The following is a 144,179-nucleotide window of genomic DNA, read 5'->3' on the forward strand; positions in this document are numbered from 1 at the left end:
TCTGTGCTGCTTTCAGAGCTGGGCGGCTGGAGAGTGGCAGCTATTGGCCAAGCACCCTGCTCTGAAGGCAGTGCTCTGCTAGCAGCAGCACAGATGTAAGAGTGGCAATACCATACCATGCCATCCTTAATTCTGTGCTGCTGCTGACGGCAGCTCTGCCTTCAGAGCTGGGCTCCCAGCCAGCAGACACCAATCTCCGATGCCCAGCTCTGATGGCAGCATTGCCACCAGCAGCAGTGCAGAAGTAAGAGTAGTACCACTGCGACCCCACCCCACACACAGACACACACAACTCCTTATTGGTTCAGGATGCCTACAATTACAACACCATGAAATTTCAGATTTAAATAAGTGAAATCACAAAATTTATTATTTTTAAAATCCTGTGACCATGAAATTGACCAAAATGGACCGTGAATTTGGTAGGGCCCTATTCATAGTGTATTGATATATTTCTTTGGGAAGAAGCGCTCTTTTACATTTCATACAAACTATAACTTGCTTTTCCCTTTTCAGTGGTTCTTGAAACTTTTTCAAAGGCAGCTCAGAGGTTTAAATGTTCCTTGGCAAACATTAAAATGTCATTTCAGTTCTTGTTTAGACATTATTGATTTTATATAACAAGCAGGTGAAAGTCTCAGTTGGGGAATAGTGCTGTGTAATTGCTTCAGTGACATAGCCAGCCAATACCAGCATGGACAACAGTTTGATCATAATCAATATAATGTCTATTTTTTTTCATGCTGAAAGCTCCAGTGATGAAATATGGAGATGGGTGATACCAAATATTCAAGTGATGATATTTCCACTTTCCTGTCAACCCCTAATATCTCATTGGTAAGTGCTAACTTTTTAGTGATCTATAAACATTTTCCATTCCATTTCCAACCTCTTTGTGATCACATACTTATAATTTCCTGAAAGATTCATCTTTTTAGGGGAAATATTCTGCCCCAAATTGATTTTTTTTAAAGAGTTTGACCAAAATTCTTTAGTCTTCTTTTCAGTCCTAGGAAAAGGTGACAAAAGAAAGGAAGGGAAGATTTTTCCATTATGAAAATTCTAACCACACCTTTTGAGCAGGGCAACAGTAATAACAGCTGAAGTTTGACGTGGGTCTTTGCATAGGTAGTCCTTGATGAAAAGCAAGGGTAAACAACTGATCACTTCTCACATACATCAGTGTAACTCCACTGACTTTCAGCAGAGTGACTCCTGATTTACACCAGCACAAGAGAGCAGAATCTGGTCCTAGAGATTTTGCTAGTTTTGAGTGGTAAAATTATTAAGGTTAAAATGTTACACATGATGGAAAAATCACTTCTGACCATCCTCAGCAAATAGCTGCTAAAAATTTAACAGTGAGCAATAAAGCATTCCCTCCCCATGACATCATATTCTCCCTGGCTGACCAGGCCAGGAAGCTCAACGTGATCAGGGACTGCTGCAAGGAGAACTTGCAAAAGGGAGAGTGTTTCATTTAAAAGCAAATAGGTAAATCATCAGAAATAATCTTCCTTAGCATTAGGAATAGGAGAAAATCAAAGACTGTGGAACAACTAAAAGGACCTATCCTATGATTCTGCAAATTCTAAGCTTTCATTTAAAATGTATGAGTCGGATTGTTTGTCATGTTAGGGCCTCTATCTGCTTCAGTAGCTGTGCTACAGCATTCTAGGTCTAATGTTCCAGCAAACACACTTCCTCCCTATTATTAGTTGAAGGAAAGGGGGCATGGCCAGAAAACCCCTGTGCTTCTCTGTTACCTGACTGGGGTTTCAGCCCTTTGGGGCAGTTAGGATCAGGTGTAAATTAAAGCAGCCCTCAGGCTGCTCTACTAAAGTCTGGGAAATGGCCCTGCACAAAGTAGCTTCAAGTCTGAGAGAGTGTTAAGGTGACATTTATACCACATTCCAACCCTGAAGTTAGATTATGAAGAAGAAATAAAGATGACGTGCTTTTGTCCCTAACTGCTCCTTTCTGACACGTATAAAGGGCTTTACAATATTATTTTAAATGTCTTCTTGTGTCAAATAAAAATGAGAAATATCAATATCAATTCAATTTGCTGGAGGTCTTGGTAAGACTTTGAAGATCTGAGTAGTTATGCTTATGGATACAATTGTGTCACGGTAAAATTAAGCAAAATTCACGGAACAATCATGGGAAAGAAGGTCAAAATCAGGGTATGGTCATGGCAGAGCTGAAGCTGAAGCCAGAGCCCCACTGCCCAGGGCTGAAGCCAAAGCCACAGCATCACTGTCCAGGCCGACAGCTGGAGCCCTGCTGCCAGGGGCTGAAACTAAAGCCAAAAGAAGTCACAGAGATCTGTTACTGTCATGGAATCCGTGACTTCTGTGACCAAATCGTATTCTTAGTTATGCCCTTCAGTTGAGAGAGGAAGAACTACAGCTTGCGCTAATTTTCAATGGACATCATTTCAAATCTTACTAGGGAAAAAAGGAATGAGAGGACATGATACTTCTAATGTGAAAAACAGATAGCTGGATTAATGATATTACTGGAACTTTAACTTTTGTTGTTTCGTGGCTATAGGGTTGTGCAAGTAGGCATGTGTATGTTGGGCAGCAGGGAAGTCAGGTGTTTATTATACCTGTGATATCTGCAAACTAATGGCCACCTCTTGAGTACAACCATCCCTGTAAACTTAAGCACAGTACCATTTTCAAAGCTATGCTTCTGTGATCTGCTGATGTTACAGGATCCTTCCTGAAGATACTACCTCCTCAATGTGATACTTCCAGTTCTGTTCAAAGATGACATCTGCAGGCAGAAATTCAGAGATTTTCTGATTTTTCATTTATTCTCCCAACTCTACTGTAATGCATCCAACTAGGTTGGATATCTCTCTAGTATTCTAGATACCACTAACAACCAAATGTATTATTAGAAGGCTCCAATGCTGCTGCTACTTAATTGCAATACTCACAATTCAATAGTCAATAATACTATGAATAATAAGCTAGATGTTATTCTTATTTTCTTTGCTTCCATATGGACGCTCAGCCTAACTTTGGTGTTTCTTTGAGTAAAGTTAGGAGGTCTGAATGAATTTTCAATTTTAATTCCCTCCTTCCCACCAAACCTGGGGAATGTGACAAAAAGAAATTTCAGGCGAGTTTGAAATTCCCTAGAACAAGTTCCTATTATCTTTAAATCTAACCAATTCAGCAATAGAAAATTTCTCATAATTAAGTACTATTTAGTGCATTAATTCCATTGGGGATTGGTGATCATTATATCCAAGTATGATTTCCTCAAAGATATCTCACAGGCCATTGATAAACAGCTGAGAAGAAAAATCAGGGGATTAACTGTAATTATAGCAAAGTGGTTTGCTATTAAACTAACTGAATAAAAAGTAATTGGATTATGTATGATCTTCAACTGTTCCTAGACTTTAAATTTTAATTAAATTGCCCTACTCATCATTCAAAAACTGAATGGTAGAGCATCAACTATTTTTAAACTACAAAAATAGTAGAAATTAGAGAAATTAGAGAGATCTGTACTGATAACATAAAGTTCAGAGCTACCAGTACTAAGATTACTAACCAATCCTTTGTTCTCCAAATGTTAAATCACTGGGAAACATGTTGAACTTGTGATTCTTCATTCAGGAAGTTTTAAAATATTACTACTTGATGAGAAATCCATGAAAGTTGACTGAGAATCCATTCTTCTTAAACAATTAACCATTTTGCATTTATTAAACAGAACCTAGTAGCTCAATTTTGTCTGGAACTTTTCCTAGTAGTGCTCCGTTAGCTAATTCTTAACTGACATCATAGCAAAGGTATTGAATTAGCTTTTTCAAAAGCAAAATGCCAGGTATTTCATACCAGTTACAAACTTAGATATAAAATTCTACATTAGGGCATTAAAATTCACTGTACTTAAAAGAGTAAATGAATAATATCTCTACTAATTTATTTTATAGTGTGTTGCCTGCATGGACTCAAAGACCAGATGGTGTGCTTTGCATCAAAAAAAGAATGGAATGAGCAGTTGATAATGAGTATAACAAAATATTTTTTTAAAAAAATACAGTAGTGAAAGTACAGAATAGTCCCATAAAAGCATGACATTTTTTTTTCAGAACAGAAGAACAACAGTAACACTATTTATTAAATGATACACCAGAGCAAGCTCTCACCTAATAAAAATGCAGAGCTACAGTAAGATAATTCCCTTATATTCAAAACAGAGGGTGGACTTGAGCATTCCCGGGAGCAAATATGTTGTGTGTGCATTGTGAAGTTATCTATTACTGTTCACGGCTACTGAAGTTTGTAAACTGAGCAGATGTTCTTCTGCATTTATTATAACAATATGCCGTACTTTTCATTGATATCACTAAATGGTAACACATGTTTTTAAAAATGGTGATAGCTACAGAAAATTACTGCAGCTGACCTAAGGGCCAAATCCTAGTCCCTTTATGGGCCCTACAACACGCCAGGGCCGGCTCTAGGCACCAGCAAAATAAGCTGGTGCTTGGGGCGGCACTTTTTTTTGGAGGCGGCATGGTGAGCTAGGGCATGGCCGCTCCTAAAAATGTGCCCCGGCCGCCCTAGCTCACCTCCACTGCTGCCGCCGCTCGCCCGCCCTGGCGCACAAAACAGCTGGTTCACGCGCCGCTGTTTCCCCTCCCTCCCAGGCTTGAGAGCCTGGAGGGGAGGAGGCAGGGCTGGGGATTTGGGGAAGGGGTGGAGTTGAGGCGGGGTCGGGGGGTGGGGTAAGAAAAAAAGGGGGGCGAGCGGCGGCCAAAATTGATTTTGCTTAGGGCGGCAAAAATCCTAGAGCCGGCCCTGCAAGACGCTAACAGATACAATAATGAAACTAAGAGTGAAAGATAAAGCTAAGGATTACAGGGTTGGAGCCACAAAGGGATTTGGGTGCTGTGACACTCAGCGTTGGAATGCCTAAATTTTAAGCACCTAGAAAATCACAGGAACAACACTGTACTTCACAAAGCCAAGTTAGATGCCTAGGCTATACAAAGTATGGGGCCAGCAGACTAAGCAGAGAGCCAAAGTTAGCCAATGGGAGATATCAATGAAAGGAGTGTGTGTTAAGCCCCACCCCTCTCATGCAGATAAGTGCCTAAGTCTGGGCTTCAGGGAGATGCCTATCTCAGCTTGTGATCCATGAACAGTAACAGACAGCCTGGAGTGAGGCAGCCTAGGTGTCTAAGCCACTTCTTGCAGGAATGTGTTAAGTGCCCGCCTTGCTCCACACAAAATGGTTGGAAGAGGTGCACACTTTATAACATCTAGCCGAGTGACTAGAAAACTCACTTAGGATGTGGGAGAGCCAAGTTCAAGTCCCTTCTCAGCCAGAAGGGGGAAAGGATTTTGAGAGGGCGTCCCCCACTTCTCAGGAACATGCCCTAACCATTGAGCTATGAGATATTCTGCTGTGGGTCTCCCTCAAGCTCGCCTGTTGAAGCTGTTCCACTGTGGGTAAATAATGAAAGAGTGAGGGGAGCAGGAGGACTGGACTGAGGGTCTCCCTCCTCTGGGCTAGGTGTCCTAACAATTGAACTACAGGAGCCTCTCTCTCTCTCTCTCTATCTCTCTCTGGCCCAATGACTATTTAAGTATTTACCTAGTGGAGCAGTCATTGGGCCAGAGAGAGAGTAAGGGAGGGAATGACTTTGTAGTCTGGTGGTTAAGACACCGACCCTGGGAGGTGGGGGACCCTGGCTCCAGCCCTTCTGCTCCCTTTAGCCACAGTGGAACAGCTTCAACAGGAGAGACTTAAGGAGCCACATATTGGACTATGACGGAACTCAGTGGCTAGAGCACACCCCTAGGGGATGGGGGACACCCTGGCCAAATCCTTTCTCCTCTCTGGCAGACAGGAGGGGAATTGAAGCTGGCTTTCCCATACCCTAACTGAGTGCTCTAACCACTGGGCTAAAAGTCATAAGGTGGGCACCTCCACCTCCTCAGGCCAGATTTTGTATGGGACCCAATCTGGTAAAAGGCCTCTGAGCACCCCTGTCAAAGAGGGCTCTGTATGAGACTTAGTAGCTCCTTTCCTCAATTTGTGAATTTCTCTGGGGTTTAGGGGAGACATCAGCATCCAGACACGTGTGCGTGCCCCAGGGTCTAAAATTTAGGGGCGGGATTCACAAATGTAACCCTTCTGCCAGGTGGAGCCAGCAGCAACAAGGGCCAGGTTCAGTATCTTTCCTTTTCAACAATACAACACAGAACTAGCTTGAGCCTCCACCCAGTGACCTGGGACAACTACACACCACCCCTTGGGTGCCTCTAAGAGGCAATACTTCCCCTCTCGCAAGCACAGAGTCTGAATGTAGCAAAAACTTTTAATAAAAGGGGGGAAGTAACTCAGCATTAATTTGGGAAAACGCCACAACTAGGGTTCATATACATAAACCATGAGCAAAAGACCCACCCCCAAGTAGGTTGGGCAATGTCCTTTTTGCCTCAGGTTCTTAAGTCCAGCAACCCAAAAGTCCCTTTAACCTACCCGTCCCTTCTTTGCACCCCACTCACAGTTGCTTTTCTTGGCCAATGCAGCCTGAGTTCAGAGGTTCATCTGCAGAGTTTACCTCCCACCCTGTGTGGAAGTGGGAGGGGGTGTAAGGAGGCACCTTACACGCTCCACTGCTCAGTCACTCGCTTGTTGCCCCAACAGCCAATTGCTGCACCTCTCTGTGGGGCTGTTCTCTGGCCCTCTCCACCAGCCACCCTGCTGGCTAGGCCAAGATGTCTTCAGGCCCCCCACTTAACACAGCTCTCAGTAATGCCAGCTGTTAGTGGGGGAACCTCACTGCTGGTGCACACTGGCCAATCACTTTCAATAGAGACACTGTCCCAAAGTAGGTCTAATACTTGGACTTAGTTATCAGTGATTTTTGCTTTACAGTGTGTAACAAGACTCTCAACTGAGTCTAAATTAGATCTTCTTTTATTCTGTGGTATAAGACCCTTAAAGAAAGGGCCACATACAAGTATTTGCCCCCACCCTGACTCAATTCATTGAGATTTGGAACCCATGTCCCATGTCTAGTGAGTGTTGTTCAATTGAGAGTGAGTCCCACCATCGGGGTATGCCAGGTACAGTTCTGCTGCCCTCAGGTGACACAACAAGGGTAACAACCCCAACAACAAGGAGGCTGGGGATCCAACACCAGCCACAAGTGATCACTTGGGCAAGTAATCCCATCATGCTGAGCACCTAGGCAGTGTGGGTGTATCCATGCAAATGAGATCAGTTCCTGAAGTCTTTTCCCGCAGCTCACCACTAGATGTCAGGGGAGAGCTCATTCAGACTGCTTACACAAAGGTATGTAAGTGTCTAACTTCCAGTGGGAGTTAGGTGCCTACATACATTTGTGATTCCCACCCTAGGTGCCTATGGAAATTTTACAAAGGAAATTTAGGTACTGAGTGAGTTTAGACAGCCGGCAAGTGGGAAGTTTGTGGACCTCACTGGGGCCAAACACGATGTTTTAGGCGACTAAATTGCTTTGCGGATCTCATCCATAGTGCCTAGCACAATGGAGCTGGGGCCCCTTAGCAGTAACACAGTAAAAATAATAGATAATTAGGGATCTCTGTGTGTGTGTGTGTGTGTGTGTGTGTGTGAGTGTGTGTGTGTGTGTGTGTGTGTGTAAGAGAGAGAGTGAGTATACACACTGCCTGAGAAGTAATGAACACTCAACTCCTATTGTTTTAACCTAAAGTAATGGGAACTCTGCCTCTCACGTGGTTGGACACAATTGGAGTTGGAGGGAATCAGGTTTTTTAGGATTTATAAAACTCCTATTTATTATAGGAAGGGCATGCTTAAAGGCACAATTGGGAGGAGTGAATCCAAATCCCATCGACTTTCAGTAGAAGCTCAATGCCCTGTTACCCTTTAAAAAATCCTCTCCCTACAGCCTATATAAGGACTTTAACATGTATGAAGTGTTCAGAATCAGGTGTCGAGACTCTTAATTGGGACACCCCAGTGGGCCATCCATCATGTCAATTAAGTGGGTTTCCCAATTAAGAAAAGATTCCTTTTAAAAAATCTGAAAAAAAAATTAAAAATGAAATAAAATACTGCAATAAATACAATTAGGTAATGTACCTCGGCTTTACTCAAGCTTCATATCTTCCTTTAATCTTTATTAAAAACCAGGAGCTTAGAGTTTCACACGTGGGCTAAATCAGTTCCCTAGAGAACACCCTGCAAAGCAGCCAACCTAAATAAGTGTTTCCCAATTAAATGGCGTGAATATAACAATAACGGGGCACATTCCCAGAGCTTCTCAGCTATAATTCAATGTCCTAATAGGATTAAACTACTTATACCATCATCCTCCTAGTTTATCCATCCACTCCAGACTATATTATAGTCTTCTAAAAAAGGCCAACACTGTCACCTATTAATCTATTTAACAATCATTATAGACACATGGCTTATATAGAACAACAGTGACATCCACATCTTTTTATAGACATATGCCATGCATCTTCATGGTATATTGAAGTTTGAGTGTTAGTGTTAGCTCTCTGGCTTTTCATTGAAAAAGTAGTTAGCTTTTTTTATGTAACTATGGAAAACTATCTAAAGACTTTGGTGAAAAATAGTTAAAAAGCAAGACATGAAAGTTAAAATTCATTAGTTAAAATCAAATAAGACATTACTAGCAATCAAAGAGTGCATGGCAAGCTGAGATGATAAACCTTAAATTGTGATTTAAGAGTCATCTGAGTTTACTGCATGAATATAAGGAGGAAAGATAGTCCATCGTGCTGAAATATATAAAGCTTATTTTATAGGGTTAGATGGTTCAATCTTGGGGGAAAAAATAATTGTCCTTTATCATTTAACTGTAGTCTGCAGTCTTGTAATTAACTGAGGATCAATTTGGCACTATTCTCTAGAGTTAGATTGTCTAATACTTTAAACATGAGCAATAAGATTTCAAAGTTCGTACTGTATTTAAAAGGAAGAAAATTTAATGAGGATAAAATTGGAAAAATATGCTCATGGTTTTGGTTTATTAGCCTTGCAGCTGAGCTCTGAACCAATTGAAGCCTATTGATCAACTTGTCTAGTAGACCTGCTAAGACAGTGTTACAATAGTCCAACTGAGACATAATAAAAGAGTGCATTAGCTTTGCTGAAGCATGTTTCAGAGACATAGTAAGACCTTTGCAATGTCTCTCTGAGGGTAGAAGGCAGATTTAACAGTTACTTTGATGTACTCTTCAAAGATGAACTCTGAATACAAACAGCACACCTAGATATCTAACAACACTTCTAGGTGTCAGATATCATGCATCAAAGTCAGTTCCAAAAGGAGATGTAGTTCCTAGTTGATTTTTAGAGCGCAGTAGAAGCACATTTGTTTAATTTAGTTTAACCCATAGGAAACCATAGGAAGCCAAAGACACCAGCTGTGTCTTTAAGTAGACTTCATTTAATTCAGCTACCATTAACATCTGACACGGGGCACTTCTATCTACAGTAATTGGATAAAATGTTACTTTAAAACATGAGTATCCTTTGTAATTTTCCTCTGATGCTGCTGTCCTTTGGTCTTTAAAAGTTAGTACCCATTGAAGGGCCAGGTCTTAGTAGGAAACAACTACATAGCTGCTATTGGAAGCAACAAAAATATCACAGAAACATAATAGAAGTTTCTGGCATATATAAATCAAAAGAATGTTATTTCCAGATTTCAAGGTCAACTTATATACTTGCTTGTCTCCCAGATTGAGTGTGTGGTTTAGCCCATTTCATGACATCTCAATTTGTCATTGCATAGTTCCAAAGTAATCTGAGAGATGGATAAGATGTTCTTACAATAGAGCTAAATAATAAATATTGTATGATAAAACCATTACCGTATGTTACTATCTTTTGCACCAATGTTGTTAGTGAATTTTGCATTGGGAATAATTACTAATAAGAGCAGTGAATATGATAATACCCTTATACTTTAAAGGATAAAGAATAACTAGAGACAGGCTAAAAATGCAAATTTGGTATCCAGATCTGAACACCCTGAAGTTTGGGGATATTTTGATGAAGCATTTTTGATTTACACTATTATAGTGATGGGGCCCAGTGCAAAATTTAGATCCAGATAATTTAAGTCATCTTAATTTAATAATGATGAGCCCAAACTGTAAAAGTTAGATACAGATTTTGAATCTTGGAAAGAATTGTCAGAGATGTAGATAAGCCCATAACAAAACACTCAATTCAAATATCCACAATTTGTGGGGGGTAGAGGGGAGTGGAAGGGGGAGAGGAGTAACTGAATACTGAACCTGGATCCAAATCTGAATTTTCCAACCAAATTAAACTTCCAGTATTGAACCCCAAAATTCAAGTTTTGACTGGTCATAGAATCGGGACCTGGATCCAAATAAGGTTCCAAATGCCACCCAAAGTGTAGGGGTGCTTGAATCCATTATTTGGGTTTGTGCCCTCTCTAAATAGTTAAGAAGGCAGATTAGAGAGACAAGGTGGCTGAGGTAATATGCAGCTAAATTACATTGCATACAAGAAGGAAGATATCAATGTTAAAGATGAGAAGGATGCTGTTGGAAAGACATGTTTATGAATGAATAATATCTGGGCACAATTTAGTATCAGACATAATCAATGCATATTTCAGCCATGTCTCACTGAGGCAGAAAGAGATCATAATTGTGTGCAGTCATAATGTTCAAGTAATGATGCTTTTAGTCATGACAGCTCTAGCTTTAGGTAAGTCAGAGCCAACCAATTTGGTTTTTCCTGAAAGCAAAAAGAGAGACAGTGCTGATTGAAGGTAGACTTTTTAATAGGAAAAAAACATGATGATTTCCATTATTAAAATATTAGGCAGCTATGGCAATTAACTTAAATTAATTGTTTTCAAAACATTTCTGCCAGTCCTGAAAACTAAAGAGGAGGAAATTACTTCATATTGAAAAGAAATGTGATCCATTTGTCATAGCTGCTACAGTTCACAGCTGCCTTACTTCAGAGAAAGCACAGTTCAGCAACCCCCATCACTTATCACACTCCACCACTTGGAAACAGCACCTTTTTCATGCTGACTTCTATGCCTCAAGATTCCCTCATTCTGTGGTCACTCACCTTAAAGTCTTCCCTAAAGCCCACTTCTTTTAACTAACATTCCAGCATAGATCATTTATCCAGTCCCAGCACTTTTCTGTCCTCAAATCTAATTCTCAAAACACCCAAAACCATATTGGCAATAATAGAAGTGTGGAGCTAACAAGATACTATAAAAGCAAATGACTAACATGATTTTTATTTTTGTTGCTGTTGTTGACTCCTTCTCTCTCCCCTTCATTTTTCTGTTAGTCATCCACATTGCATAGTGTGGAGCATGGATTGATTCTGTCAATTGCACATAGCTCATAGTGAAGCATCACAGAATTTGATTTTTGTTATTGTATAATTTTGCAGGATGACACCAATGTTTAATTTAAGCATTTTTTTTCAATTTTTATAAATTTAAATGTTCAGTAGCACACATTATGGGCTTTACGAGTTTTTTTTCTGATTTTTATCAATTCACATTTTCAAAATTGTGAGAAATTATGGAAGAGCCTGGCAATAATTATTTAATGACTGTGGATGTCCAGATTCAAAAAGTTAAAGTTTTCTAACTATTAAAACACCAAGTATCAACATCATGTGCCAAAATACAAAAGTTCTCACATTGCCTATCTGTACATTTCTAATATTATGATGGAAATATTTTTACCTTTGTTTTGTGTATGAGTGCAGTGAATTGATATTTATTGGCATTTACAAATAAACATTTAATCTTGCCAAGACTACCCATCTGTCCTCTGGTGTCCGTGCCTTATCAAGGTGGGACAGCTTGTGTGCTCTAACAATCCCCAGAGTTTGTGTCGGCGAGGGCTTTTTGCTCCTGCCGGATTGGTCTGTGGGAGCCAGACAAAACAGACACTCTGGTCCTCCAGGATGGGGGTTAGGCACAGGGCTAACAACCCTGTCCCATAAAAAACAAAATATGTTATGGAAACAGCGATGGAGAAGTCAACCATTACTCTGTGTGACGGGCCTTCAGGAGCAAATGACCCGCATGACTGCCAGTGGTGAAAGCTGAAAGGGATCCACTGGCATGAAGACTGAAGTGCTCAACACCAAGACAAAAAACAAACTTGGTTTTTGGAACATATGGACAATGTATGAAACAGAAACTAGCTCAGGTCACAGCAGAGATGAGACCCTACAGCTGACATCTTGGGTGTCAATGAGAGCAGACGGACAGGATCAGGAAGATTAACAATAGCCTTGGGAGAAACTTTGCTGGATTCTGGATGGGATGATGGACAACACGATCAGGGTGTTGCCTTCCTTTTGAAGAAGGGAGTGGAGCACTCCTTGCTTGAATGGAAGTCCATCAGCATCAGACTTATGAGAGCCAGACCGAAAGGGAAATACAATAATATCACCCTGATTCAGTGCTATGCTCCGACAAATGACAGTGATGAAGAAGTAAAGGACAAATTCTACCTTACCCTACAGGCGGAGTTAGAGAGAGTACCATGGCATGACCTAACGACCTGAATGCCAAGGTCAGTAAGGACAACACAAACGACAGAGCAATGGGAAGACATGGGTGTGTCACCATGAATGAAAACGGAGAGAGGCTTGTTGATTTCTGTAATATGAATGACCTAGTCATTGGTGGAACCCTATTTCAACATTGTGAAATCCACAAGCTGACATGGTGTTATCCAAATAGCAGAGATAAAAACCAGATTGACCATATGATGATCAATGGCAAATGGCGATGCTCACTGATAGATGTGAAAGTGAGAAGAGGTGCAGATGTTGGCAGCGACCACCACCTGGTGACAGCCTCCATCAAATTACTTTTGGGAGGCCTAATCTCATCAGTACTTATGCTCATGAGTAATTTCACTCACATATATCAGTATCTGCAACATTGGGATGTAATGCTGCAGTGTAATGTGTGTGTGTGTGTGTGTGTGTGTGTGTGTGTGTGTGTGTGTGTGTACACGTACAGGGAAGGGAGGCATTCTCCCAGTGCTGCCTGGTGCCCAAGAGGAGAACACACACACCCCTCTCCTCTTGTTGATGGGTAGAGCCATAGCTCCACCTCCTCCCTTCCCTGCCCACTCTTCCTCTTCACATTACATTGAACCTTTATACACCCCTTCCCTGTAATTTTTTTTCACAGCAATTAATTTATCTGCAATGAGAATGACTATAACCATGATAATCTGATCTGTTACGAGTAGTCATAGATCATAGAGTTTAAGGCCAGAAGGGACCACCAGATCACCTAGTCTGACTTCCTGTATATCACAGGTCACCAACAAACACCCTGTACCCACACGCTAAACCCAACAATTGAAATTAGATCAAAGTAACATAGTCCACAATGTAATCAAATAATGTAGGGCTAGACTGTGTTAAGAGAACATAGTCCATAGTAAGGGGAGATGCAGAATGCTTTCTGGGCTTCTGCAGTGTGTGGGTGAGAATGCAAACTGCTACACTTCTTTCAAGGGTGCAGTATACTTCCCACCAACACCACATTATTGCGTCATCCAGCTCTGTTGGCCAGAACATACAGAGTGGTCTTTGGGTAACAACCATTATGTATGCAGTAACATAAAATTCCTCCTGGCCAGAGGTACGGAATCATTTTACCTGTAAGGGGTTAAGAAGCTCAAATAACCTGGTTGGCACCTGACCAAAAGGACCAATAAGGAAAGAAGAAACTTTCAAATCTGGGGGGAGGGGAGGTTATTTGTGCTCTCTTTGTTTGATCCCTCTCTGGACAGAGAGAAAGACCAAGCAGGTAAACCATATCCTGAAAAGATACCTGAAATGGTACATCTAAAATTACAGAAATTGTAAGTAAAGACAAGGCAATGTGTTAGATTATCTTTTGTTTTAGCTTGTGAATTTTTCTTATGCTAAGAGGGAGTTTTATTCCTGTTTTTTGTAACTTTGAAGCTGAGCCTAGAGGGGAATCCTCTGTGTTTTAAATCTTTTTTATTTACCCTGTAAATTTACCTCCATCCTGATTTTGCAGGTGTGATTCTTTTATTTTATTTTTTTAATAAATTTCTTCTTTTAAGAATCTGATTGATTTTCAGTGTCCTAAAAAACCCAGGGGTTTTATCTGTGCTCACTTTGTAACCAATTGGTTAGTATATTATTCTCAAGCCTCCCCAGGAAAAGAGGTGAAGAGGTTTGGGGGAATATTTTGGGGAAACAGGGACTCCAAGTGGCCCTTTCCTGGATTTTTGTCTAAATCACTTGATGGTGCCAGCAATACTGTCCAAGGACAAGGAAAGGATTTGTGCCTTGAGGAAGTTTTAACCTAAGCTGGTAGAAATGAGCTTAGAGGGTCTTTCATGCGGGTCCCCACATCTGTACCCCAGAGTTCAGAGTGGGGAGGAAACCCTGACAATCTCTAAGAACTATTTGATGCGGTTACTAAATATTTTGTTTATCTTGTCTTGTGTGTGTCTTTTTTATTTATGTATAAGACTATATAGAGTATGTTATGTGTTTCCTAACACTGTATGTTTCGAATGTGATGAAGCAGGCATCTCTCATAAGCCTGCGAAATGTACAGTAACTTCAATGTAACCTATGGTAGAAATCAATGCAACTCCACTCTTTGTTGCACAACCTGCATCACATTGTCTAGCCAGAGAGAAATTTTTTCAGTCTACTTGAAACTGGCATGATTGATTGATTAATTTTTTTTAATAAATCAATTTCGCAAAAAGATGAAACTTCCATTTTGGCAAATTAAAAGCATTTTCCATGCCCAGAAGGCAAGAAGAAAACTAAAATGACAAGTGTAGAAAAATAGTAAATTAGTATGCATAAAATAGTCTCCAAATATAGAAAGAATATAGGACCCATTGTGTGACGCAGCCTAGATAAGTGTTGCTGGTGGCTAACTTAATACCAGCAATATTGTACAAAGGTCAAATATCAAGCATATAGGTGGACTTTAGCAAGAAGATTAAACTGCAGGGACCTTATTGCTAATCAACAAATAAACAATAAATAAATTAAATGTCTGTGCATGTTTATACAAACACTCATGTAAATATATGTATTTATAAGATAGACATGTTTCCACATGAGTATTATAGGCTGGGATGGTAACACTGCTAATTATTAAAGTTGCCCACCACTTCCTATTGCAAGGACCAGTTTTCATTTGCTTATAATTTTGCCAAATGTTATCGGTTTGGGCTGAAATTTTCCATGCTGGTTGTTTGCCAGCTGGCAAAGGAGACAATAACTGGGAGCCAAGGGAGACTGGGATAGGTTGCAGATGAGATATAGGGGACTGGGATAGGAAGCTGAGAAACAATTGGAAACAAGTGTGGTGGGGGAGAGGAGATACAGGTCTGATAAGGGGCCAGGTTGTGTGTGTGTGTGTTGTGGGAGAACTGGGACTAGCAGAGCATGGAGACTGAGACTGGAATGAGAGGTCACAGGAGTGAGTCTGGGACTGTGGGAGGAGGATGAGACTAGAACAAGGAGCCAGAGGTAGAGGTTAGACATAAGTGGAATAGGAACAGGTTGGATGGGGACAGTCTATGAGTGGAAGAGGCAAGAGTGACCACTAGAATACTCTCCCCTCCACACCCTAGACTGGAACTCATGATTCCTGAGTCTCATAATTCCTCTGCTGCCAGCAAACCTCTGTGAAGTCCAGTAGCAAAATGTCCCATCCCCTTTTAGTGCTGGTCCCCATAGAGGATGATAATCTACTAATAAATTTGTTAGTCTCTAAGGTGCCACAAGTACTCCTGTTCTTTTTGCAGATACAGACTAACACGGCTGCTACTCTGAAACCTACTACTATCAGTTACTCTATTTTGCTTATAAGAAACACACAGAATCTTTTAAAATGGGATAAGGCATTATGCCGTGTTTACTGAGATTACAATTTAAGCATTAAAATCAGCATATGCTTTCATTCACCCCCCCACCCCCAAAAGGTCTGCAGCTGGATCTTATAGTTACCAGTCCTTAGTGTTGCTCGGTCAGTTCCAGTGGCCAGCTGAAACGGCACATGAGGGAGGGGAGCTGGGCCTCTGTTGAATGTGTTTGACGCTCCAAAGTTGATGCAGAACAAACCCAAAGTCCCATGGCAATACACCTTTCTTTTATAGGAATACATTCCCATAGAAGTCTATGGACCTTGCTGTGTCACACCGGAGCTGTTAATCATGAGGTAGTGAAGGTTGCTCCCAGTCAGCATTATTTGGGTTGATACTCAGAGTATCCACAGCTGTTTCTTATCTCATCCCTCTGGCTCCACTCTTTATCTTGTCCTTTGGATGTATGTCATCAATCTGCCATCCAGGTGATTCTGATAATAAAGTTGGTGCCTCTTGACTCTTCCACTTCCGTCTTGACCATCCGTCTCAGCTCTCTTTTCTCAGTTAATTACCATACATTCTTCACTCACTACCAAACAGTAAATAAGGCAATAATTATAGTCATATCATTTCTAGTCTTCTAAGAACAGTCATTAACACAATCAACAAGAATAAACTCAGAACAATTTCTTCTTACTAATTCAAGGCTACAATTTCTTCTTACTAATTCAAAGCTAGCAAAATGGAATATAAAGCAAAATAAGCAAAATGGAATACAATTTACCTGAGACAAATTTCTTCGCATTAGGCTTTTTGCCTACAACTCCGTTAGCTGAAGTGGCAGAGGTCTGTGTAATGGATCTAAAAGTTTCAATCCTGATGATGATGAGCCGCCATGCAGGTGTCAATCTGATGCCAGACAATGGAATTTCTATATTTCAGTTTGCTTTTAAAAAAAATACTTAGGAAATTACACACAAAAAGCACATTAAAAGAACATTATTAAGATTTCAAGTCAAGCATTCAAAAGTTAAGAAACAGAATTAAGGTTTCCTGTGCAACCTTATGTCATCCCTCTTGGGCATATGAATTATAATATGGGATTCAATCATATGATCACATACAATTTTTTTCCACAGCTACCCTACCTCATTCAGTGAACAGGATGGGCAATGCTCTGGATTTGAATCAGGGTTTGCGTAGTGAAGAAGGCTGTTGTCTGCAGGACTTCTACCTCATTTGTTGCAGAAGTTGTCAGGTGTATCCTGAATGAGGCAAGGGACTTCAGAAAGAGAAAGGATGGTCTCATGGTCAAGGCAGTTGAATGCTGCCCTGAAGATTTGGATTCTATCCCTGCCTCTGCCACAGAGTTCCTGTGTGATTCTGGGCAAGTCACTTAAACCAAACATTTCAGAAATGATCACTAATCAAGTGTGTTCCTCATTTTCTGGGTGCCTGATTTAAGAGTCTGATTTGCAGAAGTGCTAAGCATTCAGAGCTGCAACTGAAAACACGGCAAGCTGTGCTTGAATGTAAAGTGCTATATAATGATAAGTACTCTGAAGAATCAGGTACTAGGTGTCTCAAATAGGATGGATACTTTTGACCTCACTCTGTCTGTGCCTTTGTTACTCGTTTGTAAAATAATGATAATATCTTCCCCTCTTCTCACAGGGTGATGTGAAAATAAATTCATTATTGTTTGTAAAACACTCAAACACTCTAGTGATGACTACCTAGAAAAGACCATGAGGAAATTAATAATTCTGTCTTCAAAGCAGGGTTTGAATAGCATGCAGTAAATAAATCCTGGTCCACACACTGAACAAGAAGGAGAAAACAAAACATTGATTACTTGCTGATTAGTGAGCAAGATCCATTCTATGCACTGAATAAGGAAGGGTCCTGTGGAAAAAATAGTCTTTAATTACATGATCAAATACTGTATATATGTGCATATATACAAGGGGCTGCATTAAGGATGCAAAGGTAACATTAATTTTGGCATTTCCCATTGTGTGCCTTACTCTGCAATCTCTAAAGCTGGTTGGAAAACAGAATTTCTAATCTGTGGGTGATGCCGACATTTCAATATTTATTTTCATTCTGAATAGGAACAAAAAGGAAAAATTTCTCCTGGAATGGAAAAGCTGAAAACAATTGATTCAGAAACATTCAAATGTTTTGTTTCAATAATTTTGAATCAGTAGATAATATGAATATCCAATACCATACATATGTAATACTATATATAATATTAAAATTAGTATTTTAGTATAATATAAACATCAACATGAAAGGAATTAAAGGACATTTGAAAATGAATGAAACAAACTCATTTGTTGTTATTGAAATGAAACAAGAAAATCGAAATGATATTTCCACTTTTTCCCAATATAATTTCATGAAAACATTTTGATTTGAACTAAACTGTATTTTCTGACAAAAAACTGTTCTGCTGAAATACTTTCACCCAGATTTACTTAATAATGTTCTTTTAATGTTGTTTTTTATGTTTAATATATATAGTTCAAATTGCCAATAAAAGGTCTCTTCCCTTTCCCCCGGGGCTATACTCAGCCAAACACTCTCTTTCTCCCTTAAAGGACATACCTTTTTGATTTTTCCTTTCTGCCAAATGACTAGAATAAAACATAAGAACATGAAGAAATATAAAGTAATCTTAACACTGTACCTCCTTCTCTTTCCCTCTGCTCTATTTTTTATTCCTTTCTATTTTTCTGCTTGCTCTCTAGCCCTCAATGGCAATAGATGTTCAACCCACATAGGATGAAGAAACTTCTATACATATTATATATATATTAGGGCTGTCAAGCAATTAAAAAAATTAAGCATGATTAATTGCACTGTTTAACAATAATAAAATACCATTTATTTAAATATTTTAGACATTTTCTATATTTTCAAATATATTGATTTCAATTACAACACAGAATACAAATTGTACAGTTATCACTTTATATTTATTTGTATTACAAATATTTGAACTGTAAAAAACAAAAGAAATAGTATTTTTCAATTCCCCCATTACAAATACTATAGTGCAATCTCTTTATCATGAAAGTTGAACTTACAAATGTAGAATTATGTACAAAAATAACTGCATTCAAAAATAAAACAATGTAAAATGGTAGAGCCTACAAGTCCACTCAGTACTACTTCTAGTTCAGCCAATCACTCAGACAAACAAATGTGTTCACATTTGCAGGAGATAATGCTCCCTACTTCTTGTTTACAATGTCACCTGAAAGTCAAAACAAGTGTTCACATGGCACTGTTGTATCCAGCATCACAAGATATTTACATGCTAGATGCGCTAAAGATTCATATGTCCCTTCATGCTTTAACCACCATTCTAGAGGACATGCGTCCATGCTGATGACGGGTTCTGCTCGATACCGATCCAAGGCAGTATGGACCAGTGCATGTTCATTTTCATCATCTGAGTCAGATACCACCAGCAGACGATTGATTTTCTTTTTTGGTGGTTTGGATTCTGTAGTTTCTGCATCAAAGTGTTGCTCTTGTAAGACTTCTGAAAGCATGCTTCTCACCTAGTGCCTGTCAGATTTTGGAAGGCACTTCAAATTCTTAAACCTTGGGTCGAGTGCTATGTCTTTAGAAATCTCACATTGGTAACTTCTTTGCATTTTGTCAAATCTGCAGTGAAAGTATTCTTAGAACAACATGTGCTGGGTCATCATCCGAGAAGGCTATAACATGAAATATATGGCAGAATGTGAGTAAAACAGAGCAGGAGACATACAATTCTCCCCAAAGGAATTCAGTCACAAATTTAATTAACATTATTTTTTTAACAAGCTCATCAGCATTGAAGCATGTCCTCTGGAATGGTGGCCAAAGCATTGTCATCTCTCTTCCCCTTAATACTCTATTTTCTCACATCACATAATATATGATAAGATCTTGACAGTAGACACCCAATTCTGACTTCTGTCACTAACACATGCCACCTCAGAGAGGCTCTGGCTTTGCATTCCACTTCTCTTGATCTTCTCCCTGGATATAGACTCTATAGATCAAGGTGATCAAGTGAGGACTCACATGCTGCAAACAGAAAATACTGTATTTTGTACATTATTTCTTCATTAGTCAGATATTATAGAATTCAATGAGTTTTAATGGAATTTTGTGAATCTGATGTTCTGGAGCATGTGTCTGAAATGTTCTGTTTCACTGACATCATTATAGTTCTGGATACCCATCAATATTATGACACAACTAATTAAATTAGGCAAAATTTTGGAGGTAAAACTGTTTTAATCAAAAAATTCAGATTTGGATTGACCGAAGCTTTTTATGAATTTGTGTTGAATTTGCCAAATTGTTTTGGTCAAAATTCACCCCCACCTCCAACCCAAAAACAAAAATCAGAAAAAAATTGAAATGTTTCATTTTGCCATTCCAAAATGAGAAGTTTTAATTTTCTGATTTTAAATGACTTTGTTTTGAAATTTGCTTCAATGTCATTGAAACGAAAGTTAAAAATGAAATAAGATGTTTCATTTGATTTTTTTTTTTACATTCAAAACATTCTCAAGGTGACTCCAAATGAATTTTTGTACAATTGTTTTTTATATCAGTTTGCAAACCAAAAAAACGTATATTCATCCAGCTCTGCAACAGAACCTGTAGGCTAACATTAGTATGGGCTGGACCAAGCTAGAATAAACAAAGTTGGTACACAAGTGTATATACTTGCTATGAATGCTTCACATTCGCTAGGGCCCACAGGCTGTAGTAGCATCTATATTCCACAAGGGATTTGACTGATGGTCATTAATCTCCTTTTTGCCGCCGTCTACAAATGCCTGCGGCATTCCTCCATGGTTGGGAACAGGGACCTTTTGTGGATTCTCTGATATGCAATGGGTGCAGTTCTCCTTGCATGAGCTTTTTGCATCCTGCACAGATGTTTGTATCCCTCTGCACAGAACCCCACCTATTCTCCCATGTAAAGGAGCATAAGTTTTGCTCTTAAGAGAAGAAGCCACAGATAATAATTGTAAACTGCAAAGGCACTGCTATTATGGAGCATGTCAACTAGCACTTATGACAAGATTGTTCTTCTGATTGAGTTATTCTAGACTTCCCTGAAGAAGAGGCAACAAATATACATTAAATCAATTTACTATGGAGTACAGACTTTATAGACATACTATCACATTAAATAGGTTAATAATTATAGACACATCCTTATTGAGAGTCACAAGTATTAATGAGTAAAAATTCTAAAGCTAGGGAGAGGTCGCAGTTATAAAGATGCCAAGCTTCCAGTCTTGAGAATTTGATTTTTGACAGATCTGTTGTTAAAAAAAAAACTGAAATGGCCCTAGAGTAAGATCCAGTGAATGAGGCTTAGTGTGTTTGTGTGCAAAGCTCCCAAAATAAACATGTAGGTTCCCCACCTTCCCCCCACAAGTAAATTATTGTTTGAGAAATAACTCCTCAGAGATATCAGGTAGGCTAGATAGATCAATCACATGTAAATGAAATTGGGATCTTTTGTGTATTAGGGGGGGTCACACATTAGTAGCATCTAATGTTTGGATTAAAGCAGGGATATGTAAGAGAAGCCTTCCTGGGAAACTAGCTCCATGTTGTTTTTTAAAATTACAGTTAACTATGTAAATCAGGCTTTTGAGCTGCGAGGATACCAGGAAAAGCTTCCTTCATTAAAGTAATACAGAAAAAAAAATCAAGTATTTATAAATTTTGATTTGAGCTGAAATCACTGGGAATTAGATCTGAAGAATTGAGACCTTGTTTTGCTGATGATGTGGTTGCTATGGCCCAACTCTTTGGGGACTTTAGTCCCAAGAACCAGTTTGTGCCTCTAAGATCTACACACAGACAAAAAACTTCCACTCATGCCCATGAGAAAGGGGGCAGCACCCATCCCCCATTTCAAGAACCAAATGGAGGGCTCTCCATGACATTAAGATCCATGTGATGGAAGCAATTTGGAGATATGAAGGAGATGAGGGATAGGTGTGAAAACGTTTAGAGGGGGTTGGGTCAGGAACAGGGGTGGGGAGATACTATTCCCCATACAGCCCATGGAAATAAATGAGAAAATCAATATTGCCATAGGCAGTACCCCACCTCTACCCTCTACACTGTGAAAGCTCCTATTTCAGCTGTTGTTGGGGAGGTCCTGGTGTCATAAGCCCAATGCCACCATGATGGCTGAGAAAGCATTTCTGAGTTTTCAAACCTGGGCCCAGAGTATCTGCACAGTACAGTAAAGGGTTGGTGTGGGGTGCGGGAGGAATGTGAGTCTGGGAACATCTACAAGTCACTGCAAAAGGTTCCATGGAATGAGCTGCTGTTCCACTCCCAGTATCTAGCAGCTCTTCAGTGGAAAAGTGCCCCAGGCAATGCTGGGCCCAGGTTTGAAAATAAGAGATGTCTTCTCAGCTGTTATGGAGGTTTTGCTGCATCTTGTACTAAATATAACAAAGACAATGGATTTGATTCTTCTCTCACACTGGTTTTACACTCTCTTGATTTACAGTAGACTGAGAGGAGAATTAGGCCCAGTATCTCATTGTATGCAAGGGTTTGATCCACCACCAACAAGGAATTGGTGGTGTAGTCTCACCTGTGCAAAGCAGATACAAAGTTCTACAACTAGTGCAAGTAAGTGGAGCATAAAGCATAGCTCTGTTAACTACAATTCATTAAAGAAATGCAGCTTTTGGTCCCTGCTTGGTAATAATTTTCTACCAACTCTGCACAGCATATAAAAGGTACAAGGCACTGGAGGATCAAGTTCCAAGTGTGAAACTTTGGGAAATTATATAAAAATAGAAAAATGAGAGAATTGGGCCTTCCAGCTGGAACCAGATCATCCTATAACCACTTTTTTTGCAACAATAATATTGCTAGCAACCCTGAATTTCAGTTAAAATATATATATTGAACTGGATAGAATTTATCAAAGTAAAAATCAAAGAACTGGAGGAAACAGAGGCAACTTAGGCTTTCTGCACTATTATTTCCTCTTTACTGTTTCACAAAAGTATCGTTGATTTAAAATTTAGAGAGCTAAAAGTGCCTTCCTAAGAGTTAGTAATTAAGACATTTTGAATGCAGCTAAGGTTTAAGCTGAGACTAAGGCTAGACAAGACCATGGAGATTTATGTATTTCAAGAAAGAATTTATGAAAAAGGATGTTGTTCCCATACATCATCCTGCTAAGCTGTTCGCACTGGGTTAGAAATATTTCGTCTTTCTCTAAATGAATGTGTCTTCACTCCTTTGACGCCATTTGATGGCACATTGTTGCCCACAACAAAGCTGTACAAGCAGTGTGACATCAACACCAGAAACACATAGAAATGCCTCATGCAACATATTAGAATGTCCTCCCACTCTTTCTTCCTTTTCTAAGCATTTGAGGGATCAGGGGAGGAAGAAGGGAATTATCCCCATTTACATGATTTAAAAGTAGTTATTTTTTTTACCTTGCTTGTGTTTCCACCCCAGGGAATTCCATCATACACATAAGCACTCTCCCTCATACAGATCACACCTGTCTTGTGCCATGAAGTAAGTGTGTGTGTGTGTGTGTGTGCACGCGCTCTGCATACTCAACATTATCATCCAAGAGGGAGACATTAGAGATTGAGAAGGCTGGAAGTGGAGATGGAGCAAGATTTGGAGGCAGCTGCAGCATTTCCTCCATTTCCAGGAAAAGACTATATATCTTCAAACTGTTTTACTTTTTCTGCACTACCCTACCCCCTTTTTTTAAACAGGGAGGCCCTGGGAGCACGGCTTAATCTGAGCTGCACTGCCAGGGAAGATGCCAGATGTCACAGAAAGCTCTTCTCTCCTGGGATCTGTGGGACATGAGAGCAGACTCAGGAGTCTCCCAGGTCACGATTTCCAGAGAGATGCATGAGAGGATTTTTTCAAAAGTTTCTTTTCCCATTACTCTCTTTCCATGATTTTTCTAGTGGAAGGGGCAATGGAGATAGTGGTTAGTTTGTCTCAGGTTGTTCAAAAGACAACAAGCAGAAATGTATCAATTAAAAAGTGTTATTCTGAGGTTTGCACAGCTTGAAGACATCCAAATAGGCAATGCTCGTTATTCTGTGTTTGTGGAAATTGTTTCAGGCACAGTCAGTGACCCAATTCACACCATCAGTATGTTGGAGGTAAGATGCTTCAGTGGGGGTTCAAGCCAGTGGTGTCCTGTAATTTTAAGAGGAATTCGTAGATATCTGAACCGAGATATCTGAGCCCTTTTTGCTGCTGACAGCACCTGTCAGGAGGGTTACATACTGACAGGCATGGGGAGATAACAATTTTGTTTCTGTGAATAGCTGAGTTATTCTTTATTCCCCACCATCTCCCAATAAAATGCAACAGGTTTTCTTTCCGAGTTTCATTCATTGACACAGTCTAAAATGAGGAAGACTATACAGTGGTCCTATCCTGAGCAACATCTTTCATTTCTGAAGATCTAGATAGGTCTTACACAAACCTGGGCGGAACTTTTTCAGAGAATAATAAATTCATGGAATAATGCATTTTTCAGGGCACCAAAATTTAGGTCACCTTCAGCATATAGCTTCAGCTGAAAACAAAGCCCATTGAAAACAAAAAAATCAGCCCCGACTCTGAGCCGGCCAGCGGCTCCCCTTGTCCCAATTTCGGGCCGGACCCCAACTTGGGCCAGGCCAGCAGCTCCGGGCCAACCCCCGGCTCCGAGCCCCGATGTCGGGCCAGCCCCCAGCTCCGGCCCGGCCAGAAGCTCCGGGCCAACCCCCGGGCCAACCCCCGGCCCCAACTCCGGCCCAAGCCACGGCTCCGGCCCCCAACTTGGGGCCGGCGCCAGTGGCCCCAACTTCGGGCTGGCCCCTGGCCAGCGGCTCCGACCTGGCCCCCAGCCCCCAACTTTGGCCTGGCACCAGCAGCCCCAACTTCGGGCTGGCCAGTGGCTTCGGCCCCCGGCCCCCAGCTCCAGGCCAGCCTGCAGCTGCAGGCCGGCCCCCGACTCTGGCCCGGCTCCCGGCCCCCTAATCCGGGTCAGCCAGCTGCTCTGGCCCGGCCCCCGACTTTGGCCCAGTGCCCGCGGCTCCCAGCCCCCAGTTCGTGGCCCCCATCTCCAGGCAGCACCGTAAAGGGAGCAGCGAGGGGGGGTTGGATACAGGACGGGGGGTGGATTAGGGTCGGGACTCGCGGTGGTCAGAGGGCAGGGAACAGGGTAATTGAATGGGGGCAAGTGTCCTGGGGGGGGGGCAGTCAGGAAGGAGCAGGGGTGTTGGATGGGGTGGTGGTGGGGCAGTCAGGGGCAGGGGTTCCAGGGGCGGTCGGGACAGAGAGAAGGGGTGGTTGGATGGGGCAGGAGTCCTGGGGGGCCATCAGGAATGAGAGTAGGGGTTGTATGGGGTGGCAAGGGGCAGTTAGGGGACAGGGAAGGGGGGTGGATGGGGCAGGGGTCCCGGGGGGTGGGGTGTCAAGGAACGTGGGGGGTTGGATGGGGCAGGAGTCCTGGGGAGTGGGGGGGCATGACGCCCTCGTGGGGCGAGTAGGAGGGAACTGGTTGTTAATATTTTGGCAGCTCATCACTGCATGGAGGGGTGGCGGGCACGACCGGAGGCAGGGCCGGCTTTAGCAAGAGCGGGGCCCGATTCCTGGGGGCAGGGCTTGCTGCAAGCCCCGCCCCCAGGAATCGAGCCGCGCCGCGGGGGAGGGGGACGGGGGGAGACCCAAGCCGCGCCGCGGGGGGGGGATGAGGGGAGACCCGAGCCGCGCCGCAGGGGGGGGCCAGGGGGAGAGACCCAAGCCGAGCCGCGCCACGGGGGGGACGGGGAGACCCGAGCCGCGCCGCGGGAGCCGCGCCGGGGACCGGGCCGGGCCGGAGCCGACCCCAGCCGCGGGGGCCGGGTTGGAGCCAAGCCGGGCCAGAGCCACTGGGGCCTGCGGGAACGGGCCACGCCTCCCCGAGCCCTTCTCGTGCCCCCACCACCCCAGCTTACCTTGTGCTGCCGGCCGGCCCCTGCTTCTTTTCAGACTTCCCGCGAATCTCTGACTCGCAGGAAGCAGGGGAGGGGGCGGAGCGTTCAGGGGAGGGGAGGAGGGGGAAGTGAGCTGGGGGCGGGGTGGACAGCTGCAGCGCGGGGCCCTCTTGGCGCGGGGCCCAATTCAGCCGAATCGGCTGAATCGGCCTAAAGCCGGCCCTGACCGGAGGAGTGGGGGGCACAGCATGGCAGCAGCAGCCGGAGAAGCGAGGGGGAGGGCAATGGGGGTGGCCTGGCAGGGCCAGAGGAGCCATGGGGGGAGGGGTGGTGCGGCCGGAGGAGGAGTCAAGCGGGGCATGGCCAGAGGAGGAGCCAAGGGGGGGGGCGCCTTTTTTATGTTTTCTCCCCCTCCTCTTAGAAGCTGGCTACACCACCATCCATAACGTTTAAGAGCCACTCTGTGGCTTCGTTCTGATCTGCTGCATTCGCCTTTCGGTCCCTCTTCTCACTATCCTGCCACTCCTTCAATTCCTGTTTCTTGGCGGTGGAGTGCATCATAACCTCACGAAGAAAGTCCTCCATAGTTCTTCGTGGCCACTTTCTAATTCTGCACAGCCGTTCTGCTGCTGATAACAAAGAGGGAGGCTGGGCTCCCAAAGTCATCTCTGTGAAGTTTAAATGCAACATTTTACAGAAGCAGTATTGCTTGCAACACAGACAACACTTATTTAGTGCTTTAAAACACAGCCAGTACTCACATGTCTGTCACTAACTGGCTGACCCCAGGCAAACACGAGCCACAAGACCCCCAAAATGGTGAGTAGCCACAGGGACAGGTAAATCACTCTTCCCCGACCCTGCTGTGCACTGGGCATGTGGCTCTTTGGGAGAGCCAGCACGGGTGGGTGTGGGGGGGTGGAGCCCCTTTCAATCATGCATCATGAAATCTGTCCGTATGTATGATAATCATTCCTGTCTCCACACTTTCCACAGGATGTGATCATTAAGGAAGATATCTCGCTGCTGAGAATGAGCAGGGAATCAAGGGAGGGTCTTCTCCAAGCCTACAGCTTCTGCCCTGGCCTCTATGTGGCTCACCTGTGTGCAGCAATGAGGTCTCCCCCGGCTCCCCCATGATGGCAAAGTAGCGTGGGAAAGTTACCGTTAATGGGGCAAGAAACAAAGCAGCTCTGCTGAGGAACCTGCAGTAGCGGATTACCCAGTATCTCCACAAAAGTTTCCTGGAGATCTGTGAGGGAGATTCCCATGAAGTGAGGGAGTCTGTCAACAGCCTGTTCCACCGCTCAGACTAGGCATGCGGTGGGAGACAAGCTTGCTTTCTGCAACCCTCATGTTCCCAACAACTTGCTTCAGCGATTCCCAAAATCAGATCCACTTACCAGGGGCCTCCTCTCCTGTTTGTGCTTCACCAAGATCCGACTGCTGTGACTGGCTAGGCTCCTCTGGGGTAGAAAAGAGCTCCTGACTGCATGCATCTCTGGTCTCTGAGTCATCCTCTGCCTCTGGAACCCCCTTCCCCTTTTCGTCCAATATTTCCTCCTCCTGGCTCAGCCCACTCTCGACTGACACGCAAGCCACCGAAGTATCCACAGGAGCCTTCGCAGTGGAGGTGCGGTCGCCACTGAGTATCGCGTCCAGCTCTTTGTAGAAATGGCAGCTCCTGGGCACAGCACTGGAGCAGCTGTTTGCTTCCCACGCCTTGTGGTAGGTGTTCCGCAGCTCCTTCACTTTTACCCTACACTGCAATGTGTCCTGGTCATGGCCCCTTTCAATCATGCATCATGAAATCTGTCCGTAGGTATCATAATTCCTATGGCTGGAGCGCAGCTGGGACTGCACAGCCTCCTTTTCCCAAATGCTGATGAGGTCCAGCAGCTCGGGATTGCTCCAAGCGGGGGATCGCCTGGTATGTGGAGCAGGCATGGCCACCTGGAAAGATGTGCTGAGACCGTTGCACGCATCACTGAGCAAACAGGAAGGGGACTTTCAAATTTATGAAGGAATGTACGGGGTGGGGATGATGGTTGGTCACCTGAGGACGGGGCAGTAGAGTTCAAACCGATGACCAGATAGGCGAGAACAGGCATTGAGAGACCCCTCTTGGAGGCCAATCACAGCACTGTAATCGCCACGGTGTTTACAGTGTGTACATCTTGGGAGTTATAGCGCAGACAGGTGCTTTACTGTGCAGAAACTTGCCAGTATAGACGGGGCCTAAGTCTCACATTTGAAGTCATCTGAGCCCCTGGCTAACTTGTTCTGCTCTTTGGATGCTCCTTCTTCAAATCAGTTATCAGTTATTTTCTAATAGAAATACTGAAATTTTAAGAGATCCTATTCTTTCTTGCACCTCTTGAAGCTCTCCTTTGGCTCTCTGTCTAGCTGAAGTTTATTGGCTTCAGAGAGGACCAGCTTGGGAGACACCCTTGCATGAATAAGGAAAGGGGAGGGCCATGCAAAGAGCCTCTCTCTGCCCTCGCATAGCCCATGCTGTGCACTCATAACAGCAGGCCCCATGTGCAGGGATTACTTTCCCTTCCTCACGAGGTAGGCAAATTGACCAAGGCTTACACAGTAGGGCCACTGCACCAGGGTAGTAGTTTGTTGTATCCTAATGAACAGAGCAAAATACACATCTGCAACAAACAGCCTGGGAGACATTATGTCTCCTGAGGTAAATGTCTCTTGTTGCTTCTTCCGGGATGATGTTGTTGTATATGACCCACTATTTCATCCAAAATGTTTGCAGTCCAGGTTTTATTTCATAAAGTTTTCTCTGAGGCCTGCACTCTCCCACCTACCACCAGCTGAACTGTTCTGCCAGTCTCCCTGGACTTAGGTGTCCATTCTTGGGTTTGACCAGCACCAACCGCTTTAGTCATTATTCCACTTCCTTGGTTGTTATACCTGTAGGTGTACTTGACAACAATGGACTGATCATTTCTAGTAGGGGAGTGCTGATGGGAATGCAGGGCATACCACCACAATATAGAAAGGGAAAACCAGCAATTTCCCTTATATAATATAATATATATATATATATATATATATTAACTATTAAAAATAAATGTTATTATCATTAAAAAGTGCTGTTCTGCTGTAGATTAATTGGTATATTCAAATAAAGAAAATAATTTGTGTGTGTGATTATATATTTCACTAAACACACACACAAAACTTCTTCCTAATGCAAACTTCCTCCTCTACAGAAAAAAAAAGTTATATATTTAAAATCCAATACAAATCAAGCAACGTAAACACTGAATCAAATACACTGCAGCATAAGCAGTAAGAAGATAATAGTATATGATTAAAAACTAGTATAATAAAGCAAATAAATAAGACTACAGACCAGTAATCCTTATATCAACATAACAGAGAAAGCCTTTCCAAACTATTCTCTTTTAACCAATAAAAAAGAGTGGCAAACTATGCAATACACTGATTCAAATTAATAAAACTGAAATAATTCAAGAATTCCAAACATTTCATCAGCCAGATCTCTCATAATCACCCATCTGTCTTCCTATGAATTTTACTGAACAATTTAATCATTCAGTTAAATAAATAGTTCTTCTCTGAATGCCCCAAATGTATCCCACTCTTGGTGGTGTGCAATCCAATGCACCCCATGTGCTCAAGATCAGATTTTTTTTTGGACCAGCAGTGTCTTCTGGTGCTAAGCATGTGTCCTGAGTGTCCTTGTGCCTTGCAACAGGAGATAAAGGGCAGAGTAGGCCCAGTGCTCTGCCAGTTCTCTGTTAGTGCCCATGGCTGTAAGATGGAACCCCTTCAGTGTCCATGCCAATGCACTTCTTCAAACTCTTATTTCTTGTAGATAATTGTATTTTCTTTTTTAGACATATTGTGTTAGGATTAGGGGTTAGTATTGTTAGTATTGTTTGCCCAACAATTTAGTTATAGTTCTTTTATATTTTTCTTAGTCAAGGGGGAAAAACATTTCCTCACTATCAGGATTTAGTCATGACTGAACCTAAATTTCCTGGCTTTAAAACTACCCATTCTGTGAAGCATCTATGACACAAGACATCTTTATGTCTTGGCGAGGCACACATCTCCAATAAATGTACCCACCTGTAGGTTGTTTTCAAAAGAGGCCCAGAAGGCAAGGAAGACTTATCTCAAACTTATTCTTTTAGACCGCTCTGTGGGGCCTGCCATGGATCCAGGCAAGCAAGACCCCCCTGGACAAACTCCACCTGAGTCCAGAAGTGTCCCTAGTAAGCTCTAGATCAACGGCTAGCTCCCAAGCCCCATCCTCTAAGAAGACCCCAGCTAAAGATTCTGGCAGGGTTGCTAGATCCTTAAGTAAGACTTTGGACATGGTCTGAAAGACGCATTGCTCCTCTGTGAAATATGGGGTAGATCCTCTTCAGCAGATCCGAGCAAAATGAGGTTGAAATCATTCATCAGTCCCATTTTAAAGGGATTTATGGCCCAGACCGAGTACCATCGGAGACCTGAGGAAACACAGTACTTGGCCCTCAGCACCGTTTGAAGACCCAATACAAACTGCCTCTGGTACTGATTCTGCAGCACCAATTCATCAGCAGCAATCATGTCAGCAACATCCACTCCAGCACCATCAAACCCTATGCTGCTTTCCATGGCACTATCTTCTTTGGTACTGAGATTACTGTCTGGACTGGTGGATCTCCAACCATTCACAGAGCCAGAATCATTGCTCTCCTCAATGCTTAATGCCTCAACTACGGTGCCAGCTATCACTACTTAGGTATCAAGTGTCCCTTCAATACTGACCAGGCCACAGTCAAGCATGCTTCCTGAGTCCCCAGTTAGGACAGCCTCTCGCCTGGATCAAGACTGTTCCTTTTTTTTTTTAAATCCAGTTCAGAACAGATTAGGGGGCTGTGCCCTGATTACTCCCTGATGTTTCATTCATGTGACCCTTTTGGTTCAAATAGAGACTCGAGGGCCTTTTCTATAAGAACTTCTAGGGGTTACAAAAGACAGGCACTCAAAAGGCTGTTAGGCTTTCTAACTGATGTAACAGCCTCTCCCATAATGCTATATCTTCCAGGACTGCAAAATGCCCTAGCAGATCATCCAAGCAGGCAATTTTCAATAGATCACAAGTGGACAAACAAAGATACCATGACCCAAGACATCTTTTGAAAATTGGATCAACCATCCACTGACCTTTTTTGCTATGGACAGAAACAACACATACCTCAGAGTCTGCTGGAGGATTGCTGTTGGAAATATTCCTCATTTTGCAGACTCCAGGGATGATGTATGCTTATCCTCTCTCATTCTTTTTATTCTAAGGGTACTAAGAAAGATCTGATATGATTTGGCCGCAATCATGATAGCTGGCTAAGACATGTTTGGTATCCGGCCCTGGTGAGCTTGTTAACTCATCCTCCAAAACCATTACCTCTTCTTTCTGACTTAATCTCACAAGGCAACAGAAATATCCTGCATCTACAACCTTGCACCTCATAGCTTGGATACTGGCTGGCTGAATGATATGGAAAGATCCTGCTTTCTTCACATCCAAAACATTTTGGTTGAAAGCAAAAAAAAGATTCCACCATATTCATATATAAAGCAAGTGAAAAAGATTCATTATGTGGGTTCAGCAATATGACTTACCTCCTATTCTAATGAATATTCTAGCTATCCTGGACTATTTGATGACTTTAATGACCTCAGGATGGTTTATTAGCTCTATTAGAGCTCTCTTGGAAACCATCATCCCCTTATCTAGGGCTACACAGTTTTTTCCCACCCTAGAGTGGCTAGGTTCCTAAAGGATTTCATGTATGTTTTCCTTCCACTCCGGCAGCTTCCTCCTCCCTGGGACCTCAATGTTGTCATAGTGGGTTTGAGCGCCTGGCAACTTCCTTCCCTATTGCATTTGTCCATGACATTTTAATGGCAATTACATCAACCAAAAGAACTGGGAAAATACAGGCATTTATCGTACCTATATAATATAAAGATAAGATTATCCTCATATTAAATTTCTGTCTAATTTAGTCTTGGATTTTCACTTGAACCAAATGATCCATTTGCTGGTTTTCTTCCCTAAACCATATTCTAATCAGGGGGAGGTGAGCCTACTCTAGATATCCTTAGGTCCTTGTCATTTTATCTACATAGAACCAAGTCATTTAAAGTCTCTCTTGGCCTTTTAGTAGAATTTTGAAGGGCCAGGGTCTCTAACGGGATGCATTTTGATATAAAGCTATTATGAGATAGCCAATTTAAATTTCCCAACTCAGATTAGGCATCATTCCACTGGGGCTCAAACAGATTATGTGGGGTTTGAGAAGCATATTTATCTCATAAATATGCAGAACTGCTACATGGGGTTCAGTCCATGCCTTCTATGAGGTATTCCTCCCTTTGGAAGCAAAAAAAGCTGTGCAATCTTTATTTAAGTAGACTCCAAGCACCATCTGCTCTAATCAGATCACTGCTTGTGCATCACTAAAAGTGAAATATTTGTTGTAGAGCACTCAAAGAAGAAAATATAGTTACCTTATAGTAACTGTGGTTCTTTGAAATGTGTTGTTCATATGTATTCCATAACCCACCCTCCTGCCCTACTACTGCATGCTGATAACTTCTGGAGTTTGAATTAATGAAGGATTTGAATGGTGGTTGGCCTGGCTCTGCCCTTAGTCTGGGGCATGAGGACACTCAAAGTGCATGCGTGGCCCCACTGGACATCATTGGCCAAAATATTCTGATTTTGAGCATCTGAGGTACATGCACATCGCCACGAGTAGAATATATATGGATAACTCATCTCAAAGAACCACAGTTAGTGTAAGGTAAGTAACTATTTCTTTCCAGTTCTTCTGGTTCTGAATACAGCCATGATGAGCATCTAAATTAATGCATGTTTGTCTTGTTGAATTGGTAGACAGGCAGACCTGACTTCAAAGGAGTTACACAGGCCCAGTTACTTTCCCAATTGCACAGTGTCTCTTAGATCACAACCAAATTCTCTAAGTAGAATTTTTCTTAGTTAAAATCTAATTTTCCCAGGACCTTTACAGTGCAGCCCCTGCCTACAACTAGTCTCTCATCTCACATCACTCTTTCATTAGCAACCTACACTCTGCCTACATGGCATGCCTTTATGCTTTCTTTATTTTCTTTTCCTACAAACAAGCACCTTCCTAGTTCAGTACCCTATGCTTGGAATAGCTTCCTGTTCCTATTATTCGGCCTTACTCCTCTTAAATTCTTTCCTTGACTCATTTCTTTCAATCCACCTTCTCCTGAAGTCCAGCCTTCACTCTAGAAATTGCCTACAAACTCTAGCATTAATGTATTCAAATAAATTATATGATAACATTAAGCACACCACATGAATTGTAATCCTGGGGCCCAGTGTTGCCACCCTTACGCATACTGAATAATACCTATTCCAACAGTTGCCCCATTTCAATCAATGGGACTAGCAGTCACTGAGCAGTGTACTACACAGTGTCAGAAGGGGGTGGCAGAATCAGTCTCCAAGTGTTTATTGCCATTCTTATTGTGAGGAGTATATTGAGGCTGTAAGTTCCTCAGGATGGGTACCTGTCACGTGGCTTGTCTAGGATACTCCTCACATTCCTTCAATAAAAATAAGGAGCAGAATTTGAAACGTTCAACAACATTAATGCAGAAATTGTATTTTATGAATGGGAGTATAAGACTGGATTGTTCATATTTAATATAATCTCTGACCTTCTGCTGCCCTATTGAATCCACAACATTTCCTACTCCTTTAACTGGCTGATCCATCCCAGAGCTACAGACCTATTACTTGACCCTTCCTTCTCTATCTGTCTCTGCCCAGTTGTTGCCTGAAGGAAAGAAGAAGATTTGTTTTTAACTCTTATTATTGTGCTACCTCTCCCACCATTAGTCCCGCTGAAGTACTATGCTGAGGTAGCTTTCTGCCACGTACAATGTTTACTCGACACAAGATGCAGTGCAGTTGTGGGAATTAAACATACTGTTTGAAAGAATCGTATTCTTCTTTCAGTCAGGAATTGGGGAATGCTAACAGAAGGAAGTTGAAATGACAGAGCAGGAAACAAGCATTTTATCAGTCAAATACCTTCCTACAGTATTCATCTAGGTTTTCCATCTATTTTTTATAAATCGCTTTCCATCTATTTTTTATAAATTAGAGCAATTAATTTAAAACTGGTAAAATCCTAGGGAAAAGGCCTCCTGCTCCGACCCCATAAATTCAAGTCATAAATGTGGAATTTGGTATTTTATTCACCACAAATCTGTCTCTTCACATAGTTTAAAGCATTTGTCAGATAAAAGAACATTGCAGTTTAGGTTCATCAGAATTCTTCATTCAGATCCAACATGTGCAGTATAATTGTGTTATTGAACTCTTCAAGGCTTTTGCAGATTCTCATGAAAGTCTCAGTAAAATGTGTTTATTCAAACCCAACAAGTTGTCTTGAGACTGTTGCATGAGTAGCCTCACATGTCTGCAAAGGATAAGTAGGTAAAAGACACACAAACCATAACAAGACCAAGTTCAACCAGAGGTACTGGAGGGTTATGACATGGTAGGGCAACTAGCTAGGAGGATGTGTTGCAGCATCTTGGTATCTAAGGTCTCCTTATAACAGAAATTGGGTCTCACTCTAGAGATGCTGAGAGTCTGATAAATGTTGCTTTTAATTTCCAGTATTATTAAAGTTACAAACCATCCAAAGAAAATAGTTTGAAAGCTAGATAAAGTAGTAATAAGATATGCTATTAACACGTATTAGTCAGAGGTACTTCTGTTGAAGGGTATTCGGTGCACAAATACCTCTCCCGTCTTTGAGAGGAGGGGGGAGTTTGGTAGAAGCAGCAGGTGGATGGTCCAGCTCCTGTGGGGTGGAGGGGAAGAATAATGCCCAGATGTACATTAAACATTAAAGTTGGATGTGCACAAGTCCATGGGTCCAGATCTAATACATTCAAGGGTGCTGAGGGAGTTGGCAGATGTGATTGCAGAGCCATTGGCCATTATCTTTGAAAATTTGTAGCGATCGGGGGAGGTCCTGGATTATTGGAAAAAGGCAAATATAGTGCCCACCCTTTAAAAAGGGAAGAAAGAGAACCCAGGGAACTACAGACCGGTCAGCCTCACTTCAGTCCCCAGCAAAATCATGGAGCAGGTCCTCAAGGAATCCATTTTGAAGCACTTGGAGGAGAGGAAGGTGATCAGGAACAGTCAACATGGATTCACCAAGGGCAAATCATGCCTGACAAACCTGATTGCCTTCTATGATGAGATAACTGGCTCTGAGGATATGGGGAAAGTGGTGAATGTGATGTATCTTAACTTAAGCAAAGCTTTTGATATGGTCTCCCACAGTATTCTTTCCAGCAAGTTAAAAAAGTATGGATTGGATGAATGGACTATAAGGTGGATAGAAAGCTGGCTAGATTGTCAGGCTCAATGAGTAGTGATCAATGGCTCGATATCTAGTTGGCAGTTGGTATCAAGCGGAATGCCCCCGGGGTCAGTCCTGCGGCCTGTTTTGCTCAACATCTTTATTAATGATTTGGACGATGGGATTAATTGTACCCTCAGCAAGTTCACAGATGACACTAAGCTGGGGGGAGAGGTAGATATGCTGGAGGGTAGGGATAGGATCTAGAGTGACCTAGACAAATTGGAGGACTGGGCCAAAAGAAATCTGATGAGGTTCAACAAGGACAAGGGCAAAGTCCTGTGTTAGCATATAGATATTCAGGCCTGTCTGTAAAGGCCTATACTTTAAGAATTTAGTTATATGTTTATCATTTAGCTAGTGTGGTGGGGCGATTGCCCCACGCCCAGAGAGGGTGGGCTGCAGCAGGCCTAGGCGCCTGCATAGATGCATAGCCAATCAGGGAAGGGCTTACAGAGAGCCAATCAGAAGGCCAATTGGAGCCAGCCAATCAGGGCCCGGCCTAGCCATATAAAAGACTGCCCAGAGCAGGAGCAGTCAGTCTGTCCCAGGCCTTCAGAGGTGAAGGTCTGTCTCCAGAGTTGGGAGGCCAGCACCACGGACAGCGCAGTGCAGGCCAGCCTGAGAGAGTGGGAGAAGGCCCTACTCCATAGCCTGCTAGGCAGCAGGCCTGGGAGGAGGAGGCCTAGTGTAGCAAAGGGTTGTTGGGGAAGCGGTCCAGAGGGATAGTCAGAGGAGGAAGGAGAAGGAAGACAGCGAGACTGTCGCCCGAGGGCCTCTGGACCGGGACTCAGAGTAGTCGGCGGGCCTGAGTCCCCCCCCTTTTTTCCCCCTTTGTTTGCTGTGCTGCCCTACGCACAGACACAGGCCGCAGGGAGCGGCCGGCCAGAACCACTCCAGGTCCAGGACTGTGAGGATCGGACTCGAAGGTGTGGGGCTGTTGTTTACCGCCCCCCCCAAAAGGGGGCGTGAATGGATAAAGGGACACTGTCGGAGGACAGTGTCCTAGAAGAGGACGCTGACGTCAGGAGCAACGCAAGCCCGCGCACCCAACGAAGGCGAGACGACAGGCGGGATGCCACCCAAAGAGGGCGCTCTACTGGCCCAAACTAATTCCCCAAGACGACCAGGAGGAGGCGCCACAGCGGTGAGCTACCGACCCTGTCACACGTGGTGGAGAATGCGGGCATAGCGGTCCACCCCTGATACGAGGGGCCAGCGCCAAGACTGCGGACTATTGCCCAGAGCAGTGTCTTGCGCAGACAGATGGTCAACCCAGATTGTGGGTACAGACCCGGACCCACCCAAGGGGTCCAGAGCGTGGGGGTTGAATTGGGAGTAACCCGCTGAACCCCAACATGGAGGCTGAGAAGTTATTAAAATGGCTGCTAGAGAAGCAGCAGGAGCAGTTGGCCCAGCAGCACCAGCAGCAGGTGCAAATGCTGCAGCAAATGACCACTCAGCAGCAGCTGCTGATGACTCAGCACCAAGAGAATCAGCAGCAGCTCCTCTGGGAGTTGGCCACCCAGCAGCGGGTGCAGCAGGAACATTTGGTGCAACAGATGGCCGCGTTATTACGCTCGGCGGGAGGCACCCTTGCCGCCCCCTTGGGGACCGGACTGGGGGATAACCCAGGGGCACTACCGGTACGCCTCACCAAGATGGGGCCTGAGGACGACCCAGAGGCCTATCTGGTGACGTTTGAACGGGTGGCGACTGCTGCCCGGTGGCCTTCAGAACATTGGGCCATGTTACTAGCCCCTTATTTGACGGGGCAGGCTGAGGCCGCATATCGGAGCCTTGACCCCCGGGAAGCGCTCGAGTACGCCCGAGTGAAGGCGGCCATCCTAGACCATACCGGCATTAGCCCAGAGACCTACCGACAGCGTCTCCGTAAGGAACAATATCCTCCGGAGGCCCGACCCTGCGCTGTGGCCCAACGCATCCGAGACCACTGCTGGAGGTGGTTGAACCCAGAGGGCCTGACGGGACCCCAGGTGGCGGAGATGGTAGCCTTAGAGCAGTTCACCCAGATCCTACCCCCGGGAGGGAGGGCCTGGGTACGACGGCATCGCCCGGCCACCCTCTCAGCAGCAGTGGCCTTAATGGAGGATTACTTATCGGCCGAGGGGGCGGAGGCGCCCCCCCGAGCGGCCGGAAGTCTTGGTCGCAAGGGCGGCGCAGAGAAGGGAAACTCTCGTGGGGCGGGAGCCTCCGAACCACTGGCAGGCAACAGCCATGGGCATCCGAGGCCTCCCAATCCTGAACCCCGACCCAAGTTACTACCGGTGACGACTCGGAGGGAGCGACAGCCCCCGGAGCGAACAGGCCCCCCCGGAGGAGGCACAAGCCCGGCCGAGACCCGAGAGAGGTGTTAGGACTGCGGTCAAGAAGGACATTTCCGGCGAGATTGCCCTTTTATGGACTGCGGCTACGGGCAGGCCTGGATGGCCAGACAACGGGCACGGAAGAGAGGGGCAGGAAAGTTGATAGTCCTGGTCCGGGTGGGAGGGAACCCCACCAACGCCCTCATAGATTCGGGGTGTAGTCAGACGCTCATACGAGAGGGGCTGGTCCTGAATCTCAATCTTTCGGGGCCCCCGATCTACCTACAGTGTGTGCATGGGGACATCTGCCAGTACCCCACAGCCTGGGTCAAGATGGGAGTAGGCTGCCGAGAGGAGGGTCTCCGGGTAGGAGTGGCCCCTAGGCTGGCCTACCCGGTGGTGTTGAGACGAGATTGGCCCGGCTTCGGAGAGGTCCTCCTGAGATATCAGCCACCCAAGCCCTGACCAGACAGGAATATAGCACCGGGAACGGGGCTGCTTGGGCGCAGGCTAAGGGATGACCCCGGCGAGGGGACCTCCTCGACGGCGGAGACCCCTGCGAGTTGTCCTGGAGACAGGCCCCGTTCGGTGGAGGACGCCCGGGTAGAGTTAGAGCGTGATGGGGACTTCTTACGGGAGCAACGAGAAGACCCAACCCTAAGCCGCGCCTGGGAACAAGCCACCAACCCTGCTATTGAGGGTGACGGGACGCTACGGACTCCGCAGGGCCCCTGTTTTGAGGTACGGCGGGACCGCCTGTACCGAATAGCGCAGGAACCCCAGGCCCGGGAGACGTTCTGCCAGCTGTTAGTACCCCGGAGACTGTGAGCCAGCCTCCTCCACTTAGCCCATGCAAACCCTTGGGCCGGACACCTGGGACGCGAGAAGACCCTACAGAGGGTGGCCCGCCGGTTTTTCTGGCCAGGCATCCACCAGGAAGTGGCAGACTTTTGCGCCTCGTGCCCAGAATGCCAGCGAGCCGGACCGAAAGGGGTAGCCCCTGCACCCCGGTACCCATGCCAGTCGTGGGGGTACCCTTTGAACGGATCGGGATGGACCTCGTCGGCCCCCTTAAGCGAAGTAAGACAGGGAACTGCTTTATACTAGTAGTCGTGGACTATGCAACACGCTATCCCGAAGCCGTTCCCCTAAAAACAGCGACGGCGCCGACCATCGCGGGTGAATTGGTAAAGATTTTTGCCGGGGTTGGGATACCCAGGGAAATATTGACGGACCAGGGCACCAATGTGTCCTCCAAGTTAATAGCTGAGCTATGTCGCCTCCTCCATATCCGGACCCTCCGGACATCGGTGTACCACCCGCAGACCGATGGCTTGGTAGAGTGGTTCAATGGTACGCTAAAAGCCATGTTGCGGAAGTTTGTGGAGGAGGACCCCTCGCATTGGGACACCTTGTTGCCGGCCCTGCTGTTTGCAATAAGAGAGGTACCACAGGCCTCAACGGGGTTCTCGCCTTTCGAGCTCCTATATGGCAGGCAGCCCAGGGGAATACTGGACCTCCTGAAAGAAGAGTGGGAAACACAGGTCCTTGGGACCACACAATACGTGCTACAACTCCGGGAGCGACTCCAAACGTTAGGGGCCTTCGCCCGTGAAAATCTGGAACGGGCCCAGGCATGCCAGGAGCGCCTCTATAATCGAGGGACTAGAGGGAGGAAGTTCACCCCAGGCGATCAGGTGCTGCTTTTACTGCCCTCTGCAGAGTCGAAGCTCCTAGCCAAATGGAAGGGTCCCTATGAAGTGATCCGACGAGTGGGGCCAGTCGATTACGAGGTCAGACTACCTGGTCGACGCAAAGAGACGCGTATTTATCATATTAATCTTCTGAAGGCCTGGAAAACCCGGGAAGCCCTGTTCATTGGCCCGTCCACCCCAGATTCGGAACTTGGACCCCTAGCAGGGGACCTTCCCGACCCCGGACCGGCCACGCTGGGGTCAGGCCTCAGCCCCAGACAAAGGGGGCAACTACCACGGATGGTAGAGAAGTTTCCGGACGTTTTATCGGCCCACCCGGGCCGGACGACTTTAATGAGTCATCATATCGCCACCGACCCCGGGAAGAGGGTGACGGATAACCACCGGCCGTTGCCCAAGAAAATATGGGATACAGTGCGACGGGAGGTAGAGACGATGTTAGAGATGGGAGTGGTAGAGGAGTCGACGAGCGAGTGGCGAAGCCTTATCGTCCTAGTTCCGAAACCAGACGGGACGACTCGGTTTTGCATCAATTTCAGGAAGGTCAACGCTATCTCCCGTTTTGATGCCTATCCAATGCCGAGAGTGGATGAACTGTTAGAGCGCCTCGGGGGAGCCAAGTATCTGTCAACCTTAGATTTGACTAAACGATATTGGCAGATCCCACTGACGCCAAACTCCCGAGCGAAGACGGCCTTCCCTACGCCTTTCGGCCTCTTCCAGTTTGTAACCATGCCATTCGGGTTACATGGAGCGGCGGCCACGTTTCAACGCCTGATGAACAAGGTCCTCCAGCCCCACGACCAATACGCGGCGGCGTACATAGATGATATCATGGTTTATAGCCTCGACTGGGAGAGCCATTTACACCACCTGGCAGCAGTGTTACAAGCCCTCAGAGCGGCCGGCCTAACAGCTAACCCGGCGAAATGTCACTTAGGCCAAGAAGAAGTGACCTACCTGGGATACACGGTAGGAGGGAGGAAACTAACACCCCTGATTAGCAAGGTACAAGCCCTCAGAGATGTACCCGCCCCCACGACGAAGAAACAAGTGAGTCAGTTTTTGGGACTAGCTGGGTACTATCGTCGTTTTGTGCCAGACTTCGCATCTATAGCCGCCCCCCTGTCAGACCGAACGAAGAACTCCCAACCTCGACAGGTACAGTGGACCACGCAATGCGAGCGAGCCTTTAACACACTCAAGGAACGGCTCACTCAAGAACCAGTACTACGACACCCCGACTTCGCGAAGGAGTTTATACTACAAACAGACGCTTCTGAAGTCGGCCTGGGCGCAGTACTCTCCCAGGAAGTAGACGGGGAGGAACATCCCGTACTATATCTAAGTCGGAAGCTGTTCCCCCGGGAAAGACATTTCTCAACAATAGAGAAAGAGGCCCTGGCGGTACGGTGGGCTATCAACGCCTTACGTTATTTCCTGCTAGGAAATAGTTTTAAGTTAATCACAGATCACGCCCCTTTGCGATGGATCCACAGCATGAAAGACACGAACGCTAGAATTATGCGGTGGTACCTCGCCCTCCAGCCTTACGACTTCCAGGTGCTCCACCGCCCGGGTAAGGCCCATACTAACGCCGATTTTTTTCTCCAGGCTAGGGGAGGAGGGCGAAGAAACGGACCAAGGAGGGGGATCCTTAGCGCAGGGGGTGGTTCACGAGGGGGCAGCCAAGCCCCAATCCAACTGCCGAGGCCCTAGACAATTAGCCCTGACGGCAGAGGATCTGTCACGCTCATACGGGGTGTGTCCCAAATGCACAGAGAGTGCGAGAGGAGGGAGCATACGCCAGCCTAGGCAGGCGGCCGTGGGAGAAGAACCCTTGCAGGAAGCCCCGGTGGAGGACCAGCCCGCGCTCCTGGAGCCGCCGAGGACTGCAACTCCTCCAGGTCGAGAGGGAGCCTCACTGTGGGAGGGACCGACAGACACGGTGGACCACAAGACCCGTGGAACACGCCAGCGGCTGAATGGATAGGAGGCAGTTTAAGGGAATCGACAGACTGGTACGTCGGTCCCGGTAAGCCTCAGCGTGTTTCAGTGGGACCCCCCCGCTGAGACGGTGGATAAGCCGGGTTGCCTGGTGGCAAAGACTAATTTCCGTGACTTTGGGGCCAGTAGGCCATAGGGCCCAGTGACAAGGGCTAAGTTCCTAGACTTTGAGCCGGTAAGCCGAGCCACTGTGAGACAAAGGCTGCTTTCCGGGCTCTAGACCATTAGGCCAGTTAGGATACCCCCCCCCCCGGGAAGGTTCTTAAGGGGGAGGGTGTGTGGTGGGGCGATTGCCCCATGCCCAGAGAGGGTGGGGTGCAGCAGGCCTAGGCGCCTGCGCAGACGCATAGCCAATCAGAAGGCCGATTGGAGCCAGCCAATCCGGGCCCGGCCTACCCATATAAAAGACTGCCCAGAGCAGGAGCAGTCAGTCTGTCCCAGGCCTTCAGAGGGGATGGTCTGTCTCCAGAGCTGGGAGGCCAGCACCATGGACAGCGCAGTGCAGGCCAGCCTGAGAGAGTGGGAGAAGGCCCTACTCCATAGCCTGCTAGGCGGCAGGCCTGGGAGGAGGAGGCCTAGTGTAGCAAAGGGTTGTTGGGGAAGCGGTCCAGAGGGATAGTCAGAGGAGGAAGGAGAAGGAAGACAGCAAGACTGTCGCCCGAGGGCCTCTGGACTGGGACTCAGAGTAGTGGGCGGGTCTGAGTCCCCCCTCCCCTTTTTCCCCCCTTTGTTTGCTGTGCTGCCCTACGCACAGACACAGGCCACAGGGAGCGGCCGGCCAGAACCACAGCAGGTCCAGGACTGTGAGGCTCGGACTCGAAGGTGAGGGGCTGTTGTTTACCCCCCCCCCAAAAGGGGGCGTGAATGGATAAAGGGACACTGTCGGAGGACAGTGCCCTAGAAGAGGACACCGACGTCGGGAGCAATGCAAGCCCGCGCACCCAACGAAGGCGAGACGACAGGCGGGATGCCACCCAAAGAGGGCGCTCTACTGGCCCAAACTAATTCCCCGAAGCGACCAGGAGGAGGCGCCACAGCGGTGAGCTACCGACCCTGTCACAGCTAGTTATAGAGGTATAAAAGAAAGAATCAAAATCACTGTCTTCCTGTGTAAGGGCCTCTCTCACTGTGACAGTCTGACACCCTGTTCTTCAGCTAAGGACTTTGGTTAAGCAGCAGAGGCATCCATAAGCTGGGAAGTGAATGGTCACATCCTCCCATTCCAAACTAGTCATATTGAAATAAGGCAATCTGGGGCTGTCAGACAGGTGATCCGATCTATCACCTCCAGATAAAGGGAAGAGCCTAGAAGACGTAAAAGGAAATTTAGTTTGATAGTTTTCTGTTTGGTAAGAACTCACTTATCAATAGACACAGCTGGGAAACCCTTATGTCTTCATAGAGGTAGTTGAGAAATCCTCACTTCTGTATTGTTTTGTCATTATAGTTCTCTCTTTGCTATTGTTTATTTGCGTGGTCTCTGTCTGGTTCTGTGATTGTTTCTGTCTGCTGTATAATTAATTTTGCTGGGTGTAAACTAATTAAGGGGTGGGATATAATTGGTTAACTAATTATGTTACAATATGTTAGGATTGGTTAGGTAAATTTCAATAGAAAGATTGGTTAAGGTATAGCTAAGAATATTACTATATAAATTAGGGGCAAACAGGAAGTAAGTTGGGAGTCAAAAATAAGGAAAAGGAACTTGGATTTAAGCTTGCTGGAAGTTCACCCCAATAAACATTGAATTGTTTGCACCTTTGGACTTCGGGTGTTGTTGCTCTCTGTTTATGCGAGAAGGACCAGGAAAGAGAGACGGTGAAGGAATAAGCCCTCTAACATCCTGCACCTAGGAAGAAGAATCCTATGTACCGCTACAGGCTGGGGACCGACTGGCCAAGCAGCAGTTCTGCAGAAAAGGACCTGGGGATTGCAGTGAACGAGAAGCTGGATATGAGTCAGCAGTGTGCCCTCGTTGCCAAGAAGGCCAACGGCATACTGGGCTGTATTAGTAGGAGTATTGCCAGCAGATCGAGGGAAGTGATTATTCCCCTCTATTCGGTACTTGTGAGGCCACACCTGGAGTATTTCTTCCACTTTTGGTTCCCCCACTACAGAAGGGATGTGGACAAATTGGAGAGAGTCCAGCGGAGGGCAACAAAAAGGGGGATGGGGCACATGATTTATGACAAGAGGCCGAGGGAATTGGGGTTATTTAGTCTGGAGAAGAGAAGAGTGAGGGGGGATTTTATAGCAGCCTTCAACTACCTGAAGGGAGGTTCCAAAGAGGATGGAGCTCGGCTGTTCTCAGTGGTGGGAGATGACAGATCAAGAAGCAATGGTCTCAAGCTGCAGTGGGGGAGGTCTAGGTTGGATATTAGGAAACACTATTTCACTTAGGAGGCTGGTGAAGCACTGGAATGGGTTACCTAGGGAGGTGGTGGAATCTCCATCCTCAGAGGTTTTTAAGGCCCAGCTTGACAAAGCCTTGGCTGGGATGATTTAGTTGGTATTAGTCCTGCTTTGAGCAGGGGATTGGACTAGATGACCTCCTGAGATCTCGTCCAACCCTAATATTCTGATTCTAGGATTCTATGTGCTGGAGCCATTGACTAGTCAAGAGCAAAATTGATTGGCTCTCTCAACCCTCCTCCTCTCAATTTAAAGCCTTCAGAGTCATCCAGAGGCCATCTTGTTGCCCTGCCCCCCTCTCTTGCTATGGGTCTGACCAATTACCTGTTTTCAGGACCAAAAAGGTGTTTTTTTTTTTCCCCCTCATTGGGCCAAACTGGAGATGTCTAGAGCGTTTTTCGCCTTCTTCACCAGATTGTGGAAGACACAATTTAGGTTAAAAAAGAAGAATTTAATGCTTGGAGGAATATTAAAAAGTTAATTTGTCACAACCTGCAGCTGGTGTCCAGTGCAGATAAAGAGTACAAAAGCCAACACCCACAGATGCCTAAGAGACATGGACCTTTTTCCTTATGGAGATGGGGATACCTGAACTCCTAGCAGGCTGAGGTTCTCCTTGATACCCTCTATCCCCCACTCACAAGGGGAGGGGTTGAAAGGATTCCAAAATGAAATTAGTCCTAGGTGTTCGGCTTAGAGCAGAGCCACGGTAGTTTTTAAAAAAAATGATATGGGGGGTTGAACAAAGCATTTTGTTTTTCCCACAATGCAATGTTTCATTTCATTGTCATGCTTTTTAACTTTAAAAATATATACAGTTGAAGCAAAATTCAAAATGTAAAGTCATTTTGAATCAAAAAATGTAAATGTTTCCTATCAAAAATGTCAAAACAAAACATTTTGATTTTTTTTTCCACACTCAAAACAATTCAGCAACATGAATTCAAAAAAAGTTCCATTGATTTGAATCTGGATTTTTTTTGGCAAAAAATGTTTATGCTGAAAAATTTCACCTGAAAAATGTCATCCAAGTCTAGTTAACTGAGGAGGGTCTGTCTCTCATTGTTGGTCATATGGTCGGAGCCCTGTAATCCTGCACTGGACACAATTAAATGCCTGGTAAATGTGGGGAACAGGAGAGGCACATACCAAACCTTCCCTTTGTTAAGTTAATAAAGTTGCAGCCTACCACTTAACTCCATACCTGCGTCTGCCTTTCATTCTGTGTCCCCTGATCAATACTAAATAAAATCAAAAGCTGACATACCTATGTACTACCAAGAGAGTTATTACACAAAGTATGTATTATTGCTCTTTTATTAGATGGACTATACGTGGTGCTACTTACTTTCAAAAAGTGAGAATTCTATTAAATGATATCTTCAAAGAAGCATAATTACAAGGTAAATAATTTTTCCTTCTTGCCATCAAGTTTCTGGATAACTGATTCAGTTGTGCCTTTGGCTGGTGTGACATTTGAAAAATTAACACTTAAAGATATTTCAAAACATGGTATGTGTCAACTCCAGGTCAGGTTGGAGGCTATTAATAGGCCACTGTTTGGAAGCCCACCTAATGACTCATTACATTATACCTGGCCTATAGCCAAACATCATTCATTCATCTCTGAAGCAACAGGTCTCTCATTTCATAACTATATTTTCAGGAAAAAAAGAAAAGTTCTCACTGTTTATTAACCAACTGTAGAAATGGTAAATTTAATTAACTTGTGAATCAATTTATGAACATCAGTCTGTTTCCAAAAACAATGAACCCATTATCCATTGTGGGACTAGAAAATGGCTGTCTTTACACACATTTACCATCTTTAAATCAGAAGTATTCACGTGGAATATATTATGCGGAAAAAATCAATATACTCTTGTTATTAACCTAAGAGGCCATTAGATATTATTATTGTTATATGTGAACACTGTTGAAATTGGTCTTGTAAGGCAATAAGAAATAGGACAGTTACAAGAGACATTCTTGCTCTTTTAAAATGCTCTGCACATCTGTAGGAAAATACTTTCCATTTCTATCAAAGCTTACAATTTTACATATAAAATGACTTAACCTTAGCTCATTTCACAAGCCCTGGGAATAGAGTCATTCCTGAGACTGAACGCAAAAGCGCTAAAGTAAAAATGGTTAATACCAAGGAGGAATAAATCAAGAACATAAGAATGGCCATACTGGGTCAGACCAAAGGTCCATTTATCCCAGTATCCTCTCTTCTGACAGTGGCCAAAGCCAGGTGCCCCAGAGGGTATGAACAGACCAGGTAATCATCAAGTGATCCATCCCCTCTTGCTCATTCCCAGCTTCTGGCAAACAGAGCCTAGGGACACCATCCCTGCCCATCCTGGCTAATGATAAATTCATGGAGAACAGGTCTATCTAGTTATTTTTTTGAACCTTCTGGCAAAGAGTTCCACAGGTTGACTCTATGTTGTGTGAATAAATACTTCCTTTTGTTTTGTTTTAAACCTGCTGCTTATTATTCTCATTCAGTGACCCTCTACTTCTTATTATGAGAAGGAGTAAACAACACTTCTTTACTCATGTTTTCCACACCAATTGTGATTTTATAGACCTCTATCATATCCCCCCTTAGTCATCTCTTTTCCAAGCTGAAAAGTCCCATTCTTATTAATCTCTCCTCATATAGAAGCTGTTTCATACCCCTAATAACTTTTGTTGCCCTTTTCCGAACCTTTTCCAATTCCAATATATCTTTTTTGAGCTGGGGCAACCAGATCTGCAGATGTGGGCATACAAGCACAAGGATTTCTCATAGTAAATAATGTACTGGTAGTATTACCTCCTACTGTGAAGGTTAGTTTTTCACCTTCTGTTCTCTAAAAAAAGAACAGGGGTACTTGTGGCACCTTAGAGACTAACAAATTTATTTGAGCATAAGCTTTTGTGGGGCAGGTTCAGCAGAAGGTCACACACACATTGCAGTCACTAGGCACCCTGGTCAGTCTGGGAGGTGGTTTTCATGTTCTCGGGGGGGGGGGGGGGGGGGACATGTGACTTTGTGGCAGGGGAGGGCGGATAGAGATCTTATTGGGCAGTCCTTATCCTGGATCACAGAGCCATGCAGCAGGGGATCTGTAACCATCCTCCCCCGCCACAGTCAAATAGCTCCCACGCACAGAGCCCCGAAAAGGAGGGGTGTCAGGCTCCGTTAAAACAAGCAGTCCACCACTGAGGACCACTCTAGGAGCAGGAGCCTGTCATTCCTCGAGTTTAGAAGTGTTCTTTCCATCACTACGCCCGCTCCCCACCACAGTCTGTGTCCCAGTTTCAACACTTTACCGCGAAATCCGTAATAAAGAAAACAGTGTTCATTAACAAAGTTCCATTTATTTTATTTTTAAACGTGTGTTGGAAGGGGAGTGAACGGGGTATGTAACTGGAGAGGATAGTCAACATTAACTGGGTAAAGAAACGGAGGCACGTTCAGCTTCTCTTTAAACAAACGTAATAGTCACAGGTTACCCTGCCCACTGAGGAACCTAGCTTTCAAAGCCTCCCGGCTGCACAGCGCGTCCCGCTGGTCTCTTCTAATTGCACAGCTGTCAGCCTGGCTGCTGATTACGCCCAGCCAATTTGCCTCAACCTCCCACCCCGCCATAAAGGTCTCCCCCTTGCTCTCACAGAGATTGTGGAGCACACTGCAAGCTGCAATAACAATGGTTATTGGTTTTGCTGAGATCAGAGCGAGGCAGTAAGCTTCTCCATCTCCCCTTGAGACGTCCAAAAGCACACTCCACCACCATTCTGCACTTGCTCAGATGGTAGTTCAAGAGTTCTTTTTCAGTGTCCAGGGCGCCTGTATAGGGCTTCATGAGCCAGGGCATTAGCGGGTAGGCTGGGTCCCCGAGAATCACTATAGGCATCTCCACATCCCCAACAGTTATTTTGTGGTCCGGGAAGTAAATGCCTTCCTGCAGCCCTCTAAACAGACCAGAGTTCCTGAAAACATGAGCGTCATGAACCTTGCCCGGCCATCCGATGTTGATGTTTGTAAAACGTCCCCTATGGTCCACCAGTGCTTGCAGCACCATTGAAAAGTAGCCCTTTCTGTTAATGTACTGGCTGGCCTGGTGGTCCGGTCCCAGGATAGGGATGTGAGTTCCATCTATAACCCCACCACAGTTTGGGAATCCCATCACGGCGAAGCCATCTATGATGACCTGCACGTTTCCCAGGGTCACTACCTTTGACAGCAGTAGCTCAACGACTGCTTTGGCTACTTGCATCACAACAATCCCCATGGTAGATTTGCCCATGCCAAAGTGGTTCACGACTGACCGGTAGCTGTCTGGCGTTGCAAGCTTCCAGAGGGCTATGGCCACTCACTTCTGGACAGTCAGGGCTGCTTGCATCCGGGTGGCCTTGCGCTTCAGGGCAGGGGACAGCAATTCACAAAGTTCCAGGGAAGTTCCCTTACGCATCCTAAAGTTTCGCAGTCACTGTGATTCATCCCAGACCTGCAGCACTATGCGGTCCCACCAGTCCGTGCTTGTTTCCCGGGCCCAGAATCGTCGTTCCACAGCATCAACATGACCCATTGCCACCATGATGTTCACGGCGCGGGGTCCCGTGCTTTGTGAGAGGTCTGTGCCCCTCTCAGATGTCATGTCCTCACCGCGCTGCCGTAGCCTCCTTGCCCGATTTCTCAGCATCTGACTCTGAAAAAGATAGACGATAAGGTGCAAGGTGTTGACAACGGCCATAACTGCAGCGATGATCGCAGCGGGCTCCATGCTCGCAGTGCTGTGGCATCTGCGCTGTCACTCACCAGAAAAGTGTGCGAACTGATTGCCCACTGGCGCTTTCAGGGAGGGAGGGCAGGAGTGACGGTTGAATGACGACAGTTACCCAAAACCACCCTCGACACATTTTTTGCCCTAGCAGGCATTGGGGGCTCAACCCAGAATTCCAATGGGCAGCGGGGACTGCGGGAACTGTGGGATAGCTGCCCACAGTGCACCGCTTCCAATGTTGACGCTTGCCCCGTTAGTGTGGACTCACAAAGTCGAATTACTGTCTTTAGTGTGGATATACACATTTGACTTTGTAATATCGGTTCCACAAATTCGATTTAAGTAGAATCGAACTACTCTCGTAGTGTAGACATACCCTTATATTCTTCAGTCTTGTTCGCTCTTCAGAAAGCCAGAATCTCAGCTGAAAAAAGGTTACCCAACTTTCATATGCATGTGATGCTCTTCAGATTTTAGTTATGTATCAAAATGTCATGTTGCACTGTACTCTTTGTAAACCTCAAGACACTCCTCAGGTCATTGCCACCAGAACACTGTACTGCACTTCATTGAAATTACTGTAGCTTAAAGAAAGGCTCTGAAATTCATTGTGTCACTGTAAGAGGGTCGGACTCACCCCTGCAGCGCCTCCTGCTGGTCGTCCAGGGAATTAGCTCTCCAGCCTCTGGAGCACCCTCTTCAGGCCAGTCCACACTAGGTCTCCCCTCCCAGGGGAACCCCCACCCACTAGCCCCACCTTGCCTCAGCACTAGACCACTGCCAGTCACCAACTAGCCCCCACTCCCTGGGGCAGACTGCAGTATAGGCCACTCATCACTGGCAAGGAGGGTTTGTACCTGCTGCCTTGGCTTAGCCCTGGGCTGCCCTCTGCAACCCCCAGTATCCCTTGGCCTTCCGCTAGGCCACAGCCTGGGGCTATCCAGGCTGGAGCTCCCCAGCTCCTCAGCCTGTCCCCAGCCCTGATCCACTCAGGTACGCTATCCCTAACTTGCTGCAGCCAGGCCCTTCTCTCTCTCTGCACTCAGAGAGAGACTGCTGAGCTTCTGGCTGCCCAACTCTTTATAGGGCCAGCTGAGTCTGTTTGGGGCGTGGCCCCAGCTGCAGCCACTTCCCCCAATCAGCTCAGCCTAAAAGCTGCTGTCTCCAGCCACAGCCCCCTCTGGACCGGAGCAGGGTTACCACCCTGCTACAGTCACCCTGAAAGTTACAGTTCACATCAGACATATTTTAAAAATTTAAAGGGAATTCTTTGGCATTGTTGATAAACACCATAAATTAATCTTGCTATTTCTCCAATCTTCATGCCTCTGGGTGTCAGTTATATACTGCACCTGGGATTTTCAGAAGGGTCTGAAGGAATTAGGTGCCCAAATCAACGAGAACTGGCTGTCCAACACCTTTATTTTCCTTTGAAAATCCCAGCCTACATCTAGATGTGATATGTGTTGACTACCATTTTAACAATGGGCCAACCAGTTCAAATACAGGAAGAACTTCATCAAACTTGGTCCCACACATAATAAGTTACAGAATGAGGATGTGTAGTCTTTTCACCTTTGTAATAATAAATAATAATAATAATGGGCTTCAAATTGGTCTGATTCACCACCACATCAGACCAGTTTTGCACTGATGTAACTGCATTCAAGTCAATAGAGTTACACCCAGGTACAAATGGTGTAGGGCAGTGACAAAGCAGGTTCTGTATGCGTCATTCCCCTGTGGAAATATTTACCATTATAATGAAGATATAACAATATACTTGTCTATGTTTTGCATGATGGCTGATCTTAATGTCTGTTCCCTGTGCTGGAGCCAGCATTTAAAATATGAAGCAAAGCTGTACCTGATGTAATACCTTTTCAATTCAATGTTTGTGGATATTGTCTTTTTGTATTTATTTCATTTATTACAATGTATTGGGCCAGCAGAAAAAAAATAGTTGGGAGATCAGCCAACGGGTTTGCCAGCTGCTTTATGGGCACTGTGAACAATTTTCTAATGTTCTGCTCATAGAAGAAAAAAGTCTGCTTCATTGAATTTGCCTCAGAATGATACCACATTATATGGAACTATTCCACATCATCAGCTGGAAAGTAAACTCATGACGCACAATAGACTGGTATGAAAAAAAATAATTTTCTTTAATTAAAATGTAAAAAGCACTCAGCTCTTCTCCCTGGCATATATTTGACATTTATTTCTAGAGCAGGCACAGCATAGACAGAAGCAGTGCAAGTGTGCCCATGCTACCCCACCAGTGTGGCTCCACCTGCTCTGGAGACACCACATCTAATGGGGTTCCAATGCCAATGCAGGCCGGGGGCACTTGACTAGGACTGGCAGCTGGGATTTCAGCTACAGTGGTGCGTGTGGTGGAAGTTTTGTTTGTTTGTCATACGGACATCAGTCTACTGTGATCTGCACCAAGAGTCAACAGTCTACTCATTTAAGATAGGCCACAATACTGTCATGATATGGGTGCTGCTTCTAACACAACCACATACTGGCCCAGATCATCCCCTGTGCAAAACCCAGAGGAGGCAGCCTTGGGACAGGAAATTCCTGTGAAGATCAACATCAGGTGTTCCCTCCAACTCACTATACCAGGATCAGGGTTTGCTCCCCTCTCATCTTTGGCCATGGAACTGGGTCTAGAGCAAGTGCCCAAACCTGACAGATGTTCTTCCCGATGCTTTCACCCTGCCCCAGCTGCCTCTAGCTGGAGTAGCTCTGCTACTCGATGACAGCATCAATAGAAAAGATAATACAGCTGTGATGTTATTAATATAACCTGTGACCGTATAGATCATTGTTGCAACCAAGGTCCTGTAGTGGCACCAAATATTTTATAAAGGGGGTCAAATAAGGTGTCCAAGACAAGATTATGGTTTGGTGGTTATGATTATGCTATCTGTATGCATGTATCATTTTTGTATTTAAAGTTGTAAGTATTGGCTCTATACTGTCTGTATTTCAAACTTGTGCTATGCTTCTGGGTGACACCCAAACAAGTTGGTGTCAGCTCTGCCTAGCCTGCTTGATGGCCCATTAAGGACCATCAGCTATACAGTTGACCCATTGAGAGAAGGCAGACACACCTTGTGACTCAGCAAGGTAGGCAGAGACCTGCCTATGGACAGAACTCTAAGGTTTTTCTATGCCATGTGCTGGATAGCGTGTCCTTGGAACAAAGAAAGCAGAGACCACATGGCAGAAGACTATAAAAGGCTATTGCCTCATCTCCATCTTGTCTTCAATCCTGCTTCATACCTCTGGAGGGACTTTGCTACAAACTGAAGCTCTGTACAAAGGACTGAATGACCCATCCCAGCTGTGGATGTACTCCAGAGATTTTATTTGAACCTGCAGTTTATTCCATCACTGCTACAAGCCTGAACCAAGAACTTTGCTGTTACTGTATGTAATTGATTCCAATCTATAGCTCTCATCTATATCTGTTTCCTTTTATGAGTAAACCTTTAGATTTTAGATTATAAAGGATTGGCAACAGCGTGATTTGTGGGTAAGATCTGATTTGTATATTGACCTGGGTCTGGGGTTTGGTCCTTTGGGATCAGGAGCTTTTTCCTTTTACTGGGGTATTGGTTTTCATAACCATTCATCCCCATAACGAGTGGCACTGGTGGTGATACTGGGAAAGTGGAATGTCTAAGGGAATTGCTTGTGTGACTTGTGGTTTGCCAGTGGGGTGAAACCAAAGTCTTCTCTGTTTGGCTGGTTTGGTTTGTCTTAATAGTAAAGGAACTCCAGCTTTGGGCTGTAACTGCCCTGCTTTAAGCAATTTGTCCTGAATTGGCACTCTCAGTTGGGTCCCACCAGAACCAGCATTGTTACAACAGCTCCAAACTAAATCTCCACAGGGCCAGAGCAGGAAAGGAACTATGAAATAAAGCAGTTGTGCAAGGGTGTGGCACGTTTCTCTGTGATCTAACAGAGGCAATTGCAAAAACTGTTCTTAAAATCATAGGACAGGAAGGGACCTCAAGAGGTCATCTAGTCCAGTGCCCTGCATTCATGGCAGGACTAAGTATTATCTAGACCATTCCTGACAGGTGTTTGTCTAGTCTGTTCTTTAAAATCTCCGATGATGGAGATGCCACAACCTCCCTAGGCAATTTATTCCAGTGCTTAACCTGCCTGAAGATATGACTATATATTTGGAGATATAGTCATATAATTTCACATAAGCTCAGTTTGCCTTTTTGGCTACTGGGGAACATGTGATCACTGTAATGAGATTAGGCTTTGTGAACATGATAAACAGGTAATCTGCCAGGATAATACAGTGAGATTTCTATAGCAGTACTATGTCCTTTTAGAAAGTAGGAGTGTATTAAGGACATCTTTGACAGAATTGCCTAAGACCTCAAATCAATTTCCATTTAAAGGAAAACCAGTGATGCAACAATTGTTTCAAGCCAAATAGTTATACTGCTCATACTACTGTGACTGTTGAGACTGACTCTCCACTGCTTTCTACCTTGTGTACTCATTTGCACTAGCACACAACGGATACACAATTCTACGCTACTAGTATTGTAGTGTTTTTCATGCAGTTTGCAAATGTGTAAAAGTTGCAGAGCAACTTAGAACCTGCCCCAGGGTTGGGGTTTGTTTTGCTTTGCAAAGTGAAGGAGGGGAGAGAACACAATCACAGTTCACAGTTAGAATCATTGGACCAAAGACTGAATGGGCATGGACGTTGAAGTACTCTGCTCTCTTACCAGTAGAGCTGTCTTTCCATGGCAGGGTTGAAGCACATTGGTGGGATGAGGTGGAAAAGCATACATGGATGCTTCCAAGTTCCGATTCTCTATCCACTCTGTGTAGAAGTTCCTGCAGGATTGCTAAGGATGCTCACAGCACTGGCTCCGAAGAGAGGATGCCACAGCCCCTATGGCCCACATACATCTGGCTCCATTCAGCCCTAAATTCACTACTACAAAAATCAGGGAAAAAGTCATCATTCCTTTCACAATGCTGATCCAGACAGAGTCCCCACAGATGCAGTGCTTTCAGACATGCTCATTTGTTTTCCCTGAAGTAATCTAACCCAGGGCATGCAGTACCTTTGTAAATTTTACAGTGGCAGGAATCAGCAAATAGAAAAATATGATCTCATGTGGTGAATAGCAGGTGTTTGATTTCCTGCATATTTTTGTCTCCAACAGGCTGTTGTTTCTCTATGGCTTCTTTTCAGCTAATAATGTTCACCACCTGTTCAAGGTGATGCTACAGGGTTTCCCCCCTTTCCCCCCCCCCCCATGGCTCATTTTTTTTCAAGCCTATATAGTATAATAAATTATATCTAAAGTTGGTGATTAATAATGAGACAATTCATAGTGAAGCCTCTGCAAAAGAGGAAATTGCACAAACAGGCAGAGTTATCTGTCACCAACTGACAAAGTTCAAGTTTAAGAAGCTGCTTGTCAAATGCAATCGACTGAAGAGTGATAGATTAGATCTTAATAGCAGTAGAAGTAAGCTATAAACCAGTGCCTTCCCTTGCAACATAAAAGCCTCTCCTTTAAACACTCTATGATGAAATGCAGTAAAACAAAATAAAAATGGTACTGGAGAAACTAGTATTTTTTTTCCCTACCAGGAGCACGACGCACAGTGTTAGTATTTTTAATGCACAACTCCTGTCAAGGTCAATTTCATCTTTTTCTTATGAAAAAGCAACACAAATATAAATATATCGTGCTACTTTTATAATTTCTATAGGGTTATAAACATCTTAGAAGCCTTATCCCCTAATCTGTATAGTAGAGCTGGGCATGAACCTATCTGTTTCAAGGAAAATTCCATGGTTTTTTATTTCTTTTCCACTCTGAAACAATAATGAAAACAAAACAACAATAAGACACCTCAAATTTCCCATGAAATGAAGTTCACCACCAAAAAGTTTCTTTTGGATTGATTGAAATTTTCATTCTGATTTAGACTTTGTTAAATATATTATGTCATGTTATATACATTGAAAAAAATTAAAATGAAAAGACATTTCAAAATGGAAAATCTAAATGCTCTGTTCTTTTTTTTTTGCATAATGGTCCATTTGAAAGCTAGATTTTTCTGTGAAATGTTTCACTTTAGACAAATCAGCATTTTTCATCAGGAAAACATTCAGTTGGAAAATTTCTGATAACCTCTACTGTACAATTTGTCTCTTCTCATCTCTTTCTTCCTTTCCCACGATGATCATAACTGATATTCCCAACGAATATTTGGGCTTCTTTAACCAGTATAAGATCTTTACAGATTTCTTCACTGATCAATTTTACTTCCCCAGTGAGTCCACACCACTGGCAATCAGCTTGCTTGGCATACTAGGTCAGAGGAGTCATTATTACTCACTGTGGTGGCTATTTTTAACTTGATTGTTAGTTCAGAGTATATCTGAATGGAAATCTCAGTATTCAGAGTATATCTGAATGTAAACATCAATTTCTATAGCTTAATAATGCACAGCAATGTAAGGGACAGACTCTACAAGCTTTTTCTCATGCATGTGATCCATATGGAAGGCATCCTGCTTAACTCTAAAGGGATAACTTATGTGAGTAAGCGTTTGCAGGATCTGACTTTGATCTTATAGCTTTTAAGCATAATATTATTGTTTGGTGTATGTTATGATTGTTTTCAGCACATTCATTACTGGAGTTTTATTTTGTTATTGTTGGTATAATTTATTTTTAATATCAATTTTATTATTTATCATTATACTGTCTTTGTCATGCATTTATTATTTGCTGGAAACAAATGAGTTTTAGTTACTAGAGAAAATACACTATCAAGTATATTGTCTTGTATATACATTACTATAGTTATGAGAGTTACTTTATTAGCCCTGTGGGCTTGGAAAAAATGCCTCTAGCAAAATGCTTGCTCCTGCAGCAGGTTGCTTGTTAAATGCAAAAAGCAGCCTGACTGACATATTTCATTCTTCACTGAAGTGATTTAGAACTCTGGGCCAGAGTGTTTATCTGTCATTTTGTAGGTAAATATGAAATAATGTATGAACTCAGGCTATTAAATAAAAGTCAGCATGGCCTGGTGACAAGAGCATTGAGACCTGTGTTCTATTCCCAGCCATGCCAAAGGATTGCTGGATTATCTTGGATAAGCCTCTTCACTGCCCTGGGCCTCAGTATCCCATTGAGAATAATGAGGTTTACCTCCTTTTAAGTCAGTGGATGTAAAGAGCTGTATAAGTATTACCATAACAACAAATGCAATTTGAAAAAAAATTGAAGTTCCTACTCAGCTTTAGAAATAGTGCTTAAATGGTTGCACATAATTTTGAGTATCTCTGCTTTTCAAGCCCACCAACCCCTGAGCAAAACAAATGATCATTTACAAGCACTCTGAACAATAGTTTCCAAAGTTTACTGGGTATAAATAAAGAAATATCACACTGTTGTAGTGAAATTACCAGTAGGTAAACTGTTGGAATTAAAAATTAAAATACATAAATAAATTTAAGAATGGTCTCATCTGGCTTTAGCTTGCAAGTAGTTTATTTTAAAACTGAATAATTGCTTATAAAACTTTACCGTAGTTACCAATAAATTTGAGGTCTGACAGTTCTGAGAAGGTTTTTTTTGCCACTTTAAAAAGTAAGCTGAAAAAATAGGCCACTGTCAGAAGTTATAATTGTAACCAGATAGGCTGATTTCAGAAGGGGATGGAGATTCCCCACTAACTGGAAGGCTAGGTAAAGTTAGGCCTTTGTTGGCTGGTTTATACTTTGAGCTTGAGAGCCTTCTCTAAAGCTTCAGTTCAGTCACCCTTATTCGTTATTATTGATTGAGCATGTCTGAATGATTCCGCATTACTTAACATAGTATGGCTTGAGACCTGGAAAACACCAGCAGAGGCAGTTGTTCCTGATGGCAGCTTCAGGTAACTGAACTGGTGTTTCCAGACTTGCCTGTGTAGGATTGGCTCTGTCTCAGTACAAGAATAACAGGATAGCCGAGATAAGAGTGTATACTTAGTGTAAAACAGATTACAGACTCTAGGACTTCAGTTTGTTTTCAACAATGAAAACTGACCTGCTGCAAAGCCTCCAGAATGAGCGCCTCTTGGCTGAAGAGAAACAGCGTTAAGGTATCTAGAGATTCTATATTGACTGGATTCTACCTCTTTGGCCTTGTGCTTCTATATGAAATAGGTGGTGACTCCTCTACTTTTCAAAGTATTTCAGCCCTTTGAGACACCCAAGCTGTGTCTCATGCACAGACCAGTCAACAGTGCTTTAGTGCCCTCTAGAATGTTCCACTTTCACTCCCTCTGAGTATGGTCAGCAAATAAATTCCCCAAGAGACCTGCTTGCTTGTGTCTGAATGCAGCACTCCATCTGTCCTAAGGACTTCAATGTAATTTAGAGCAGATCTCTGTATCCTCTATCTGTTTAGCCTGGTTCCCAGTTAGTTATACAATTTTCTGGAGTTATTTCTCTAATCACTGGTCTCTATCAATGCCCTTTGGTGTTGAGTAGGGTTACCATACATCCAGTTTTTCCCGGACATGTCCGGCTTTTCGGCAATCAAACCCCCGTCCGGGGGGAATTGCCAAAAAGCCGAACATGTCTGGGAAAAGTACTGGCCGGGCACTTCCTCTCCCGCGGCTGCTCTGCTCCTCCCCGGACTCAGACTTCGGCTCTGTTTAGGAGCCAAGCTGCCCGAGCCAGCGCTACCGGCTTCGGCCAGCCCCCATGCCTCCGGACCCAGCCGCCGGCCGGGCACTTCTCCTCCCCGGCGCCAGCTGCTCTGCTCCTCCCCGGACTCAGACTTCGGCTCTGTTTAAGAGCCAAGCTGCCCGAGCCAGCGCTACCGGCTTTGGGCAGCCCCCGTGCCTCTGGACCCTGCGCCGCCGGAGCAGAGCAGCTGGAGCCGGGGGGAGCCCAGACAGTGGCTGGAGTCCGGAGGCACGGGGGCTGCCCGAAGCTGGTAGCACTGGCTCGGGCAGCTTGGCTCTTAAACAGAGCCGAAGTCTGAGTCGGGGAGGAGCAGAGCAGCTGGAGCCGGGGAGGAGAAGTGCCCGGCCGGGGGCGCAGGGTCCGGAGGCATAGGGGCTGCCCAAAGCCCGAGTGCTACCAGCTTCATGGTTTGCCAGGCAGCCTCCAGACCCTGCACCCCCGGCTGGGCACTTCCCCTCCCGGGCTCCAGCTGCACTGGGGAAGCGCCGGCTGGGGGTGCAGGGTCTGGAGGCTGCCTGGCAAACCGTAAAGCCGGTAGCGCTCGGGCAGCCCTTTTCGCATGGCTGGGAGGGAGGAGGGGGAGTTAGGGCAGGGACTTTGGGGAAGGGGCGAGGAAGGGGGGGGGGTGGGGCGGGGCCAGGGGTGGGAAAGGGGCAGGGCTGTGGTGAGAAAGGGGCGGGGCTAGGGCCAGTGGAGTGTCCTCTTTTTTTATTTTTTAAATATGGTAACCCTAGTGTTGAGTGATACATCAAGCCATTGATACCCACTAACTCATACCTAACTCATAGTTAGGGCTATGAGTTTCAAAGTTTCAAAATAGTCGTTAGGAATTCTCCTGATGTGTAGTTCATCTGTCGCCTCAATGGTGCTCCCGTGGAAGCATGATCGGTATCAGCTCTCTTATTTTCAGCACTGCTTCAGTAGCTCTAGGTGCACTGCACAAGGCCTACTTGCACAAGGCCAACTTCTATCAGTGCATTGAGATCCATTTGTGGGCTGGTGCTTCTCTGATGTTTTGAGCTCACTGCGAGATCGAAGTGCCAGAGCAGCACCATCCCATAATCTGCAGCACAGAGGCAACTCTTGAAAGGATAACATAATAAGTAAATCTCTCTTTTTGACGTTTTGTCTTCTTTCATCTCTTTGGTTCAGCTTGCCATTGTCCAACCATAATGCTAGGACACTGGGGCAGAGTAAGCTAATTTGCACCACGATGTGAACAAATTGTGTCCTTATCTCAAAGACTGCCCACACTGTTAGAACTGCCAACTCAGCTATGAATCATAGAATACCGGGGTTGGAAGGGACCTCAGGAGGTCATCTAGTCCAACCCCCTGCTCAAAGCAGGGCCAATTCCCAACTAAATCATCCCAGCCAGGGCTTTGTCAAGCCTGACCTTAAAAACCTCTAAGGAAGGAGATTCCACCACCTCCCTAGGTAACCCATTCCAGTGCTTCACCACCCTCCTAGTGAAAAAGTTTTTCCTAATATCCAACCTAAACCTCCCCAATTGCAACTTGAGACCATTACTCCTTGTTCTGTCAACAGGTACCACTGAGAACAGTCTAGATCCGTCCTCTTAGGAACCCCCTTTCAGGTAGTTGAAAGCAGCTATGCATGTCTGCCTTTGCCATTAGTTTTAATTTGTTTGTTTTGTGCTCTTTCAGAAAGAGGCTCTACTAGCAAAATAAGAGTTTAATGCAGAAATTTTGATTGGATCAATTTTAATACATAGTTCTTACATGTTAAAAAACAGCACATGTTTGAATTATTAATGTATCACAGTTCTTGAAATAAACAGAGCTAAAGAAAGAAAACACATAGACAAGGTATTGTTCATGAATGTGTTGTCATGTATTTTCTTGCTTAACCTGGTTGAAATGGTTGAACACTCTATGCATCCAAAGAAGTGAGGTTTTTACTCACGAAAGCTTATGCCCAAATAAATCTGTTAGTCTTTAAGGTGCCACCAGACTCCTTGTTGTTTTTGTAGATACAGACTAACACGGCTACCCCCTGATACTGGTTGAAATGGTAATTCTGAGTAGATACTGCCTGTTTACAGTGTGCCACGTAACTGATGTCAGCTAACAATGGGATACTGCAATGTGTTTTGTCAGAAATAGACATTTTGGGTCTATTTTCCAGGAAGGTAGGTGGATATAGGAAACCATCATGTGTATTGTGATATATACTATGTGACCATTACATGATAATATTTTCCAGTATTCAGTGTGCGTTGACTATATGCTGTGTTTGTAAATAGCACAAATGTTAAAGCAACAGATTCTTAAAAATTCTAGTACATATGAATTGGGCAGATGTCGGTACACTTTGTCATTGCTTGAGACAGGGTTCTCATGGCTTCCAGGATCCCTGTGTTGGAGCTGGAAGCTAAGCCCCAGCCAGAACTGGGGCTCCCAGGCTCTGCACTAGGGAGCCTGGAAGACTTGGGATCCCCAGCTCTGAAGAATTTCAGAGCAACAGACCCTGAAAGCCTTGGGGTCCCTAGCCCCCAGGCAGTCCAGATGGTAGGACTGTCCCAGACCCACAGATCCTGGAGGCCCTGGGTCCCAGCAGTCCACCAGGTGAGCCAGCAGGATATCAGGCACGTTTATGACAGAATCCTGCCTGTGGGTCATTTTTCCAATAAATATCAGTTTCAACAAATTGATGTTTTCTGATAAAACCATGTTTTGTTGGAAAATTTGTGACCAGCTCTATTATTGATCCCCAGGTCTGATGTATGATTATCCTCCAATCCCTCTAATACCAAATGTAATCAGACAACTCAGACAGGATTCAGCCAAAATGAATATGCTGCCACCAGCCTGACCATGACAGTTTTGGTTCTCGGATCTAATGAATTTCTCAAATTCAGTCTCTAATCCAGTTGCCTCCTCAGCTGGATGTAACATCCAAGAGTGAGGTCCAGATTCTCCATCCAGCTGTAGGGGTGACCAGAGGTGGAGAGGAGCTGCTCATCCAAAATCGCAAAAAGGACTCTACCAGATCTACCCACTCTGCCAAATGGAAATGGTATTCTATCTGGGCCAACCAATGCCAGCTACATCCATTAGAGACTCACATTCCTGACATACTGGAATATCTATTGTCTTAAAACAACAACAACATGTGGCCATGTGTCCACTTAGTAGCCATTTCAGCTAATCACACTCTGATTCAGAGGTACTCAGTTTTCGCTCATCCCACAGTTGCTAGATTTCTAAGGGCCTTATCACAGTGTCACAAGGTATCTGGCCTATAACACCCCCTTCTGGCCAAGTGTGGTGTAGTGGTGCCCCCACCTCAGTTTCCCAAAATGTGTCATCAGTAAATTAAATGAGGCTTTATGTAGGGAACAATGCCCTTTAATCAAAGGCCCAATGAAAATACAAGCAAATCTTCATCTCAGTGTCTTAGTTAGGAGACAGAGTCACTCTTAGTTTATGGATTCCTCCTAAGTGCATGCTCTCCTCCATCTGGCCCTTTACCAGTAAGGTTCTCTCAGCTTGGGTCCCTTCCAGGGAGTCAGGACTCTTGCCACTACTTGAGGCGAATCCATCCTTCCCTGGAGTCAGGGATCTGCAGAAATCTATAAACTGCAGCTCCTCTCAGGTCAGCATCTAGTTCCTGACAGGCTGGGCTTCCAGCCAGTTTGGAAATTCCCTGTCACTGTGAGCTCCTCTTTTCAGGAGCTTCCTCTGCTCTTGTGGGCTCCTTGCTCTGGTGAGCTGTGTAAGCAGAGTCAGGATGAGCTCTACCCTGACATCTGGTGGTGAATTATGGCGAGTGTGGAAAAGAACTCCAGGGGCTGATCTTGTTTGCATAGGCACACCCATTCGCCTGGCATGAAACCACAGCAACTCAAAGTGGTTACTTTGGCTGGTGTGGGATCCCCAGTTTCTCTGTTATTGGGGCAGGAAGAATAAAGTTTTGTTACCCTGATTCTGCGAATCAAGGCCAGTGGAACTGTTGTATGACAGAAGGACTGAGTGAGTCATTCACCATTACCTAAGTAGCATTTGCTTGTCAAGGGGCATGGGTTACAAAACCCAGTGAATTGAGAGAGGATGGGGACAGGTATTTGTACCTGATGGTATGGCCCCCTCCATGAGGGGGTTGAAACACCAATTGCACTACCTCCTCTCTCCACTGTTGAATGTCAGAGCTAACTTTGATTCCCTTAGGAGTCTAGTTACAGACTGCTGAGCTGAGCTGAGCTCACTTTGGGCCAATAGTGCACCAGCACTGGGGCTCCCCTACTACTAGCTGAAATCACTAAGAGCTGAAGCTATTTAAGAGCTGAGATCACTGAGGCTGTGTTAACTAGTGGGGGAGCCTGAAGCTATATTGCTAAGCTAACTTAGCTTAGCGGGGGTGAGCAGAACGGAGCGGCTCACAGGTCGGTGAGCGGAGTGGCTGGAGGAGCAGCTAGCAGAGCAGATCCTGGTGGGAGCGGCCCAAGGGACGGCTGGAGCGGAGCGGCGTGGCTCACAGGTCGGTGAGCGGGGCGGCGCGGCTCACAGGTCGGTGAGCGGAGCAGCCCGGCTCACAGGTCGGTGAGCGGAGCGGAGCGGCGCGGCGTGGCTCACAGGTCGGTGAGCGGAGCGGAGCAGCTGCCAGAGCGGTTCGTGGGACGGCAGGAGTGGGACTGCGGGTGGAGTGGAGCAGTTCGTGGTGAAGGCTGCGGTGGAACCCCACGGAGAAGCAGCCGGTTGGCCTCGGATCACGTAAGGTGCCCCTTAACAACCTGCTCACCCCCCCCTTTTGAACTCTGGGGCTGCACTGATCATGGACAGAGACTTTGGGGGGTTGTTGGACTTTGGGACTTTTGTGATTCTTGGGTTGCTGGACCCAAGAGACTTTGGGATTGGTGGACTTTTGGGACTTTGGTGATTCTTGGGTCGCTGGTTTCAAGAACCAACGGGAGAGGACACGGCCCAATTTGCTGGGGTGGGTCTTCGCTCATGGTTTGGTCTAAGAACTCTAGTTGTGGTGTTTTTCCAATTTAATGCTGATGTTGTTTACCTCATGTTATTAAACATTTTCTGTTACACTCAGACTCCGTGCTTGCGAGAGGGGAAGTATTGCCTCTTAGAGGTGCCCAGGGGGTGGTATGTAATTGTCCCAGGTCACTGGGTGGGGGCTCGAGCCGGTTTTGCATTGTGTTATTGAAATGGAACCCCTAGATACAGAACCCGGCCCTTGTTGCTGCCAACTTAGATGGGCAGAAGGGTTACAGCTGTCTTGGGAGCTCTTCCTCTCAGAAGCTCCTTGTCTTTAGGAACCACCTCAGCTGAGCCCTGGTAACCCTTTATCATCCAGGCTCGTTAGCTAATAAGCTGCCACCCACCCACCTAGGGATTTAATTATTTCTATCTGGGGTCTGAGTTGACTGGTTCTCCCTTACAGCCTGTCACATGTAGGCTGGTCCATGACTCCCCTGAAAGAGCCAGCCCCTCTGACACATGGTTTACCCCCAATCAGACAAACCTCACCCCCCTTTGGAACTAAACATCATAGCGTCAGGATTGATGGGCCATCCTTTGAGCTTCTAGCTACATGTTCCCTTTTTCAAGTAGTCATCAAAGCCTTTTTGGTAGCAGTAATGTCTGCAAGGAGGGTAGGAGAGATTCAGGCTCTCTTGAGACCTCAACTCTAGTTTCTAAAATATTCTCTGATTTCCATCTCAATGAAGTAATTCACCTCCTGATTTTCTTTTCCAAGCCACACTCCTACAAAGGGGAAACTAAATAACACACTTTAGATGTGCTTAGGGCACTGTCATTCTATCTTGACCATTTAGGGAATCTCTTAGATTATTTATATTTTATGTAGATAGGATGAACAGTCAAAACATTTCAACTCAAACTATGCTATGGACTCACTGATGCAAACACACTGGTAAGAGTCACAGTCTATTCGACCAGGCTCAGGCAGCCTCAGTGACTTCTTTGAGAAGGATCCCCATAGCAGAAATATATAGGGCAGCTAATTGAAGTTCAATACATGCATTTACAAAACCTTACTCTGTTGCTTGTTTTGTCATTAGTTAGACCCCCTAGCACACACCTCCATCAAATTAGGTCACTGCTTCAGAGTCACCATCAATGGAATATATATGGACAAGCACTGAAATAATAAATGGTTACTTTCCCTACAGTAACTATGGTTTTTTGAAATGTGTTCTTCATATATATTCTATTCCTCATCCCCTTCCTTCCTTTCCTGCTACTATGGAATCTTATAATAGCTGGAATCTTTATTGGTGAAGAAACTGAGAAGTGGAAGGAGTCAACCCAGCCTTTTGCCCTCATTTGGGCATAAGTTTAATCCCCAAATGAAACTGATGGCCAAAAAGAATCCAAACTCGAGTGCACAGGGTACAAATGCACCCATCATTGCAATACTTTTGGAAAACACATATTGAATAACCACAGTTACTGTAAGGTCAATAACTGTTCCTTTTACTGAGACAAGTGAGTAACATCTTTTGTTGGATCAATTTCTGTTGGTGAGAGAGACGAGCTTTTGAGCTTACCCAGAGCTCTTTTTCAGGTTTCTTTTACTATCAATTTCAATGGGAACAATGAGGCCAACACCGAAAGCTTTTGAAAATCCCACACTATAGACATATACTTTCATTTGCATAAAGCATAGATAGAAACAGAACCTTGTAAATAGTGATGATAAAAAAAGAGTGTGAATTTGAAGTGTGCTGACTAGATCTATATTAGCACATCTATAATTGTTACATTCTTCAATGGTGGAATAAGTGAGAATAAAACCCTGAGAGAAAAAGAAATCTTCAAAATATCAAACAACATATTTAGATGAGTAATGGATAACTTTTGGTATTTCTGTATTTTCTCCTTCAGAGCGAAAAAAAGAAACTGCATCTTCACAACACCATTTCTTGATGACACTCTCAATGTTTTCCTCTCCAGGATGCTGTTCTGACGCACCACCCCTGAATCTTTTAGAACCTGAGACATCTTCCCAGAATATGCATTCAATTAAGCCCAAATAGTGGTTTAACACATTAATGTCCCCACGCCACAGCTTGTAGGCAACTGACCATGTAGCAAATTAATGACATCTAGAATGCCAACTGCATGTAATTGGAATATATGTTTCTTGGTTTTAATAATGAAAATGCTATTGCTTTGTAAAACCTATAGCTTAGAAATTCCTATCTTGCAATTATTTTTTCCACCAAATCACCCACTAGATAAAGTGATTCTGTGTGAGTACAGGATTTTAGGTCAGAAAGAGTAATAGGACAACATGGTCACAGAAGCAGATAAAATACCTAAGAAAGAAACATCTAATCTGCATTGGGTCCTGGCAACAGTCAGACCTCACAAGTATCAAAGAGCTCCCATTGTTTCCCCTGTTTTCTGGCCAGCTTCTGCATTCCCACACTGGAGCCACCCTTTCAAACTCCCTAATGGGGGAATGGAGTAACTGGACCTCAGCTGCTTCCCTCTGATGAGTGGCTTTCCACCACCCTGTGCCCTTGATGGTCATAAAGTCATAGAGTTCAAGGCCTTAAGAGACCATCAGCGTAACTCGTCTGATGTACCATATATCACAGGCCACTAAACACCACCCAGACTCCGTACACCAAGCCCAACAACCAGAATTAGACCAAAGCATTTCAGCCCTTAGGAGACTAAACTATCGTGTGTCACAGGCGGAGAACAGGAGGGACCTTGGTGGTGCACTGCAATGATTCTCCCTGCAGCACTGGCTGTTGCCTCCATAGTAACAGCTAGTCCTGCACAGGAGAACTTTGTAGCTCTCACTCTAAGATGGGGAGGCAGAGGCAAAGAGAACACAAGTTGAGCCTGGAAGGGAGAGGATATTCCCTGTCAGGAACAAGAGAGGTGATTCAAGGTCTGTTGAAAGAAAACTGGTGGCTGACTCAGGCTGAACAAAGAGAGGAAGATTAGAGGAAAAGGAAAAATGGTAGGAAAGTGCCTGTGGGAGTGCAAAGTTAAATAGGGACTGTGTCAGACATGCCACTACTATGTAATAATTTTTTGAACACTGTATGTGACCTCGTCAGTGAGGTGAAGTTACTGTATATTGGGTTATTAGACTTTCCTGTATGAATCCATTGGTCTAGCTTGGAAAAACAAGCACAAAGTCAACACAATGGACTGAAGATCAGAACGTTATAGCACACACGTGAAAGACTATGTGGAAAGCTAATAGCTTGATGCTTCCTACACCCTGCCTCCAACACGTGGCAAACATTATTTGCCAGTGCTGGCAACTAACAAATCAAAGGGCTATAAACAGTTAAAAAGTGACTTGTTCTCTGAGAAGGTGGGTGATGGAAAGCATTCAACAACTTTAAAGGATTTCCTGAAACAGGGGTGTGAACTGTTTTGTGGGTTAAGGGAACAGATTAACCCACCAAGACCCAAGCAGATACTTGGACCTATCAGAATCTCCATGTGGAAGATTGATAGACACCTGGTAACCTCGTGCGGTTGTAGCCATGTTGTTTCCAGACTATTACAGAGACAAGGTGGGTGAGGTAATATCTTTTATTGGTCCAAATTATTGTGGTGAGAAAGAGAAGCTTCTGAGCTTACACAGAGCTTTTCTTCAGGACCCACCTTGTCCACCTGGTAAGCTAGACATGTGTACAGCAGATGGATTGTTTTAAAACCTGTTTTCTCTTAAATGTTTTTGCTCTAAATAAATAGTACTTTGCTTTAATATGGCTGCAGGGCCTGACCCTAAATTGAACCTGCTGAGATAATCATGGTTAGCACCAGGAGATTGCAGCCCATGACCCAGTTTGATTCCATCCCAGGAAAGAGGTGATGGCTGGAGGTCCATAACCTGAGGGGGGGGGAAACTCCAAGAGTCCAGGAGGGGTCAGAGAAACATGTTAGCCAATAACTGTGACAGGACCTCCCAACAAGTTTCCTTATGGGCAGCAAGAGAGACAAAACTTGTGAATGGAAGGAAAGAAGGAAGCGTGAAAGGAGAGAACAAGCATAGGAAAAAGGAAGAAAAGAGGTATATGGTAAAGAAATAAAAATAAAGTTAAAAGTACACAGTAAAAACAATTCTGGAAGGGAAAAGATAGCTGAGGAGAAAGAAGAACATAGACATTCAAGAGAAAAAAATCTAGAACAGGAAAAAGGTTAAAAGTAGTGCTAGTCAGAACCCAGAATTCCTGTTCCTTGTGAAATCCCAAAATTTAAAAAAATCATTCCATATCCAGAGAAGAACTTGCAATTTTGAAATGTCCCATAAAAGGAGGGAGTCCAAAATTTGATATTTCATATATTGAAACAACTTTCCATTTTGACTCATTTTAAACAAAACTGACCAGAGACCCTGAGCTGCCCAATGCTTTGGCTGTCTGCCTAGCAGGCTACTGAGAAGCAGGGAGCCTAAAAGCACTGGCTCGATTCTAGTCTTCTTACCATGGCTCTGCAGCAGCTAAGCCTGCCTGTGTTCGGTCAGAAGATTTGACAAAATTGGCACATTCCCGTGAAACGTCTTCATTCTGAAGAATCAGCATTTTCCAACAGAAAACCAGTTAGTCAGAAAAAATACTTACCAAAAATAATAGCAACCTTTTAAACATTCACAATTTTAGAACAACTATGGAAGCAAAAATATACACTACACAGATTGGGAAAAGTCAAAAGGGGGGAAATATCAATAAATGAGACATGGGTTAAACATAGTAAATCCAGTTATTTCATATCTTTCATTGTAGTTTGTGAAGAGCAACGTCATTTTACGTATGCTGGGAAAGTGGAGTCACACATTCTAGAAAATATTCATTCAGTGTGTTAAATGTAGGCTTGTAAAAATGTTGAGAGAGAAAAAATGTGGGAATTCAAACACCGAGGAAAAATACAACTAGAGAAGGACCAAAGCACAAACATAGGGCGTTTCTAGAGCATAACATTGTCTGGCAGTACAGATTTAGTAATGGTTCTCAACACTTACATCAGTATATCCAGACTACTATCTTACAACAAGGGATCTATAGGCAACGTTAATTGATCATTCAGTCCATGGACTTCACCTTTGGCTCTGAAGTCTGTTATTTGATAAGTAAAGTGCAAAGGTGCTGATCTCTTTCCTATGAAAATACCTATCAAACATATCACTATTATGTTTATTTCTACCTAAAATCCTAGAAAATGGTGGTTGGTTTATAAAGAGGCATACACAGCGGGGAAAGAAATCAGCCATCCAAAGAACCAAAGGGGAAGAAAACAGATCAGTATGAGCCAGGCATCCAGGTGAAATGGTTGTAGAGAGCTATTCCACTTCTCTGGTGGTAATAATTTACCACAGGAGACTCTGCTTAATGTAGAAGTTGCTGAGGTTCCCCATTAATTTTCTGTAAATACTTTCCAAGTGAACTCCATAAGGACCTCAGGGGTGATATATACAGGCTCAGAAATGACAATGTGCTATTCACCATTTGAGAATCTTAGAAGCTTAACATTTTAATGAAGAAAGTACTAAATCACAGACAGGGGCTTCCCTCTGAGGCAGTGGTTCTCAAATTTTCATCTCTGGAGCCCTCCTTGGCAACCCACAGAAAGAAACATTTTAAGACTCACACAGGGAGTGTGAGAATCCATAAGAGGAAACTTATTATACAAAGCTGTCAGTAGAATGGCAAAAGTTAGAGGAACACAGGTCTATGTTATTTCCCCCTCCTGCATCGTCTGCCTCATAACCGAGGCTGGCAAAATTGGTGAAAATATCTTTGTGGAAATGTGTAGCATTTTCACCAGTTCCCTTCACTTTAAATTACAACCTCAAAAGTACATACTTCATGAAGTTTCTGGACAAGGAACGTTTTGTTTTGTTTTTTTCTGCAGTGAAGCAAGCATTAATTTAGAAAGCCAAATAAATTTTAAAACAATCATACTTGTGGATATCAAAGGACATACTTCTACAAACTACATGGTTGAGTAGATTTAGGACAAGAGTAAAAACCAGGAACGCCTGGTGGTGCTCTTACCACATCTTTAACTGCCTGCCCTTAATAGTATGTTGTACATACTGTACTCACATCATTTACTTATGAAGTAGGTAAATATCATTAGCCCCAGTGACTTAGAGAAGTTGTGAATTGCCCAAAGTCACATGGTAAGGCAGCCTCCACACTGATTCTAGTTATAATGTGGTGGATTCATATTTCATGGATTTTTAAACATAGGTAATGCAGAGCACCACTGGAAAAGTCCTGCTGCACAGTCAGAAAATGGTTTTAGAAGATCAAGGTCCAACTCGCTATTCTGGTTGAGTTGATTCAACACAAAAATGTTTGCACTCCCCATATTCTGCAGCCTCCCGGCTGTTCTCAGTTACACCCAACTGCCTATGCCTAAGTGGTCATGCCAGCAGCCAGTACTGGTAAAGAGTACAGATGCACTTGCCAGACCTCTCTCTCTCTCTCCCCTTTTCAATGAGAAAAAAAACATTTTTTCCCCATTTTGGATCAACCCAGAATGATTTTTTTTAATTCATTTTGGCAATGAACAAAAAAATCAATTATTCATTTAGCTCTAGTTAAGATACCATATTTTGCAAATAGATTTTTCCAGCAAATAAGCTGATAAAATAAGGAAAGATTTCTACACTTCTTTTGCTAAATTCTTACTTGTAGAGCTGGTAAAAAATGGTGGAGCAGTTTTCCACCAACAGAAAAATGCCATTTTATTGAAGTCAAAATGTTTTGTAGGATCATGTTGATTTAGACAAAAAATTTAATAGAAAAGTTTTGAAATAATTTCAAATGGAGTTTTAATTTCGACTTTCTGATTTCGACTTTCTTATTCCCTTTTCACTTTCTCACTTTGTTTCGTTCCAATTTTATATTTTGTTTCATTTCAACTCTTGTTTTGACTCACTTCATTTTGACTCTTATTTCACTCCAACTTGATGTGGAAATTTTTCATCTCAGTGTGTATAGGGATGGTCTTGTCACATGTTGTCTTGTGTGCTATTTCACTGGTTGACCACACATTGTCTCAGATCGGTTCCGTTTATACACATGAAATCACAAGGTGCACAGCAGCATTCTGTCAGTGGCCAGGCTCAGTTTTGGGGATCGAACGTGCATGACTGTGAGCCTGTATCACTGGTGAAAGAAAGCAGGGATTGCCAGGTGCCTTGTCTCTCTCTTACCTCCTACAACTGCTGTGTGCTGCTGTGAAGCAGGACATAGTCATTGATTTCACCTCACAAAGCCTACCCACCCCCACACCCCGTTCTGAAAGATGAAAAGAGGGAATGGCAGCAATTCAGGTCAGACTGGGCAATTGTCGGACTCACAAATAATCATCTTTTTCTGATGCTGCTCCCACTATAAGCAATGTTACACCTTCCCTCACACAGTCCCTGCCTGAGAGCTGTTAGCTGAATTGGCAAGCCCTAGCTTAAAAGCATTGTTCTTTGCTAAGCACAGCAAGGATGTCTCCTGCTCCTTCTAGTTCATGTAAATAACTGCTATGCAGAGAAATCTTCATAGAGGAGCTTGCTGACTTCCCGCTCTCCTTTTCTGCAAGCAGCAAGGCTGGAGAGAATTCTCCTCCTGTTTAAGGAATGGAGACCCATACAGAGCACTTTTAAAGTATTAACACATTTTTTATATTAACACCCAATAGCACTAATGTTAAATTGTTGGTAATCCTGCTTTTATTGCCATCTTAGTAAGCCTGAAAGAGGTACACTGAAGTGGCACATCCAGAAAAGTATACACAAGTTGCTTTTTGTATCTCTGTAGATAACACTTTTCATGTCAGTAATCAGCTGGAGGTCAGGTTAACATTTCATTCTGTTTTATCCATTTTTTTTTTTTAGAAAATGGTTAGCAATTGAACTAACACTTCCTTCAGAAGAGCTTAGTACAGCTGATAGTCAGAAGTGCTATTGGTGATATTTTACAATTAAGATATAAACATTTTTGTGTTTTTGTCCTTTTGTTCCTGTTGATTGTCCTTCAGATTGTTGTTGATGATAGCACTACTCCGCACTACAAAGCTATTTTTAGTTTAGGCACTATATGTTGGACTATATGCAAGCAAAGCTGGTCAGAAAACAGAGTTTCCATCCCACAGGAAATTCTGACCTTTTGAAATTTGTTTTCTTCACAAATTGGGACAAAAAGTCAAAATTTTCCATCAAATAGAAATTCTAAAATGCTCTGATTGGAAATTCAAAATGACTTTATCTATATTAAACATTTTGATAATGTTGAAAAAAATGTTTCGATCTTTTTCAACCTGAAACAGGTAATACAGGAGTGGTCATTTTGAATTCAATTTTCAGTGCATCAGTTAGTTAGAGTGGTGGAGGGTGGGTGAGAGAGAGAGTAAGATTGATACTCACACTAACTAAAACCTTCCTAGAGGGACTGGGATAGGAGATGAGGGGAAGCAGTGGGAATGAAGTGGTGGGGGAGGCAGTCCCTTCATACCATCCCTTCCATAAATGTATCAAGTTCAGTCTTGAAGCCAGTTAGGTTTTTTGCCCCCACTGCTCCCCCTGGAAGGCTATTCCAGAACTTCACTCCTCTGATGGTTAGAAACCTTTGTCTAATTTCAAGTCTAAGCTTCCTGATGGCCAGTTTATATCCATTTGTTCTTGTGTCCACATTGGTACTGAGCTTAAATAATTCCTCTTCCTCCCTGGTATTTATCCCTCTGATATATTTATAGAGAGCAATCATATCTCCACTCAGCCTTCTTTTGGTTAGGCTAAACAAGCCAAACTCTTTGAGTCTCCTTTCATAAGACAGGTTTTCCATTCCTCTGATCATCCTGGTAGCTCTTCTTTGCACCTGTTCCAATATGAATTCATCTTTCTTAAACATGGGAGACCAGAATTGCACATAGTATTCTACATGAAGTCTCATCAGTGCCTTGTATAATGGTAATAACACTTCCCTATCTCTACTGCAAAACCCTTGCCTGATGCAGCCGAGGATTGCATTAGCCTTTTTCATGGCTGTATCACATTGACTGCTCATAGTCATCCTGTGATCAACCAATAGACTCAAGTCTTTCTCCTGTATCGCTTCCAACTGATATGTCCCCAACTTATAGCAAAAATTCTTGTTGTTAGTCTCTAAGAGCATTACTTTGCGCTTTCCACTATGACATTTCACCCCATTTCTTTTACTCCAGTTTTAAAGTTCTTCCATATCTCTTTGATATGCCATCCTCCGCTGTAATGGCAATACCTCCCAACTTTGTGACATCCTCAAATTTTATTGGCACACTCCCACTCTCTGTTTTTTGTTCTTGTGTGTTAAGATTTGGAATTTCATGAAATAAAGTAGTGTTACATTGCAACTTTCCAGATAAAGTTGTATGTTTTTATCTAATATCTCTGTTTGTATGCCATGAACTTTATGGAGAAAGACTGGTGATGAGGATGGGATATTTTAAAAAAGGATAAAATGGTTGTATATGGCAATGTGGGCAGTTTCCAAATTAATGAAAAAGAGGAAGTTTTTGCAACATATATTCAGAGAACTTGAGCAGTATTTTTATGCAAATGTAGAAGATACTGATAAAAAGCTGTTTTCCTAATACTGGCAGGAAAAACAATACAGGGCTTTAAAACATATGTTTTTTCACGAGTACCTGGTAAACTGAAGGATAAGATGTAAGAGAGATTCTAAGGAAGTACATAATGCACACCTGTAGTGTCCTGCCATAAACAACACTTGAGCCATGTGGTTCCTTTAGCCTCCTGCATCCTGTGGTGGTTGTGATCATATTTTTGGCCTCTCTGAACACATTCCTCTATATTCTGTGGAGTGAGCTGATGATCTCATGGAACGTACTGGAGGTGACAGCTTGTGCTCTGTAACAAGATAATGCCTGTTTGCTTTCCTCTTGACCTAGTCTGCTGCTGGTTTTGGTCACCAGGCCTAATGTCTGCAGACCCTACATGTACATAGCTGGCAAATGACACTGTTATTATCCACAGGATCAACTCATTGCCAAACCCTGGCGGATAACTGTCTAATACATTTTGCAGGGTGGGGTGGAGGGACAGAAGTTGTTGATGGTGATGCTGAGAAATGTAGTGTGGGAGCACTGCCGTCCTCCCTAGTATTCCTACCAAAACAATATCAGCAGAGACTTTTCCTCCCACTTGGGAGCTGTAACTAACAATGAGATCTTTTCCAACACTAAAGTAGCAGAGCAAAGTTGTTAGCAGGAGCTGTAGCTGATCATCTCAGGACCTGTCGGTATCAGCCTGTAGAAGAAAAGCATCCTGCAAGATTCACTGGAGCTGCACTAACCTCCTCCTCCTCTCCTAACTGCTAGCACCACCTCCTGCTTCCTAACTAGTCAGTAGTGCCTCAGGGAAATATTCCACTCTGGGGGAACTGCCTGCCTCAGGCAAAATAGAGTCTGTGGACACCTCCTCCTGGCCATCTGGTTCCCATTCCTTCACTTCCTGGGATCAGGGCTGATGGGGGGCAGGGGAAGGGGCAGGGAGTAAAACTGTATAGGGACCCAAGGTCAGACACCCCCAAAATGTCAGTAATATCTGAGGAAATAAGGTGAATTGGGAGGTAATGGGTCCCCAGCAAACATGATGTACTGGAGCCCCAAATTTCTCTCAAGGGGCCTGCCTAGATTCATGGTGCAGAGCATTGAGGAAACCCATGTCTTGAGAGAAGGTCTTCCTTTCTCAGACACTAAACTGCTCCATAAAAATAGTAGATCTGGGGGAAAGTATCAATAGACAAAACCAATCACCCCTAAACACTGCAGAAATGAAAGGTGGTAAAAAGTCCCCTTCTTCCAGAAGATGGTTCACAGTTAGTTGGAAGTCCAGGTTGGGAGTTAACAGGATTCTCTGGAGATGATGTTTAAATGTCATCAGAATATTCAAATGCTTGGATTCAACTATCAGCCTACCTACTTTTAATATTCAAACAAGCTGATCAAAAACTATATATAAATAGGACATATATATTTTCCTGATGTCCATATATATTTTTCTTATTGGGGAAATTTGACAGTTTTTAATATTATAATTATAGTTAATAGTAACTATTAACAAGCATATTGCACTGTCAAAAATACTGTATAACATGGTGAACAAGCCTATGCACTCAAGGGGATAGATTAGATGACCAAATAGGTCTTTTTAAATCTCCTACTTCTATTATGCCTTTTCTATATATACAATTATCCTTCCAACATTATCTATATTGGACAATATATATTAGGTGTCATATACAGGAACTTCAAAAATATATCAGGCGTACTTGTACTCCTTTTGTTTAGAAAGCCACTGTGCAGTAGTTCAGCCATCCATCATAAAATTCTGTAAATCTAATCTTATTAGAGAAGAGAAGAGAAGAGAAGAGAAGAGAAGAGAAGAGAAGAGAAGAGAAGAGAAGAGAATCCATTTTCTTTGAAATAGGAACTTTCCAGGCATTGATATTTCAGAAGTTAGCTGACTTCTATTCGCAGGCAGTATTGTGAAGCTGCAGGCTAGGTAGAACTTGACTAATGACTCCTGTGATTGACACTATTAATGACTTCTTCAGTGTGCTCTTGTGCAGATTAGCATGTTCTGCTATGCAGTGTTCTCCACAGTGCCTTTCTCAATGCCCTACATTGATAAAAATCGGATGAATTGCAAAAACCTATTTCTAATCTAGCAAATTTTCTTAAAGAATTCCCTTGCTCAAGCTGTGGGACTTTGCTTCCAAACAAGCTGTCAAGTGACACGCAGAAATGACCCAACTTTGGACTACATGCAACACACTGAGACAAGTTTTGATAGGAGAGGAAACGTTCTAAGAGCTTGTTACTTTCTTGAAACCATTTATTTGAAATAATTGAATATTTCTCTAAATTATATAACAACAAAACAATAGCAGTTCAAGTTCCACTGCCAATGAAATGCCTGAGGCATATGTTTGGGCCCAATCTACAAAATAACATTTGCCACTGGCAACAGTAACATGGTCCTCTCACTTATACGCAATCTGTCTTCTGTGGGGCATGGGCCAGTGAGGACAGAGACAAAGATGCAAGTTGTTGCCAAGTGGCAACAACTTTTTTATCATTTGAACAACCACCAACCTGTCTTGACAGCTGTGAAGGTGAAGAAAGCTGCCATTGGCCTCCTCACTTTCAATGCTCAAATCAAGGATGCCCTAGCTGTCCAGTGTCTATGTCCAGCCAAGGCCTGCAGCCCCATGTAGATGACTATGCCAGGAGAGCTCAGGTATCCTTACAAAACCACAGCATCACACAAACCCTTCAGCACAGCACATCAAATCTGTATTAACAATCACCTCTCCCCATAATTCTAACCCCACCAAGGGGAAATGTAACCCACTTAGTCAGGACAAACTAGCACAGGTACGGACCCTCTTAAGCTTACCTGGCATATAATACCCCACTAGCAAACCTCTTCACCAATTCTCAATGCATGAGAGTATGCCCAAATTGAAAATATCAGCCTCTTTGTTTCAGAAGTGCACACCAGCCACATGAAAAAGTCCAAGGTGGTCATAGGCAACACTCTAATGCTTCAGCATGTGGCCACCATCGAAATGTAAGTTAGTCCTTACTGTTGTACTGCGCCCAATCCATAGCCACCAGTTAGTGTGTACTCCACCAAGCACGTCACGGTAACAGCTTGGATCAAACTAACACAGCCACCAGAGACAACAAATAGCCTTATTGCAGCCCAGTCCCAGTTCAGACAGGCGAGCAGATCAGTCCCCTTTACCTCAACCAAACAGCCATTTCAGTGGCACAATCAGGAAGTAAAGGTCCACTGTGAAATATCCCTAGCATAGGGGTTTTCCCAGAAGGAACACAATTTATGTAACTGGCTCTATGCCACCCAGGAATAGAAGATGTGCTGGGGGAGAGTTTTGGACCACAGCATTGCCGTGCTTCAGGTATTCTCAGCTGATGCAATGGCTCTAGAGGTTGCTTTAATTTATGCCAGGGACAGGAAAGACCTTTTCTGGCCATGGAATGTTGGTTAAATAAGGCAAAAGGCTACCTTTGTCCCTCCCTCTCCCAACACAGTCATACATTCAGTTTCTTTACCATGCATGATGGGCCAGGATGAATCAGGGCCATTTATGCAAGTACTTTGTTCACACCGAATAGAAGTTTTTCCAGCCAGAAAAAAATCATATGAATATGAAAGGGAGTGGAGATGGTTATACTTCATCCAAAAACAATTGACCTCTTTTAACAGTACCTTTAACATAATTTAACAGTACCTTTAACATAATTTAGGTAAGTGATGTTCTATTTGTTCAAACATGTAATAGTCCCACTTTGTACCTTCAGAAAATCAAATCCTGTATTTGGATGTGCAATGTGTATAGTTGGATATTTATCTTGTTTCGATACCAGGTAGGGTTTTGCATGTGCAAAGTATTGCACATCATGCACATCAAAATTGCAGGCACAAATTTAGATGGTGAAGATTTAAGGGCTCTTTGAAAATGTGCTCCAATTTCAGAGGATTATTTGCCTGTTCCAATGCCCACTGAAGTCAATGGGAGTTTTTCCATTGAATTCAACTAGCATCAGGTCATATGAAGAGATCCAAATCTGCATCCCTCATACATAGCCACATCCATTTTAAAAGGAGCTTTGCAATATTAGATTTCTAGCACAGTTCGAACTACATGTCCAGAGACTGCCAAATCTTTTCAACCAGGCTTTACTTAGCCCAAGTATATCTCAGATTTTCTATATTACTATATAGAAATTGGTTTTGTTATTCAGTGGTTGAAAAATGTATGTTTAACATTCAGCAACTGCCGGTGCAATGTTGATCTGCAGCCAGAACGAATAATTCTAAAAGGCTGCTGTTTGAACACATACTACAACGCAGCAGAATTAAAGGTGAAAGTTCAAGTGCTGCAATTTCAAACTATTGATCAATGGTAATTTTTGGCACCCTTGGGTTAGTCGTGCTGACATATGGCAAGCAAACAAACCACTAAGGTTAAGTATGAATCATCAATATCAATGGAACTCACCTTATCTAGTTTTCATTGGTTGACTAAACTCTTGCTGTTGAGCTCTTGCTCTCTCTCCTGTTTGCTTGTTTACTTTTTATCACAGCAAAGTATATCTTGAAAATCATGTGCCTGGATTGCATCAGATTAGAGACAAATTCAAATGAAAATCTGTTTGATACTTTTCTTGACAAGAGCAATGTGTAAATCACTATAGTGATTTCTTTTATTACTCGAGGAAACCCCCAGACACTTTTCCATCCACCCTCTGTTTTTAAATCTCATCATCAAAAGATCCCCTTATCCTACAACTTTTGCTATAATGCTTGTGTACTTTGGAATTAACATAATATCTCAGATGTGCACTTATCAGATCGCACTTGTGAAGCATAATTGGCTCAGTTGGCTGGCAAACCTTCCAGGAGGAGACAGCGTATAGTGCTGCTCAGGAATTTTCCAATAAAAGATTTTTTCATCAGAAAATGCTGATTGTGAAAACCAGAGTGTTTTGCAGAGATGTTTTGGTTGCAGACACACAGGTAGGCTTCTGTGGTTTTCTGCCAGCTCGACAGGCACGCCACTAGGGACCCCAAGATTTCTATGGTCTGTGGCTCTAAGGCTCCTCTGCCATGCAGACTCCTGCGGTTGGGAACCCAGGGCTTTCAGGGTCCCTGCTGCAAAGCCAGGAGCATGAAAGGCTTATCTCTAGCAGGGGCTCTCAGGGTGTAGGCTCCCAGTTTCATGGCAAAGAGACTGGAAGTCTTGAGAGCCCCAGCTTGAGATGGAGCTGTCTGGATTTTTAAGCTCCCTGCTCTCCGGCAGAGATCCTGGCAGCTCTGGAAGCCCAGGAAGCATTGGCTGGAGCTGGAGGTCTCAGGGTTTATATGCTCACTGTCTCTATCAGGGGACTCCCCTGATTCCTGGAAACTCTCCAGGCTGTCCCCCCATTTTGGGGGACTCCCCAAACTGCTCCTGACTCCCTAGGATTAGCTCAGGGAGTCCTCCAGGAGTTGGGGGTAGCCAACTGCTCCATTTTTTCCCAACAAAATTGAACCAAAATAGATAATTTATTTTCTATGGGAAATTTTTAGTGTTTCTAGGTTTTGCTTGGAATTGCAATGAAAACTTTTCAAAATGTTGGCATTTCTTGTGGAACAGAAACTGGGAGTTAGTATCAGCTCTAACAGTGTGTTGGTGAATCAGCAGCAGGAGATACTCTTTCACCAACCCAATTCCCCAGCATGGTACTTGGAGACCACTGCTCTCTTGGAAGTTACTATTTTTTGGATGACACACAAAACACAGGCATGTCTATCTGTGATAATGAAAAGTCTTATGACACTGTTTCCAAGAACAAGGATATTAAGTCTGAGATGGTTGGGAATTTTTTGATGAGACATTTCTTCATCAAAAAAATGTCAGTTCATTGAAACTGACAGTTTTTGTTGGAAAGTCAGTTTTGATAAATTTCGCAACTTGACATTTTTTGCAAAAATCTTTTTAAAAAGTGGAAATACACTGTTTTAACATTTTCAAAACAAGAATTTACTGTTTTCCTGTTGTAAATGAATTTGTGTTTAGAATGTAAACCAATTAAAAAAAATAATCTAAGTAAAAATGAAAATTTTCAAAATTATTGAAAAATGTTGATTGACCCGAACTGATTTTTTTGGCTTTTTGTTCCCAATTTTATTTTTATTATTTTTTCTTTGAGATTTCAACTTTTCATTCAAATGGAAATGTTTTCTGATATCTCCAAAATTTTCATGGGATGGCAAAAAGTATTTCATGTCCAGCTCTAATTAACTCCAGTGAAGAAAATTACATTTTGACTATCTACGTTTCCTCTGTAGTTTTATTTATGTGTAGTGTTTTTCTTCATTTCCTACTCTAAACTGTTCTATTTGCCATTATACAGTTGATATGTTGCTCCCCAGAGGTATCTGCATTTCAGTAGTGGATGGAATTATTTCTTTACCAAAAGCTGAACTTAAATGTCTTTCTACCTAATCACTTCATTAATGAGAAATAAGAGCAGTTATGTACATTATTCATCTAATTAGGCACCAGTGAAATCTCATGTCACATTAAAAATACATCCCTGCTTCTTAATTCAATATTCAAGTGCCCTACTGTACTACTTGTATTGAAACTGTTGGTATGTCTTTGTGAAATGACATCCAGCTTCAACACACAAATCCATATGGAGTTTGAGGAAAATATCTGTGGTTAAATGAGTGAATTTATTTTGAAGCCAAAAATAAAAATGGAAAGGCATTTTATTTCATCTAAACTACTGGATTGCACAGTTTATAAATAAAAAGTAATGCAGACAAGTTGAATAGAAGTATAAGAGAGCCTCTGAGTTGCAGTTTATATTTCAAAGCCCCACTGGAGGCTTCAGGGGACTTTTTTATTGCTCCAGTTCTTTCTTCTAGTATTTTGTGTGACATTACAGGAGACTGATTATTGACTAGCACTGTGAGTGAGACATGTGCCAAAAACCTCACACAAAAGAAAACCAGAACATTTTACCTTTGCACAGCTTACTCTATCAAGGCAAAAGAAACAAAAACTTCTACACGGCGGTCTAGAATTCTTTCAACACAACCATCGTTTTTAGCAGCCTAAACAGGCTTTTTTTCTGAGAAGAATTTAAAGCTGTACATCCCAGTGGGGGATGGAAACATCTGAAGATCAAAGGTCAAATTTTACAGCAGCAGAAAGCAGTTTAAGCAGGCACTGCTGCACTGGCTGCCAGAAGGGGAGGGAGAAGGGAGTAAAAATGGAGCCTACTTGGGGCAACTCCTTCCCTCGGTACCCCATTGACATGAAAATGTGCAAGGGAGAGAAACTTCTCTAGGAGTCCAACTAAATGACCTTTTGAAAAGAAACTGCAGAGGCGAGTCAGGCAGATACCCACCGGCGGCTTTCCCCAGGGCTGTGGCCCAGAAGCTACGGGATTACTACTGGCACTGGTTGGAGCCAGAGAAGCGTACGGGGGCTCAGGTGGCTGAAGTGGTAGTGCTGGAGCAATTCATGCAGATCCTTCCCTCCGGAGGGAGGGAGTGGGTGAAATGTCATTGCCCGACCTCACTCTCGGAGTTCACCACCCTGATGGATGACTACCTGGCTGCTGAAGGGTCGGAAGTGCGAGGTAAAAGGTCTGAGATCCCCAGGGACTCAGGCCAACCTCCGGAGCGAGTCCCCCATCTGCACAAGCCAAGGGGTGTAAGCCCCCAACCCCATCCAACGACAGCTGGGTGGGCGCCCTCCAGAAAACAACAGAGTGACGTGCCCCTCGGTCACGGGAGAAACGGGCTGCCTAGGAATCCAGCAGGCCCAGGCGTACAAGCCCCGCCCAAGATGGGATGGGGGAAGTGCTACGAGTGTGGCCAGGAAGGGCATTTCCATCATGACTGTCCTTTTATGGATTGCAACTGCGGCTAAGCATTAGCCGCAGGATCCCAGGACTGCCGGAGTGGCCCCACCAAACTCCTGATCACACTGTGAGTGGAGGGAATCCCGGCAACTGCCCTAATTGACTTGGGATGTAGTCAGATACTGGTGCGAGCCAATATGGTAGACATCCCCAATCCTGCAGGGGATCCCATCCTCATGCAATGTGTCCATGGGGATACACGATCATACACCGCTGCTTCGGTATGGTTGTCAGATGGACACCAGGAGGAGGTGTGCTGGGTTGGTTTGGCCCAGAGGTTAGCCTACCCGATGATCTTGGGGCGAGACTGGGGAGGGTTCTGCAGGATTGTCAAGAACTGGAGTCGCCGGGCACCCAAGGAAGACAGGGCATGCCAGATGAAAAGGGGGCTCGTGGCGCAAAGGTGGTCAGGGCACCTGGAAGGAGATTCTGCTCCAACAACTAGTACCTCCCCACAACCCACCCCTGAGTCAGGGCCAACAGGAGGGAACAACCCTGAATGGCTAGACACTGGAGGGTACTTTATGAGGGAAAAAGGGGAGGATCAAACACTTATTAGGGCCTGGGAGCAGGTGACAAGCCCTGACGTGGACAGGGGCACTGAGAAACAGACTCCACAGGGACCCCAGTTTGAGGTCCGCAAAGACCATCTATATCAGGCGGTCTGGGAGCCCCGGACCTAGGAGGAATTATGGGAACTACTAGTCCCCGTAAGTACTGGAGGGGCCTGTTACAACTGGCACACTCGGTGCCATGAGCTGGCCACAGCGAGTAACCCATAGATTCTTCTGGCCCTGCATTCACCATGAATTGTGGGACTACTATGTGGCCTGTCCAGAATCTCAGCAGGCTGTCCCAAACTGAGTACCAAAGGTGCCATTGGTCACCCTTCCCCTAGCTGGGGTACCATTTGAGAGAACTGGCCTGGACCTGGTAGGGCCCCTGGAAAAAAAGCAGATCTGGCTGCCAATACATATTAGTGGTGGTGGATTACACGACCCAATACCCTGAGGTGGTCCCACTACAGAACACCACAGCACTAATATAGCAGTTGAGCTCCTGAAAATCTTCTCCCAGGTGGGAATACCGAGGGAGATACTAATTGATCAGGATCAATGTCTCATCTAAACTGATGGCAGAGATATGTTGATTGCTGGATATCCGAATGCTAAACACTTCTGCATATCACCCACAGACAGATGACCTCGTGGAAAGATTCAACGAGATGCTGAAGTCCATGCTTAGGAAGTTTGTAGAGGATGACCCACACCACTGGGACAAACTATTGCCAGCCCTGCTGTTCACAATGTGGGAGGTTCCCCAGGCCTCTATGGGCTTCTCACCCTTCGAACTGCTGTACAGACAACAACCATGGGGAATACTTTACCTCCTGAAGGAGACCTGAGAGGAGCAGGAGTCAAGGGCCTTGGGCTCAGTCCCCTAAATACTGCAACTCCGCGATCAGCTCCAGAAGCTCAGAGCGTTTGCAGGAGAAAACCTCCTATGGGCAGAGCAGACCCAGGAACATCACTACAATCGAGGGATGTGACTGCACACTTTTGAACTGGGAGATAGTGTCCTGTTACTACTACCCTCTATAGAGTCCAACTGCTGGCCAAGTGGCAAGGGCCATTTGAGGTGGTTAGGCAGGTGGGGCCTGTAGACTATGAAGTGTAGCTGCCACACAGATGGAAAGAAGTCCGGACTTATCACGTAAACCTCCTAACGGAGTGGAAGACCGAGGAGGGTTTACTGATCACCCCAGAACCAGAACTCGGCCCACTGGCAGGCGAACTCACTGACCCCACACCCATCGCGATTGGAGTAGGACTGGACACAGGGCAATGGGAGGAGTTGCAGGAGCTAGTTGGGGCCTTTGCCACCAGGGCGGACTGAGCTGGTGAGTCACCATATCGCCACCCAGCATGACTAGAAGGTCCGCGATAACCATCAGCCACTGCCGAAGAAGATGTGGGGAGTCGGTCCAGATGATGCTGGACATGGGGGTCATGGAGGAATCATGCAGAGAATGGCGGAGCCCTATCATATTAGTCCCAAAATCTGATGGGACCCTACGAATCTGCATAGACTTCCAGAAAGTCAGAGCAATATCCTGGTTCAATGCATACCCAATGCTCAGAGTGGATGAACTACTGGAACTGCTGGGTAACACGATGTTTATCTCAACATTAGACCTTACAAAGGGGTACTGGCAAATACCCCTGATGCCCACATCCCGTTAGAAGACAGCCTTCCCTATCCCATTCGGGCTGTACCACTTCGTCACCATGCCTTTCGGCCTGCACAGCGCCGCGGCCATGTTCCAATGGCTGATGGACAGACTGTTACAACCTCACCACCTGTACGCAGCGGCCTTTATAGATGACATAGTGGTGTACAGCCCCACATGGGAAGGATATCTTCAGCACCTCGCAGAGGTCTTGCAAGCCCTAGGAGAAGCCGGACTCACCACCAACCCAGCCAAGTGCCACCTCAGGCAGCGAGAGGTAACATATCTGGGGTATATGGTGGGCTGAGGGACTTTAGGTCTCCTGGTGGACAAGGTACAAGCTTTACGGGACTGCCCAACACCTACAACAAAAAGGCAGGTATGCCAATTCCTGAGCCTGGCAGGATACTACCGCCGCTTTGTGCTGAGCTTCGCAACACTCATGGCACCTTTGTTGGACCTAACGAAGAGTTTGCAGCCCCGCAATGTACAGTGTTCAGCTGAGTGCGAGGAGGCCTTGCAGGAATTGAAGGGCTGACTAAGTAGGGAGCCAGTCCTATTTCACCCAAATTTCGACAGGCCTTTCATATTACAGACCGATGTGTCAGAAGTAGGATTGGGAATGATGTTGTTCCAGGAGGACGAGGGAGAGGAGCATCCAGTCCTCTATATGAGTAGGAAGTTGTATTCGATAATAGAGAAGGAGGCCCTGGTGGTGAAGTGGGCGATCGATGCCCTAAGGTACTACTTGCTGGGGAACCTCTTCCAGTTGGTCCCTGACCACGTGCCACCTCAATGGCTTAACAGTATGAAGGACACCAATGCCAGAGTCATGAGGTGGTACCTTTCACTCCAGCCATACAACTTTCCAGTCACCCACCGACCCGGTAAAGCCCACGGAAATGCAGACTTCTTTTCCCGCAGAACAGGGGATGATGCGGAAGAGGGGCCATCACCGGACACCCTCTTAAAGGGACATGCATGCCCTGCACTGGGACTGTGGGGTTTAACCTCTCACTGTGGGCTGAGGAACCCATGCCCCCACAGCCCTACATGCTCAAAGTGCAACACCAGTGTAAGAGGGAGTAGCCTGGCTCAGTCTGGGCAGACCGCCATAGGGGAAGGACGTGTGCTGCTGGCCCCTCCTGAAGGGCTGTGGGCACTTCACAAGGTGGAGGCTAACCAGCTGACAGCACCCCTCAACCCCCAGGTGCTGGATGCGACTGACAGAGAAGAAACCGAGGGAACTAGGAAGCCACGAGATGCAGAGAAGCGGGTAGGAAGTAAACCAGGGAGTCTTTGCAGGGAGTTGGTTGGACAACCGGAGGCTAGCTCAGCATGTTTTGGCCAGATCCCCGCCGAGCTGGTGGCAGGCAACCCCGTCACCGACATAGCCCCGGTCTCATCAGCCTTGAATGTTGGGGAGTCAGGGGAAGGCACATAGATAAGGAGATGAAAAGTAAGGAAGAGTCTCAGGAAATTAGTGAACTGAGAGATCAGAGGGTCCAAAATGCAACATGGATAAAAGGCCTAATCCGCAGCCCATTGAAGTGAATTGAAGAGTTCCCCACTGACTTCAGTGAGAAAGAGAAGGCAAGAGGGGGAGGGTCATGGTTGGGATAGAACAGGGGTCGGCAACGTTCAGCACGCGGCTCGCCAGGGTAAGCATCTTGGCGGGCCGGGCCAGTTTTATTTACCTGCTGACACGGCAGGTTCGGCCGATTGCGGCCCCCACTGGCCGTGGTTCGCCGTCCTGGGCCAATGGGGGCGGTGAGAAGCAGCGGCCAGCACATCGCTCGCCCACGCAGCTTTGGGAGAAAAAATAATGAAATTAATTCTCCATTATCAATTGGATCTCAATGCTACTTCCATTAATTTCCCTGTCAAGACCTACTTATTCCAGGAAACTGAGTGACCAGAGGTATGGTTCGCATATATATATGGAACTTTCTAAATAATAAGTGATTATATTACCTTTTCCAAAGTCAGCAGGTAACAAAGCTAATCACTTTCACTAATGGACGGATCGAGATTATTAATAGTAATGTATCATTGGAAGCAACCCTTTTCCTTGTTTTTGTTCTATGATTTCAGTAACACATTCAGAATAGCACCTTGGCAAGGGTTTGTAGAAATATACTGTTAAACCCTCTGAACCTGAAATGTGTGTTTGTATGTGATATAAGTTAATTTCTCTAGTAATTGTTTGAGGTGATTGCCCATACACATCCATCCATACTCTTGGGGGGGGGGGGAGGAGAAACATATCCCTAGAGGATGAACTCAAACTTCTAGCAAAAATATCAACTGATCAAATATCAAATATCATCCCTTAGAGTTCTACAAACTTTATATTATCATCTGCAAATCATGTGGAAAATGAGATGGGTGTAATTGGCATTCCCACCAAACTAGATTTTCACATCCAAACTTCAGAATGTCTAGTGCAGTGGTTCCCAAACTTGTTTCACCGCTTGTGCAGGGAAAGCCCCTGGCAGGCCGGTTTGTTTACCTGCCGCGTCTGCAGGTTCGGCCGATCGCGGCTCCCAGTGGCCATAGTTCACTGCTCCAGGCCAATGGGAGCTGCTGGAAGTGGCGGCCAGTAGGTCCCTCAGCCTGAGCCGTTTCCAGTAGCTCCCATTGGCCTGGAGCAGCGAACCGCGGCCAGTGGGAGCCGCGATTGGCCGAACCTGCGGATGCGGCAGGTAAACAAACCGGCCCGGCCCGCCAGGGGCTTTCCCTGCACAAGCAGCGGAACAAGTTTGGGAACCACTGGTCTAGTGAGTCCTTGTGATAATTACCCTGTTATTATCCTGGAAGGCTAGCATTAACATAGATTCAAAATACTTTCCCCTCAATTAGAAAAAGAGTGTATTCAGTCCATTTAGCCCAGATTTGATAAATTAGAGATCACAGAGTAGATTTTACCTGGACTTTTCTGTGCAAATATTTTTCCAGGTTCTTTAGTCATCCTTCTGCCAACTTCTCCTCCCCTTTGCCCTCTTCACATTTCTGTAATCTCTGGCAATATATTTTTTTAATGACAAAAATTGATTATTCTAGACCAGATATACTGCGTGTTTGAAATGCTCTCCAAATTGTAGCTAAAGCAAAGTAGAGATATGCTACAATGAAAAATGAAAAATAATCATTTAAGCATTTCCTAAAATTTTCATTGCTCAATAATGAGTTGTTTGGGGACATAATCTCCAAGAGCTACTATTACTGAGATTTGGATGTGATTAGAGATAACTTTTTTTTTTTTTAAATATTACAGTAGAAATTTTCATGTAGTCCACAGTGAGATAAAAGGAAGGGATTCATTTTAGAATAGGACATGTTGAGTTTACAGGAGAAAGTGCAGCTTCTGTGATTAATTGAAATCAGGTCTTTTATTAGTAAATAAAACACCATGTGGGTTGTAAGAGTCTGTTGACCACCTATCAATTGTAAGAATCCAGGAAGATTTGTCCAGGCAATGGTCTGTTGCAATGTTGTAATCTCCTCCAGTTAGAATATTGTCTCACATATAGTCTTGAACCTTTTGTGATAATAGATTAAGTAGAGTCATTTTTAACCAGAAAATACTGAAGACTAGGATACTTCTGCTGTAAAACAATTATCTGATTTAAGAACATATGCCTTCCTCAAATTACTTAAGGAGTCAAAATTTGACTCTAGTGCAAATCTGGAATGACTTATATGAGGGACACATTCTGCTCCATTCAACTATCTCATAGCTTTTCTAGTAAGGATGGAAACCCATCTAGACTTCTCAGTGAAACAGACAGCAGAAAGGAGAATCCAAGTCATCCCTTTGTAAACTTCTCTATCTCTTCTGGGAGAAACTGAGTTTCTTGCAATGGTGCTCTCACATGCTGAGCAGAGTTTAAAAATTAAAACTTCCATTGCCTTTTGGACAGGATGATTAAATCCATTTATATTTCCAAGATATAACTTTAATGCCCTGAAGCCTATTATTAATATAGTGAATCATGTCTTGATCCAGTTGTATTCATCAAGATTCAGCATATATGACACTTATGCCTTCCCTCAGCTGTAGTCTGACACTAATAAAAAAAATCTTAGTTGGTAATTTAATTGATTCTGTGACATTGGGGACACACACAAAGTATACAATGCACACCTACCACAGACCAACCAGACCCTGCAAATAGATGTTGTTTGCAGTGTTGTTGTAGCAAGGTCAGCGTCAGGATATTAGAGAAACAAGGTGGGTGAGATAATACCTTTTATTCAACCAACTTCTTCAGAGCTCAGTGTAGCTCAAAAGCTTGTCTCTTTCACTGACAGAAGTTGGTCCAATTAAAATGTATTAATTCACCCACCTTGTCGCTGTAAATATATGTAACACAAAAGACAATGAAAAACACACACATTCTTGGTCCATGAAATTATGTTCTAGCCAAAGGAAGGTTTTAAGTTTACATCTACCTAATCTGATTTTGAATAGTTAAAATCCAGATAAACTCAAGTTTCCTTCTTGAAATCCTTCCTCAAAAACATCTTTACTCAATCTCCCCAACAATTATCTTCATCCAGTCTATTAAAATGCAAACACTAAAATAGAAACCAACATAGCATTTACCATGTGACTCAAGCAGTCCTATAGCTTTTTAGTGTAAAGCTCCCTCCTCTTTGCCTGGTGTCCATGGTCCATATGTCACATTATATTATATATCTTTTGGATATTATTATTATTGTCTTTGGGAGAAATTTTCCCGCTCTTTGCAGAGAGCCAACTTGGGGTCTATATATCACTTAAGGTCTAGCCTTTGAGCTGGTCCTCTGCACAGAAGATTTCATCCTCTCTGTATAGTGCCATGTACACATATGGCACTGCATATGTTAAATATTCATAATAAAAATGTTAAAGGTTCAGATTTTAAAAAAATATTTAAATTGGTTTACCCATCAGTAGTCATTTTCTCCTTCATTCTTATACATATAACACCAACATTAGGAGGCTGTGAACTGTTACTCAAATTCCCTTTTTTCCAGCTAGCCTAAGAGAGAGAGAGTTTAATAATTACCTTATATCAACAATTAAGACATATAGTATATTGTTTGCCTTTGATAACTTTAACTACTGTATGGACAGTATCATTATATTATATGCTCAAACTTTTAAATAAGGTAACTCCCCTTTTCCTTTTTGTGTTAGAAATGTATAACAGCCGAAGTTTTGTAAATTAGCAAAACAAACACTTGACCACAGACATGACATCTATTAAAATTCAGCTCCATTGTAAAAGTTTGAATCTATGAAGGTGGAAGTTGAATTTAGATTTTCAGCAATGTGTTCCGCACACCCTGCTTTTATCCATCTAGTTAATCCAGCATCCATCCCTGGATACACTGTACTATGTCCCAGATAATCTTCTACAAAATTAATCAAAAACTGGACACTATGCCTGGGGGGGAAACAGCTATTCCTCAAAAACCTGTGTATAAAAATATAATGATAATAAAATAAAATTAATGATGTCTAGTTTTATTACATCAGACATGCACTAGCAAACTAAAATGAACAATGTGGACGCTCTGGTTCAGGCAGAAGCTTGGCCTTTAAAGCCCACCCAACACTCTAGGCTTCAGAGCCCAAGCTGCAGATCATCCACATTGTTATTTTTAGTGCACTAGCTCAAACCCCTCTAGCACTAGCTTGAACTCTGCTAGTGTCAATCTGTCTGCATAGCCTGCGAGGTGTTACCTGGGATTTTCAGAGCCCCCAAGAGGGGGAACTTAACTATTTCACTCCAGGCGGTGTAAGGAATAAATCAATAGGAACACAGCAATTCCATCTGATAAGATTCATGCAAGTAAGCATACTCTATATAAAACTGAAGTTTATTAGATTCAAGCACACACAAACATAAGCAATAGGTCTGGAACATCCCAGATATTTACCTAACATCTGGAACGGTATTGAGTAATTAATATTAGGTTTGCAGTGGCCAGTTGCTCACTCACAGGGGAGAAAGGGTGCCAGGAAAAACGTCTCTCAAGATGGCTTCAGAAGACTGCTCCAAAGTACACTCTATTAGCTAATCTTTTATAACAAAACGGATAGGTCATAATGACCCCTACTGTACCATCACTTTTCTAACTTTCAATAAACTTAATACCATAGGCATCTAGACTCAAGATTTTCTAACCACCAAGGATTTTAGTCTCAATTGTTTACTTGTTTGTCCCCTCCTCCCATTCTGATTAGCAGAGACTGTAGCTAGTTTTGACCTTGCCTGTCTCCAAATTAACCCTTAACTATGTGGTGTTCTATTTCATTAATTCAGGGTGGCTGAATGCACATAATATGGTTGCAATTAACTTAATCACATTATGGGGTATACACACACCTCAAATCCAGGGCAACAAGAGGCTCACTCTCTGCTGCAATGTAGATGCAGCCTATTATCCCAAGTGTTCCTTAACTAATTAACTGCTGCCCAGCCACCTAGGTAATTAACAACTCACAGTGGATCTCAGTTGGCTCATTCTCCTTAGTGTGTCACAGGTAGGCTGGGTGCCTGACAGCACAGCTGACAGATCTGCTCTGAAAGTGACTCCTTGGGCTGCATCGCCCTCAAGTCTGTTATTAGCCTATCCACTACCTACATGCAGATTCCCAGACACCCTGAAGGCCCTACATGGGATCCAGAATGGCCCTACGTTAGGGTTACCATGTTTAAAAAATAAAAAAAGAGGACACTCCGCGGGCCCTAGCCCCGCCCCTTTCCCACCCCGGCCCCACCCCAACTCCGCCCTTTCCCCGCCTCTTCCCCAAAGTCCCCGCCCTAACTCCCCCTCCTCCCTCCCAGACATGCGAAAAGGGCTGCCCGAGCGCTACCGGCTTCACGGTTTGCCGGGCAGCCTCCAGACCCTGCGCCCTCGGCCGGCGCTTCTCCTCCCCAGCTCCAGCTGCTCTGCTCCTCCCCAGACTCAGACTTCGGCTCTGTTTAAGAGCCAAGCTGCCCGAGCCAGTGCTACTGGCTTTGGGCAGCCCCCCTTGCCTCCGGACCCTGCGCCGCCGGAGCAGAGCAGCTGGAGCCGGGGAGGAGAAGTGCCCGGCCGGCGGCTGGGGTCCGGAGGCAATGGGGGCTGCCCGAAGCCGGTAGCGCTGGCTCGGGCAGCTTGGCTCTTAAACAGAGCTGAAGTCTGAGAGGGGAGGAGCAGAGCAGCCGCTGGAGGGGAAGTGCCCGGAAGGTATTTTTCCTGGACATGTTCGGCTTTTTGGCAATTTCCCCCGAATGGGGGTTTGATTGCCGAAAAGCCGGACATGTCCGGGAAAAAACGGACATATGGTAACCCTACCTACATGGAAGCCAGTAGGGGAGAGGTGTGCTCTGCAGGCAGGTGACAGACAGTAGGGGGAGATCGTCCTGCATCAGTGGGGCATATTATAATTTTTTATTGAGTCTTTATTCAGATAAATTGGAGTTATGGGAATTTGTATGGACCTCAGGATTTGGATCAATATGTCAAAGGTTGCAAAATATTGCTGTTCATTACAGGGACATAAGAAACAATTGATGGTGCACAAAAAGGAATGAAATTCATCTCACTTGCTCTCTGCTGTGTAGGCTGTAGCACTAGGAGCAGTAACACTCCACAGTGCCTTTTTGTCTCACTACTGTAAGCAACCTTGACTTTGAAAACACACCCAAAGCAGATCTGCATCTAATGTGTGCAATCACTTTTAATGCAGAGCCACAATTTCTTTCAAGATGGTGAGTGTGTAAGATGCAAGACTACAGTGCTTGATCCTGCAAAGTGCGAAGCACTCTGATCCTGATTCAAATACAGCAAAATATATAAGCACATGTGACTTAATGTGGCTACTAATGCACTTAAAGTTAAGCACATGATCAAATGCTCTAATGGATCCAAGCCAGATGTTCAGCACCTTGCAGGATCTGAGCTCTAAGACCTTGAATGTAAAGGACCAATTTGGGCAACCCCTCTACTGCATGGGATATTTTATTTGTGACAAGTTAACTTGCATATTTCTGTTTTTGTTTGTTTGTTTGTTTTTACTCTTTACTAAACTATTCCACTGTTCTATATTTTAGCCTCTCAGAAAGGTTTGCAAATTCTGACCATCTCTAAGTACAATGAATGTCAGTATTTCTCTAGAGACACTAAATATCTTCCCTTTTTGTAAAAAAAAAAAAAAAGCCTGGGACCAGACAATAAGGGCCTAATCCAAAACCCATTGAAGCCTTTCCATTAAGTTCAATGCTCTGTGGATTGAGCCTTAAATGCTGTTCACTGATCTACAATTTGAATATAAATAAGGATAGCTCTTATCTATGTTTTTAGCAGTTCTTTATTTTTCCATCCCATAACCTATTATAAAGTTAATCAAAGATGTGGCAAAAGATTAACCAGTTTAACATGTTTTCCCTATTGGTTCTGAATTTTATTGTATCTTCAAATGCTGTTTTCTTACTCTGTATAGGTGGCCCTATTGTGTAGTGTAGAACATAGTTACCAGCCAATTTAGACAGAATAGCAGAAGGCATACAGCTCAGCTTTGGGAATGATTACCCCACTCTTCAATCTTGTGCCTTTTCAACAGGCAGGAATAGTGCTGATGTTATTCTAGGCTAATCCTATTACTCCTTGGTAGATTGACTCAAGATCTAGGGTCATGTTTTTATTTTAAAATGACTTTTAGTACTTCTTTAAGGACAACTGAATTACCTGTTTTACTAACAGGGATGACACCACAGCTAAAATGATCCGTGCTGGACTACACTTTTGAATGTCACCTAGAAGCTGAAAACTGCATTTAGGACTTCACTTTGGGCTATTTTTTTTTTTCATGTTAAGTACAGCAATATCCTCAGTCTACATTTCACAATAGCTTCAATTTGTTGGAAGAGAGAATATGAAAATCAAGCATCACTAACATTTGAAAATGGAATCTAATGGAAATCAAATCATCCCACAAAATCCATTTGGTGCTTATTTATAGAGCTGGCCTTGAGCTTATTGATACTTATGAACAAAGAATTTTTTCACTTGTCTCAAATGGATACTGAATGGGTATTTGCCAGCCTACCCACACATCCGTAGTGCCAATTGTATTTTGAATATGCTAGATCAGGGACTCAAAATTTGTAACATTCCTTCCCCCCCCCCCCGAAAATCTATTTAGTACTTAGGAAAAACAGGATTACTATTCACTTTCTTGCTTGCCTGTCTCTGGCTTGGCAAGCTGGTACAAAAACCTGCCAAGTGTGACTGACTTGCCAGGCTCTTGGGGCATCTGCATTCACTAAATTTAAGCTGGCATTTACTTTGTCAATCATTGAAACAGCTGACCAGTTGGCTTGCAGTCCAACAACCCACCCTCCTACTTCTTGGTAAGAGATAATTCACCCCATTGAAATCTACATTGTTTGATTCTGTAACCTTTGAATTTTGGGCTAGTGTTGAATCACACTTTTTAAATCACTGGCATTAGTGTAAGGATTAAATATAAAAGGTGTGCCAGAGTGACTGAAAACAGACAGACAGTCCCCTCCACTGAATTGTTATATCAACACATATGCCAAATGAAATCTCATTTAGAGTTGAAAAGCTACAGAAATCTGCTTTCTTGTCTTTTCTCAGTATGTCCATATTGGCTTTGTTTTTATTCTCTTTATTTAAAAAGCAAACTTTACAAATGTGTGTCTGTACACTTGTAATACAGAATGGAACAATAGACATTGACACCGACTACTTGTATTTTGTATTTTTCCATCTTCTTCTAAGAATCTCTGAATACTATGAGTGACAAAAATAATTGGTTCATCCTTATCGCCATTAAAGGAGAATACTTCTGTAGTTCCTTCATAAATCTATGAGCACATCTTTCCTCAGGCCAGATTCTTTTGCACCTGGCACTCAAAATATTCTGAGAATATCATTCTTGAGTTTATTAATAATTATGATTCATTTATTTGTATAACAGCAATGCCCAGATTTTACTAAGTGCTATATATACACATAATCCCTGTCCTGAAGAGCTTCAAATCTAAATAGACAAGACAGAGACAGAGAGTAGTATTCACTCCATATTCAGATTGGGAACTGAGGCATAGATACTGGGGTCTTAATCATGCAACATTTCTGTCAAGGGGAACTTTGCTATTAACTTCAATGAGTACTCAAGCCTGAGGGGATGTGTTAAGGTCACAAACAAAAGTCAAACAGGGAACTGAGCTTGGCTTTCCTGAGTTCCAGTCCAGTGTCTTAACCACTTTTCCTTTCACAAGACAATTTTTGACCATACATTATGTAAGTACTAATGTGTTCACCATAGTCTTTGTCTTTTTCCATCTACTTAGCAAAACATAGTTATTATTACTGTTCCCCCTCAGATGGAAACTCTGACTGCTGCCATCTAGTTAGGATGTATACCCAGATCTGATTTCAAATAATGGTTTTCATAGTTCAGTGGTTTAAGCATTGGCCTGCTAAATCCAGAGTTGTGAGTTCAATCTTTGAAGGGGCTATTTAGGGATTGGCAGCAAAAATCTGTCTGGGGATTGGTCCTGCTCTGAGCAAGGGGTTGGACTAGATGATCTCTTGAGGTCCCTTCCAACTTTAATATTCTATGTACTTTTATATGTTTTTGCTATGTTGCTGTGGAACTTGTATCTGTTTCATATTAATTATTTTTCAACATGACTAGCCAGATCAATGATACATGGGGAATGCTTTTAACCCTTAGCATGAATGTTCCCAAATTCCTACTTCTGAGGAAGAAACACACGAACATGTAAACCTCCCCCCTCCAGTCCCTTAATGAGAGGTTGGTGGCATAATTTTTGTCCATACATTTTGCTGATTAGCTAGGGCTTAGGTATTGCTTGAAAATGACTTTAATTGTTATATCTGTTAAGTTGCTCACCATTGAGTTATGGCTTGTGTTGTCCCATACCTTTTCTTGGTCCTCATTATACTTTTGTTCCTTGCATTAAAATTGCCGAATTCATCCCAGAACTCTGTCCTTTGCAAATAAGTAATCTTCTGATTTCACCAACCCAATAACCAATAGGTAACAGAGGTCCAAGTTCCCCTTCAAACACTGTGAAGTATTTGATTTGTTTTTTATCAGTCAGCCAACTACAAAAAAAGCCAGTTTTTTTCTTTCCTTTGTGCTTCCTGCAAAAATGAGTGATCCAATGGAATAAACAAAGCTGCTTCTATCGTCAGTGACTAACATTCTGACAAACACTAATTAGGTATTGTTGGCCATTATGGCCAATGCTCAACTACAAATGGGAATGTCCTTGTAAAAAAGGGGGAAACATTTAAAAAGAGAGAGAGAGAGAGAGAGAGAGAAGACTGGCATATCAGAAGAAAGTCCATAAATGACTGACAAGATAGAGGGAGGAGAGCCTACCAGATAAGTCTCAAAACTATTGTGTTTTGTAACTTCACTATTTAAACACAAATTGTGAATAAGTCTTTAAAATGTGAGAGTCTTCTTTTATTCTGAATGGTCAGTGCTATTTTATTTTAAAAGCCATCTTGTCACTGTATGGTACAGTGTGTTTGCACTGTAGCCACTGCTCTTTTGGAAAACTGAGTTCAAACAATATTCTAGGTCACTAATGAAGAAAAGTCTGGTTAATAAAGGTCTCTTATTCATGTCACAGAACCAACACACATTTTGGTACAATTCTGCACCTTGGCAATTTCTGCTCAATGGAAGTCATCCAAGAAAAAAATAGCAGGGGTTTTGCAATCAGATTGATGTGAATTGGCAGAACTTTATAGAGAAGCTTGAATGATATTTGCCTTCACTATTCATGGCTCAGGTCAGTGTAGTTTATATATTAATTTTATGAGTACATCAGCATGACATTCTCTTATTCTTTTAAAAAGAGGAGACTCATTTAAAAAGACAAAAGCTCATTGTATAATTGCCTGACTGATATTAGTGTTGCATAGTCAGGAGTAGATGTTGACCTAATCATGCCAAGACACAATTGCTGTTGATTGGCAATCTGTACCAATATACAATTATTAGTTTCCCTGGTTTATACTTGTGACACATCTCTTGGACTATCATTTTCTCACATAGATGGGGCTGTTAGGAACACAAGCTGTGACCTGTACAAGCCAGGCTTTCAACACAATGTTATATGTATCCTGGTAAGTGTTACTCTTCTTTTAAAATTATCTATTTTAACTATCAAGCTCTTTAGTCCATTCAGAAACATAGTTGGTTATCTGAATCTATGGAGACCGCTCCCTCCCCCCCCCCCAAACTCCTAGAGCTTCACTTGACAATCCTGATCACCTAAAATCAGTTAAAAACACAACCTTCTTCCAGCTAAGAGAGTGCATGGGCTGAGATCAGCAAAGTCAAGCTGAATCTAAGGAATCTAAGGAAGACTGAAGTGATGCAGATGGGTTCCAGGAAGGACTACGAAGAACACATTAGCTGCAGAATAAGATCACCCTTGACTGAGGGTGTCTAACTTGAGATCATTAAGATGGACCTAAACTAGAGCTGGTCACAAACTTCTGAGAAAATATTTTTTCCTCAGAATTTGCTGATTTGTTGAAATCATAATGTTCCATGGAAACTGTTCAATTTTGACAGCACTCCAACAGAACACAGACAACTGGGCAGCCCATCATATGGATTGTCCATCCATGGCCCACCAGGTGGACTGGCCCGAAGCCCAGGCTCCATTCTCTTTCATGGAGAATTTACAATGTTTGGATTTTTTTTCCAAATCAAAATGAAACCAAATTTCAAAATATCAAAATCCTCCACAAAACAGAATTGTATTTCTCCACCAGCTGTAATCTAAACCTCTGTGCTCACCTGCTCACTGCTTCCAGGCACTGGAATAACTATAAGTGTGTGTGTGGGGGGGGGGGAAGGAAATGCCACTTTTCATCTTTGATTGGCCAGAAGACTGCACCCCCTTCTATCAGATTTCAACTTTGCCACAATAATCCACATGTTCATGACATCCAGGCTTGACCAGTGTAATGCAATGCTATAATGATTCTCGGGGTAACCAGGACTGTCAGTCATTTTGTTATCACTCTGCCTCGATTGAAAGAGAGAGAGAGAGAGAGAGAGATGTGCTTGTGCTTAACTGTGTGTCAGCTTTCTGACTCCACCAGTCTATTAGCCACCCAAAAAATCTCCTCTGGGCTGTGCAAGCCCTTACTTTGCTGCAGGTTAACAGGTGTACCCTGAGGCCTTTTGAAGCATTCCCCAGCCCCTTCTCCACTGAACATTAGTAATGACAGGACTTCTGTTCCCAAGGGAACAGTGTACATACCTACCTGTATGATTCAAATCAGGATCAGCTCCTTATATAATACCACAGCACTGAGATATATTTATAGTGAAAACAACAATGAGTTTATTATCAAAGATTTGAAATTCAAGAGAAAATGAGAAAGGATAATGGAAACAAAAGGGTTAGATATAAAACAAAATCATAACATGATTTCTAGAGACTAAATTTAACAGGCTAACATTCTGTCTAAAGATGTTTATCTCACCCAAATGTTCTTTGTAGCATCTCAACCAATCCTAGTTGAGGTCCCATTTTCATGAACGTAATTGCACTGCCCAATTACTTCCTATGTTCAGGATAAAGGAGTATCGTCTACTTACATCCCCAAAGTTAACTGGGGGACAGTAAAATTCCCCCATTGCTTATTTTCCTGAGTCGTGCTTCTTCCTTGTGGATTTCATTTCCCCGTTGACATCGTATGTTGGTATACATTTTGTTGGTGTACGATGCTTAATTTACATGCCAACCAAGAGAGGTTTTCTGACAGACAAATTATGTTTATTCACCTATTTGTCAACTCCTCTTTGACACAGACTTTAGGAACATATTTTCAGCATACATACATAATTCTGTACATAGTATCTGTACATGCATTTCACAACACTAATAATGACCATTGTGACCCTGCCGTTCATTTAAGACCTCATATGATATTTTTTGGTGAACTAGAATGTACATCACGGAATCAGTAGATTCTTGTTACCTGCTTGCAGTTGGCATTGAGAGGCTCATGGGTCAAAAACAGTATCTCTGAATGCAACTGCTACAGTTGATTCAGAATACAGCAGCCCATCTTTTCAGCAACATAACCACTGACAAGTAGAGGAGAATCATTATGTTTGTGGGGAGAAAAGAGAGGTTAAGCAGCCATTGCTTAATACATTTCTTCAACACAGTAAGAGTTAAAATTAAAGCTGAATGACATTTTTCATTTTTAGTCAAAAATAAGTTTTGCTTATGAGAAAAGACTATGAAAATTTGTCTTTTATTGTAATTTTCTTTTTTTCACAAAATATTCTGCAACATTTTAACTGAAATTTGTATTGAAATTGTTATCAATTTTTTATTTGGCTGAACATTTCATGAATTAATTTTTCCATTTTTGACCAGTTATAGTTAGGTTCTACCTCAGTCTCTCTTCTTAGCTTGTCAACACAGACTTTTGATGATCACCGTCTGGGATTATGCTGTTAAAGAGAGCATGCTCTGGCATAATCTCAGGGAATTTTCAAAGGAATACACTTTCCTAACACATACATGGAGCCAAATATTACTCCCATTGAATTCAATAGACATTTTGGTAGATTTTCACGTAATGACTTGGATGCATTACTGAGTGTCAGTCATTGAAGTTATTATACACAAATAATGTTCTGCTCTGCCTTTTTAAACATCATGCTTGCCGATCTAAAGAGGTATGTGTATTCTAGGAGGTGAAGAATGGGAAATAAAATTAGGAAATGGCCTAATAACCAAAACTAACAATTTTAACATTCTTCTCTTCCAAATAAGAACAGACTTTCTTATAGCTTTCCTCTTTGAGACCCATCAATTCTAACACTGTCCTTCAGTTGGATACATACAGCTTTCTGAAATCCCTGTAATTCCCTCTTATTCATGTGCTTTCAAAAAAAAAAAAAAAAAAAAAAACTGGAAAAAGTTAAAGGAGGAGGAGCAGTGTGACTGGACGGGAAAAGGTGTATGTACCTTTTTCTAGTATGCCTATTTCCTGCTTTAGTCTTTCTGTTTAAGCTGTTATATAGTGGATATAAAACATCAACACAAATAAATTTAAAAGATGTTGATAGAATGACTAATAGAGCCACCATGTTCCCACCAAACTTTCCTACCTTTCTAGCAGAGCATTATATCATAAAAGATAGCTGAACCTATTAATAAATGAGAGAAGAGGAGGGTGATCAATATATAGATTAATTTTGTTCTAACAGACATACTTTATATAGAGATACATCTGCATCAGCATTTAAATGCTCACACAGCTTTGCTTCACTGGCACACACTTAAAGCTTTATGTATTTAACTAGCATAGATAATCATTATGTATTTTATAACTAAATACACCACTCATTCATTCATATACCCAGAGTGAGCAATAGTTCCATTTACACTAACATCTGGTACAATAAGCCAGGCAAGACAGTTAGGTTATTTAGTAAAGCTAAGAAGGAAAAGAAATGGAGAGAGAAGGGATGATATGTACTGACCTCAAGCACATGAGCTGGGAATGATAGATGAGCAGTATTTCCAGTGTTTCTTTCTGGATAGAGCAGCCACTTTAGACCACTCACAATACTATTATTTCAAGGAGCATATCATGGCCTGACAACAGAAGGTACCTTTTATAAAACAGCCTTCCTGGAGCAGATTGTCTTGTGCACCACTCAACACCGCAAAGAGGTGGTAATGTAGCTGAAAATTCTGAACAGAGAATTCACCTGGCATGGGGGAGACTCTAGGCACAACCATGCACATATGTGTCTTTGTCTCCAAGCCCCTTCTGTGTGTGAGAGCCTGCGGGATTTGAATGAGAACAGGTTTAGAGGTGATGGGACAATGAAGTGGAATTTGCAAGGCCATCCTATGATTTGGAGAACTACTAAATGTTGATTTTCAGGCTCACTTATTTAGGTCTGAATTGCAAAATTTAATGAATCTAGTTTCATGGTTTTACACAACAAAGTCTGTGTCACACAACACCAGATGAAGGACTCACAGTTTAGAGTTCACAAATCAAATCCTAAGAAATTGTGGGAACAAGTGTAATTTAAATCCAGAAATATTATTTAACTGGAATTAGACTCACCAAAATTAACAAACACAAAGGTAATTGGTGATGTGCAGTTGTCAGTATTTTAACAAATGACTCCTACAAAATGTTGCCTCTTTGTACCAAAGATGTTTTGCTCACGAAGAGGCAGTACGATGGTCTGTATTCCATTTGTTCCCCCATTTAAACAAAGAAAAAAGCAGTACTTTGGAAACAAACTTATATAGAGTGCACCTGCTGGAAATGTTTAAACATTTTTCCTGAAAAATACACCAAGTATATTAATAGCTGAACACAGTGTTCAATTGGTGTCATTTGAAAACGAGGAGAAGTGGGTGAAAATCTTGAAAGTGAATTTGGGGGTAAATTCCCTGGTGAACACTTTTTGGAAGTACCTGAAACTTGCAATCTGGAACATTCCAGTGCAAAATATTTGAGGCTGTGTCCGGGTGCCTGGAATGGGCCTCAATGAGAATGCCACACTCAGGGCAGACTGCAATAAATAGGCAGACAATCTCCGAAAATTGGTGGTTTATTCTATAATTAGCATCATCAAGCCAGTAACAAAGTGGTACCACACTGGTTAACCAGAAGCCAAACACAGTCCCCCTTAGGCATTCCAGCCCTTGGCTCCCATCCAAATAAACAGGTATAATATAGTGAAGGATTACTGAAAACCCATTTCACTATGTGTGAGGTTCTTACTGATCTCAGAGGATCAGACACATATCCCCAGACAAATATAAATCTCAGATCTTACCCAATAATCACGCTGATGATGCCAATCCTTTAGTAACTAAAAACTAAAAGTTTAATAATAAAAGAAAAGAAGAAGAGAGTTATAAATGGTTAATACATCATATACATAGAAGTGATTTTCAGTGTTCATAGATCAGAATCATAGCAATGATATAATAAATTGCAAGCTTGTAAAAGTAACAACAAAAGTATCAGAGGGGTAGCCGTGTTAGTCTGAATCTGTAAAAAGCAACAGAGTGTCCTGTGGCACCTTTAAGACTAACAGAAGTATTGGAGCATAAGCTTTCGTGGGTGAATGCCCACTTCATCAGACACAAGTTTGTAAAAATTTCTCTGGAATCACCCAAACAGATTGGGGGTCATCAGTCCTTGTTTAGAGATTCCTTGTTAGAAATCAATTCCAGAGAAGTGAAGCAGGAAATGAAGACAAAATGGAGATGTCTCAGGTGCCTTTTTATATCCTCTGCCATGTTACCTGCTATTTCACCTTTAGCAATCACTTAACAAAACAAAAGACTCTCAAGTGAGTCTAATCAGCTCTGTCTTTAAACAGTGAAGAGAGGGGAGACAAAATGTAGTCTAAGAACTTGTCTACACTACAGGTTACTTTGGTATAACTTTTATTAACACCCCTGAGTGACATAAGTTATACTGACCTAAGCGCCGATGTCAACAGCACTATGTTGGTCAAAGAGTTTCTCCCGCCGAGGCAGAAGTTATTAAGTGGACAGGAGAGCTCTCTCCCATCAGCTTAAAGTATATCCACCACAAGTGCTACAGTAGTGCAGCTGTAGTGTAAACATACCCTAAGACTCTTAAACAGAATCCACACCTTCAGATAGGAATACCTACCATTTCTCCCTCCCGCTTTCACTGGGATTTGGCATCCCTACCCCCTGCTTAGCAAGTTCAGTTCAGTTGAGGGTGACTCCCTCAATCAGAAGAACAGGAGTACTTGTGGCACCTTAGAGACTAACAAATTTATTAGAGCATAGGTGGGCTGTAGTCCACGAAAGCTTATGCTCTAATAAATTTGTTAGTCTCTAAGGTGCCACAAGTACTCCTGTTCTTCTTTTTGCGGATACAGACTAACACGGCTGCTACTCTAAATCCCTCAATCAGGGCAGGCTAAGCATAGTCTTGCTGCTTTTTACTCATATAATAAGGATAACAACATTTCATTACCTCTGCATTCGAATTTGAAAGTTTTATTAAAGCTAATGTTAAAATTATATAATACACAGGTTGAGAAAAGAGTGTCTGTACACCTGGGTATAGTGCTTAGATTATCCACAAATACAAAGTTTGTTTTTAAAAGTCATATGATACATATAGTACATAATCAGCAATAACCCAAATTTAGGTGAATAAATTTAAGAATACAGTTTAGATATTAGCATCCAAGTATTTGGGTACATCACTCATGAAAAGTTGTACAGAGGTTTGATTATGGAGAGCAAAATAGATCAATGAGTGAAGATTGGACAACTGAATTACTACTGATGGACATTTAGTAAATACAGTCTGTCAGGGAAGTATTTCAGTTTCTTTCCACACTGCTTATCCCTCCTGGTATTGCTGATATTCTGTGACGTTTTCTATGTAGATGTCCCTCAACCACCTGATGGCATCCGACACCATGAGTTGCCGCATCAGCTGAGCGTAGTGTTGACCGATTCTGCATCCTATCAACACTCACTTGTTACTGGGATACCATGTGCCCAAAGCTCTGATGATCAGTGCATGTGTCTGAACCTAGTAACCCCTAGCTCTCAAGGTTTTGGCAAGAGGGGCATATTTCTCCACCTTTCGAGACAAGGATGGTGGAAAGGGTCTTGTTCTTGATCACTCTGGCAACACAGCCCTGTCCACTGGATACCTAAGAAGAGAAGGTGTGTTCATGCAAATATGGTCTGAAGTCTTCTCCTCTCAGCTCATCACTAGATGTCAAGGGAGAGCTCATTCAGACCCTGCTTACACTGTGCTGCTGAACTTCTTAAAAATCAATAAAGACGTTACAGTAGCTAAAGGTTTTTAGGTACAGATTTTGGTAAATAATTTCTAAAAGCTGGACTCTCCACTGATAAAAAAAGAACTAAGAACTCCAAACCTTAAGACTTGAAAGCCAAAACAGAAATTATTAGACACTTAATGTTTTCTTTGAGCTTTGTTCCAGCTTTTAGCTTTCAAACTCTCCTTGCCTTGAATAAAGAAAAATGTTTAAGAATTACAACAAACAGAAGATAGTTTCTCATGCTATGTATTTGTACTGCAATCAATACTCTGTGCTGCTGTTGACACTGTTAGTCTATTTAGCTGAATAAAAAAGCCCCATAGATAACTTGTTTTACATCTAATTGAGATTTGATCAACACAGTAATTGAAATTACTTTAGGCAAGCGTCTGTCTTCGCTTTTAATGCCTTTTCACAATTTTATTTGCAGGTAAAAAAATCTCATATATATGCTCATTACAGCTTTAAACCTGCCTTTTAGAGAAGGAGGGATAACATACTGTCTGAAAGCTTGTCATGTTTGTAAGCAATGGCTATGCGCACTACAACTAATTCCAATCTAATTCCAATCATTCTTTGTGGCCTTACTCAGCCCTTGGGTCACTACAAAGTGCTATGGTTCAGATTTACATTTGTATGCCAGGGAGTTTCCTTTAATAGATATCACACACACAATGAAAATGTGATTAAGTTAACCATGTTCACACTTCCGTTTTTTATCTTTTACACATTACTTTTCTTGCAAAAAGGATTTTTTAAATGATCCTATTATTTTAATAGCTTCCATTTACACTCTGAATTTTCATTGTGCCAGTTATCTGATCCCATTTAAATGGTGAAATTTGTGGGCCTCATGGCTATTTTAATGTGATGCCTTTCATACTGTAATTGAGAGGAGTCTCCAATGAATAAAATAAATGCTTTCAGAGGAATCTCAAGCCCTCAACAGACATCAGCTAAAATGTTAAGAGTGCCTCAAACTCCCTCCGGTACTATATTTTCTAACCATGAAAGAAATGTCATTATTGTAAATTCCCAGCCTTTGTCTGAAAATCTTGTACCAGATCCCTTGAGTGTCAGTTCAGTTAATTAATTCAAACAATTTCCTCTCTAATCTCTAAAACATTTTCATATTTAAGACAATAAATGAGACACTTAAGGGGCTCATTTGTTGCTGGCCATTAATATGCCATAGAATTAAAAGAGTTATTGCTAGCCTTCAGTAACACGAATAATTTTCCTATGGTTTTGACCTGTACAAGGTTAAAATTATGACCTCTCAGTTCTCTGAGCAAGTGAATACAATAAAATCCTATTGTCTACATGCTCTCAGGTTAACATTTGGCTCTTCCTTCTTCTCTTCTTGATAACCGATTTGATACTTAGCCACATGATCTATGCCAATTTTGGGATCAAATTATTTAATGATAATTTTAAAATTAGTAATTAATTTAGTAGTGGATTGACTGCATTTCCCTTGAACCAGTGCATAAGGTTAATGCAATTGGCGTCTGATGGGTCTGGTAACTTTGACACTAATTGGTGATTGTGTTACATGTTAAGATAAGAGTCGCAGGAGAGAATTCCCATGAGATTTGCAGTGAGACAAGGCTGTGTGTTTGCAAATCTATATTTCTTCATTCAAACATTTGGTTTAAATTCAGAACTGTTATTTTTTTGACCATGAGGGTGATATGTCATGAAATTTAACACAATCTAATGCACAATATCAGACTGTATCAGGGGGTAGCTGTGTTAGTCTGTATCTGCAAAAACAACAAGGAGTCTGGTGGCACCTTAAAGACTAACAAATTTATTTGGGCATAAGCTTTCGTGGGTAAAAACCTCACTTCTTCAGATGCATAGAGTGAAAGTTACAGATTCAGGCATTATAGACTGACACATGGAGAGAAGGGAGTTACTTCACAAGTGGAGAACCAGTGTTGACAGGGCCAATTCATTCGGGGTGGATGTAGTCCACTCCCAATAATATATGAGGAGGTGTCAATTCCAGGAGAGGAAAAGTGGCTTCTGTAATGAGCCAGCCATGTATTCACATAATTCTATAATATGGAGATCAACAGAACTAAGATTTCTTTTTTGTGGGTTCAGATGTTATATGTTTTCCAGATGTCAATATGATTTGCTGCCACCATATACAGATATCAGTTTGTTTTTTAATGTTGCTGATGCTCAGATTAAATATTAATATTATGGGTCCAAAATATATAATGAATATTTATATGACCATCAGCCAATGAGAACATTTTCTGTTGCTTTGGCTTGTACTGCTTAGAATTTTCTGTAAAAGTTTAATCAGCAACTTGTAACCAATCAATGACACTGATTAATCAACACCTTCCAGAAATTGATTTAAAGATACAGTACAAAAGAGGATATTTTTGGACTGAATTTTACATTCCTTATTATTCTGGCTCATGAAACTTTCATAGCTATTGATCAATCTTATTGATGTCAATTGATCTATTAGTATATAGTTCAAATGGAAACTCACAGAATCCTTTTTTGATAATATTAAGACAGTGGAATGGGTTAATGCTATTGAACCAAAGATTATCCAAAAGACTCCTTCAATTTAGCTGGGTTGCTTTTGAAGTCAGATCATTAGACTGCTTTTGATGCATATGGATTGATTTGCTACACTTATAGACTCTTTGAAAGATACAGCACTTTTAAGTACATATTGAGTTGGAAATGCTAAAGAAAAAAAAAGATTGTGTGTAGTGTACCTATTTGTATTTTCAATGGATACAGAGGGATAGCATTTTTGAGGGATCTAAAATATTACTCTCCCAAAGATAGCAGTAAGATGTCAATTTTTAGGAAGTAATTGTTCTAAACTACTGCCAAGTTTCATGGATAATTTGTTACATATGATTGCCCTGTGGAACACATTTAAAGCCTGATCCAAACCCCAAACCAGTGAAAATCTTTCAAAGTGGAAGCCACCAAACTCATTATCACATAGAGGATTTGAACCGAGATCACCAAAGTTTGACCAAAGGGGTCAAAGTTAAAGTGTATTAACAATCTATACTGCGTAGATCTCAAAGTGCATCTTTTCATGCATTAGATTACTTCTACTTTAGATTACTTCTACTGACAGCATCAGTCACATCATAGATAATGTGATGCAACATGACATGGTGCACTGAAAAATATGATACCTCAACTAGGAAATTTAGAAATAGAATTTAGAAATTTTTAACATAGAATATTTGGGCATTTTCCACCTGTTTGAATTATCAAAACTTTAGCATGAATGGGTCCTAGCATTTAGAATATCAGGAATGTGGGAGATTTAGACTGAGTTGCATTGTCAGAGCTAGATCAGGAATCTTGGACCTCTCCTGTCTTGAAAAAGTATTTTCCTTTTAGTCAGTGCTATAAGATCTTCATTATTATGAGTACCAACTCACACATCACTTGCACTATGCACACATACAAAAAACAGACCCTGATTGTGATTAACAACAAGAAAAATGGGAGCAGTTTCCCAAAGTAGGGACCCTCTCCCAAAATAAAAAGAACAGGAGTACTTGTGGCACCTTTGAGACTAACAAATTTATTTGAGCATAAGCTTTCGTGGGCTACAGCCCACTTCATCAGATGCATGCAGTGGAAAATACAGTAGTATGATATATATACACAGAGGACATGAAAAAAACACCCATTTTTTCATGTCCTCTGTGTATATATATCTTCCTACTGTATTTTCCACTGCATGCATCCGATGAAGTGGGTTTTAGCCCATGAAAGCTTATGCTCAAATAAATTTGTTAGTCTCTAAGGTGCCACAAGTATTCCTCATTCTTTTTACTGATACAGACTAACACGGCTACCACTCTGAAACCTATCTCCCAAAATAGTCCAAGTTTCCTCCTCCTTCTTTGACTGTTATTGTTTTCCTGTTCAGACATACCCTAAAACATGTTCAAGCAGATCACAAAGTCTCTTTATCTAGCCTGATTTTTATATTGCTCCTCTCAGTAGAATATCTGACCAGAGTGATTAATAGGGTACTACAGTGTTTGAATGCCAAAATTTTATGCCTACACTTAAGAATGCCTATACTTAAGAATTAGCCTATACTTCAATGTTTAATTAAGTGACCTGATTTTCAGATATGCTGATCCCCTGCAGTTCCTCTTGACTTCCTGTTTGAAAATGCTGGACATGTTACCTGACCCTACTGAAATCAATGGGAGGTTTTCCTTTGCCTTCAATGGAGCCAGGATTTCACCCCATGTATATATTTACCTCTTCTGTTATCCTGATCCAAGCATGTTGAATATTTATGAATAGTCTCAAATCAGTAAATATATTCTCATCACTGGCTTTTACTGTCTCTGCCATCTTACATTTTTCTTCCTGGCCTATCATGCAAACTTCCCTGCAAGTATGCAGAATGTGCATTTCTCATGTGTACTCAAATATGTGAGCATTTTAAATGTACATCACCAACCTACTGTTATTGTACTAGCATCATTTTTGCATAGAGTTATAATGTTAGGGCACCTGCTATGAACTGAAAGGATAAATGAAAGACAATATTTCAGGAAAAAATCATCCAAAAATAAAGGTAATTGTTGTCAGGGAAATACCTGGGAAAGAGACAAAGAGATAAATGTTTGCTAGTTAACCAGAAAGAAGCCAACAAAATGGAGGGAATTGAGAGTGCAATAAACCTGAATAAAAGGAAGTAAGAATTTACTTAGGAAGAAGGATTTAAACACTTCAGTAAGTTTAGCCAGGCTACAGATGACTAATGGGGTCATGACAAACAAGTACCAGAATTTGAAGAGTATAAACACTCGTCATATGAAGGTGGGAACACATTGTTCACTTGCAACAAAGACATAGAATCAAGTGCTAGATAAGCATGGATGTGATAAAGGCCATTGTGAAGAGGATCCACCTGGAAAACCAGCCAGTCTGGGTTACCTTATCTGCACAGGGGCATCTTATAGAAAGAGTTAAGGCAATTGCCAAATTTGGGATCAGGAAGGGCATTTCACTCGCTGTACATTAGCAAGGATTTGGGGAGCTTATTGTATCTTCCTTTGGAACAATGAATGGGGATCATCTATTGGGATCAGGCAAGTATATGTGCTTCTGATGATTAATTTGCTGGGATTGCAGGTGGGAAATATTGATAGAACATATACTCCTTTCCCTTCTCAAGGATTGGTATGAATTGTTTAGGATGGCTCAATTGAGTTTAACTAGGGTTGACAGAATGAAATTGAACAAAGGAAAATTTGGCTGAATATCATGAAAATCTCTTAATAGTGTGGGCTATTCAAATGAGGAACAGCATCTCAAGGGAAGTGATAGAAGCCCCATAACTTGAGTCATTTATTCCACACTAGACAATTCACACAAGAATACAGGGAACAATCCTGGATTGACAAGGTGGGGGGAATAGTTCTGTAGCTAGGTGAGGGATAGCTCAGTGGTTTGAGCATTGGCCTACTAAACCCAGGGTTATGAGCTCAATCCTTAAGGGGGCCACTTAGGAATCTGGGGCAAAATTGGTACTTGGTCCTGCTAGTGAAGGCAGGGGGCTGGACTCAATGACTTTTCAGGGTCCCTTCCAGTTCAAGGACATAGGTATATCTCTGTGTGTATATATATAAAATATAATAAGACAAGATGGACAGAAATATTATTGTAGGTCTTTTCCACCTCTGACTTCTATAATCTTATGAAAAATACAATCACACTAAAGATGAACAAACTCCATCAAAAGGTTGAAAAGGATGAGCTGCATTTTAATAGAAATACCTGAAATGACTATGCAGTTGAATTTTCTTGAGTGCTGATTGTGCTGTTTTATCAAACTTCCTTGTAAAATATCTCATTTTATTTGTGCATTAAATGAAAGCAAATCACTAAAATATGCTAGTTGATTCTTTTTTGTTTTGATTCTTTCTGGTCTTTCATGATAATACTCCCAAGAGGTGGAGTCTTGGCTCTATGCGAGCAGACATGAACCAGAGGTTTTTGGAGACCTGGAGCAAAATCTGAAACTGAGGCTCCTCCCCAGCCCTTCCAGAAAAATTACCACTGAGGGACACTGAACAAGCCTGACCTGCGCTCAGCCTTCAGCAGTGGCTCCTGTCTTATGGAGCTGGGCCCAGCTCCCTTCTCTGGGCATCGCAACCTAGAGCGCGGGGTCACAGAGCCACTCAGGTTTGATTCTGCTGCCCTTCCTAATTTGAGTCAGGATCATTGTGACCTGGCATGCAGAGTCACAGCTCCACTTGGGCTGGGACTGGTCGCCTCTCAGTCAATTGCGTGGCGTTGTGGCCTTGAGCACTAGGTCACCATGCCTTTCACTCAAATTTGGCCTGACCAACCCTCTATCATGATGGAGGGGCTGCCAGGCCAGACCTGAGTGGCTCTGTGACCATGTGCGCCCAGTTGCAATGCTACCCTCAAACAGGGGTCCTGAGACAACCTGCCCCTCCTGGAGGAAGACCATAGCTCTGGCAGCTCCCAGATTTTCCAGATGGCGGCTGCTGCTGCAGTGGTAGCGGCAAAGGGCCAGCTCTACAGAATGTTAATGTTCCGTTATCATTTTGGCAAAGTTTTCCTGAGAGACACAAGCAAGAGATGGAAAATGGTGGTTTATAACTCAGCTAAACCTGAATGGAGTTTCATGGGACAAAGAGGCGAGGCTCTTCTCCAGCTTGTGGGCTTTCTACCTGCCAAATTTCAAATGGGTACTGCAAACACTGAAATATCAAAGCTTCTCAAAAGGTTTCAAAAATGTTTTATATTGAAAAAATATTCAGCAACCTAATTATAACCTAAGTATAAGGGTCATTATAGTAAATCCTCCTTATTCTGCTTTATCCCTTTGGCTAACATTAATTAGTTCACCTTTCATTCTCCTGCTAGGTCTTTATGTTTCATTCTTTATTTTTTTATCCTTAGAATTTCACAAATACTCTTTTCACACTTATATTATAAATATTTCTGACGCATAACATCACCCTTCTTACCTTTTCTTCCTTTTTATTCTCTTTTATGTAGATTGTACTGATCTATATTGACATTCCAGATATGGGAATCAAACCACCAGGTTACAAGTATACCTGCTAGATCACAATTACAATCAATACTATGTACTCAGTAGCACTTTCAAGTATACTTACTTGTTTCTAGTGCTTCTGCATTCACGGACACACACTTTAATATATATTAATCAGACTCATATATAAGTCTAGAAAGTATTTTGAAAGGTCATCTAGTCCAGCCCCCTGCACTGAGGCAGCACTAAATAAACGTAGACCATCCCAGATAGGTGTTTCTCCAACCTGTTCTTAAAAACCTCCAATGATGGAAAATCCACTATTCTCTCTTGGAAGCCTTTTCCAGAGCTTAACTCCCTTTATAGTTAGAAAGTTTTTCCTAATATCTAACCTGAATTACCTTTGCTGCAGATTAAGCCCATTACTTTCTTGTCCTACTTTCAGTGCACGTGGAGAACAATTGATCAGTGTCATCTTTATTACAGCCCTTGACATATTTGAAGACTGTTATCAAGTTCCCATTAGACTTCTTTCTCAAGACTAAACATGCCCAATTTTTCCTCATAAGTCAGGTTGTCCAAACTTTTTATAATTTTTTGTTGCTTTCCTTTGGACTCCTAGACTTTCCTGAAGAGTAGAACCCAGAACTGAACACAATACGCCATCTGAGGCTGCACCACTGCTGAGTACAGCGACACAATTACCTCCCAGGTCTTACGTACAAAACACCTGTTAATATCCCTCAGAATTATATTAAGCCTGTTTTAGCAGCTGAATCACATTGTTGATTCATTCTATTTGTGATCCACTGTAACCCCCAGATCCTTTCCAGCAATACTATTGCCTAGCCAGTTATACCCCCTTCATAATTGGGCATTTATGTTTTCCTTTCCAAGCATAGTACTTCGCACTTGTCTTTCAACCAGCTTTGCATCCACCTCATAATAATTTCATCTAGACCTATACCACATTTCCCCAGTTTTCTTATGAGAATGTCATGTGGAACTGTGTCAAAAGTCTCACTAAAATCAAGATATATCATGTATACAGTTTCCCTCATTCCACTAAGCCAATAACCCTGTCAAAGGAGGAAATTAGGTTGGTTTGGCATGATCTGTTCTTGACAACTTCATGCTGGCTATTCCTTATAACCCCATTACTCTCTACAAACTGATTGTTCAATAATTCAATACCTGGAAAGATACTACAACATAGTTCGGCTGTCTGGTCTAAAATTCCCCAGGTCCTCTTTGTCCCCACTTTTTAAAGATAGGTACTATGTTTGTCCCTCTCCAGTCCTCTGGGACCTGGCCCATCCTCCGTGAGTTCTGAAAGATATTCTCAAAAATAATAATCTCCCTAATCTTTATCTTTTGCTTCAGAGCATCTTCATCTTCTGTTTTACACCCCGTTAGAAGTACCTGCCAGACTGTTTGAGTTAGACAAAAATCTCCTTTTCTTCCCTTTCCCTACCCAGTTTGATGCCCACCTCTCTAGTCCTATCAGTTTTGAATGCAATAGGTTGGTATATCTTCTGTCTGCATAGAGACCAGCCAATGCAAACAGGCTGCCATCACAGAAATGGCTACCTCTGCATCATTATTATAACCACCAGTCAGATTCTAATAATATCCCTTTTTGTTCCTCTTGAGTAGCACAAGGATCTCTGAGAAGCTTACTTGCATTATTCCTAGTATTAGTTGTCTTTCCTGGTTCCTGAAGATATTCTTACTCATACCAAATGTCTTTTGCTCATGATGTTTATTCAGATGTGGACTATAAATAGTGGGAATTCTCTAGTGTTCTTTATTACATACAGCATACAATCCTGTTTTCTTTATCTGGGCCATAGACACCTAAGCCCAGGTTCCTAACTATGATGGAGTCACCAATTATGATTACTTGTCTTTTTATTTTAGGTGGCTCCCTTTCAGTGTTCAGTCCATGGTCAGTAGCTGATGTCCTGACTTCATCAGGTCCTTCTTCACTTTATCCTTCTATTTCTTTTCCAGGTCAGTGTATCGGTTATGAGTACCAAGATTAAATTGCTACATAGCTATTTCCTGTCTGCTCTTCCTTCTGCTTTTTGTCTTTGATACAATGTTCCTCCATCTTCTTTCATTTTCAACCTCTGTCCCAACTCCTACTTCAACTGTTGTGTTTCGGCTATGAGAATTTCCTTTTACACTACAGTTTCTTTACTAATACAATACCTATATGATCCAGTTTGACTTCCTTTCTCTTTTGGTGATCTAAACTGCCTCTCAAGGTCCTCTAACTTTTCCTACAAAGCAGAACTCAAATTCCAGTTAATACATGGTCTGCATCCATAAACAGGAACATTTTGTAAGTTTCACAACAGACTCCCTTGCATCTTTCAGTTAGAAACTTGATACCAGTTTTTACTTCAGCATTTCCACACACCCCCCCTCAGATGTAGGATCCTATAAGTGGAAAAAAACACTTTGCTAAGCTAAGAACGCCCCTATTTGCAGCATCCCATTCATTACTAGTTGTTTTGGATATAAATGTCCTTCTCTGCTACTTGCTGTGTTGCAATATGGATCATATAACACAGAGTAACTCCCACTCAGGTCCAAACTCGTAAGATGAGAGGAAATACAGGAATTCTGCAGGCAAGTTTTCCCTCCCATGGATTATATAATGAAGAAAAAAGTCCAAGGGTCCCATATTATAAAATATCTTATCTGTACTGAATAAATGCATGGCATCTGTATAACACTGGAATATAATAATGTGAGCTAAGAAGATAAATAATGTCAAACCTGACTCCTCTTGAGAAAGTCACTCATATTGCATTTCTTTTTGCCTAAGGGAACTTTAAACAAACAAACAAAAACAAAGATGAAGAATAAAGAGACTGAAGAACTTAGTGATAAGGGAATGCAAAATGACTGCTACTTTTTTTTTTCTGGGCATGTATATTTCATAATAGCTTAGTTCTGTTTTTGTAGGAGCACTTTCACATATTCAGTCTTCCAGGGCTATGCATTCATTCAAGTTAAAAATGACAACAGCTCAAAATGTTTTTGTTATCTAAATAAACATAAAGGGAAAAGATAATACTATGCATTCATAATGATTAAGACTTCTGCAGTAACATTTATTTACATTTTTTCAAGACGTCTTTGAAGTTGACCTTTTATCATAAAACAAAGCAGTGGATGTGGAAAATAAGCTTTATGGTAGCATAATAGCAATATATCGTGGATATTTTGCTAAAGTAATTTGTACTGTGATATAGTTATGTTGTGTAGTTTCTGTTATTGACAGGAAATGAAATAAACTGAATTGGGAGGAAAAGGAATTGGAGGGCAGGGAGCTCACACACCAATGTGGGCTTTATATACAACTATGGCTTCAATGTTCATAACACACTTTGTGTAATAGTTATTGTCACCTTGTTTATAACACACATATAATTAAATACATCTTAAAGACTAGTGTGCAAATGATGATGGCAAAGATTTCTCTTGACAAACCTGAAATGGAGATGCTAATGAGACAGTGGCAGTATAATCACATTCTGGGGCCCTGTGTGGTGCTTTGGCATTACATCTAAAGATTTACTGGTCAAGAAGATCAAGTACAGTGGCCACTATTAAAAAGTAAACATATACGAAGAATAACCATACTGTGGTATCAGAGATCTTGCAGTATTTCTGTCAGTATATCACAGAAAATAACTATACTATCACATATGCTGTGATGTGACTAAGTAAATGTTCACTTTAAAAAATAGTGACCACTTTAAGTATATTCCTTCAACTGTAAAGAGATTATTATATGAGAAAATTATGAGATATGTCTACGTATATATTGTAGTGATGTAAGAGAGTAACATCAATCACTGGGCACTTAATTGCTATCTACATGTGCTGTAGCTTTACAAGTATCTTCCTGCTAGCATTCCCTGGTTTTTCTGTGTTATTTTTTTTTATTTATTTTTTTATTTTTTGCCCTTGCTGTGAGCTTCTCAAATTTGATGGCAGAAAATAATGGTAGTATCTGACTTTTTGGAAATTTTAGAATAAGCAAGCATTCGTATTACATATCTGCTTCTTGACTGGGCAACTGACCTGATAATTATGAATTACTCTATTAAGATTCTCAGAATATTCATCCAGAATTCATGCTCTCTATCCTGAGCTAAGTGTCTCTGCTATTAAGTATTATTTAATGCCATATAGAAAATCCGAATCATACACTGATTGATGAAGATCTAGCATTTTGGCTACATGTTTTTAGAATATCTATAGTGGCACTGGCTTTTTTTACTTCTAGCTGCAGTATCCTTGAAAAACCTTATTGAAATAAATCTAAGTACATTTGGGTCCATTGTACTAAATGCAAAGTTTATGTATTATTGGGATTGTATGTAACCTCTCTAAGTGGGAGATGTGATGTAAAGCCTGAGTGATCAAAAGACTATGTTGAACAATGAACCAGCAAGAATAGACTTTTGGGACAATACATGTGAAGTGGAATTTTGGGGAAACATCTAGAGGAGGTGAATGCAAATTCCCCTCATCCAGTTATGTAAAACTCCAGCCTTTTGAAACTATGCCCTGAATCTGCTGGTCACCTACTACGTGGAACCAATATCAAAGGCCCACTCTGTATAAAGGAAACATTGAACTCTTCTTGTTGTTCTGGTTTTGAATCTGAGATACTTATGAACTTTTATCCACAGAGAAAACCCAGTTGTGGGTTCTGAAGGACTGACTCATACCAGGGACCAAGGGTGGAGTTGGGGTGACCTCTGGTAAGCTTTTTAGCATGTGTATTGGTTCACTGATTGTTTTTAATAGGTGCTTGCTTATAAATAGCTGTATGGATGCTTAAAACTATGGACAATTACACTGTTCATAGCCTTTGAAGAGAAAGCAAAGTGCAGATAGCAGCTTGTTTAATCAGTTAGACTTGCTGGCAATATCAAAGCATAGGCAGGGAACTGTACAGTCTGGAAAAACACCAGTCAAGGCGCTAGAGAGACACTGGTCTTTACCTAGGAGAGGTGATAACTAAGGAGCTGGGAGTCTAGAGTAGGTTTCCTTGAGGACAGGGAATACAGCTACAGTTGCTCTGAACTGTTTTAGCTACATTAAAATGAACAAAGTTAATTCTTGTTAAAATCACACTTAGTAAAAACTAACTGGATTTTAAAATGAAGGGGGGACAACGACATAACATAGAAATTGGTGAAAATTGATCTTAAAGCCAGATAAGTCTATGTAATTTTGAAATAAATTCACACATAGAATACGGACTTTGGATTTATCCCATGTAGTAATTTCTCTAAGAAAAAACACTTTTGCAACTAAACTTATTTTAATACAATTGCAAGAATACTGGCAAATATTGTCAGAATCGTATTAAAATAAGTTTAATTGTAAGAGAGCTTTTTCTTAGAGAAATTACTATATGGGTCAAATCCAAATTTCTTATCTGTTTTCATGCATCCCTTATTCAGGCAAACTCCTGCTGATATGAAAAATTCATGGTGACAATGCAAACCACATAAAACTCTCCTGTTTAGGGTTTTATTACAAAATGAAAGTTCAGGTCAAATTTGTTAAAAGACTCAGTAAGGGCTGTGAACCTGGGCCAACTTCTGGTTTCTCAGCATAACTAGGTAGGAAACAACAGAAGATGAATAGCTCTGAAGGGTTTGGTAAATAGTTACCATTGGGAAGCTGACAGTGGTCCAGACCATCAGTTGCATGTCTGTAAGAAAAATGCTAAGACTAAGTAGCTCATATATCAGAGGGGTAGCCGTGTTAGTCTGAATCTGTAAAAAGCAACAGAGGGTCCTGTGGCACCTTAGAGACTAACAGAAGTATTGGGAGCATAAGCTTTCGTGGGTAAGAACCTCACTTCTTCAGATGCAAGCATTAAGAACCTCACTTCTTCAGATGCAACCCTATTGTTGAATCCTACAAAAACAAAATAGCAAGGATTTAATTCTCTATTAAATTTGACTGGTTTTAAGAGTAATTTCTATAGAAGCCAGTTCTTTTCTTCTTTAGGATCGCAAGAGAGGGAATAGCAGCATTCAAATAACCAAGTCCAAATTAGTGAGCCTATAAGTAGCTTCAGAAGAGGCTTGGTGTAAATCTGACACCACTGGCAAACAATCAAAGCAAACACGAATTTATGGTCTAGACCATAGTGTCCTGGTGGTGTCAACCCACAATATGACTGTGATCTCTCATCTTCCAGGGGTGTATGAGATGACGACAGCATCTGCCAAGCAATGTTCTGAAATGGTTCAATATGGACCATTGTTTCCAGGGTAGGCTGAAGCCTGGAAGATCTTTTGTCGGGCTGGCAATCGGGTGCGTGTTTGAGAAGTTAGCTTATCCCAGGATTCTTTTCAGTGTGCCTCAGGGTTGAGTGAGAGAGCTTTAAGAGCTTTAGTCCTGTTAAATTTCATTAATACCTTATCAGTTTAATCCCTATTAAATTACATGGGAATTTCCATTAAGGAAGAATTGGCTTCTTTCAATAGAATTTATTAATTTAACAATTTCCATTTGGCTATAAAAGATAAACTAAACCAAAAGGTATAAAACATATTGTATGCCCTTGTCTCACCCTATCCTGGCACTGGTTATTAATTAAAGGCCTGAGTAAACAGTGTGCCCTGGACTTTGGTGGACTACTAGGGGAAGCCAGTTCTATACCGCAGCAGAGTATCGTAACTCTCTGATCTGGGAAAGCATAGGTTTCTCCTTCTGTGTTTGGGAAGTGAGATAGGTTAAAAGAGGGCGATTCCTTCTGCACTCTTTGCCCTGCATGAGTGAAGAAATCAACAGGGCACGGACAGGTGTGTGATCATTGCATCTCTCCAGTCATCAAACCACATCAAGTGTGTGTGTGTGTGTGTGTGTGTGTGTGTGTGTGTGACAATTGCAGAACATTTCTGCTTTCAAGAAAGGTTTTGAGGCCCTGCCGACCTAGGTTATATGTCAGTCTCCACCACTCAGTTTTTTGTTTCTATTGTTCAGGAGCTAACACCTGTCTCTGCATAAACTGGGCCAGAAGATAAACTAACTCACAAACTTAAAAAAAAAAAAAAAAAAAAAGACAGTTGCCGCCTCCTCCAGCAAGCCTGAGAAGCATCCCACGAGCCCCCTCTGGATAATGAACAATGCAGTTTACAAGATAATTAGAAGCCTGGCCTTTTCACCACTTCAACGCCTGTCTTGTGTAGCTGATTATCCTTGTTTTTATGTGTTCTATAACATGCGTTAACCACCTCAGGCTCTGTGCCTATGAAAGAATGAGGGCCAAAGCATAGAAGTAGTCTAGACAAGCTCCAGGCCCAATCACTCTTAATTACTTCGGGGTAATAGTGATCACCACAGCTCCTTACTATCACCCATCCCATCTGTCGTGCCATTTTAATCAGGAGCGACAGCACTGCTCTTTTAGTTAGTAGACTAATGCCAAGACTCAAAACACNTTATGCTCCCAATACTTCTGTTAGTCTCTAAGGTGCCACAGGACCCTCTGTTGCTTCTTAGCTCATATATATAGATCCTGGATACCCTGCTGCACTTACATGTTAAAAAGTTCAAAAATCCTAGATACTTTAAGGACTGTATCTCTCCGATACATCTGCTAAAATATATTTCACTCTTTTGTAATGATACACAGATACGTTTTAATAGCTTATTATCTCAATAAATGTATCCTGTTAAAAACCTGACTTGACTATGAAATTAGAGTGAATTTGTATATTTTAATGGGAAGCTTAAACATTGTTTCTTTTTTATGTTTATATATAATTAGTTACTCTGTGAAATTTGTTTTACCATTTGTCTTCAATTAAATATGATAGTGTTTTGGCAGAATTAATAGGTGATATTAAAATAGCTGTAAATTATTGTACTGAAATGCTATACCACTTTATTTCCTTTCTCTGAAGGGAAATGATTCTAATTTTGTCACTGAAGCTGAGTGGCTGATAATGTAATAAAATAGATTGGAACAAAAAGTGAAACATAGAAGTTTTGACTCAGCTTGACTTTGATGTTTTGTGTCTATCTGAATCCAAAGGTTAAGCGAGAGTCAGAGATAAATAAATACATATAAGAAACAAAGAAGTGCTTTACATGAGAACCTGGTAACTAAAAATCACATGGGGTCAGATTTTCTGGCTGGTGTAAATTGACATAGTTCCATTGACTTCCTTCAGTTGAGGATCTTTTACACAGGTCTATTGATTTCTTAATGGACAGAGATTATTCAGTTCAAGTTTTTTCCTAAAAACACACACAGCCTGAGTGAAGTTTGTGAAAAACAGAAATATCACATTAGTAACTTTGCTGTTTGCAAAAGGACACAAATATAATTAGTATACCACAGCTAGCCAAGGAGAACCGAGTTTCAAAGCTTGGCATTATTACTGTACTAATGGACTGTGTTGATAAAAAAAAGTCTCGTTAGAAAATTTCTCTCTCTCCCACCCCCCTATTTTCTTGCAATCATGTCCTCCAGTCGCCTCAACTGAACACCTGCTTCTGGCCACCAAAGCCGATCTCTATCTAGTAGAGCTCCCTATGTCTCTTTCATACTTTCCCAGTAGCAAGAACACAAAAGCTAGTGGAAAGAAAATTGGAATGTGGCAAAACAAAATCTTTCTCTCTCTCCCTCCCACCCCATCCTCATTAAGTTAATGAGAAAAATATAACTTTTATGCTCTGACATACACTCATCAGAGCACCAAACACTTTCTTTAATTCTCCTTCCTTCTCCTGGGTGGCTATAAAACTAGCTATTTAATTTCCTCTGCTCATTATAATTTGAACTAAAGCAGTAACACCTGCTCACTTCCACCTTATCATGATATCACACAGCCCATTCATTTTCAACCCCCTGATTGTGAAGGGAAATCATGACTTAATTACAATCAGAGATAGACCCAAAGGCTGAAATTGGGATCCAGAGTGCAAGCTGTTTTCTGAACCTCCCCAAAATTTAGGTGCGTTTTGATTTGGGGTTTTGGTTTTGGCCCACCTCTGGTTGCAATGGGCCACTTTTATAAGATCAATTAAATCACGAGGTACAGGCCAGATCCACAACTGCTGTAAATCAGTTTAGCTGTACTAAAGTCAATGGAGCTGCACTGATTTATATATGCTGAGGACATGGAACTGCATTGTTTTAGTCAGAATAATAGCATGTCACTTTTTCAAATGCTTGAATCTAACTCTGCTGGCTAGGCAGTAGCTGAAGAATTATGAGCTTATTGTGTAAGACTGTCCGGCAATGGCTATTGGCAGCAACCTAGATAAGTAGATGCAAAATACCCCAAATCTAAATCCAGATGGAATTTATGATGACAATACTGGGATGTGTGATGGGGTGGACTAGGTCCAGAGGCCCCCTGCTGGAGGCCCCACAGATCTGCCTTACCCCACCCCAGAAAAGAGCAGAAGAGAATCCTGCAGGTGGCCTAGAATGGCTGCAGGGGGAAGCAGCCAATCAGAGGGGCTGCTGGAGTGGCGAAGGGCCACATAAAAAGAGCAACAGAGACAAAGCAGTTAACTGCTGCTTGGAGCTAGAAGAGGGAAGACAGGGTTCCTGGCTGGTAGAGCAGCAGGACTGAGCCCAAGGAAGGTTGCCAAAGACCAGTGGAGTGAAAAAGTAGCTCCTGGCTGGCTTCAGGACTGAGCAAGGACTGAGCCCAGAGCCTAGCCAGCCCAAGCAAGGGTACTGTGATGGGCCCTGTTGGTCTGGTTAGAGACTGACACACCAACTCAGGGTACTGCAGTGGGCCTCAGTTGGACTGTTACCAGAAGGCAGTGTCTCTGCAGAGGAAGCCTTGGTGGTACAGCCCCATGCCAGGGCTATGAGAAGGTAGAGACTGTATACCCTAGAAAGGGTTTGTTGGTTCCATCTACAGACAGTGTGTTACTTGGCTGGAGGGCTGAGTCACTGAAGACCCACAGAAAAAACACCTGATCAGAAAGGGGGCCATCCTAGTCTAAACAGAGAGATCACAGATACACATTGGCCCATGGAGTGTGCTCGCAATAGGTGGGTGTGGACCCCATTACAGGGAGCAAAAGACATAACACATATACTGAATTATTCCATTTAAAGAATGCAGCTTGGCAGTATTCCATGTATAGACTTACTAATATTTTCAAGGAGCTGTGTGGTGTCTAGACAGGCTGCTGTCATTGATTTTAATGGAAATATAACTCTAGAAATTTTGTGAAATTAGAAATGCAGGGGCAAATTCTGACCTTGGATGCAAACATGTGACTCTCTTTATTGTGAATCTCATGAGCACATTGACAAGCAGAACAAGGATCTTAATTGTCTCAATCATTTAGAGAAACTAAATATAATGCCTGCTATGATAGAGTGTCTCCTTAGGAACATCCTAGAGAAGGGAAAAGAATTGCAAGTTATTTTGCTTAAGAGAAAGGAACTAAGCAGTTTAGACTTTGTGGAAGATCCTAACCAGAGGGGAGGTCAACCATCTTGTTGGAAGGTAGATTGTTAAGGAAACTACTTCAAACAAAGGCAGTAGCTTGTTTTGTTAAGTATTAGCCTCTAGAATGCATTTTCACTTTTCTTTGCTTGTAACCATTTCTAACTCTATCTTTGTACTTGAGATTACTTAAAATCTCATCTCCTTTTGTTAATCTTGTTTTACTTTTAGTGTAAACCAGCCCAGTGCTGTTTGATTTAAAGTGATTGCTAGCTCACAGCTGTAGCTGGAAGAGATTCTATATGGCAAGCTGCTGCGTATTGTATCTTTATAGGATCAGATGAACCTTAATTTCTCTCTGAGTGGTCCAGGAGAGGGCTGGACATTGCAGAGCATATAGTTTTGGGAAAATTCAGGACTAGGAGTGTGTTGGGGTCACCTCTGCATAATATAACTGTGATAGAGACTAGAGTGGGGCTGTGGTGTTGTAGTTAGACTGCTGGACTTAGAGCGCTGAACCAGAGCTACATAGCATACAGACATTGCATGCTTGTCTGCTGGCTGGAAGCATCCAGACAAGAGAACCAGAGCATTTTGAGGAACTCAGGGTTACACAGCCCCTCACTGGTCTGGATTCCACTCCAGAATATGACAGGACCATCAACTCCTTACACAGGGCCAGATTGTGAACACCTTACTCACACTGATAAGTTTCTAGTGTGTGTGTGTGTGTGTGTGTTCCCATTGACTTCTTTGGGAGTGTTTGTGAGAGTAATTGCTTTCCCTTGTAAGTAAGGAATTCACAATCTGGCCCTTGGTTTGTATAAATTGTCTCGGGCAAAAGACCAGCCTCAGGTCCCTCTTCAGTTTGTTGTAACCATCAAAGTGTAATGTGCAATGGAGGGTGGGTCACTGTGAATCCAGTCACTCTCCTGTTATAATCCCTTGTAAATAGAGCTGGCCAAAATTTGGGATTTCTGGTTCATTAGCAATTTTGGCATTTCAAAACTTTGGTATCATTGTGAAGCTGGAAGCCTTGCTGTTCCTAGCCCCAGGTCAGTCCACATGGCAAAGGTCCCCATCAGCCCATCAAATGAGCAGGCAGGGAACCAGGCAGTTTTCTACCAGAACCCTACCTGTGTTTTTGCAAAAGTTCATTGAACCCAACTTGCTTTCCTAAGAAATTTTGGGTTTGACAAACCAGCATTTTCCAACTAAACTCTGTTTTGTTAGAAAATTGCCAACAAGCTCTACTTACCAGTAATTCTCACAAATAAGTAATGACAGGAGTAGGGGAAATAAATATCCCTTTTTATTTTTGATGTAAACTGTCACTATCAACTAACTAAACCAGATAAACAGTATTCCTGCTTTCTGTATAACAGAAGAATCATTCAGATGCCAAGAACAATACAAACATGCTATTATAAATGTTCACTGGTCCTTAACTCTAGACAAACTATTTAACAGAAATTCATTTGTTTCTGACAAACCACACAAAAATCTTCTTTTAGTAGATTTACTGGCAATCAAGTAATCTGGAGTGATGAAAACAGCTATCAACCTTCTCTCCCAGCTCTTTTTGACTAGTTAGTAAAAATGAGAAGGTGTCCCTTATCATGGTGGTCTTGGAAAGTATTTATGCAACCAGAGACTCCACGTTCTTTTGCCTTAGAGGTTTTATCAGAGGTTTAATGGAAACAACATTCCACAAACAACATTGATATGTAAAGCCTTTTTGTCATATGCAAATGACTTAAAATGCTTTGATAACCTAGGGAATTCCCTCCTCTGTCACTCTAGAACAGTGGTGGGTAACCTGCGGCCCACACGCAGTCTGTCAGGATAATCCGCTGGTGGGCCATGCCACTTCCCGCAGCTCCCATTGGCCGGGAATGGTGAATGGTGGCCACTGGGAGCTGCAGGTGGCTGTGCCTGCGGATGGTCAATGTAAACAAGCTGTCTCACAGCCTGCCAGCAGATTAACCTGATGAGCCACAGGTTGCCCATCACTGCTTTATTGTCTAGTAAACCTTTTGAAATGGATTCTTCTGAAGTCTACCCCCAAAGTAAAGTTCATAGAATATCAGGGTTGGAAGGGACCTCAGAAGGTCATCTAGTCCAATCCCCAGACAGATTTTTGTCCCAGATCCCTAAATGGTCCCCTCAAGAATTGAACTCACAACCCTGGCTTTAGCAGGCCAATGCTCAAACCACTGAGCTATCCCTCCCCACTCATTCAAGTTGCAAAGAAGATGACATGGAATTTCCTGGTGCAGGAAGTTTCATGCTGGTTTCTTTACCTGCAGGTGTTTGCTCAAAGGCAAATCATTCCATTTCCTGCCATTTCCTCCCCCATTGGCATGATGTTGAGTGGTTATTTCCTCCCCTTGTTAGCTTAATGACCCTGTTTACCTTCTATGTAAATTGCATTCCTATTGTCTCTCAATGTACCCTGGAAATACGTTCCAGATGACTAAACCACATTCCTATGTCTAGGGTGAGGTAATTTTAGTCCTGCCTGGCAGACATACTTTGATGACAATTTCCAATATGTCTTTAATTTTGAATTCATCCTCCAGATGTACACAACACACTAATACTAATGATCAGTATGATACTAGCTTTTTATTGATATCTTACATGACACATTTTAGATACTGGTTATAATATTACTGAGTTGGGGTACACTGAACTGGTCAGGTCAGCAGAAACTCACTATCAGATATCAGCAAGCCTCTTGCACTGGGATGCTGTTAAGGTCACAGGCTCCTCTAAACAAACATGAACAACCTGCTTACTAAATTCCAGCCTTAATTGGAGGAGGAGGCCATGATATCTACTGGCAAGACTTCTTGGTTCAAGTCACCGTTAGGACATATTGCCTTATGCATGAATGATATCTCTCTACCTATGTTCTGCCTTCTGTAAAAATTACTTAAACTTACTCTATGGGCATTCCTACACTATATATGCTACAGTGGCACAGCTGCAAGACTGCAGCAGTAGCACAATACTGTGTACACTTACTACAGTGACGGAAGGGATTCTTCTGATGCAATAGTAAATCCACCTCTCAGAGTGGTAGTAGCTAGGTCAATGGAAAGATTCTTCTCTTGCCCTACTGGTGTCTACAATGGGGCTTAGGTTAGCTTAATGACATCATATATGGCATGAAACTTTTCACAGCCCTGAGCTTAATGTAGTTGAGATGACCTAACTTTGCAGTATAGACCAGCTCTATGACTGACCTTTAGAACAAACATCCTGTTGTAAGAATTCAACCTCATCATGTTCTTGGGACATCCCACACATGTTACGCACAGAAAGTTCCACTATTAATCTGATCATAACACAGCATGTAACCAAGCTTCCATTAGCCTCAGGACATCTCAGATATATGAAGTTATCTTCTTAGCTAAAATATCTAAAAGAAAAGTGAGCCTCAGTTCACAACCCTGACCACATGAAATCAAGTACAGAATGTTTTCTTACTTGAAAAGTATTCCTTCTTGAATCACCCAGAATAAATAGATTAGACCTAGTCCTACTCCCATTGAAGTCAGTAGCAAAGCTTACATTTAACTCAGTAGGAACTGGATTGAGACTGCAAAAAAGATATATCACAGAATTTATTGCACTAGAGCTATGGAAAAGAGTTTGAATCAAATCCAGATCTGAGGGGAAGAAAAGACAGTTGTTTTAACCTTGGCTGATATTTCTTAAGCATGAGAGCACCGTTGCATTCTATGGAACTTTCTGAGCTCACAGAACACAGTAAAACTTTAAAAAAACATTAGGAAGACAATTAGCAGCTTGTTAAAAAACAGTGCAGTAAAGATCCAATTTGGTATACAGCTTTTACTCTATAAAATGGTACTTAAGCCATCTTAAATACATTGATTTGTATGCTACTTAGAACCATAATAATAAATCTAAGGATTGAATTTAATAAATATTTGAGTTTACTAATAGTAAAAAAAGTTTGCAGCTGACAGAAATGTTTCAGAGTATTTCATTTAATTTATAAGGATAACAAGACATCAATAAATGCTAATTTAAGAACTCTGTGATATATAGAATCTCATAATTATTTCTTATGAAATGATCTATTGATTTTCAGGATTCTCCCGCAGAATTTAGCCTTGTTCACCTACGGATAATAAATAACTACCTCAAAGCAATTATTCCTTATTCATCTTTTTCATATAGGCAGAGATTTCATACAAATGTAGACTAGTGTTCTAAACTGTTGAGTCCTGAGATTCAGAAATACAGATTGCATTGTAAAGTAGTAATATTTACTATTACTTCCTAAAATTTCCTGCCTCCCCTAAGGGGCTATTTCTAAACTTTCTGTATAGTGCTCTCCATATCTGAAAACAAAACATTTAAATGCTATCTAATAGCATTCAGTGCACTGAAGAAATATCTAATATTCTGCTTCAGTCCATTGTAACCTATGGGATTAAATCAGGGGCGGGCAAACTTTTTGGCCTGAGGGCCGCATCGGGTTTCCAAAATTGTATGGAGGGCCGGTTACCGGAGGCTGTGCCTCCCCAAACAGCCAGGTGTGGCCTGGCCTCGCCCCGCCCCCCATTCGACCCGCCCTGCTTCTCGCCCCCTGACGACCCCCCTGGGACTCCTGCCCCATCCAACCCCCCTGTTCCTTGTCCCCTGACAGCCCCCGGAACCCCTGCCCCTGACTGCCCCCCGCCACCCCATCCAACCCCTCCTCCCATTCGTGACTGCCCCCCCCAAGATCTCTGCCCCATCCAACCACCCCTTCTCCCTGACCACCCTGGAACCCCTGCCCCTGACTGCCCCCTGATGCCCCATCCAACCCCTCCTCTCATTCCTGACTGCCCCCCCAGAACCCCTGCCCCATCCAACAACCCCTTCTCCCTGTCCCCTGACCACCCCCAGAACCCATGCCCCTAACTGCCGCCCCCCTCCACCACCCCATCCAATCCCCCTCTCCTTCCTGACTGCCCTGGAGACTCCTGCCCCCATTCAACCTCCCTGTTCCCTGCCCTCTGACTGCCCCAACCCCTATCCACGCCCCCGCCCCCGATCACCACCCCAAGCTCTCCTGCCCTCTATCCAACCCCCCCACTCCCTGCCTCCTGACCGTGCTGCCTGGAGCACTGGTGGCTGGTGGTGCTACAGCCACGCCGCCTGGCTGGAGCCAGCCACGCTGCCGCCACCACCACACAGCACAGAGCACTGGGTCAGGCCCCGGCTCTGCAGCTGCGCTGCCCCAGGAGCTTGCAGCCCCGCCGCCCAGAGCATTGCGCCGGCGGCAGAGCGAGCTAAGGCCGTGAGGGATGGGGAACAGCAGGGGAGGAGCCAGGGGCTAGCCTCCCGCGACAGGAGCTCAGAGGCTGGGCAGGAGGGTCCCGTGGGTCAGATGTGGCCCATGGGCTGTAGCTTGCCCACCTCTGGATTAAATCTTTCAGATGTCAAGAAAAAGCATATGCATACAGGACACTGGTTTTGATCATTAGGCTCAAATTGTCCGTATCCCTTTGGAAAGGATGCAAGTGGGGTGAAGTTACAAGAGGCTGTATTCTTTTAAGCCTCCCCATGCAGAAGCCAGCCACAGCTGCAGTCCCTGCCCTCTCCGAAGCATAGAACCTGTTCCTGGATAGCACTCATTGGGGTGCCCCAAAAGTGGTGGGAAAGAGCAGAAAATAGGTGGAGCCAAGCCCCTTCACAGCCAGCCAGCAGAACTGGGTAGATGTATACTGGAATGGACGCTGAATCCTTTGAAAGGGTGGCACAGCCGCTGCGTACTGGGGATATTGGGAAAACATAGCTGAGGCAGTGTCTTCTGAAGGTGCCCCAGGGTCCAGTTGCTTCAGTGGCATTGGAGCAATTGTATAGTGGGGGTGCTGAGAGCCATTGAACCAAACTCTAAATCCTGGATATGATGGAAACCACTTCAAGCCAGGGGGTGCTGCTGCACCCCCAGCACCTCTAGTTACAGCACCCCTGGGTTGCTTTTCACTGCTCTGGATGCAAGACTGAGCTAAAGAGGCTAGCATAACTTGGCCATTAATGTTATTTCATGAGTGAAAGTCAGATTAGAATTCAAAGATAAATATTCTGTTTCTGCTTTGGCTGCAGGTTGCAATTTAATAAAAAGAAAAGTTGCCTCAATATTACTTGGTTCTTAAGATTTAAATAACATAGAGATCGGTGTAGTGCACATCATAACTTAGATTACAAGAATCCCAGTGAGTGATACCCTATTTAGCTCTGTTTAACTGAACACCATCCAAAACTCGTTTGTACTCAAATTTCCTGCACACAGAGCTGATTTTCAAATGTGTGCACACTGAATTCAGGGTTTGGTATGCACATTAGATTTGACACACATGCAAGTTGGGGCCCTGCAAAAAGTATTAGATATTATAGGCTGCAGTGCATTGCACACTGACAGGTGCATGACAGGACATGTTGTACAGAACTAAAAAGTTAGAAACAATCAGGATGAAGTCTGACAATCTGCTGGCAACTTTCTTATAGATATTTGATGGTAAGATGGCTTTTGTGCCAAGACTGTATCCTCTGCATATTTGCCTTTTGTGTCGATGTTGGTATCTTTTAGCCATTTCTTCCCATCAGTGTATTTCAGCTGGTGATTAGGAAAAATGCCTGCTCCTTTTTTATTATGCTGATGACATCTTTATTACAATTACATACACAGCTGCTGTGGAAAGGTGATACTTTGCCACGCACATGTCATGATGCCATTTCCCTTTTTGTGTTTCATTGCCACTTGCTGAAATAAAAACTCCAAACCTGAATAGACAGGGATTTTTTGTTATTCTGTTTTGTCTCGTGACCATCAAACAATGAGAACACCATAGGGATGGCACCTACAAACTCAATGTATAAGAGCCTAATGTTGGCGATGTGTGAATGAGCAACCACATCTGAGAACTACAAAGTTCATCCTAACCCAAGCTGAGGAGCAAGAGAATATAGCATTGCACGTTGGAAGGCTGCAGTAGTAATAAAAGACTGCCTACTAGAGGCCTGGACAGTATAATATGCAGTCATATGATGTAGTCTTGACAAGTGCATTTCTCTCTTGGGGTCAGATTCAGCATCACTGAAGCCAATGAAAGTTTTGACACTGACTTCAGTGGGAGGTGGATCAGTGCTGGATCAGTGATAGTAAACAGGGGTAGACAAACCAGCCCAGATTTAGAGGTGATGTAAATGGTAGTTAAATTGAACATTGGTAAGTTGTGTATGCCTCTCTTACCATCTTTCCCTGTTTTATACCCTCTTTCTTCTTGCTACCTTTCCTAGTAGAACCTCACCATTCTAGCCCCTCAGCAAGTAAGTTACATTTTTATTCTCACACTAATTTATACCAATTTATCATCAGGTAACATATGCCACCTGTTATGCCAGCTTTGAATTTGACCTGTTAGCAAATGAGAGGAATAAATGTAACCAATCATATCAACAGAAATAGGATGAAGGGGCTGAAGTATTATGTGATATCTGTGTATTCCAGAAATTGGGTAAGAACCTTGGAGGATGGACCAGAGGAAGTAATCTCAAGAGTATTGTCTCTTGAGAAACAAAATAAAAATCCCACAACACTGCCACAAAACTGGTCAATATAATTGAAATCATAATTTGGATTACAGGGACACATCCTTCTCCCTCTTCCATAGGTATAGTGGGACCTCTGCCAGCTCACCCAGTTTGTTTCAACTGTTTAAAGAGATAATTCCACAAAGACCCTCTGGGTGATTTGGAGCCCAGCTCAACAAGGGGCATCCTGCATTGTATTATATGTGGGGAATAAAAAAGGGAAAGGTGGCACATGAGAATCCACAACTAGGCAGATCTTACTTCTTCTCCACACAGGCTACCCCTGGCTGGAATGGTTCTTATGGATAATGGTTTCCACCTCCCCAGCCTGGGAGGGAGGATTACACATGAGAGAGATTAGTAGTGCCCAGCTGATTTATTTGGGCAGGTCACTGGCAAAATCAGATCATGTCTCATTGAGCATGTGATCGTCACACAAATGTAATGGACAAATTAAATTGCATATACATAAGTCATTTTACTATGTGGTCAGAACACATTCACTTCCTGTACTGAGAATTTAAAACAAAACGTCTCACGTATTGGATCAAATTCTCCCATCAGACACACCCATGCAACTTCAGTGTGGTTGAACTGGTAGGGGAATCTAGTGAGCACTTATAGATATTCAGTTGAATTATTATGAGATGTTTTAAAAATATTAATGCAATCCATGGTGGTTGTATTTAATTAAAGAAAGTAGATATGAGCTTCCAGAAGACAACCAGAAAAGTGTGACTTTTAGCTATATTCCAATCTTTCCCTCCGATACACTTCTGCATGTGTCAATAAAAATATTGTAGACTTATTCAAAATATTTATCCATTTCTTTAATCAAATTCTTCAGATTATGCCCAATTTGTTTTAAAAACAAATGGGCAAGTTACGCTTGCAAAGTTTAGGATGCAATCTATGGAGAAGTAATGCAAATGTACAATCTCAGACATGGAAAAAAACCCCACAACAACTAGGGGTAGCAGAGGAGGGAATAGACTTCTTTTAATGTCCATAACTCACAGGGTATGAAAGCTGGAATGTATTACACAACAATGACTGCAGGAAAGGTTTAGATGGATGTCCAATTATTGTAATGGTTGAATACACTGTTGTTCCATGCAACCCGAAAAAGGTGCTTTTAACTTCCTGCAGTTGCAGCTCTATAACCTAATCTGTCTGCTGCTGGAGCGGAATCATCAACCTGCTTGCCATTGCATTTCTATAATGATAACAGAATCATCCACACTCAGTGTTTCTTTATATAAAAATTGTTGATAACCACAGCTAATTGATAGTCGCCAGTATGTATGCATCTGTACATGGACAGATTGAAAAACATCAGGCTATTCTGACCACGCATGGCTTATGTGTCGCATATATAGTGACAACTGTAACATTGTGGTGTAGGCATGAGTAATGAGCATGCATGGTTCCAATAGAAGAAATTGCTTTATTAAATATAACCTAGAAGTGATACAGGTAACAGCTACTTCCAAGTAGTGATGACTATTTCAGGAGTAGTGCTGCCTACCTGTGTGATTTCTAGGTTGTCTCAGACACAGGGGAAGAAAGACAGGATACAAGGGATGTGGCCACACCATTATTAACTCATCTGGGAACTAGCCAGAAATAACTCATGCAGGACAGGTTGTCATTCTTTCCTTAATTGTTTACACCCGATGGAAGGCTACCATCACCCCCACCTCTACGCAGCTGGTCCCAGACCATTGCTGGAACCCTACTGATTTCCCCTCATATGAAGGGAAAAGGGTGGTCTCCTTCCTGTACCAGACACTAGGAGCCTCATCTTCATTTCTCAATATCTGGGCAGAAGGGGCTCAGACTGGAGGCACAGGGCTTACATACCCTTCCACTGGGTGCACAGAGGCTATTTCACTAGGAGGGTGGTGAAGCACTGGAATGCGTTACCTAGGGAGGTGGTGGAGTCTCCTTCTTTGTAGGTTTTTAAGGCCCGGCTTGACAAAGCCCTGGCTGGGATGATTTAGTTGGGAATTGGACCTGCTTTGAGCAGAGGGTTGGACTAGATGACCTCCTGAGGTCCCTTCCAACCCTGATATTCTATGATTCTATGATTCAATGGCTTACCTGAATCCCACCAGTCAGCCCACCAGCTCAGATGATGCCTTTCCCTTTCCAGCTACCCCTTCCCCAAACCCTTGGAGGGAAGGAACTTTAAAATAGCCATGACCCTCTCCATCAGTCCACATAAAGGCCCTCTGCCTTTATAGTTGGGGAGTGGAGAGGTGGGGGTTGGGGAAAGGATGCATTATCATGAATAAAGTACTACCCTTGCCTGTTGGAATCTGCATACCTTTCTCTGAGAAGTCTGGCCTGCATCAAAACATAGCATGATGTGAGACATAGGATAGTGTCAAAGATCTCACTATAATCTTGAAATGAATCTTTTCTGCATGTAGTAGGATCTACAAATTAACTCTTTGAATGCCTGACAGTGCAACATCAGTTTTACAGGAGCAGGTTTCTTTAAATTGGAATACATTAAGAATGCACAGGAATGTTTCAATCTGACTAAGACACGTAGTTGCAGACAAACTGCCAGATGGCAGAGAACAACCTCAGAGGACAATGAAGCGAAGGATGGGTCCATTCAGACCCCTTTCTAATAATAGCAAGTTTCTGAAGACATCACAATCAGAAATGCACAGCAGGTGATACAGCTCTGTGAAGGGGGCCAACATAAACCATATGAAACACTTAAGTCCCTAAAGGCATAAGTGGCACTTACATAGATCATAGGCTTTATGCTGTCCTGCAGCACAGAGCTAAATTTCACCCAGGTAGAACAATTTCCCTGGATCCATAAATTATTTAGCATAACCACTCCTAAATCCACTTCCAATGTGTTCTGAGCTTGGGAAAAACACATTTCTGTCATGTCTCATTGCATCAAAACAGTTTCCATCTCTCACATTATGCAGCAACACGAAATAACAAGATGCTTCAAAAATGTAGAGAATGTCCTGTATTTCATTTTGTGTACCAGCCCATGACTGAAGCAAGCACATTAGGCAGAAAGAAATATATTGACCAGGGATCAGAATGTTCATTAATTACATATGCACTGGAACTATGGTGCAACAGCACCCACTGGCATGAAGTCATAGCAACCAAATCCTTCAGTCCGGATTTACTCCTTAATCAGGCAAAACTCATTGATTTTAATAGCAGCTTTGCTTGAGAACTTCGGAGTTGAAGGAATGGGTCCACTTTGTTTTTGTGGTAATGAACAGATCTCCCTTTCTTCAAGGTCAGCAAAGGAGATTTTTTTGGTTAATAAGATTATTATTGTTTTCCAGTTAGTCACAGTATTTCAGTGAGCTGCTATTAAAGGATCTCTCTTTGGTAATGGAGAGGAAAAAAACAATGTCAAAAATAGATACAAGTGTGCAGAAAACAAATGCATTGTTTAAAGCGTCATTGCAGCAATCTATGTGCAGCAACCATTATTTATTATTATTATTTATTACACTGGTCTACAATTTTTGAGAAGTCGTCTGCTTCAGAGATAAAATGTGCTATTTATTATGTATTTTGATGTGCTGAATTTAAATATGACAATTAAAACAACTCATTGGCTACTGTTTCTAAGATATTTAAGTTTTTACATTTTATGTCTATGGATATTGTGTAGATAGTAGAGTTTTAATCATAAATTGTAAACCTAGGTCTTTTCATGTGTTTATGGTTGCTTTACATGATAATATTTCACCTGTCCTGTTTATGTAACACTTTAAAAATCAGTAAAAGGGTTATATAAATAAAATTTATTATGCAACAAAAGGCAAAAAACTATTTTGTACATAGTTTAGTCCTATTCAGTGTCTACTCGGCGCTTCTTGGTTTGTCTCTTGTATTCATTAAATGGAGCATCTCCTGTCACTGTCCAGCAATAGTCTGCAGGCATTGATGGGCTCCATTTGCCCTGATAGCGTTTCTCCATTGTTGCAATGTCCTGGTGAAACTGCTTGCTGTGCTCGTCGCTCACTGCTCCGTGGTTCGGTGGAAAAAAATCTAGATGAGAGTGCAAAAAATGTATCTTTAGCGACATGTTGCAACCAAGGCTTTTGTATGCCTTGAGGAGGTTTTCCACCAACAACCTGTAGTTGTCTGCCTTGTTGTTTCCGAGAAAATTTATTGCCACTAACTGGAAGGCTTTCCATGCCGTCTTTTCCTCGCTATGCAGTGCATTGTCAAATGCATCTTCTCGAAGAAGTTCACGAATCTGAGGACCAACAAAGACACCTTCCTTTATCTTAGCTTCACTTAACCTTGGAAATTTTCCACGGAAGTACAAGAAAGCTGCTTGTGTTTTGTCAATGGCCTTGACAAAGTTCTTCATCAGACCCAGCTTGATGTGTAAGAGTGGTAACAAAATCTTCCTTGATTCAACAAGTGGTGGATGCTGAACACTTTTCCTCCCAGGCTCCAATGACTGTCGGAGTGGTCAATCTTTCTTGATGTAGTGGGAATCTCTTGCATGACTATCCCATTCGCAGAGAAAACAGCAGTACTTTGTGTATCCAGTCTGCAGACCAAGCAAGAGAGCAATAACTTTCAAATTGCCACAAAGCTGCCACTGATGTTGGTCATAGTTTATGCAGCTCAAAAGTTGTTTCATGTTTCATAGGTTTCCTTCATATGGACTGCATGACCAACTGGAATTGATGGCAAAACATTGACATTATGCAGTAAAACAGCTTTAAGACTCATCTTCGATGAATCAATGAACAGTCTCCACTCATCTGGATTGTGAACGATGTTGAGGGCTGCCATCACACCATCGATGTTATTGCAAGCTACAAGATCATCTTCCATGAAGAAGAATGGGACAAGATCCTTTTGACCGTCACAAAACATGGAAACCCTAATATCACCTGACAGGAGATTCCACTGCTGTAGTCTGGAGCCCAACAGCTCTGCCTTACTCTTGGGTAGTTCCAAATCCCTGACAAGGTCATTCAGTTCACCTTGTGTTTATGAGGTTCAGAGGAGGAGGATGGGAGAAAATGTGGGTCCTGTGACATTGATGGTTCAGGACCAGAAGTTTCATTCATTCTCTTCCTCTTCCTCGTCTGACTCAAGTGAGAATGATTCTGGTGCATCAGGAACCAGAAGTCCTTCTCCTTGGGGTACTGGGCGTATAGCTGATGGAATGTTTGGATAATGCATAGTCCACTTTTTCTTCTTTAACACACCTTTCCCAACTGGAGGCACCATGCAGAAGTAACAATCGCTGGTATGATCTGTTGGCTCTCTCCAAATCATTGGCACTGCAAAAGGCATAGATTTCCTTTTCCTGTTCAACCACTGGTGAAGATTTGTTGCTCAAGTGTTGCAGCATATGTGTGGGGCCCACCTCTTGTCCTGATCTCCAATTTTGCAGCCAAAATAAAGGTGATAGGCTTTCTTAACCATAGTGGTTATACTGCACTTTTGTGATGCAAAAGTCACTTCACCACAAACATAGCAGAAGTTATCTGCACTGTTCACACAAGTACGAGGCATCTCTACTCACTTTGGCTAAACAGAAATGTGTCCCTTTGCACTGACAAATAAGAGAGCAAGACACTGTATGATTTCTAGAGCTGATATAGGGCAATTTGTTCAGCAGAGTGATGTAAGCTTCGTTATGATTGCATCATCCATGACTTCTAGGAATAACATGATGCAATTCATATCATGTATGATGCAATACAAGCTTCAGATTGCATCATTCATTGTTTTCCCTAAAAAGCAAGTACTGTCCCAACCCAGTCATAGATTTATTCATAGATCCAGTCAAAGATGTATTTTAATCATTTCTGGTTTAAATTGAGATCCCTTCCCTTTATAACTCACTTATCCTCCGCCATTCCCAAGTCAAGGGTCGTATATACTGACCCAATAGTATATCTTGAAAACTAGAGCCAATCAACAATTTTAAGCATCATTTTTGTTCTCAGTGACCCAGCATTAGTAAAGTTTGACTACATTTATTTCAGAAGTGTTTTGGCTGTAGAGCAGTGTTATTTGTATTACCATAGCACGTAGGAGCCCTAGTCATGGACCAGGACCCCATTATGCTAGGCCCTGTACAAACAGAACAAAAAGACAGTCCATGGTCCCCCAACTGCTTGCAAACTAGGTAAAAAGCAAGAGCAATTCAGACAGACTGGTAAGTCCAAGGAAATAAAGAGACAATACAGATCAGCAAGAAAGGCAACGGTCTCAGCACACCAGTGGCCTAGCTATCGTCAAGTCTGCGTCCATTTGTCAGCATCATGGCAAAAGGAGGAATTTGAAGGAGTCTAATGAGGTAGCTTTGCAAGTGTTTACAGGGAGCTCCTCCCAAATATGAGGGGCAATATACAGGAAAAGCACAGAGGTGCTTGTTTGTCTCCAGCAGTATATCACCAGTTATTGTTAAAAAGTGCCACCTGAAATAACACATAATCCTGTCCAGGACCCTTAAGTAAAACTCTTTCCAACTCTTTCTTATTTCTTAATACAATGCACTCCTTTGATAAGAATCATATCCACCCCAGATGATTTGATTCTTATAAGCGATTGATTCTTACAAACGGAGTATAGGTTAGGTACAGGAATAATTTTGTTCCAGTGGTTTTGATCACTACATGTGGTTGATTCTTATATCAGTGATTCTTATCAATCGAGTGCACTGTGTAACATTCTATTAAAAAGTTATGCAATTAATTCTAATAAACAGAACATTTTCCATTCACCTTGCTCCATCACTCATGCATATGCACATGACAAAACCAGTTTGAAATGTATGCGATAATCATACAGATCAGCCTACAGATCAGGTTGATTTGATTTGAGATGTTTTGCTGTCAATGTGGAGGGATTTTTTTTCACTACTATGGAGCCATATAATTATGTAACAATGCTGAACATAGTTCCATTAAATCAGTGGTTAATAATTCTAATAGATCATTAAATACATATTTAGTGACAATTTTAAAATATCTAAATGAATTTAATATAATTAAGTTTAAAGTATCTAACAAACGTTAGAATAATGCATTTGTGATTAGATATGAAATTATTATAATACCTTTGCCAGGGGGGTTTATTTTATGTAACTGTCATGAAATAAGTGCTATTTAATTACTAATTAGTGCTAAAAAATCTCAGTATAGGGAATGAAGTTACAACAATGAAGGTAACTACAACCACATTCCTAATACATTTAAATCAAGATTCTGTGAATGTAATATTTGAGTGACAGATCTTCTATAAGGTCAGGCAAAGTATAAGTTTAGATAGATGTGGCATACAAATCTTTCAATCGTTCAGAAAACTTCAATTGTATTAGTGAAATGGTCACTATTTCCAGGTCAAAGCATGCAAAAATTTCCCACAACGTTCATAAGAGCTACATCCTCATATTGACTGAAAAATACTCCCCAGATAAGTTTTTGACTCTGCTTCCTATACCTATAAAAGTTCTCTTCTTCCATCAACATTTAACATCATTTAAAACAAGGGGTCAGAGTCCAATACGGCTATCTCACATACACACTAATGAGACTGGTGAAATATAAACCTTTACCATCTCTCTTCGATCTTAACTCATTACTTTCTTTATGATGTTCACACTCAACTAGTGACATTCTTATTCATCTCCACTTTCAGCTCTTTCTATGTATGCAGGAGACTATTCTCAAGAAAACATATCCCTCGGACTGACAGTTAATTAACTCTGAACTGTCTGCCTGCCTTACAGAGAGTGTAAGCTCTTCAGAGCAGAGAAACAAATCTTTGTTTGTAAAGTGCTGTGTAAATTCATGGCACTATAAAAATCTATTATTATAGAATCATAGGACTGGAAGGGACCATGAGAGGTCATCTAGTCCAGTCCCCTGCATTCATGGCAGGACTAAGTATTATCTAGACCATCCCTGACAGGTGTTCGAAGATTTTTAGGAGCAGGTTAGACACACACCTGTCAGGGATGGTCTAGGATAATACTTTGTCCTGCCATGAGTGCAGGGGACTGGACTAGATGACCTCTCGAGATCCATTCCAGTTCTATGACTCTATGATTATAGAACATCTATGATATTATATTTAATACTAAAAATATAATATATAGGGCTGTCGATTAATTGCAGCTAACTCACGTGATTAACTCAAAAAATTAATCGTGATTAAAAAACTGAATCATGATTAATTGCAATTTTAATCACACTGTTAAACAATAGAATACTAATTGAAATGTATTAAATATTTTGGATGTTTTTCTACATTTTCATATATATTGTATTCTGTGTTGCAACTGAAATCAAAGTGTATGTTATTTTTTATTACAAATATTTGCATTGTAAGAATGATAAACAAAAGAAATAGTATTTTTCAGTTCACCTCATACAAGTACTATAATGCAATCTCTTTATCGTGAAAGTGCAATTTACAAATGTAGATTTTTTTTTATACATAACTGCATGCAAAAACAAAACAATGTAAAACTTCAGAGTCTACATGTCCACTCAGTCCTACTTCTTGTTCAGCCAATCGCTAAGACAAACAAGTTTGTCTCCATTTACGGGAGATAATGCCGCCCTCTTATTATTTACAATATCGTCAGAAAGTTAGAACAGGCATTTGCATGGCACTTTTGTAGCCGGCATTGCAAGGTATTTACATGCCAGATATGCTAAACATTCGTAGGCCCCTTCATGCTTCGGCCACCTTTCCAGAGGACATGCTTCCATGCTGATGATGCTCGTTAAAAAAATGTGTTAATTACATTTGTGACTGAACTCCTTGGGGGAGAATTGTACAGGGACGGCTTTAGGCCAATTCCACCAATTTCCCCGAATCGGGCCCCGCGCTTAAGAGGGCCCCGCACCCAGTGGCAGGGTCGCCCAGAGTGGGGGGCAAGTGGCAGAGAATCCCTTCCCTGGCTAGAGGCACCTTTTTAATTTTTACTCACCCGGCGGCGCTCCAGGTCTTTGGCAGCGGGTCCTTCACTCGCTCCGGGTCTTTGGCGCCACTTTGGCGGCAGGTCCTTCAGTGCCGCCAAAGACCTGGAGCGAGTGAAGGACCCGCCGCCAAAGACTAGGAGCGCGGCCCGGTGAGTACAAGCCCCACGTGTTTTTTTTTAACGTAGTTTTTTTTTTTTTTTTTAAGTCATCCCTGTCGGGGCCCCATCGGGGCCCCGTCGAAACTGTTCGAATCGGGCCCCGCACTTCCTAAAGCCGGCCCTGGAATTGTATGTACCCGGCTCTGTTTTACCCGCATTCTGCCATATATTTCATGTTATAGCAGTCCCGGATGATGACCCAGCACATGTTGTTCCTTTTAAGAACACTTTCACTGCAGATCTAACAAAATGCAAAGAAGGTACCAATATGAGATTTCTAAAGATAGCTACAGCACTTGACCCAAGCTTTAAGAATCTGAAGTGCCTTCCAAAATCTGAGAGGGATGAGGTGTGGAGCATACTTTCAGAAGTCTTACAAGAGCAACACTCCAATGCAAAACCTATAGAACCCGAACAACCAAAAAAGAAAATCAACCTTCTGCTGGTGGTATTTGACTCAGATAATGAAAATAAACATGTGTCAGTCCATCACTATTTTGGATTGTTATCGAGTAGAACCTATCCTTGGCATGGACCCGTGCTCCCTGGAATGGTGGTTGGAGCATGAAGGGGCATATGAATTTTTAGCGCATCTTGCATGTAAATATCTTGCGATGCCAGCTACAACAGTGCCATGAGAATGCCTGTTCTCACTTTTAGGTGACATTGTAAACAAGAAGCGGCAGCATTATCGCCTGCAAATGTAAATAAACTTGTTTGTCTGAGCGATTGGCTGAACAAGAAGTAGGACTAAGTGGACTTGTGGTCTCTAAAATTTTACATTGTTTTGTTTTTGAATGCAGACTTTTTGTACATAAATTGTACATTTATAAGTTCAACTTTCAGATAAAGAGTTTGCACTACAATACATGTAGGTGAAAAATGCTACTTCTTTTGTTTTTTTACAGTGCAAATACTTGTAATAAAAATAAATATAAAGTGAGAACTGTGCACTTTGTATTCTGTGTTGTAATTGAAATCAATATATTTGAAAACATAGAAAACATCCAAAAATAGTTAAATAATATTCAATTATTAACAGTGTGATTAATCATGATTAATTTTTAAATAATTTGATAGCCCTAATTAAATAGTATAATAATTAATAAACACTTTATTGGTTAAATTATGGTCCTTGGAGCCTTTGAAGTTCTGGGCAAAGAGGCAGGCTAAGCAGCTGTAGGGTGACCAGATGTCCCGATTTGGGGGTCTTTTTCTTATATAGGCTTCTATTACCCCCCACCCCCTGTCTGGTCACCCTAAAGCAGCTGGAATGACCAAGCTGTGATGTTTGGAGACATTATGCTAGCATACAGCAGAAGATGGCATAATGGTGCTAGAGGCACAATGTCTTGTGGAAGTGAATCCAGTCACAAACGTAGAGGTACAGGTTTAATGCTGATTTATTAGCAGAGTTGCAACCATCTGCTTCCGAAACTCAAAACTCCAGCATCAGACTAAGTTCCAGGGCTGGGACGCTTGGCTTACTACAATATGGTGGCCTTAATGGGGCACTCCATTACAGACTACTGGGAGAAGTGTGCTCAGTGGAGCACTTGCTACACCTATAAAAGAGATGTAGTGTTGTAGTGTGCATTCCCCCAAATACCTTCCTTTGTGTGCCGTGTTGTTCTTTTTAGGGCAATGAACACCTTAATTATTCTTATTTAAACACTGCATAACTAATACAACACTACCAGACTCAGGTGTTGACGGCAGCCTGCAGATCTTGGCAGTGAAGGCTCTGGATGCATATGCTAAAGGTCTTTTGTGCCAGTCTTTTTTTTTTGCCACATCGTCCATCACTTTTTGGCCCAGGAATCACATTAGCATTTCTGACTGGGACACTTTCAGCGGTCATTCATTTTAGCTTGCAGTTTGATTCAGAAATATTAGTTGCATAAAAATAGGCAGAGAGGAGGGAAAAAACGGAATCAAGAAACAGCTACCTTGGGCTAAATCACAGCATAGTCCTTGTTTTATCAGTTCAAAGCATATTAGTGTATTAATGGACAATAGCTTAGCACTTAGGTATTTTTATCATCACTAATAGGGTTAAGCAGGCCATTGCAGTGAGTTCATATAGTATTCATTGCTGAAGTACTGATCCTAATGAATTAATTTAGTTTGTTGAGATGACATACAATCTGTATTTTTGCTATAAGCTAAAATTAGATAATAGACCCTTAAGAGCTCTCCTGTTATTTCTTATAAGAAATCAAAGGTTAGTTGTGACTACCCTGGGAATGTAAGGAAATATTCATTATACTGTACTTACATAAATCAGAGGCCCTTTATAAATTCTACATACAGTAATATGCACATTTCATTTTCAACATGCACATTGGTTCCTACCGCTTAATATTGTAAGTGTCTGAAAATCTCCCTTTTCCTTAGATAATGTCTAGTCCATTGGGACCAAAAACTGAAGTATTCAGTGATCGTTGACAACAGTGAAGACAAATTAAATAAATCCTGAATGAATCTCTATGTCTCCCTCCTTATACTCACATTTCTAAATAATAAGTCTTGACAAGAAAGGCATTACCATCTCTTGTGACCTAATTAGGAGAACTCAAGGCCATATTATTTGGTATGGCAATTCCATATGGAGCAATACTAATTAGTTTATAAAAGGATAATAAATGATTAATAGATGTTATAAGCATCTATTTAGAAGTGTACTTATAACCATCTATAACACACACAAATAGTGTGTGTTATAGATGGTTATAAGTACACTTCTAGAAGGTGATATAGCTGGGAATAAGTAACCTATTGGTGTTTATAAAAACTGATTAATCATATATTAAGGTATCTATTAACCATTTAAAATAGATTTATAAATGCATGCAACATCAAATGTGACCAAAGGGGATTTTTTTCTTTGCTGCTTTAGACAACTTGGTACTTTGGAAAATGGCATATCCAAGTATTAGGATAGCAAGCGAGGAAAAGATTTGAGTGGCAGACATAACTCACATCTCACCAAAAATAATTTTACAACAGTGAGACTCCGATCTGAGATTTAGCTGTAATTTACACAGATATTTCTACTTAAGCCTAACTAGTATCATAAAACCTGATCACAGTAGACCTAACATGTTTTACAGGTAGAAGTCACAGGTAAATTGCACCCTGAAATTTTAAAGACAGTAAAGTAGATGTTGGCTTCTGAATTTGTTTTTAAAGGAAAGATCAAAGCTATGCATTGTTCATATAATTGAATGAAGATAACAGACAAAGAAATATTTGTCATTTACAGCTGGCTGGCTGGGTGTCCACCAAAGGGAGCTATTACACACACTCCAAATCACAGATGTTGCTGGCCAGCCTGGTTCAGGTCAGATCCACACCCGCTGGGATTTTTTTCCTGGAGTTTTAGGAAACAGAGTTAATACGATACATACACCTCTAATTTTACTAATAATTACATGAAGAACTAAACAATACTTTTTACATTTCAAGGACTACAATGATGCAGACTACAGGGACATTTTTACCTGGCTGATTCTGGGAAACCTTCCCAGGAGAGTGCATCAGCCAGTTTGTTAGAGGCTCCTGAAATGTGTTGTATTTTAAAATTAAAGTCTTGGAAAGCTAAAGTCCACCAAAGGAGTTTTTGTGAGTCTCTTTGAGCCTGTGAAGCCACTTTAGTGCAGCATGGTCAGTCTGCAGGTGGAACCACCATCCCCAAATGCATGGGTGTAGCTTCTCCAAAGCATACACAATGGCATAACATTCTTTTTTCTGAGACTCACCAGTGGCTTTCCCTCTCAGAAAGGTTTTTGCTGAGAAACATGACAGGATGGAATTGTTGATCTGGTCCTTCCTGCATTAAAACTGCTCCCACACCACGTTCAGACGCATCTGTGGTTACAACAAATGGTTGGTTGAAGTCCAGGGCCTTCAGTACAGGGTCAGACGTAAGGGCCGCCTTAAACTGGTTAAAGGCTTTTTGACACTTTTCAGTCCACTGAACCGCATTTGGCTGCTTTTTCCTGGTCAGCTCTGTCAGTGGGGTTGCAATTTGGCTGTAGTGTGGTACAAATCATCCGTAATACCCGGCCAAGCCCTAGAAGGATTGGACCTGCTTCTTCGACTTAGGGACAGGCCAATTTTGGATAGCATTTACCTTAGCCTGTAGGGGGTTGATAGTTCCTTGACCCACCTGGTGTCCAAGGTACGTTATCTTGTTTAGGCCTATTTGACACTTTTTGGCCTTAACAGTTAATCCTGCCTCCTTTATGCACTGGAAGACAGCTTGGAGGTGTTCCAGGTGTTCTGCCCATGAATCTGAGAATATAGCCACATCGTTGAGATAGGCAACTGCAAATTCCCCAAATCCAGCCAGAAGTTTATCTACAAGTCTCTGGAAAGTGGCAGGTGCATTTCACAGTCTGAAAGGGAGCATATTAAATTCATACAGCCCTACATGGGTGAAGAAGGCTGACCTTTCCTTGGCTGGGTCATCTAGCGGCACTTGCCAGTACCCCTTAGTTAAGTCTAAGGTGGAGATGAACTGGGCACGTCCCAGTTTCTCCAATAGCTTATCTGTGTGTGGCATTGGATAGTTTTCTGGGCGAGTTACAGCATTTAGCTTATGGTAGTCCACACAAAAGCGGCCCCATCTGGTTTGGGAACTAGAACCACTGGAGAGGTCCATATACTTTCAGAGGGGCGGATTACACCCATGTGTAATATGTCTTTGATCTCCCTTTCTATTGCGGTTTTGGCTTGAGGAGCCATCCGGTAGGGTTGGGCTCTAATTGGGTGAGCATCACCTGTGTCAATGGAGTAGTACACCCATTCTGTCCGTCCTGGTCAGAGGGCCAACTTACCCTGGCAAAAATGTCTGTCACGCTTTTAGCCCTGGTGTTGCTTAGAGCTACTGCTTCCAGCCATCGGGTGGCAAAATCCATAAAAGTCAGTATGTACAGCTTTCCTCTGGGTGTCTTCTTAGGGAAAGGACCCAGAATATTCACAGCTACATGCTGAAATGGAACCTCAATGATGGGGAGTGGCTGGAGAGGGGCCTTCACCTGGTCTTGGAGCTTTCCCACCCTCTGGCATACCTCACAAGACCGGACATAGGTAGAAATGTCCTTGCCCATTCCCTCCCAGTGAAATGACTTCCCCAAACAGACCTTGGTCCTGTTCACCCCAGCATGGCCACTAGGGTGATTGTGGGCTAAGCTCAAGAGCTTTTGCCTATACTTAGTTGGAACTACCAACTGTCTCTGAGGATGCCAATCCTCCTTGTGCCCACCAGAAAGAGTCTCTTTGTAGAAGAGTCCTCCTTCTATAACAAACCTAGACCTGTTAGAAGAGCTGAGAGGCGGTGGGTCGCTCCATGCCACCGTCCAAGCTCCCTTGAGTCTCTCATCTGCTTCCTGCTGTGCCTGGAACTGTTCCCTTGATGCTGGAGATATTAGTTCCTCGCTGGTTTGTGGACTTGGGCTTGGTCCCACTGGAAGCGATGCAGGTGATGTTTTTTTTTTTCATTGACTGTGAACCACTCTCTACTGGTGCACTAGGTGGTATTTCAGGCTCTGGTTGAGCCTCTTGCTCCAGTTTAGTTGCTGCTGCAGGTGCAGGCTCTGTGGCGCCCTTTGGTGCTGGCTCCCCTGACTTTGGTGGGGTTGCAAGCATGGGCTCTGGTGCTGACTGCTCCGTCAGTTCCAATCCTTGGGCTGGTTCTGGCTGTGTCCCAGGATCTGGATTTACAACTGCTACCGGAGCCTTTCGTTTGGGATCGGGGTCCACCGCCTCTGGCTGGGTTCCTGTAGGAAGCTCAGGAATGGAGTTAGGTGTGGAGGCCTGTTTAGCCTGACTGCAGATGACCATCCCCACCCTTTTTGTTAGACTCACATGGTTGGCTAAGTCTTCTCCCAGCAGCATGGGAATGGGATAATCGTCATAGACTGCAAAAGTCCATATCCCTGACCAACCCTTGTACTGGACAGGCAACTTGGCTGTAGGCAAGTTAAAAGAGTTGGCCTTAAAGGGTTGCACTGCCACTTGGGCCTCTGGGTCGATGAATTTGGCGTCCACTAGGGATTGGTGGATAGCTGACACCTGTGCTCCAGTGTCTCTCCCATGTAGTAATCATCCTCCTGCCCACACTCACAGTTTCCCTTTGCTCTGGGGGTATTTGAGAGACATTTAAGCCTGAAGGCTCTTGGTGGGAATCCGGGGTGATGAGTTGTAGTCGGCTGGTGCTCTTGGGGCAGTTGGCCTTCACATGTCCCAGCTCATTACATTTGAAGCATCGCCCAGCTGACTGTGGGCTGGGGTGAGGTGGGTGGTTGGAGAGTGGGGTGGTGGGACGAGAGGGCATCTGGGATCTCCATGGCTATGTGGAGGGCTCCTCCTTGCAAGGTGGGGCTTTGGGCTGACCCCGATGGTGGGGTGTTGTGGACACCAGAAGGGGTAACCCGAGACTTCAACCGCTACTAGCTTTCTTCTTCTCCACCACCTCCACCCATTTGGTTCCGATCTCTCCTGCCTTGATTACAGTTTTGGGCTTTCCATCTAGGATGTAACTTTCTATTTCCTCAGGAACACCCTCTAAGAACTGCTCCATTTGCATTAGGAGAGACAGATCTTCCAGATATTTAACACTTGCTCCTGATATCCATGCATCCCAATTTTTTACAATGTGGTGGGCATGTCGGGAAAATGCCACGTCTGGTTTCCACCTTTGGGCTCTGAACTGTCGATGGGCATGCTCGGGTGTTAGCCTCATTCTAATTCTGGCCTTTTGTTTAAAAAGGTCATACTCATTCCTGTGTTCTTTAGGCATTTCAGCTGCCACCTCTGCTAAGGGTCCACTGAGTTGCGGCCTAAGCTCCACCATATACTCATCTTTAGGGGTGTTGTACCCAAGGCAGGTCCTTTCAAAATTTTCTAAGAAGGCCTCTGTATCATCGCCTACCTTGTATGTGAGGAATTTCTTGGAATGGGGAATGGTACCTGGAGAAGGATCAGGGCTTTGGAGCTGTGCTCCGGCTCCACTCCAGCTCCAGCTCCAGGCAAAAACCTGCAGCTCCACTGCTCCGGAGCTGCTCCACGCTCCAGCTCTGTGCTCCACTCCAAAGCCCTTGAAGGACTATTAGGGTTGCCTGGTTGATCCAGCTTAGCCTTTTCCAGCTCTAAGCGCTTCATCTCTAACTCAGCCTCTAAGTGCTTCGCCTGCATTTCCACTTCCAACTCCAAGTGCTTCGCCTCTCTCCTCTCCTCTCCTCTGCTTCCAACTCCAAGTGCTTTGACTCTCTTTTGTCCTCTGCTTTATCTGTATGTGCATTATCTGTAGGAAGAAATCCCTGTCTTCTGCAGTCAGAACTTGGTCTGGATTAAGGGCATCCCACCAGCTTGGCACCTGGATCTTGGTCGGGGAAGGGCTGACCCTTCCTTCCTGGAAAGTCCCCTTTTCCCCCACTGCTCTCTCCATTTCTGTCATGGAGCTGGATGTCTGGGCTTGATCTGGGCCTGTCTTCTTTGTGGCGAGCCGCTTTGGGGAGACAGGTTTTTCTAAGGTTTCGGTGCCTGACCTCAACCTCATGCACAGGCTGCCCTACTCTAGCCTAACTATTTAGTTGCCACGAAGCTAAAAAAGAAAAGAAAAATAAACTGCTCGATGGACTCCCTGGCTCCTTTGGTGTGCCTGTTCCCCCTCAGGCAGCAAAGAAAAGAAAAAGAAAAAGAAAAAAGAAAAGCCTCCCTGGCTTTCAAGCAGCCAAAAGGAAAAATGTGTCCTTTTAAAATCCTGAGATCTGTGCTTCTGGTTCAAAATGATCCCACCGCTCTGCCACCATGTCAAGGCTGAATCCCCACTCTGTCATTCTGAGTGCAGAAGTGGGGCCCTCAAGGATTTTAAAAATTAATACTTGCCATTCCAGGCTTGTATTAAACTCCCAAGGTTATAGGTTTTCTCTGACCTTGGTTGGTAAACACAACCACCATCCAAATGCAACAAAATTCCCTTTGAACCCAGGAAGGAGCGCTTGGGAATTCCTCCCTGTGGGGTGCCCTCAAGCCCTTTCACCCACCCTCTGGGAAGAGCTGAAAAAAGAAATTAGCTGTGGCTACTAGCTAATCAAACAACATGCACAAACCTCTTAGGACACCAAAAATCCAAACCTGTTCTTAAAAAGGTAAATTTTATTAAAAACAAAAACAAAGAAAATACATCTGGAACTTAGGCTTTTACTAGATTTTAAAAGAGCAACTCCAAAAATCAAGCACCCAAAATAGCTTTCTTGGGGGTTCAGCTTAAAGGTTAAAAGCAAACAAAAGCATCTGGGGTTAGTACATAGGAGTCCACAAGCCAATAAGTAATAAAAGAAATAACCCTAATTGCATCTAACTAAACATTCTGATCTACTTACACATTGGAGTTCAGATAAGTAGTTCTAGGCATGATTTGACGACTTATAATCATGCCTGGCTTAGTGGCTTATAGCATGGCTGCTCTGACCCTTCAGCCCAGGGAGAACAGACAAAGAGAAAGTTTCTTTCCCAATTTTAAAAAGTTCTACCTTCCCATTGGCTCTTTTGGTCAGGCGCCCACGTTTTTTTTTTCTTTACCTAGGGGGCTTTTTAACCCTTTACAGGTAAAGCAAGTAAAAAACAGCTACCAAGAAGGATTTTACAGCTAACTGGCTGGCTGGGTGTCCATCAAAGGGAGCTACCCCTTCCCTCCCTCCCTCGCCCCCCCCGCCCTTTATTTATTACACCAGGATTTCTTCCTCTTCTGGTCTACAAATCTGGTAAATGTAGATAATTACAAGAGGTTACCATCAAAATCAATGGAATACTGCATTTTCATGGAAAATGGAAAGACTACCGCTCAGATA

The sequence above is a fragment of the Trachemys scripta genome, chromosome 1 (genome assembly GCF_013100865.1).
Source record: "Trachemys scripta elegans isolate TJP31775 chromosome 1, CAS_Tse_1.0, whole genome shotgun sequence".
Classification (NCBI taxonomy): domain Eukaryota; kingdom Metazoa; phylum Chordata; order Testudines; family Emydidae; genus Trachemys; species Trachemys scripta.